At 40.4% G+C, this 119,072-nt stretch overlaps 3 protein-coding genes and 1 long non-coding RNA gene across 9 annotated transcripts; 3 read left to right on the top strand and 1 right to left on the bottom strand.

The window, feature by feature from the left end:
• The first annotated feature begins 2,129 nt into the window (after window positions 1-2,129).
• On the top strand, window positions 2,130-17,660 carry ASB15 (ankyrin repeat and SOCS box containing 15). 6 transcript variants are annotated; one of them, XM_087765809.1, is made up of 11 exons: window positions 3,420-3,492; window positions 4,045-4,294; window positions 8,558-8,686; window positions 10,014-10,066; window positions 10,164-10,295; window positions 10,718-10,876; window positions 12,459-12,704; window positions 13,407-13,578; window positions 13,958-14,528; window positions 15,101-15,254; window positions 16,733-17,660. In XM_087765809.1, the coding sequence occupies exons 3-11, from the start codon at window positions 8,571-8,573 to the stop codon at window positions 16,903-16,905; spliced, it is 1,776 nt and encodes a 591-aa protein (XP_087621935.1). In that variant the 5' UTR covers window positions 3,420-3,492; window positions 4,045-4,294; window positions 8,558-8,570; the 3' UTR covers window positions 16,906-17,660. The 6 variants fall into 6 exon arrangements, with proteins under 6 accessions (XP_087621936.1, XP_087621937.1, XP_009462397.1 ...); XM_087765810.1 differs by lacking the exons at window positions 3,420-3,492; window positions 4,045-4,294 and adding an exon at window positions 2,130-2,332; XM_087765811.1 differs by lacking the exons at window positions 3,420-3,492; window positions 4,045-4,294 and adding an exon at window positions 2,130-2,332 and having other exon boundaries at window positions 8,545-8,686.
• Window positions 17,661-28,390: 10,730 nt separating this feature from the next.
• LMOD2 (leiomodin 2) lies at window positions 28,391-34,943 on the top strand. The gene is made up of 3 exons (XM_087767004.1): window positions 28,391-28,866; window positions 32,828-34,165; window positions 34,510-34,943. Exons 1-3 carry the CDS (start codon window positions 28,594-28,596, stop codon window positions 34,534-34,536), a joined length of 1,638 nt encoding a protein of 545 aa, XP_087623130.1. The 5' UTR covers window positions 28,391-28,593; the 3' UTR covers window positions 34,537-34,943.
• A 21,039-nt stretch (window positions 34,944-55,982) lies between these two features.
• On the bottom strand, window positions 55,983-107,883 carry WASL (WASP like actin nucleation promoting factor). Its single transcript, XM_087766427.1, has 11 exons — window positions 107,346-107,883; window positions 80,233-80,367; window positions 78,897-78,983; window positions 78,247-78,343; window positions 74,107-74,130; window positions 68,954-69,122; window positions 65,627-65,669; window positions 65,070-65,223; window positions 61,373-61,893; window positions 60,140-60,248; window positions 55,983-58,720 (listed from the first exon to the last, which is right to left on the bottom strand). Exons 1-11 carry the CDS (start codon window positions 107,463-107,465, stop codon window positions 58,659-58,661), a joined length of 1,521 nt encoding a protein of 506 aa, XP_087622553.1. The 5' UTR covers window positions 107,466-107,883; the 3' UTR covers window positions 55,983-58,658.
• Window positions 107,884-108,225: 342 nt separating this feature from the next.
• Window positions 108,226-112,938, top strand: LOC148054528 (uncharacterized). The gene is made up of 3 exons (XR_015706536.1): window positions 108,226-108,511; window positions 108,646-108,763; window positions 108,904-112,938. It is a non-coding gene; the product is annotated as an uncharacterized LOC148054528 (long non-coding RNA).
• The last annotated feature ends 6,134 nt before the right edge of the window (window positions 112,939-119,072 follow it).

The following is a 119,072-nucleotide window of genomic DNA, read 5'->3' as shown; positions in this document are numbered from 1 at the left end:
GGGACGGTCTGTTGAAACGTGTTACTAGAAATGCATCACACACAAGTCGTAAGTGCTGTGTGTTGCATTTATATTTTCAGCACGTTTCTAGTAAAGATTCAGTACGCATTTGTTCGATGTGTTCTGTATGGCTGGTGACAGTACTTGAAATTAACTGATTTTTGCCGAGCGATAGCTAACTAACTGCCAGTAATGAGTTCTCAGAACTATTACAGTTTTTGATATGTTTTATTTTCCAAAATGTTTTGCAGAGTCCAAGGTTCAGAGTTGGTTTCAAAGCTCCCTTTCATGAGTCAAACAATTGCGGCATGCCTTAAAGCTTCAGCTTGGCAGGTGCCGAGAGCAATTTTGTGTGATATGTACTTGGAGACAAAGCTGTATATGTCCACTCAAGATGGGATTTTTGTGTAGTAGATGTGATTTGAATATGTGTCCGCTTCTGTCATTCTTTCATGAAACATGTATGTTTAGGGTTTGCAGAATTTTCTAGTACATGAATTCTATTTTTCTGCAACATATATGTAAAAATAAATACCTTCCGAGTGATGCAGTGTGTAACAGTAGGCATTCTTATGTCTGGGAATAGGGTCTAGTTTAGAAATAATGCAGAAGCTTATAAACAATTAGAATATTATATATATATATTAGCAAAATCAGTGTATTAAAGGGTTGTATGTGCATGTATTTATCAGTCAAGTCTTCCTGAGGTTGATAACTTTCTACTTCAGGGAGTAGTCATAAGTATTCTGGAATTTGTTTAATAAGCAGAAGCATGCATATACCTTCTGTGAGTTTTAGCTGTGAAATTGGTTTGACCAAGAAATTGTGTTTAAAATAGCTAATTAACTGCAGAATCAAAAATAAGGATCACTGTAATAGAATATGGCAAATAGGTAATTTCTGAGTTAATCTGATCAGTTAATAAAGCAAAAAAAGCTGTAAAATACTGACGGAAAGTAGAAAACTCAAGGGACTTGAGATAGAGTCGGAGAAAATAGCAGTAAAAAGAAAGTTTAAACATGGTGTTCATTTGAAGATCCAGTTGGCCTTGTATTAAGTCTTATCTTTATGGCCTCACTGCTAATTTAAAGGGTGAGTTTTGCACGGTGAGTTTTGCACAGTGAGTAAGATTTGAGAATAATTGTGTTGTAACTTTATATTGCATTTTTTCTGGACAAATTTTTCTTTATAATTCCTTTGGCGTGCTCTTGGGCTGCTCTTGCATAACTGGTAAGCAAACCCAACAAACCGAGTTTCAGAATATTGTAGAGTTGTCACTGAAAGCCAGTCTTTTAATAAGACTACTAAATGCACTATCTCCATGCCATAACTAAAGCAAAGTGATTAATACAGTTTATATTAGAACTCAGGGTTTTTGCTTCTCCACTCCCGAGTGTTCTTTGAGATAGCAGCAGAGAGACCTGGGCTTTCTTTCCAAGGCATTGAGAATCTCTCTTTCCTATCAAAATGACATTCTTTAAGAATTTCAGCCTTTTTTACTGGATCATGCCTGTATTTTTCCCTTCTCTGTGATGGCCCAACCAGATGATCTATCTCCTGATTACACTAACAGACCACAGCACAAATTGTTCTGTGCCTGGCGATCTTCTTTAGCCAAATTAACTCAGTTAGCGTCATTAAAACACTAGTTCTCACCATCTGTTCAGACAAACCAAGAATGTAGGTGTCCTTGCCACATCCTAGTACAAAGAGTAAAAAACAGTAGCCCATGTTGATGAGACAGTTCATGAAATCAATCCAGAAGTGATACAGTAGGAAGTTCCCTAAATTGCCAAACTCTTGTTTCAATACATACTTTAAAATTTAACAACTCTAAGACCTAAGAAGTAGTGTCAGAATACATACAATAATTACCTATTTTTGAAAACAAACAAAAAAAAAACCCCAAACCACCCACATAGCATTTCACAGTTTATTATCTGTTTAACACTGGGGAGTCGGTTAGGAGTATTATCCTGTGTGTTAATATACAGTGCGTAGGCACCCTAAGAGGGCCTTGCTATAGCTGTGACCTCTCTTCCCTTTTTTGTCTCACCAATGAATTTATCTCGCTGTGAAGTCTTGCAAATTGCCGTATGATTTGGTATCTGGACAAGAGCCTTATTTATTCTCGCTTTACATGCATGGAACATAATTGACTGATGGATTTATAACTAGTAACTGTGTAAGATCAGAATCAGACACTGTTTACATAGCAATGCAAAATAGTATTAAAAAGATCTGAAAAGCAAAGCAATACCGTGCTTGTAATATGGATATGTACTAGTTCTGATAATATCCTGGTTGTGTAAAGGAAATGAAAGAACTCAAGGTAAGCAATTAAAACATTTGTGTTCTTTATATATATTATAAATATATATTTTAGATATTATATAAGAATATATTTCTGTTCTTATCAGGTCTTAGCCAACAGTAGGGCAGGATCTCAGCCCTGTTTGTCTGCTTTTGTTGTACTTGTTTTTTTTTTGGAGGCTCGCCACACTTTCTTAGGTCGCACTGGCAAAAAAAGTTGCAATGAATATTATCATCATCATTAAATGGTTTTCTTGATCTTGTGTCCAAAGATGAGATGCATGTAGTGCCTTAGTTAAGCTTACAATTTTATGGTTCTATAAATGCAAGTGAATCATGGGGCACGGGAGAGTTCACAGTGTACAATTTCATTTCATCAGAACAATTAAAGATAAGTTGGAAGTTTGTTGTTTCAGTTTGTTATGTTCCCTTTTTGTCTGTTCATTTTGGTAACTGATAGTAACCGACTGGTTAAAACCAAAAGAAGACAGAAGTATTGCATCAGTGATATGTATGTCTAGCCAGAGCGGAAAAAAAAATCCAGCTTCTTTTTCATCCCATGTTTGTGATTTAACTTACCGGGTACTACTATTCTTGATGTTTCTCTTCGGTTATTCTGCTTTTGCATCCCTGCTGTCTGTGGTGCCATGCCTCCTGCTTCTTTGTCCAATTTCAAGTTATTAAATCTAGTAAAATAAATACTATAATCTGTGTCATTGAATCTGTAAAGCTTTGCATCGTATCAGCCTCAGAGAGATTCGTGTTTGGTGATGTAATATGGTGGGGTCTACAACTAGTTAAAAGCTAGATGTTCTCAGATTTGTTTTAATTTATGTAAATATGTTACCAGATTTTGTTAATGTAGCCCTTGAGACTAAGTTGGCAAGTAATTTATTTTCTTAATGAGAGTTGTTGAACCAATGAGGGCACAGATAATCTTATTATACCATCCAGACCTCGTGTTACATTTGACAGGATTTTAGAGAAGTCATGTGTAATACTTTCCTGTGGGTCGAGTCTGCTTATGTTACAGTTGTACAAGGTCAGACCTTAATTTATCTAGCAACTGCGTATTTAATTTTAGAAGTATCACAGGACACATCAGCTTGCAGGGCACCGTTCCTGGCTGTTCAAAATGCAGGCCCCAGAGTAACAGTGGCAAGATAATGGGTTGAAAAGGTGAGAATATATGGTATGCTCGCCAGTTAGACTAACAGAGAAATAGTTTAAAACTGTATTTAATAGACTGATTCCAAATTTAGACTGCTATTAATTATTTTATTGCTATGAATAACCTCTTTGCATGCCTAAGGGCCTTCTATTTATAGAGAGCAAAGCTGGGATTGTCTAGTTTATTTTAAGGATGAGAAATTAGAATAACATTAACACTCACATAACTTTATACCTATGTGTTTAAAAGTGATGAATGCTTGATACACTTCTTTCCAAGGAAAGCTGCAACTTCCATGATTAGCAAGTAGTTCAGATTTTTTTCAATGAAAAAACAGTAACTTAATTTAAGAGGGCAAAACTTTTTCCTTTTTTAAGAAAAAAAGCAAGAAGTAATATCTAGTTTTTCAGGCAAAAATGGAAAAGATACCAGAAAAATATCAGACTACTCGAAATGTTGTTTAAGGTAAATGGTCTTGGTAATGCAAAAAGTAGAACTTGTTTTTGCAATTGTTTCTAGTGATCTAGTGCCTCAATCTGATAATTGCGAAACTTCCATAGGTGAAAGGAAGATTTTGCTGCTGAGCTTTTTAGCCTTTTCATTGCCACATCACGTAATGTAGCAGGGATGTCTCCGCTGCTGCTCAGTGTACCAGCCATGCCGTTATATTCCACTGTGATCCTAGTGGAACATCCACGCTTCAGTCGGACCTTGTCACCTCAGCACAGTGTATTACCAGCAGTGATATAGCAAATCAGGCTCTCGAAGCATGTATAGACCCCTGGCAATGTGTCCAGCACTTGTGCTATGGTGAGCTGTTTGCCTTATACTTACTCTACCACATCACAGTCACTTGCTACCTTACTAACTTGCTCATTTTATAATATATTACTAATTTTTGTGGGATAAGCTAATTTGAAAACAGTACACAAAACAATTCTGAAACACTGCTTATCTGAGACCTTTCTGGTTAAATCTGTGTTCAAGCACAGCTTTATGCTGCCTGTGGCATAATCAGTCTGGGGAATACAGGTAAGAAGGAGATAGCTGACCAAATGGGTATGGAAGTTACATGACCAGAGAAAAGAAAACAAGTTTCTGTGATGACATTGAAACTGATTTCTTCCTCTATCCTTTGGAGAGAAAGGGGAAGTAGAAAGGCAATACATTTTTTTCTGAAAATAAAAGGAGTTTCTTACTAAATGACTATCCTGCAAGATGCTCTGTGCTCTTAACTCTTCTTGGAATCAGTGACATTGGAGGGTATTGATGGCCTCACAGGACTAAACTGTATGTGAACATCTTGATAAAGATACTGTAATATACAAAACAGCCTTCTTTCAGAGAGTTTGCAACGTGAGGGTCTAATCTAAGGCCTATAAAAGTCTTCAGGAGTCTTTTTGGTTCAGGCTCTAGGGTAAGTATAATATGATGGGCTGTAGTACAGTAATTTTCACTCTCGGTTCTTCTCAGGACAGCAACTTCAATAGGGCTTGTAGGGCATGAGGGTCCATCCATGCAGATCTGATAGGGTGAGCATGATTCATAAAAAAGATGCTTCAAAAACTTCAACAATTGCATGAAGTCTTCAAATGGAGGATTTTCAAAACATAAGGAAAGGTGGGAAGAAATGCAGGGTAGCTTCTGTTTGCCTTTAAGCTGCTGTGGGGGAAACAACAGATTATGAATGTTACACATTTTTCCTTAATAAATTATCTTACGTAAATGAACTGTTTAGTCTCATTAGGAGCTCCTCCCATCTGCCAGTAAAGTGTTAATTTATTCTAAAAGGTACTTTTCTTTTAGCTGATGGCAGGAACAGATCGTAGATATCTTTATTGAGATGGACTTCTAAACCTGCTAGTCCAAGAGAGGTTTTATCTCTGCTGTCTAAAAGGTTTGTCAGTCTTCAGAACAGTGTATGTTTGTGGGTTAAATGACGGAAGCTTTAAGGTGCCATCAAAATTAGAAAAGTGTTTATGAAAATGGGAAGATAAATGCACCTTAACTCAGTATTCTCCTGCCTGTCAACCAAGTGCCAGCAAGTATGAGGAAGAGAGGCTCGGTTTCATGGCCTTATTCCTGATGAGAAGAACTTTACATTCTGGTTAATAAGAAACTTGTGGCAGCATTTAGAAAAAAATATGGTCACCTGCTTTGTTTTGTTTAGCTTTTTGACGTTTCTATGGTTTGTATTACACCTTGGAAGTTTGTCGTGGGATATCTTCCTTTCTGCATAAAGCAAATGATATTTAAAAAAAACCCACTTCTTATTAATTTGTTTTTGCTGCAGCAAACTTGATAGGCTTTCATAAGCTTGTTTTGATCATAAGAGTTTCAGAACGTCATTACCATTGTTTTTTAGAATTACGGAGAAGTTTGTGTTGTCCATTGTCCAACAGGATGTCAGTCAGTCAGTGTTCTCGGTTGTTTCAGACATCCTTTTTTGCATGAGAAGGTCTACCTAAACAGTATGCCAAAACATAACTTCCAGAACTTCTGAGCATTAATACGATGTGCAGTAGATTTAACATTAGGTAGTATCTGAAAGATTTTGGTACGTGTGTCTGCGTGTGCTGACCAGTTCATCAGTCTAGCTTGTGTGTGAAATCTGATTTTGGACTGTTATGGTGAAGCCTTGATTAGAGACACAAAAGGAAGGAACAGAGAACCCTTGAGAAAAGCAGTCTGTTATGAAAAGCATAAAGGTCTATTCTTCTAAGCCAAAAAAGAAAATGTGTCCATGAAATTTTTTTTAACTGTTTGTGGAAGTTTTTTTGCCATCAGAGGTGGCAGTCACGACCAAACTTGTGTATTTTTTCCTTCAAAGAAAATGGGACTGAAGTGGGGATTTTTTCCACTTTCCTTCAGGTTGTCTGTCCTTGCAGATAAAAACCTGGGCCATGGTTCCGGTACCTATTGAAAGAGGTGGGAATCTGAATCCAAGAGACCTTTAGCTTCTGAGTCAATCTGACTCTAAGCCCTTACTAATTTAATTTTGTTTTGCAAGCTTTATCATAACATACTAAGTTGTAAAGTATTTGTGGATGGGATTAGAATATTGGCTATGGTACTTTGATTGACTTATTTACTGGAACAATGCAGAAATTAGTCTAAAAAGAAATCTGGTTAGCACTGTCCTTTGAAGATCATTTTCAGAAAATGGCCTCCAAATAATTTCTACAATATTCCTTCTCTATTTGCAAAATGACTAGGACACCCCACGATGATCGTTCTGTGAGAAACATAAAACAGATGCTTCATATAATTCGTATAATTGTTTAATATTTGTGCAACAGTGTGACAATGACAAAAGTTCTCTGTGGTAGATACAGTAAATTGCTGCATAAACTGTGGGAGTAGTAGTTTAGTTGTTTCAAAGAAAAAAAAATTCAACATCTTGTGTCCACAGTCTGATTAAAGGCCAAACATGTTAGACTACTAAGATTGAATCAAAGAGAGAAATTCTGGCAAAACCCAAAGCTCACCTGTAAAAAGTTAGGTAGGTAGAGTTATGCATATATTAACTTAAGATTTTATTCTGTATATAACTTTTACAATAGATAAATATCACATTTTGCACTTCAAGAACCTGCAGGAAGATGGTGTAAAAAGCAACATTCCTGACCTTCCAATTATAATTTACTAGCAAGGCATTTGGTTTATGTGATATCCTAGCAAAAAGCGTAGTGAACAGAAGCCACAGCTAAAGGTGGTGATATAAGCAGACTGAATTTAAGCTGGTGACTATAGTTAAAAGGTTTGACATACTCCATTGCTGATCCACTGAGCCTTCCAACTACTCTCACACCTTGAAAGGAGTAACTGGCACAGCTTGACCATCACCCGGGCTTGTGTACCGAACTCCCGCGAAAGTCCATTAAACTTCATGACTGCAGAAGCAGCACAGAGACTCAAAGTCTTTAGTCTGCTTTGATAGACCATGCCTTGGCAGTGTAAAAGTAAAGCAAGATTTGCAAGTGCTTTGGTTCTTTTTTTTTAATATATTAATGATGACTAAAAGTGATAATTAATGACGCAGGACCATCGTAATGTTTTGTTGTACAACTACCTATCCATGAAGTCCAAAATCTTATACATTATTGTATTAACATAAAATAGGTTTTGCATTTGGTATCATCTCTCTCAAATCCCTTATTTATCCCAGCCATCCATGCTGGATTCAGTTCCAGGAGAGGAGGGGTGAATACAGGTTACAGCTGAAAACTTTTCTAGTAACGTTTTTTTTTAATTCAGAACTGAATGACATGTCGCTGCCTAAACTGTAGTGACATGCCATGGGATTTCTTATGCTCAAATCCTGTGTCCAAACAGCACTAGTTGGTGGCCCCATCCTATATCTGCTCCCAGTGCAACACTGGGTGAAGGAAGTGGGGAGAAAAAGCTCTTTCCTCATGCAAAAGAGTCAAGTTAGTGCATAGCTTCTCTAAAACAATTTGATGTTTGTTTAAATCCTGAATAAGTCCATTGTGTGATCACCCTTAGAAGTGGTCATGTGTTTCATTATGAACTGCAGACCCTCTCTGTAAATAATTCTCAAATAATTTGAGTGTTTTTCTTTTTTGTCTCTATAATTTTTAAATGTGTATGTGTTTGCGTTTACATTCATGAATTCCTTGTGAATGCCTGTGTTTGATTAGGAATCATTCATGAGGCAATAACTTTGTTTACTGTTAATTATTCATGCTTGTATGGAAATCATACATTCACTGACTTGATGATCACGGCCTTCTAAAGAGGAAAAGTCTCTTTTTATGGTTCACAAATTGTCCAGTATTTGTCTGTAGATGACAAATGTAGTGTTTGAACAATAAAAAGAACTTTTTCTAAATGGCATGTCTAGTAGTAAATGTTTCCAGGGTTGTTTTCTTTTCTAACATCATTTTTAAACAGGAATTTAATAATTTTAAAATAGGAATAAACTGACCAAAACATATTAAATTAAAAGAAATTGATGGAAATACCTGATTTTATTATAAAAAACATGTTAATCAGGATATGATCCTTTGCAGTATATTTTTGTGTGTATTTCAAAATAGCTCATCATTATAGCTCACCGTAAAAAATGATGGATGAAAGAGAAGATTTGGTTGAAGATCTCCTCACTGAGTATGCCGTACAGCTTAGCATTCAAGAATCAAATGGGGCCAAACCACCAGTGTCTTCCAGCTATAATGACAGGTACTGTCAATTCAGTATGTGTTAGAGATTATGCCATATTTTAAGTGTTTTGAGACATCAATATTTAGAGCCTTATATCATGCTTAAAACGGTTCTTATTTGACTATTATGCCTCTTTCTCAGTGAAGCACTGTCTGAAGCAATGATTGAAAAGAGTAAACAAAATAGAAATGTTGATTTTGTTTTTCTCAAACATTTCTAAACCCTCAAATTTGAAGGCAATAAATTTGGATTTGTTAGTAATCTGTCTGCTCTGTACTGTAACAGTGTCCCACTCTTTCCCTGCACACTCAGATACACAAGTGTACGAGAAAAATCCAAACCAGAACAACAATGACAAAAAACCCACAGGGGTGTTCCAGCAAGGGTTCATACGTGACATTAATGTTATGGTTAAGAGTGGTTCCCATGATTAGGAAATGTAGGGCTCCGCTGAGCTATGTGAGGTGATGAGAGCTTAGGGAGATGAGATTCATTTGGCTAAACTAATACTTCCCTTAGCTTTTCAGGCCATTTACCTTCTTATGAAAAGTGTATGTGTGAAACAAAGCTAAACTTTGTCTTAATAGTAAATTCTTCGGCAATAATCCCATAAATACATTTTGTAGATTGCCCTGTCTAAAATGGAAAGATGTAGAACTCTAAGTCTTGGGGGCCTGTTAACCTTTCCTCATTTCCTGTGGGATCTCATGAAGGTTTTTGTCCCCATGGGACTGGAATCTCCCTTTTCACTGAAGACTCTCAGCAGAGCCACTGGGTGCTCTTGTTATTTGGCCATTTTTAAATTTTCTTTTTATTAAATCTGATCTATTTTTTAATATGCTTTTATCACCAAAATATCTTTAGGAACTAGCAGGCACCAGCATTTAACTTACATCTCATGGAGGTTTAAATGCTATTGTTAAAAACATTACAACTCTTTTTCAGGAAAAATGGTATCATTGATATCATCTTCTTCATTAGTGAATATTGACATTCTGACGCCATCACATTCTCATTCACTGTCTAAGGTTTCTGAATCTGAAGGGCTTATTTCTGTAGTGTGGGGCAAATACAGCTTTTTAGTCCACATCAGAATTCTTTACTAAATTAGGAGATTTATCAGGTCAGCCTGCAGCAGAAATTGCACCTAACTCAAGAACTTTGGGTACTCTGAAGGTCCACAATACAGGCATAACTTAGGAGGTCACAAGGCTCATCAAGATTGTAGTTGATGTATTCAAAGGGAAGTTGGCTCAGATGAGAACTTAATGGAAAATATTGAATAAATAATATAATGCATCTACTTTTTGTTTATATTTTCTATTTTCTGCTCTTTTTTGGATAGTTTTGTACCACCTAGTGAGGAAAATAGGAAAATTGTAACATCCATAAAGCAAGGTAAAAATCCTAAAATAAAATAGTCCCTTTGCAAAACTGGGCTTCCCTTATATTATTTTTCCAACTGCATCTTATTTATCTGTTGGATTTTTTTAAGGTCAAGTATTTGGGCTCCAAGAACTTGTGAAACAGAAATATGCTTTGGATGAAGCTGATGAAAGAGGGTGGTTTCCATTGCATGAGGCTGCAGCTCAGCCAATTCAGCAAATACTTGAAATCATTTTAGATGGTGAGTAAGGTAAAAATATCCCACAAGATAAGGGGATCAGCAAAGAAATGTAGAACAATAAGCAGTCATCCACAACAACAGGCTAGAACTGTTTACTAAAAAAAAGTATCATCAAATCCTTCATGGAGTATATTGCTTGTGTTGTATAAATATTCAGGCAAATTTTCTTTTTGGGACAGTTGTATCAATTTACCAGCAAAGAACTTGGATGGTTTTTAACATTTTGTTCAGAAACCTACAGACAGAGCAAGAATTACTGTTCAGTATTCAGTGTGTTTGGCGGTACTAGTTAGGTTAAGTTAAACATAATTACAAGTAATTTTCATAAAGAGTTAGCATTTAAGGATTTCTGGTATATGTGTATGTGTTAACAGCCTTGTGCTTTAATTTTGCTTTATCTTTTCTCACTTTCTTACCTCTAGCATCTTATAAAACAATGTGGGAATACAAAACGTGTGATGGAGAAACACCGTTAACTTTGGCAGCAAAAGCTGGTTTTGTGGAAAATGTACAAACGTTACTGGAAAAGGGTGTTTGGCCCAATACCACAAATGACAAAGGAGAAACTCCCCTTCTTATTGGTAATTGCCTCCTCTCCCTGGGTTTAAGCAAAGTGAATGGCAGCACTTCCCCTCTGCTAAGTACTCACCCGAATAATCCTGTTGGCTTGTTTGGTTTAGGTGCTGGTCATCTTTTTAGATGAACTTAAATGCCCAGCACTTAGTGAAATGTACCCAACGTCCAGTTCAGTGCTTGTTATGCTTTCGGTGATCACTGAGCTGCCCTTACAGATGCTCCTTGTGCTTTAGGTGATTGCTGAGCTGCTCCTAAGAAAGTGAGACGTATTTTTTTGTTCAAGGCACCTTCTTGGTGTCTTCAGATGTTGTAAAATGTTTACCAACCTGGTCCTATTTGCCCATCTTAAGGTACAAGTATGGTACAAGTATAAGCTGTTGCTTTAACTTGAATGTACTTTTTCTGGAGGTTATTGGAGATTTTTAGTTTTATTGGGTCGTTTCTTCAGAAGTAGGCAGGCATTTTCAATTTCAAAATTTCCCATCTCATTTCCCTCCCCTCTTGCCCTGAAAATAAGCTTCAACTGCATTTCTAAGTAATACCCCAATCTAAAGAAATATTATTCCTTTGGAAGATTTTATGGTATTGATAGACTTAAATGAGCTTTACTATACATGAGTAATTTAGCTATATTAGCTTCTAATTTCTGTCGAATGTCAAAACATCTTAGTCTCAGTGAAATAGAGGATCAGGTGCTTAACACTTAATAGATGATGCTTATGATTTAGTTACCTCTTTTAATTTCAAAGCTCTGGATTAAAGGGCTCTTCAGTAAAAAGGTAAATGCTGAAGAAGTCTCCATCTAGTGGGATGATTTCTGCTTCCAGTTACATTTGGTAATACTCTACTTCAAAGCAATTGTGGATAATTATGAAGACTGTTACTTCTTAAAAACCTTCTTACTTGTATAATGGGACATTCACAAAAGTTAAATTTGCTAACCCTATGACGCTGATCTCTCTCAGCTGCCCCACCAGTCAGTGGAGAGATCTGCTATTCCAAAGGGTAGTTAGAAGTAAAATTAGACTCTTACTCAGGATCACTATTTTATATGTAAATAATTTGCAGGTGTGGTTATCTGTGAAAATTTCAAACCTGGAACCTCAAAAGGGCAGAACATGGCCTTTAAGTATGACAGATGTCAACTGTACTTTGGCTGACAACAGCCACTGAGTACAAACCAGGATTAGAGTTACCAGGTGACAAAGTCACAAGCAGAATTTTCTGGGGACACTGTAATGTTTGCACCTTAGAAGGAAGGACCATATTCAAATATTATGTTATTTTTATTGTTGCTTTTCCTTGCGATACACCTGCTTCTGCTTTCTTGGAATTGAAGTTGTGTTGCTTTTGCCCTCCGTGCTCCAAACTGACATGTTTTCCAGCTTGTGTTGGTCTACCTTGATTTCCCAAGCAGCTGACCAGTAAACTGGATTCCCAGATTTGTAGGACTGGAAATATTTTTAATTTCCTCATATCAGTACACAAGGAAAAGCTTTCTAAACTTATTAGATGTCTTCAACTTTCAAGACAACATACCTGAAAATGTAATTGTATTATTTTCTTCTTTTTTAAAATATCTTCCAGCTGTAAGAAGGGGCTCTTTTGAAATGGTGTCCACTCTGATTAAACACAACTGCAGTATCCACCAACCGTGTGTAAAACGTTGGTCAGCAATGCATGAAGCTGCAAAACAGGGACGCAAAGACATTGTTGCTCTTCTTCTGAAGAATGGTGGAAATGTGAACCTTAAGGATGGATATGGAGTAACACCATTGGGTGTTGCTGCTGAATATGGTCACTGTGAGGTGCTGGAGCATCTTATTCATAAAGGTATGTAGTCAGGTAAAAGGGAAATACACCTCTGCACTGGCATACATCTTCCCTGGTTGCTGAGGTGTTTTAGGGTGATCATGGAAAAGGAAAGAAAGAGTAGTGATGAATGAGAAGATTTGGTTTCTTGGAAGGAAAGGAAGCATCTATGAGTGTTCCTGCTAGACTGGAGTGACGCTTACACATTTCCATAATGCATGTGAGAGGAGTGGCAGAGTTGATACCAATCCATTTCAATCAAGGAGGGACATACTGCTATACATGCCCTTCTTGCCCTTCTTTATTTCTCTTTACTCCACTCCCTCCCCTCCTTTCCTCCCCTCCTTTCCTCCCCTCCTTTCCTCCCCTCCCTCCCTCCCTCCCTCCCTCCCTCCCTCCCTCCCTCCCTCCCTTCCTCCCTTTCTTCCACAGAATTATATTGGTATTAATGAAATTAAGTATTTTTGAAGTATGCCAGAATTTTGAAAATCCTCAGTTCTAACACTTATGGTCAAAGCAGACCCCACTCAGGTGAGCATTTGAACTTGTACAACTCTTGTTTTGCCTTTGAGTTTTAAATTTGCCACAAGAACTATTTCTTGTTTTAGTAAAGTTTTAACTTAAATACATCTGAAAATGAAGAGGAAAGTACTGTGGCCTTGTTTTTCTGATGATCTGCAAATCACTTTGGATATAATTATAAACTCTGTATCCTCCTGCAAGGTGGAGATGTCCAGGCCTCAGCAGATGATGGTGCATCGATACTGTTTGAAGCAGCTGGAGGAGGTAATCCAGACTGCATAGCCCTTCTTTTGGAATACGGAGGAAGTGGCAATGTGCCTAATAAGGCAGGGCTGCTTCCCATACACAAAGCGGCTTATGAGGGGCATTACCTGTGAGTATGAGCTTGGACTTTATGTTTTCTTTAAGATACAATGTGGCACAAAGTCACATTGAAGAAGACTGTGGTAAACTTGCAAATGTATAGATCATTTATATTTCAGAAGTGCCTATGTTACATTAATTTGAATAACTTTTAAGTGTTTTTTACCATAAACAAAGCAAAATGTAAACCATGCTCCTTAGAACTAAGTGAAAACCACTGAAACAACTTAAACACAAGGTCCTATTTGACAGCACTCAAAACTGGTGTTTCTGTGTTCGGATCTTCTTTTGTGAAGTGTCTAGCTGGTAATTTAGCATATATCTGGATGAGGGTCATTTCCTTCACACAGGGAAGTGATGCCTAACTAGTTTTATTCACTGTTTTTTAGGGCCCTGAAGTATCTCATTCCGGTCACATCCCAAAATGCAATCCAGAAAAGTGGGTTAAGCCCTGTTCACTCAGCAGCAGATGGCCAGAATTCTCAGTGTCTGGAGCTCCTCATTGAAAATGGTTTTGATGTCAATACTCTCTTGGCTGAACACATTTCAAATAGTTACGATGATGAAAGGAAAACTGCACTTTATTTTGCTGTTTCTAACAATGACATTCTTTGCACTGAAATATTGCTCAAAGCAGGGGCAAATCCAAACAAGGATCCTTTAAACTGTCTTCTTGTGGCAGTGAGAGCTGGCAACCATGAAATTGTAAGGCTGCTCCTATCTTACGGAGCAAACGTCAATTGCTACTTTATGTTGGTTAATGATACGCATTTCCCCAGTGCCATTCAGTATGCCTTGAATGATGAGGTGATGCTGAGGCTGTTGCTCAATCACGGATATAATGTGGAGATGTGTTTTGACTGTATGCATCAAGATATCTTTGGAAATTCTTTTGTGTGGTCAACTCCAGAGGAAGAGATTCTCCCCGGCTGGACTTCTTCTGTAATAAAGGATAATCCAGTAAATACATAACCTTCCTTCCTTCTCTTCACTTTGCTCTTTTCATTAGTCAGCTTTAAACATTCCAGATTATTGTGCAGAATTAAGATTAACATACTGGCAAAATCCTTTTTTAAAACACCCTAAAAATAAAACAGCCATTTTTCATTTTCTACTCTGAGATAGAAAAAATTAGGTACATAGAGTGGTTTTAGTTTGGGGTTCGTATATTGGAGATTTAGGAAGGATATTTTAAGAAATCATGAAGCAGAATCCTGGAATTTCTGTTCCTATCCTAACCAATAGAGTAGATGTGTTTCCAAAGACAGACGTATTGCTGTTGAACAAACAGTGCCGCAAATTATAGCATTGTTATAATAATTATTGGTCTTCAGGCCTGTCCAGATGAATTAAGGGATCACAAAAGTTAAGCATGGAAGAAAATGGCTTTTAAAGTAACCTACCGAGGCATCAATTTATGACTGTTAAAGGTCATTGCTAATACTTTGTTTAAATTATCTTGTGTGATTCCTTTAAAATGTGTTATTTTCGCATTCCTCTGAAATTATGACTTGATGTGTTTTCCCTTTCAGTTCTGTGACTTTATTGCTGTTCCTTGGTTGAAACATTTAGCAGGACAAGTGGTTCGTGTTTTTATAGATTACATGGATTATGTTCCTCTATGCACAAAAATTAAGTTTGTCTTAGAAACACAGAAAGAATGGACAGAGATACGTCAGATATTGGGTAAATATCTAACTTCCAGTTAATGATGTTATCATTTATTATAGGAGACTTCAATTGCTTATGTCAGGTCACATTCATCCAAAGTGTTTTAGTAGTCCAAATGTGTACTAGTTAAGAACGAGGTTTTGCCTGTCATCCAGTCCTCAGACTGAGATAGATCTTTACCTGTTGCCACTGATCATAAATTAGTTAATCGAACTGGAATATGGCAAACTTTCATTTGGTGAGAATTAATCTCATAAGGAATGTCACTGTTGTGTGGGAAGCCCTTTTAGTTAAGCAAGACCACTGAGGTATTTCTCAAACTCCTTTTTAACCCATGGGACCCCAGTCATTGCACAGCTATGGGATACAGCTTTTTTTATTGAGGAATATTGTTCACACTTCCATCATTCTTTTTGCTCCCTTGATCTCTCAAGTCTATTAATCGTTTAAGGATTATCATAAGAGCATATTTTAGATCCCATTATGTTCAAGGTGGCAGGTGACAATGTGTGCCATCGCAATCGGTGTACCATCATTTCCTAACTCTGATTTACATGATAGTCATCTAGAGTTGCCATTAATAATACTGTAATTGAATAATATTTCTTATGCATGCTTTACTTTTGAAGTTGTACACATTAGCCGTGACCACCCACCATTGGTGGCACCAGAGATAGGTTTCACCCACCTTAACTTAAAAAAATACATTGGGGAATGTATTGAATGTCCTCTTTGCATGAATTAATTTTATTTGACTCTTGATTTTTTTAATTTCAAATAGAATTTGATTTAACATCAGCTGTTAAAATATTTAGGTTTAAAACTGGTACCCTGTATTTAATTTTACTTCAGTATTTTACACTGGCATGCAGAGGAACTCCTTTTTGTTAGTGTCACAGGAACATCCAAATAATTTGGTTACTTATTATTTGGTAACTCTTCACTACTGATATTTCAATTACGGTGAAAGTTTTTGTTATGCTCGGGAAGGCTAAATTAAACTGAGCTCTTTGACTGATGCAAATTCTGATAAGTATTTGTTTAGAAAACTCAGCAGGCCCAGGCATGGTAACGTCTGGTCCTGGTGCCTTATTGATCCAGCAGAAACGGAAGGTGCCATGGCTGGCCTCAACAGGTGCACCTAGGGAAAGAAGAGATCGTTCATCAGTTGCCATTGATTATGCTAAAAAACGTCCTGGTTTAGGTGTTCAGATGGATGCTTTGGAGACAGTGTGCGTATTTCCAAAAGTGAGATAATAATGTTAAGCAGATATCTGACAGAAGAAGTTTGATTAATATCGGCATTGTGTATCATCACAATTCTGAAGTGAAAAGAATGGTATTTTATTCAGAAGTGGCAAAATAATAATGCCCCAAGGTAATAGATTTTGATATTAATTTTATTAGAGCATGTTTTGAGATTGTGAACTGGCTTACAATCATTGTTAATGGCATTGATTTTTCCACCATTTCTCTCTCACTATTATTTTTAGATAATCCTCGCCCATTGAAACATCTGTGTCGCCTGAAAATACGTAAACTCTTGGGGTTAAGGAGACTCCAGAAACTGTCATCCATGAAGAAGTTTCCGCTTCCACCAGTTCTGAAGAACTATATCCTATATAAAGAATATGATTTGTATGGAAAAGGGATACATTTAGAATAGTTTTTAAAAATAACTGCGTACAGTCTGTAATTTGACTCATTTCCCCACTATTTTTTACTAGCTAAAGAGCTGCTTGGTGTTTCATCTCCATTCACAACATTCTGATATTTGTTACTAGTTCTTTTATGGGAACAAATTTTTCTTCAAAACTAGTACGTTAAAGCTCATGTTTTAACACAACATTGTACTATCCAAATATAGGCTAAAATCAGAATAAGGATGCTGTAATAATTACGTAGAACAGTACACTAAATGGGAATTCAGATGAATAAAGGATAAAAGAAGAATTTTCATGATGGACTTCCCAATGAAGATGATAAATACAATTGCTGCTCTCTGTTTGTGGCATTAGTTTATCTGTAAAAGAAAATAAGTGTCAAATTTAGCTTGGCAAAGAAAATTAAACCACTAAATGCATTTCTCTGTCATGTAATTGGCCTGAAATGTAGCACATTTTGTACTTTGAAGATCATGGGCCTATTGTAAAGTTCTCCAAACACTTAGAAGATTCTTTTCAGCTGTTTTTGCAAAGTGTTTGCTCCCAGGTATGACTGCTGTGTGTGCCAGTACTACATGTTTGAAGGCTTGGCAAAATTTGAGGGGCTTTAAGTAGGCTGTTTTAAAGAAAGAGTAGATTTTGATGGACAAACCAACCAGGAAATCGAGCAGCATATCCCCTTGGTTGAGAAATGTTGCAATGTCATAACTTTAATTATGGTTCCTGCAGAGTTTTGGCAGATCACTTCTTGACCAGACTAAACAACGCCCTCAGTCATGCTGTGATGCACTTGGCAGTATGCTTCTGCACGTCTAGAGAAAAACACATCTGATTAAATATTCTTTGAATTATTCGATTAAAAGTGGATTGCACTTACTCCCTTTGCTGTTCTACAATCCCTTCCATCTTGGGGGGAAAAAAAAAAGAAAAAAGAATGCAAACCCCCTAAACTAAGAAAAGATTTCAGTTGATGGATGTCAGGATTACTTAGTGCAGAGTCAGAGTTTAGCTAAACATGCAATTTAAGAGATATGCTAGTTATCACACACAAACACACACTCACGCAAACCAAAGGTCAGCTCAAGCATCCTTCTGCCCTGCTCCCTACACTGGCTCTCCCTGTTCTTCAGAACTTCTCCTTATTTGCCAGATGTCATATATAACTTATTAACACCTCAGCCAGAGATGTAAATTCTACTTCCAAAGGCAGCTATATCAGTCCTTTGTGGGTCTGTCCTTCCTCACAACAGATTTACAGGAGCAAATGGAAAGAGTGAAAATTACTGGTCTGGGACATGTAGAGGGTTGAACAGAAGGCTTAATTGCTGCTTCTGCTCTCACTAGGACTACTATTCATCTGGCTTTCCAAGACCTGTTCTCTGTTTTTTTGCCAGAAATTTTGACCAGGATGAAAAAGAAGAATTTGGTCACTTGTGAAAAATTTCTTAGGTATCCGGCATCTGGGCCAGGCCCGTGACAGGAGGATACCCTGGGTGACTGGTGACTCCAGGCATGGCCTGAGCATAGAGCGCCCAATGAACCCAACGTGGCTGTCTGCAGTCAAGGCTCCGCTGGCCAATACATCCTGGACATACCAGGCTAAATGCATGTATGCTGCGTAACCTATAAACTGGTATTTCAGTGTGGGAATTCCTAAACAGAAATACGGGCTTAATAATAATAAGGCTTAAATAGCAGTAATTTTAATGAATACAGTGACCATAACACAAGAATCTGGGTAGCCACATATCTGATACAGTATACTGCAACCAGCAAAGGAAACATGATCAAATAGGGCTTTAGACAGGAGATTTTAAACCCTTTCTGTGGCTAGAGCCAAATTCCATTAGTAATTTTAGTTCATGGACCAAGGTTTATATTTAGGACTTTATACACGCCTCAGGCAATAGCTACATTGCCTGTGGCATCAAAGCATTCAGCTCTAAGACAGAGCATTGCCCCAAGTGTTTAAAATATCATGAACTAGTCCTTAGAATATCGTTAGGTAAGCTAAAAAGACATATTATTGTGTTTATCTTCTAAACAATACATCTGGGCCCTTTTTGTTGTTTGCTAGCCTGTTATAGAAGGTGGCCTAATCCTGTTTTAAACCTTTTCTGTCCTTCAACATTGAAGACTTTTCCCTGCCCCCCGGATGCTAAAGGAAGTACAACATTATGAGAAAGCATCTTTAATGCTTCCGAGGCATCTGTGAACTGAATGGAGGCAGGAGGGACAAGACTTTGTTTTAAATGGAATATAAGGTGAGATAGACACAGAAAGGGAGCTGTTTACCCCATGTCGTGCTTATGGCACAGGTAGGAAATGAACACAAATCTTTTGACTCCCATGTTTTGCAGCCAGACCATTGAATACTACTTTTATGGAGTTGAGTACATGCTGGTGGTAGCAGGAAATATAACTGGTCCAGGACTGGTGGTTGTGTGAAAAGAGGCAAAGGCAGCAGCCCCAGCTGTAAGAAGAAATTGGTAGGAAAAAGTGACTCCTTTTTTCCCTGCTTGGACTGTGATTGAACCCTTGCAATGCTGGGATTTAATTTTCTCCGCTATTTGGGTGTGACTCATGGGGTGTTCCACCGCAACCCAATTCCATGGCATGTCCACCCCATGGACGATGTTGCCTAGAAGTAATTAAATGCCCTGGCATTGATTCAGGCATGTGCTGGGGTAGGGACTCCTATTGGTTTGGGTAAAATGTTTGAAAGCAGAGGTATCCTTTGGTCTCTGTTTCTCATAAAATCTGACACAAGCAGCTGCACCAGGCTGATGAGCTCTCCAAGGAGCCAGACATTCAACAGTGGTTACGTCAGCCTGTGCAGCACCAGCAAGATGGACTTTGTAGCTGTAAGTGTTTTCATAGCTCGGTGAAGGACCAAACCGTAGCCATGAGTTCTGTATATGACCAGCTATTCCCTGTAGGGACCATAACGTCTTGTGCCTTCCATGAAACTTCCATGCACTGGCTACCATCTAATCTTGGGAGCTGGCATGGGAAATCCTTCTTCCAGGTATCAAGGGGGAAAAATTTTACTGTTTCACTGCAGCAGTCGGTGTTCTGGCTTGGGGTCTTTGTGCCTGAGCTGCCCTTTCTCAGGCTATTGCTGGTCGTACGGGAGTCATGCATGGAAAAACACAGTCACAAAGCCACGGACCCTTTTGTGTCTACCTTGCAGTAGGGCAAAGGGATTTTTTCTGACCCTTACTTGTGGTAGGGAAAGGCTTCTAAAAATTCCAACTGTTATGGTTTGCATGGAGAAAAGTGGCATAAATTCATGAGAACTTATCTCTGTAGAAGAGGTCTCATCTCTTTTGCTTTTCCATCACTCCCTTTAATATGCACCTAATCAACAGTCTCTTGCCCTCTTGCCCTCACCTCTGTGTCTTCTGTGTAGCCAGCTTTGCCTCCCTGGTGTACTCTGCCTGCCAAATCAGTCCTTTTTAAGCCTCTGCCCCCTTTTTTCCTCTGAGCCTTAGGACAGATAGATCTCCACTCATGAAAATGGTATCAAGAAAAATAATTCCAAAGTGATTTTCAGCCTTAACGGCCCTATTCTGGCTTGTTCTCTCCCTGACCTTTCCACTGGAAATTGTTTGTTTAGGCTGCAGTAATTAAAACTGGCACCTTGCAACCCAAGGTGTCTGTCCTTCAGAGGCCTTTTCTGCACCCTACAGGTAATGACCTTCATTCAAAAATACACCGTCTGTCTCCAAATGCATGGAGCAGTCTTCAAAGAAATTCATCCCGATTCTTTACCAGGACGAATGCTGGATAAATCAGAAAGAAGTACATGGGTAAGTAAGTGCACCAAATTACTGTATAAATATTTAACGTATATATTGCAATGGGAAGCATTTTCTCTCTGAAATGCTCCCTTAACTGTCGCTCACACCAGCAAAAGAGGTACTTAGATCAGGAGAAATATTCCCTGAGGAACCTGTGTTTCATGGTTCTCCTGAAAAGCTGTAAAAATGTATTAGTAAATTGTTAGTAGTCATAAGACTGATATAACAGTGTAGCTCTGGTGACATGTACAAGGTATTTACATTTAATTTTCAAAATTCACATTTTCAGTAGAAATCTCTACATTTTATCAGGCAAAACCATTGCCTTTTGTCTGCATATTATGCGCACAGTAGATATGGTGTCCAGAATTCCCATCATCATTAATATGGACTATTTAAAAAATAGACATAAAGAAAGACAATAGAGAATTTACTTAGTACTGCTGCTTGGATTTAATTCCCTATGAATTACATCACTTGTTTATATTGCTGGGATCTCCTTTTTAAAAAAAATCTTCATAAACTCACACTGTTAAAAAAAGTGACAAAACCCAGGGAAATGCTAAATATAGAAGTAAGTACCTGTATTGCTCTCTGTGTATAAAGAAATAGAGCAAATTTTTTATCTGAATGGCAAACTGTAGGTTTGGGAGAACCATCTGGGACTAAGGCATTCAACAAAGGATTAAGTCCATGCACTTTTTATAATCACTTATAATTTAATAACTACCTGACCTGGACATGCAACTATGGTATATTTGCAAATACCACCACAAATAATATAATGCTTACATTGGCTGATGTTACCTATTTTATCATGCTTTTTTGGGACAGAATAGGCTAACTGCAGATGCCTAAACAGCGTCCCATTCAAACTGCACTTCCAAAACCCACATTTTTTGTGCACGCAGCAGTTCCTCTGCTGCTTTCTTTGCAATACAGTGGCCTCTACTTCCCGTCCAAACCTGTTGAGCAATATCGCGATGTAATTCCAAACAGCTGCTGTGGTCACCGTATGTCTGTACATCAGTAGCGAGTGAAATGATTTCTATATATAGTTTGTAAATCTGTTGGCAGTGTTTGTAAAGCACACTGAGATTCTTCCTGAGGAATAAGAGCAGCTATGTGAAAGCAAGAGCATTAAGATCATCATCATGTGCAAAGCAGTTTATCCTTTTGGTGTGGCAGAAACTGGCACAGAGGAAATGGCCAGTCTGTAGAGATGTGAAGAAGCACTTGCTTTGAGCAAAACCCTGGCAGGAATAGTTTGTGCTGTCAAAGATAAGCAGGTTCATCTCACGCTGTTATTACAGAACATGACATTGTACTGACACAAGATGATTAAAAAGTATTGGCTGTGTAGGAAGGAAAGAAAACTGGGAATGGGAGTGACGTTTATTCAGTAAAATTTATTTGTGCCCCTCACCTTTCCTATTTTAGTGTGATTCAGGTAGGCAAAAGGGGCAATAAACCCCAAGTCTGCTGCAGGCTTGGCACCTAGTTGCATGCCTCTCTGTATAATCAAATAGACCTTCAGGATCCATGCAGGAAGGACACTGGGTGCCTCTGCAATGTGGGCAGTGAGTTTTCCTTCTTTTAATCAAAGGTTGAGGAATTTGGTAGTCCAGAAACATTCTTATTTGCACCCAGATGAATTTTTTACCCTGGTGCTTCCCTGCAGCCAGGTTGACCTCTTGACTTGCCTTCCAAGACACATCCTTATGCTCTTCCCATCAGCAGCACTATCAGAGCCCATTCACTTCTTCACTCGCTATGACTCTTCTGTCTTCTTGACAAGCAAGGCAACCCAAATACTCCCACCATCAAAATACATTAGATGAGTGGTTGCCCTGTGGCTTGTTTGTATATAATGTTGTATATAGACTTCTGGTTATGTCCCCAGCAGCTGTTGGGAATGCTGTTTTCAAAACTAAGCTGAGCAATAAGGCAGCCCACATGCACATGTTCTTGAGTGAAAGCTGATCACTGTTTGTGATGGGTCTGAGTTGTTAAGCTACAATCTGGACCTGGAATCTGCCCTCTTGCTAACCTGGGGTGTGCTGCAGGAGATCAGTGGGAAAAATCCATCTTTGAGTTAGGATGCTGAGTCCCATTCCCAAGCAAAGACTGGTTTTGGATCAGGATCATCTTTAAAACTTACCCCACTTCTTGTTTCCCCAGCATGGATGAAGGGAAAGATGTTTTTCTCCCGTGTGACTGCCTGTTTACAGCATCACCAAGAGAGATGGACTGGACAACAGAATCATCTGGCATAGAGAAAAGCAGCTGAAAAATTGTTCCTGCAAATGCCTTCAGTGCATGCTTTATCCCATTTGCTCTGCTGATACCACTGTTAAATGTAGGTGATGACACATCCTTTTCAGGAACAGTACGGTGTGCACAATTTTCACAAGTTACGCTATTCTCCTGGGAGAAAGAGCTACAGCTTGTCCCATCAGTCTGCTTCGCCGTCCTGTTCCAACGCCAAGTTGCTGACCCTTTGTCTCTCCACTATTTGGACTCTGCATTCAACCTGGGCCTGTACAAGCAGCATTCAGAAACTGAGGCACACATATATATGTCTATGTAACTCAATTGATATAGGCGGGAGGAGAAAGAGAGGCAGCAAGGGGCATGGGGGCAGGACAGGGGACGTGCAAGGAGGGGAGGGAGGAGAGGTCGGGGAACAGGCTGCAGAGACAGGTGAGGACAGCGAGGAGCTGTGCAAGGAGGGCAGGCGAGGGGGGCCTGCAGGGCCAGGAATGGAGAAGGCAGCGCAGCAGCAAGGAGGCAGGAAAGGGCAAGGTGGGAAAGCTCAGGGGCTGGTGCCTCAGGGTCTGTGTGAGGGGATGGCAGGAGGGAAGGGGCTGGTTGGGGAATGAGGGGTGCAAAAGCGGTGTGGGGGAGGCAGGATTGAGCACTGCAGGGAGAAGGGCAGCGGGAGAGATGGGGAAAGCCCAGACGTGCTGTGGCGCATTGTTTTTAATGTGCTCTATGGCAATTGGACTGGTTCCTGCAGCGTGGGACTGCAGCTCAGTACGAGCCAACGCATCTGTCTGACAGGCTGTCCTCAGGAGCCGTGACTGAAATAGCTACTGTCCTGGGGCTGGCCGTGTCCCGTGCCTGAGGACAAGGTTGCGCAGCCCTCTCTTTGCTTGCTTGTAGTTTTCCCTGCACTCACCCAAGTGGAAGTAAAATGTAAACTGTGGGCTTTGCCCTGCAGGGGGTGAGTACCACCCCTCAGGTGTCGCTTGCATCCTTTCAGCCTTTGGCCCAATGTGCCCAAAGTGTGGAAACGTGTCAGAAGCCGAACAAAGTTTCCTGGGCTGCAGCTTGAAATAGTTAATTGCTTGGAAAGGAAAAAGACATTTAGAAGTGTTTCTTCTTTTAAAACCAAGAAAATAGATCACCCAGGCTAGAAAAGATTGAAAGTCTTGTCTGCAATCTAGCTGCTGCTGAGTGGGCTCCATCCCACTCGAAGCCAGGAACCTGGGTGCCAAGTATCTGCAATGGCAGAGGGAGTCCTGCTCCTATTAAATCAGTGCTCCCAGTTCTTATTTTATCTCATCTTAGCCCAGGTGCTGAAGGGAACAAACCTTTTAATAATTCTGTTGATTGAGTGATGAGTTTTCATGGCCTATACGTGAAATGGTTTATTCCCTGCATACAGGATTTGGCAGGGAGGTGAGTTTGGGTTTTCTGTTAGGAGGTGGCAAAGCACTTCAGAGGATTCATCCTAAACAGCCGTCAATGCAGCCAGTGTAAACCTGCCCTCGCGTACTACATATGGCTCACGCTCTTCTCTCCTGCCTTCTGTGATGGAAGGAGGTTCACTGTGCCGCCTCCCTAGCGCAAGGTCTCTTCCTAAACTGTTTATAATGGTGTGATCGGGCACGTAGCCTGGCACGTGTAACAGGATGCTCAGACTGCTATTTTTTTGCTTATTTTTTGCAGAAATCCGAACATATATAATGCCTGAGGAATGGGACTGTGGAATGAGAGCACAAAGTTTCAGGCAGGAGTGCTAATAACGAGAAAACACAATCGCTCCTCTCTTTGCAGCAGAGTTCCTCTCAGAAGTTGGACAAGTCAATTTAATTGTAATTAAACATTTGAATGTGAAATTAACTTGTGATCTGAACTGTTGAAGTGGTGGGCAGCTTCAGCAGTGGCTGGTGCCCACAGGAACTGAGCCCTGACCAGCTGAAGCGCTGCATAATGCCAAATACCCCCAAACAGGGAAGCCTGAACTCCAAATTAGTGGGTGCTTTCAATCTTAAGGTCTCTGTACCTCTGTTCTTCCTCCTCATGAAGGCAGTAACACCTTCACATCTCCTGAAAGGGCCACTGAACAAATAAAGCCATTGGTAGTCTTGATATGCTGAAGAACAGGGGCAAAACAAAATGCTGGAAGGCTGTTTATTAAATGCACATGATCTTTCCTGTACACTGAATGAGAGTAAAGGTCCTGGGGACTCATGGGTCTAGGATCAAAGTATATGATTACAGAATTATGGAATTAAGAACTGTGTAATTTGCCATGTGCTACAGCCTTATTACTTTGATTAAAATTGTTCTAGAGAATGTTCATGGGTCTTTACCCTTTGCCATCTCCGTATAAAGAATGGGTCCTAAATCACCATGAGTGACATAGAATCATAGAATCATTTAGATTGGAAAAGACCTTTAAGATCATCAAGTCCAACCGTTAACCTATCACTGCCAAGTCCACCACTAAACCATGTCCCTAAGCACCACATCTACCTGTCTTTTAAATACCTCCAGGGATGGAGACTCAACCACTTCCCTGGGCAGCCTGTTCCAGTGCCTGTCTACCCTTTCAGTGAAGAAGTTTTTACTGCTATCCAGCCTAAACCTCTCCTGTCACAACTTGAAGCTGTTTGCTCTTGTCCTATCACTTGTTACTTGGGAGAAGAGACCAACCCCCACCTTGCTGCTACAACCTCCTTTCAGGAAGTTGTAGAGAGCAATAAGGTCTCCCCTCAGCCTCCTTTTCTCCAGACTAAACAACCCCAGCTCCCTCAGCTGCTCCTCACAGACTTATTCTCTAAACCCTTCACCATCTTTGTTCCCCTTCTTTGGACACGCTCCAGCACCTCAATGTCCTTCTTGTAGTGAGGGGCCCAAAGGACCCAAACCTCTCATAACTTCACCTAACTGTGCCAGTTTCCCCCCTGCTTCAGGGGAGACATTTACAATAAAATACCTTGTCCATCTTTAGTAACATCTTTAAATTCTCTTATCTCATGGCTGGAATGGACATCGCTGACATTTCATATATAGAAAAACATCACCACTGGCTCAGCGTTGTATCATGCCTCAGCAAGGAGTAGCATTGAAAGTAATATTCATGTTGCTGCCAAGGACTAGACTAAATCTTCCTCTGGAATACTATTTAAGTGAGTAACACATGCTGCTTTTTGAAGTTCCTTTGAGTTTGAAAAATTTGAATTATACATAGAAAACTTTTAGACAATTCAGGTATGTGTATGTTTGTATTATGGACTCTCAGCCCAGGAAAATTCAGATACAAATTTTGTTGTATCTGTGGAAAAAAGGAAAAGCAGAAAGCTCAGAAGTATATTTGAATAGATTTCATTTTTAACAGCACGTTTTTGCTTTTAATATTATACATATCAATGTTGTACATATCAACATTGTACTAATAAAACATAGCACATTTCTAAAAACATTTCAGTTTCAATCAGCATTCCAACAGAAAATCTATCCAATGCAAATTTTCTAACCAACTCCACCTAAAAATGTTTGCAACAAAATGTTGTCTGCAAAAATGTGCCCAAGAAAGATAATTGTATTGTGCTGCTTCTCTGGCTAACTCCAATGATAACAAAGTGAACCATTGTCCTAGACATCCTGAAGAAATAAAATTGCTTGGAGTTCTGTTATATACACTTAATGCCAACGTCAGCATTCACAATGCAAAGTTAAAAGAAAAAAAGTACTTATTATTTTTTCCTGCTCTTTCATATTTTACAGACTTTGGCCTAGGCATCATCTCTGCAAGCGCAGCTGAAAGAGTGAACAGAACTTCTACTGACCCACTGACTTGTCTAGACCCAGGTGACCCATCACAGTACCTTATACAATGAAGGTGACACTCTTAGCTCCATAAGCCAAACTGTTTTGCATCTTCCTCCTTTTTATTTTATGCAATGATTTAGTCAATGGAAATGACCTGCAAATATTTGTTTTATTTTAAGGTGTACAATATTCTTTAGTCTGTTTTATTGTATTTCGTGTGTTAGGGAAGACCAAGCTTGTAAGCTTTCATCCCACTCCTTGAGCAAGCTGAACTGCATGAAATTCATATAGAAAAATGATCAAAGGAAAAATGTAATTTCTTTATCAAAGCTGTTCATGAAAATTCTATTCAGTCTCCTCTCTCCATTGCCAGTAAAGCAATATGTGTAATAACAAAACTAAATGAGCAATTTGGCTAAACATCGTACATCAGTTCAGGTGTCCAATCCATACTAACCAAAAAAAGATGATGTTAGACAAGAACAATACTTCACATTATTTCCACTTACAGTTCCATTAAATACTGACTTGACTATCTAAAAATAAACCCACTGTGTGTTATCATTTAATAAGGCTGATACATGTTGCTATAGATGTGCTTCTACTTCCCTGTACCAAACTCAACCTTTTCTCTGTCTTTGTCTCTTCCTCTCCCTCTCTCTTTCTCACAACACAGGTTTGCAGGTATTGCTGACCTGCACATTTCAGAAAATGTTGCTAGTTCACCATCATTCACTGCTGATAGAGAAAAGAAAAAAACAGTGTGAAGTCTAACCTTTCATTCTGTCGTTTCTTACATTGGAAGATACCTGTCTATATAAAAATAATATCAGAATAATATATAATTTATTAGCAGACACAATAATGTAGATATACATTTAAGATTAAGAATTGAAGGGCACTCTCCAGCCACACATCAGTCAGCTACAGCAAGCAAGAGCCATTAACTAAAATAGCCGCTAGAGGCCTTCATTTGCTAGGGGCTGTCAGAAGTGATGAGCCCCGCTGCTCACCCAGGGCTGGTTCCCCCTTAAAGCTCTGGGGGACTCTGCGCACTCCCTCAGCAGAGCGCAATTCTCCGTGTCAAAAAAAATCTCACAGGAGCTCCAAATCGACATGTCAAGATGATCCTCCCTCTGATCATCCTCAAAAAAAAAGGGGAATTAATAAATAATCCAGTTGTGTGATTTGTTACAGGCCAGGCGTGACATTGCAGGAGCAGTGCTCCCCGCCAGCACCAGGATGCTGACCTCCTCCCCTCGGGCTGATTTCCCACCGATCCCAACCTCCTGCAAACACCTTGGCGGGATAACAGCACGGTTCTGCTCAAGAACCGTGAAAACGAGAGGAAGTCCTGTGAACAGCGGTGAGGGTGTTTTATTTCCAGCCCCTGTGGCAGCTCAGGATTAAATGGATTTGCATTATTCTTCCTCTACTGCAGTTTAGACATGAAGTCAGTGTAAATGCGCCTGGGGTTTTATTTGCTGCTGCCCCCCCGTCTGCGAGGCTGGTATTCTCCCGCTAGCCGCCTGCTCTAAATATGGCCATGGCCAGTGTGTCAATAATCCCCCTCTTTAAGGGACCTGCAAACACTAGTGTTGGGACATTCTTGCTGTTCAGATGTCTAGCTGACGTCTGATGCTTAAAACGGAGCATGCTTTCATCCCTTCGTGCATTGTCGTAAGCCCCCGATGATTACTCTTAAAAGGGTGCCTCTGCTACGCAGGGAAACAGTTGCTGACCAAACGAGACACAGCTTGCTTGCTTCAGCCTTCTTGAATGCCTAGTCATTTCAGGTTTGTACCAGCCTGACCAAGCGGGACCATGTCTACCTTTGGCTACAGAAGAGAGCTCAGTAAATATGAAGACATTGATGAAGATGAGCTCCTCGCTTCTCTCACTGAAGAGGAGCTTAAGGAGCTGGAGCGGGAGCTGGAGGACATAGAGCCCGACCGTAACCTTCCAGTGGGACAACGGCAAAAAAGCCTGACGGAGAAAACACCGACGGGGACGTTCAGCAGGGAAGCACTGATGGCTTATTGGGAGAGGGAGACTAAGAAACTCTTAGAAAAAGAGAGATTGGGTGCGTGCGACAAGGTAAAACGCTGAGGCATTTGCTGTTTCCTAGAAATATTTGGATTTGTTCTTCCCTGGCATGATTTCACTCACTGTTTTCATTTTCTTTCAGTCTCTTGTAGCATTTTTAAGAACATTGTTAGCCATACTTTTATGCCTGCTAAAGCACTGCGTATTAGCTCAGAGAGTTTTTGCTCTCTCTGGAGGTACCTTAAATGCTCAGTTGAGAACAGAAGAAAGTCCCATAAAAATTATTGTTAGTGATTAAAATAGGAAAAATTTTAAAGGGCGTGTTAGAAATTATTACCAGGTAGCGATGTGGACTTTTGGATAACATTTGATTTTGTTTAAAAGCTAAAAAAGTGCCTTTTCCTTTCCTTCAAAAAAATCAGTATTGACTGCTGAGAAGGACGTCAGGAAGATAATTTTGAATATATGTTATGTTAGAAGTTGAGTAAGCGGCCGCCAGGCTTTGTGCTCGCTGGAAGGAAGCTGCATTGCAGTCGGCAGCTTATGTTGCTGTGTTCCTGCTGAGGGTCCTTGGCATGGCTCAGGGGTCTTCTGGCAACTGTTGTCAGAGGGTAGCTGTAAGTTATTTAAAAAGTGGCCTGGGACAGGGTCATCAGCCAAACCAATTATCTGTATTCCCCAAAAAACAGCCAATAGTCCTTGTTAGGCAATTCGCCCCCCAAAATAAAAATGTTAATAATAAAAGCCAGTCCCTGACGTGCAAATGAACAGTACAGCTGGGCAGGAGTGAAGGGCTCAGTCCTAGCAGGCAATGAACGCTCTCAGTCTAAGCTAATGTCCATGTCGGCATCCCTCAGGTCCTTGCTAAAACCATTTGTGAGACTGAGCTCTATCAAAAAGCAACTTCTGTTTTCACATTGGCTCCATGTAATTTCAAAGCAAAGTGGGGACTTGGGGATGTGAGTAGCTTTTTGATCTTTAAGTACTGCTTCATACCAAACTCTGACTCTGTTTATAAGGACACGTTTCCCCATGTTTAAGTAGAAAATAGTACAAAAAAGGCAAAGACAGCAAAACTGGACTCGGAACTTCTAACAGCCTTGATTCAGGACCTCAGTTCATTTGCAAGGAAATAATTGCAGTTTATACATTAGATAACATATTCTCCTAGAGAAAAATCACCTGGATTAAATTAGCCTGTAATAATAATATCCAGGATTTCTTTACACCTAAGTGTTTTCTCCTGCTCGTGAATGGCGGTGTAATGTCTTTGCAGGCAAGCGCACAGACCACTAGCTGTCATCAGACCATTAGTATCAGCTTGCAGATGTTGACTTCACTCCCTGTTTGTCAAGTCCTAGGGAGGCAATGGCAAGATTAATGTTTATTTCCAGCTAAGCCTGGAACTGGAAACCTAGACAGTTCCAAAAAACCTTCTGAACAAGTCTAGTTTGGTGTCTTATATAATGGCAGGACTTTTTTTTCTTTTTCCATGTCTATACAGAATTAACGGTGAGTACTGGCTAAACTTCAAAGTGCTAGCAAAAGTCTCTATGCTTTTTGATCTGAGAAGAAACTTCCTAAATGCATCCATAGGTATGAGAATGTTGACACGCTGATGTAGAGGGCACAAAGGCTCTCTCCATTGAAGGCAGTAAGAAAGCTCCTTCTGAGTTTCTTGAAAGCAATTTTCTTCTTGCCCTCAACTGTCTGAAAGTTAGACACCTTATCTAAAATGGTTATTTGTGCTCTTTCTATAGTTAGTGGTAAGAGATCAGCCCCTCCAGAAGGCAAACATCCTGCAGATAGCCTTTTAGGGTGAATGACTTGCCTTCCAGAGATATTTACCTCTCTGCATTGGCTATCTTAGTCCTAACTATTCGAGTTACTACTACAAAGTAAGATGAAGCCCTGCAGGCCGCTTGCAGCAGTCCTGTGCTGAAATGCTGCCACAACAACAGAGCATGCCTCTGTGGATCTGCAAAGAGGAGTACTTGATTTCAAAATTATCGTGCAGATTGTTATGACATCAAACAATGTATGTGACAGGAAACTAAATTCCCCCTTTGACCCCAGAAATGCCACTCAAAAAAAAATCAAGTATTTTTTTATTAATCTAGTGCCATCAAGCATATTAGCAGTCCATTTAGAGGCAGCAACTTCTGCTCATCTGCAGCTGTGTTGAAGGCTGTAGTATATATTCCTGGATAGATAAAAGCATAGCCATGAAGATGGGTTCCTGGATACCTGGTATTTTCAGCTTTTAAAAGTCTGCATATATGTATAGAAGCTACAGATATAAATCTTAGTCCCATAATAAACCTGGCTTAAACACAGCCCTGTTTCTATATGTAGCACAGCATCTCTTAGTGTAAGGGCCTTCCTGCACATGGTCCACAGGAGAAGCAACGGGGCTGGACCCTGCAAGACCTCCATATACAGGGCAATGGGGCTGGACCCTGCAAGCCCTTCAGGTGCTGAACGCTCAGGAACGACAGACTGAAACAGCTCAATGTCCTGTTTCATTAGAGTCACGCTTCTGCAAACATTACAATTGCCGTCTGTTTCACATGTGTCCCAACACAGAAATCTGCTTAAGGTTGCGAAACAGTACCATGCAGTCTATCATTACTATTATTTTAATCTTTCCATGCATTTTAGAGCCAGATAATTAAGCAAACCTAAAACTGCACAGGTTTTCTAAAAATAGGCTGTCATGTTAGTCACAATTTGTTTCCCAGAAGCACAAAACAGAATCGCTGTGTCTCCGCAGAGTATACTCACTTTGTAAAATACCCTCTAGTATTTTACAAAGACTAAAATATGAATGTTGCTAAAGTAGTGCATACAGAACAATTATATTTCATCCAAAATTTTATAAACATTTACAAATGTAAATAAAAAGGCATACGCTATGGCTTGTCCAGTAGACAAAACAGGACATGGGTGATCTTTTTGGGCAAGAGGCTTAAGGTTGGTCATAGCGTGTGGGTTCAGTCATGGCTCCTACAACACTGCCATGCTTCTGGAGTCCTCCAGGTGGAGAGTGAGACTTTCCTGGGGTGCAGACCTTTTGCTGCTCCTGTGCAGAGAATTGTCTTCTGCCACCATAACTCCTAAGGCCACCAGGCAGAGCGTTAAGGGGTGGTTCCAAATTTGCCTTCTTGGTGCCCACCAAACACACTAAAATAACTTTGGGTTTTAGAAAAACAATCAGTTTACTCTGTAGGCAATGAGTTCTTACAAGTTACAGTATGGCAGCTGACCCGCAACAGCTGTTGGTGAGCACAGTCTTAGCTCTTGGCAAACATGAAGAAATTTGGGGATTATTGATATTTGATTACTTGTTACCTGTGGGAATGTGTCTGAATCTTTTCTTCACAAATAGCTTCTAAGTGTGTATAGCCCATGGAGTGCATCCAGAGTCTTTTTGACATGCCTCCTGTAATTCTGTATTATTTTGCATGTCAATATGCATTGTTTACAGGTGCCAACACTATTTGTATTCTAAATCATGGCAGCCTTTAGCCTTTTTAGATGTACTAACATATGCAAAGGAGTCTGAGCATTGATACAGATGTCTAATCCTTATGAAATGAAGAAACTTATTGCTCATAGATCACGTCCATTCTGAAATTGCTGTCTTGTGTTTCTGCTGGGAAGGATCCAAATAATATCCCCTTGGGGACATGCCAACACATAGAAAACATGAAGTATGTCCATGTTGCAATATCTTGTATCAAATTTTCTCTTGGCAGAAATCACTGATGTCAGTAAAACTGTTCCAATTTATGCTAAGCATTTTTCTTCTAAAGAACATGAAAGAAGTAATGTTAAAAAGGTGTTAGGTGCTGAAACATTTTGTGTTCTCCTAACTGTCTGTGTTTCTGTGGATTTATTTTTAGCCTTGAACATTAATTTTTTTAGTTTCAAGATAATTGTTTTTGTGCAAAAAGGCAGTAGCTACATTACTGCAATCATGTTTAACACCCACACCTACATTCCTGTTCAGGATTCTGAGCAAGAAGAAGACAATTCAGAAGACATTCAAGAAGAATGTTTCACGGAAAGCAATAGTGAAGTGTCTGAGGAGGCATATACTGAAGAGGATGATGAAGAAGAAGAAGATGAGGAGGAAGATGAAGATGAGAGTGATAATGAGGATGAGGAAAAGCAAAATGCTGCAGCTGGTGAAAGACCTGAGGATGGCAGGAGTTCTGACCACATCAGACGCAAAAAGTGTAATGGCGCAAAGGACAATGAAAACTTACTCAATGGCCATGATGGAAAAGACACTGATAATCTGAGCTCAAAGAGCAGTGCCATCCACCCTTGTGGAAATCCAACAGTTATTGAGGATGCTTTGGAAAAAGTTAAGAACAATGACCCTGACACCACAGAGGTCAATCTGAACAACATTGAAAACATCACTTCACAGATGCTTATACAATTTTCTCAAGCCCTGAGGGACAACACAGTGGTTAAGTCATTCAGCTTGGCTAACACGCATGCTGACGACAATGTTGCAATAGCTATTGCTGGTATGTTAAAGGTCAATCAGCATATAACTAGTCTGAATATTGAGTCAAATTTTATCACAGGCAAAGGAGTGCTGGCCATCATGAGAGCTTTGCAGAATAACAAGGTTCTAACAGAACTGCGGTTCCACAATCAAAGGCACATCATGGGCAGCCAGGTGGAAATGGACATAGTTAAACTGTTGAAAGAGAACACCACTCTGGTCAAGCTTGGATACCATTTTGACCTTGCTGGTCCAAGAATGAGCATGACAAGTATCTTGACAAGAAATATGGATAAACAAAGGCAAAAGCGTATGCAGGAGCAGAGGCAACAGGAATCTGGTTGTGACGGAGCCATCAATCCAAAGACCAAAGTCTTGCAGAAGGGAACGCCTCGGTCCTCACCTTATGTGTCACCTAAGAGCTCACCTTGGTCCTCTCCAAAGCTCCCTAAGAAAGCATCGCCAGCGAAAAGTCAGCCTCCAGCTCCTGCGCCCCCACCTCCCCCTCCACCCCCACCTCCTCCTCCTCCTCCTCCCCCAGTTATTCCAGAGAAGAAGGCACCAACCAGGAATATAGCTGAAGTCATCAAACAGCAAGAAAGCTCAAAAAAAGCCTTACAGAATGGACAGAAAAAGAAAAAAGGCAAAAAAAGCAAAAAACATGAGAACAGCATACTGAAAGAAATTAAAGATTCTCTAAAATCAGTCTCAGACAGAAAATCAGAGGAAGGTTCACGACCCTCCACCCGTCCCTCCACCCCACAAAGGTCTCTCCATGACAATCTTATGGAAGCAATTCGGGCAAGCAGCATAAAACAATTAAGGCGGGTAAGTAAGAGATCCTGTTTCAGTAACTGATTGTGGGTCAGATATAGCACAAGCTCGATTAATTTTAGTACATATATATTTAATAAAAAAAAAATTCTTAGAAATGTGAACATAAGAAGTCACTTGGCAGGAGGCTTTCCTCTGATTAGGCCTTTCTGAGCACACCGATTTCTGTTCGACTGTGATTTTGACAGAAAGTGGGGTACTTTTCCAGGTTCAGGCTTGTTATGGGAGATAGTGTGTAGCACAGGGCTCTTGGGACTGTGTCTCTGGTAGGAATTTTACCATCCAGACTGTACAGCAAATGTAATGAACACCCTCCCCACCCTGCCCCCATTTCGTAGGTGGAGGTACCAGAAGCCCTTCGGTGAAAGCCTGGATGACAGAAGAAGCAGAGCACTGCAGCGGTCAAGGGGAGGCTACTCGTTCATTCACTGGTGGTAACACAGACTGTCTAGCAAGCTGCTTCCAAAGTACACTCTTAGATTCAAACCATTTCTCTTTTATTTCAAAGAAATAAACCCGCTAAATACGAAACAATGCTTTAAGGATACATTTGCCTTGTAATCTGTAAATAAGGAAATATTTTTTTTTTTTTATTTAATGAGATTTCTATTGAGAAATTGCTGCTTATTTAGATATTCTTTTCAATATCTGATTGCACATCACTGGACAAGTTCTTCTCACTGAGATGTAATAGTTTACCAACCTGTGGTTTCTTCTTCTTTTTTTTTTTCCATGAATTTACAATAAATGTGGTTTGAAGCTTTCAAGCAGACACATAGTCCTGGGTTTCTGTGAGTGAAAACCTACCAGATGTTTGTGTCAACTTCATGAGCGTTAGGGAAGTCTCCTGGGAAAGAACCTGAGATCTTTCTCAGCTGCAACCATCAAGCCTGCTTGGAGGGTAGTACCTGAGCCCGTATGTTAGTGCAGTTTCATACTGACATGGGAAAAAATGGTTCATAAGGCTATATACAACTAAAATTAAGCTGTAGGTTGTGTCAGGTCACTGGTGCTGCATACGAGGTCCTAAACCTTGATCTAACAGAAGGGGAAGTGGGCGAAGAACAGAGCTGCAGTTTGTGTTGACTTAAAGGTTAAAAATTAATGTAGACATTTTAAGGATGCAGCAGAATTATTCAACTGAGATCCATCTGGTACAAGTGCACACTGCTGTATCTAGGCAGAACTAACCCCAGTGCAGACATTCAGTCAGACAGAGAAACTTGAAAAGCAGTCTAGCATTCAGGTGAAAAAAGACTTTCATACAATGTCAACTGAACAACAAGGGGGGTGTGAACTGTCAATATGATATGGTGGAAGCAGAGCCAATATCATTTGGAGATGCACGGCTGGAGGTATCACATCACAGGCGACAGCATGAATAGCCCTTCTTCGTGTAGTACTAGATTTCTCCCTCTGTCAGATTAGTTATGGTTCTAGGTGCTTCAGCTAGTGTGAAGGTAGCGATAACATGAAGAAAACTGAGCAGTGGCTAAAATGTTGAAAGGCAAGAGGAGATATATGTTTAGAAGCACTATTAAATACTAATTACTTTGCTCATTTCAACAGCAAATAACAGAATTAGTGTTTATTTTACATAAAACTACACCAAAGAGAATTACTTAAGGTTACCCAACATTGCTGTGGTACTGAAAAAAATATAGGTAAGCTTGTATCTCGAAATATTAATGAGACAGATTTCCCCAGAAAGAGGAACAAATTACTGGAGGGAAATGAATCATAACAGAGAGGGGATCCATTAGTGAATTGTCAGGAATGTTACTATTACGCAAGAAAATGGTGAAGATACCTTTTTGGTTTTGTATTTATTGACTAGAACATACCAAAAGCAATTTATAACTAACTGAAACACTTTCCAACATTTTTCCTCTTGCCTCAGGATCACAACAACTCATGAGTATTTCTAGAGCCAATATCATAGGAAATATGGTATGTATAATTAGGCTTTAGCTGCCTTTATAATTGCATAGGCTCTCATAACATAAAACTCAACCTATGGTCAGTCTCCCATGACCACATGGAGGCTGGAGCTTGGGATCTGCTGAGGATGGAAGCAATGCTGGAGTGCAGACCACAGTCAGGAGGAGACCTGTGACTCCAGACCTTGTCCCCAGCAGCTTTGTGAAGGATGAGAAACAGCAAAATGTTTAATCAAATGCCAGAAGCACCTAGGCTGTTGCAAGGGAGAATGAAAGATAGGGAGGGAACTGAGGGAAAGCACAACGGAGAGGATTTGGAGGAAGACAAGAAAATGTTTAAAAAAACCCAAACCCAAACCTTTAAGGAAAGAGGGAAAGTGAGAAGAGAGGAAACTATCTGTATGGGAGGTGAAAACTGATATAAAAAAAGATGATACAGAAGAAAATGAATACTGAAAAGTGGCAGATTAGAGAAAAGAGAAGAATGCAGAAGAAGAAGAAAACCTAGAAAAAGGAAAACAGGAAGGTAGGATTAAGCTTTCAGGTCGTCGGTAAGAGCTGCTGGAGTTACTCTTTTGCAGAAGGGGAGGGCGACGGGCACAGCCCTTGCAAAGGCTCAGCTGGAGCTGCTGACTGCGGTTGCTGACCAGTGGCTCATCGGTCCTCTCTGGTGCTGCGGCTCGCTCTGACGATGGAGTTAGTATTTCAGCTAAAATGTAAAGTCACGGAAGCGGCTGCCGCGTGTGGTTATTTAAGGCCCTGCGGCACACTCCCTGACGAAGTGTCAGTCCTGCACCTTAGCCAAAGTCTAATCTGGGCAATTACCTTCTGCCTACATAAATTTCGCAGCGGTTTCACTTGGAGGCATTTCAAAGCCTGTCTCCTATTTGCAGAGTCGCGAGGCAGAGCCCCTGAGAACACCTTGTTAAGGTTTTGATGCCCTGCTGAAGGGAAAGGCAGCCCCCTTCCGTCCTCAGGTGGGTGTCAGCCCTGCTGCCAATGGCGCTGAGCTCCCTCACAGATGCTTCCAAGGAGCAACCGGTTTTCCATTCAAATAGGCAAGCAAGCACTGTATGACAAGCATACAAAACCCCTCTGGGAGGTACTGTGCTGCCTTCCCGGACTGGAAGATGGTTTAGCAGGAGCCAGGAGGTGCCAAGCCATGTTCCTACCTGGGGAACAAACATCCCACAACTGTGCATTTCGCCTGGGGCCCAGGTCCTGCCTGTAAGCTCAGTTCACTTTCCGTACCATTCCTTTGAGTCACAGGGAGGCAAATCATCTCCTTTGAAGGCCTGTCTGCCTCTTGTTTGACCTGTAAGGAAGGTGGCCCCTGGTTCAGCTCCTGCACATCCAGGGCTATGCCCCCATCAGAGCTGGACTCAGTGTCTGGACAAGGGAGCCCCAGCATGCAGCTATGCTCCTCAGTTGGACTCGTAGAGCTCCCTGCAGTGGGTGGCCATCCACTTTCTCTCAAAGACCAGTCAGAGAAACAAACACACCAAAATCTGTCAAAATGAAGTGGTCAGCAATAAAAGAGCTGCAAAGGATAACCAAGTGCTTGCTGTCACTGCAGAGGTAAAAGGACAGGAGAGAACAACAGGTTATAATGTCTTTAGGAACAGGTGATATATCCTTAGAACATTATTTATCTCCTCATGAGTTACAGAAATAACCAGCCCACTGAAGAGCAGAAATATTGTAGCTTTCTGATGAAGAAAAAAAGCAAAACCTGCCTCCCCTATTTAGACTGAGCCAAGTCTCTCCTGTGAGTGTTCCCCCAAATGCGGGCTGGGGGGCGGGAGGGGAGTGCTGGGTACTGTGCAGACCACACAAGCTTCAGGCTGTGGTTGAGAATGACACAGGGTCCTCCCACCACCCCACAACTACCCTGCGCGGTGTGCTACAGCGGTGATCTGCCACCCAGCTGCACCAGGCAAGGGCTGCAGCCTTGCGTGGTGGTCAGAGGCTGTGCCACCCTGTGAAGCCCCATGCTCCAGGTGATCCGACAAGGAGCCACTGCCTCCACTGCAGCTTCATGCTTTGGCCCTTCCCCATAACATGTATCCATGTTAGCATCCATGCCATGCATCATTGTGCGAAAGAGCGGACCTACCAAAGCACCAGAAATATCAGAGCTTGACTTTTACCTGTAATTCCAGTTTTTGGCTCTTTCATTTATGCTTCATCACCTAGGGAAGTGTCTGAGCTTATGCAAAGAAAAGGAGCTCATAAAAGTCCAAGAGATTTTATTTCCATGTCTTCTGGAAGTTTCCTGCTGTCACGGATGGAGTGAGAGTGCATTCTTAAGAGCAATATGTTTATTGATAAGAAAGTTTGATAGTAAATGTGACAGTGGTTTAACAAGATTCGATGGCAAGGTACACTTGATTATTTACAGCATAGGGACAGGGTCAAACAAGACTGTCAGGGAGATCCTCCCGTTGAGTCATGATGTTCAGAGAGGACCCCCTTGCTTTCTAAACTCCTTCTCAGAGAGGAGTCTAGGTGTGGCTGGATCCAGTCCTAGTCCCAGACTTGGTCAATGGTTTATGTCTAAAGGATTATATATGCGCAATCAATCCATTATATTACTTAGCTAAGATTATGAAGTTTCAGTGCACTTGTTCCCAATTCACTTATCAAGTATCTGATGTGATAAGGAATCTCTCAACCTCGAAGAGTAACCTTGAGAGGCATCCCTACTCAAGGGGAGATCCTGGTGTGCAGCTCGCTGCTGTGCGGGAGAGCTCAAAGGGCTCTTGGGCTGCTCACTATCTATGGAGGTAAGAGGATTGACTTATAGTCATATTTGCATACCGACTGCAGATGCCAGTTTCTTCCAAATCTGGCTTGAATTGGCACAGACCAGCACTGTGGTCAGGTGGGTGCATTACCATAAATTAGCCCTTGGCTATTGTGTTGTTATCTGTCTCTCCTGAATCGACCTTGAGCTTTGAGCCAGATGCAGCCATCAAGACCAGATGCACCCGTCATGGACACCACTGGTGGTTATCACTTGATCAGAGTTACGGGAAAAGGGCAGATCAGGGAAGGGAGGATGATGATGAGGAGCACGCCGCCACACCTGCCTCCTGCCGAGTGCCCTGTTAGATGTTCTGGACAGCGACCCACGTTGCTCTGCAACTGAGGGGTTTAGCTAGGGGTAGAGGTGCAGGTCCGACAGCCCTGCAGAGGTGCTTCCTTCCCACCAAACAGGGCAGGTGGCCAACGAGGTTCCTTCCAGGTGAAGCCACATCCATTTCTGGAGGCCGGGTCTGCGCTGCACGCAGCCGGGAAGCCAGAGGAGCTGGTGCAGCACAGTCCCAGAATGGCGTGGTGGGAGGCTGTGAGACCGAGGGGAGTGGGAGGCTATGGCCAAGGCCTCTCCTTTGCCCACACACAAGCACAACACAGGTGCAACTCTCCCAGCACAGAAGAGAAGCTGTGAGTATTCAAGATGTCCATGCCACCACTCATACGGTTTCCTCAGAAATTCATCAGATCTATGGAAGTAATGATTAAGGCAGAGTAGCTCCACAGACAAAATAGAGAGGACTTGTCTGTAGGCTGTTTAGAGAGTGGAACATAACTACCATGAGGTAGCCATGAAGGGGGTACCTGCGATGCCTGGATGTAAGAGGAGAGGGAGCTCCAAGAACTATTCCTGGGTGCAGGCCCAAGTGAAACAGCATCTGGAAGAGTGTGTACAATTCCAGTAACTAACAGCCAGGAAAAATTGTTTTGACTTGGAAGAGGGGCAGAAAATGGCTAGGATAATTGGGGAACTGGAGAGGCTGTCCTATGAGAGAGATGAGAACAGGTGGTGGGATCAGTCTAGCCAAACAAAGGCTCAGAAGGATTTCAGCTCATGTCTATAAATACTGCAAAGGGGAAAGAGCTACAGGACACGGTCAGCAGCAGAAAAAAAAAAAAAAAAAAGAACAGAAACTGTGCATGACTGCATTTGGATCAGAAATTAGAAGAAATTTCCTAACTCTTGGAACAACAAGGTTCTTGGAACAGCATTCCCATTAAAAAGGAATAGGCAAATTCACCAACTTACTGTTAAAAGAATGCAAGAAGCTTGTGAAAAGGACAGTATGGTATGGTGCTTTCAGCAGCAGAAGCCTGAAACTAGTAACACAGAAGCTCCTGCCATTGTTATATTAATGCTCTTAGATGTGATAACTCCACTGGATCTGCAAGCTGGAATAGTAGTGAAAGTTGTAAAAATCTCCTACAATTTGTAGTAAGATGCTTTATTTTCAAATCCATGCAAGTCAGATGTAACTTCAGAAAAAAAACTATCACATGGAAGCCCAAGTCTTCTACTAGATGCTGGCTTAATACTATCTATGCTTGATACCAACAGGAACCAAATACTTAAAAGAGGGAGCAGAATTTGGTTCACATATTGATAAGCCCAGCACTGTACGTACACTGTCTTGGTCTGACAGCTCTCCATTTCCAAAACCCTGCACTTAAGACAGAATTCACTTTTAGATTAATTCCTCAAAAGTTACAACACAAGTTTACTTTGACTTGCCACTTCAATGACTTCATTTTGAATTTTAAGTTCTTGAATAGGATATTGATAATTGTGCCTTACACACAAGGAGAAAACCTGCCACCAAGAGACAAAGCCTTGCCTAGAAATTAAATTGTGTGCCTGTGTCACTGAGAAGATGCTCTTTAGAAGCATCTGGTGATTTGGAGTGGCCACTTTTATATAAGTAGCATGAGATATTTTTCTTTTCAGACATGCAAAATGTCAGGCCACTGACAGTGTTTCAAGTTAGGCACTTCTACATGAAGTTTCTGAATTGGACTGTGATTTTTGCAGTATTTTGGTCATAGAATCATAGAATCATAGAATACCAGGTTGGAAGGAACCTCAAGGATCATCTGGTCCAACCTTTCTAGCACAGTCTAGACGAGATGGTGCAGCACCACGTCCAGCTGAGTCTTAAACGGGTTCAGTGTAGCGGAGTCAACCACTTCCCTGGGGAGATTATTCCAGTGATTGACCGTCATGGTTATTTTATTTTATCTGGTCATTTTATCATGGTCATTTCATTTTATCTGGCAGTTCTCTTGCTCTTGGAAATACAGAGGACTCATGTTTAAAAGCTGTTACTCAGAAAAGACCTTAATCACCTGAGGGGAGACATCTCAACGTCCCACCTCTTGGCTGGGACTTGGGCTTCCCAGTCCTCAGCCTCACCCTGAGCCACCAAGACCCAGAGCCATGAAGGAGGAGGATTATGGGCAAAGGGTGCCATAACAGCTTGGGTAGGCAAAGTGAAGGTATGAATCTGGACAAAGTAAATGGGCTACTGGTAAGGGTTAGCTGTGGCAGGGTAGCTCCCAGCATGGACCAACTGTTTCCCCCTGGTCCACGCTGCTCCCTGGCTTGCCAGGGCTGTCCTGCGAGCGGAGCATGGGCTGAAGGTCCGTCACAGCTTTGGGTCTGCCGGGTGGATGCAGCCTTGCGCTGGAACTGGAAGGTGGAAGAGCAAACTGTAGCTAGTGCGCAGCAGTTGAGGGGCTTGCTTTCTGTGAAGATAGTGGAAAAATAGGGCAACCATCACCAACTGGCTGTGGGGTAGCTGGTGCGTTATCAGACCCAGATATAAGTGTTCTGTGTGAAAAGGATGGATTAGTCCAAAAGAAAAATGGAGATATAGAAAAATTCTGCCCTTGTTGAAAGCAGGGCAACAGCCTGCCTGCCACGTGTATTTATTTCTATCTATCTGTCTCTAACACTGGACTATCTATCTCTAACATTGGACTATTTTCAGTCCAATGAGTACTTCTAATGAGTACGAATTTTATAAAGCCTTTTTAATGGCAAAAAATTGAATGATTTTCTACAGAACTCTAACACAGGGAAAGATGCTTCTACTTCCTTAAAATATTGTCACAGTAAAAATTCTCAGTGAGTTTCTGGTAAGAGCCAGAACATGTATCCCAGAGCCAAGACTGAGGGTTATGTCCTGGGCTGTGCTTCTGCTATTTGTGTACTCTGGGGTATATTGCTTAATTTCTTGTGCCTCTACTTTGCCTTGGAGATATCACTACTGATCTGCCTCACAATACTGCAAGGCTATGTTCACATAGACTCAAGTGTACTCCAAGATCCTCAGACATCAAGAGCTATTAGATACATTTTTTTTTTTTAATTTTTATTTTTGCTAACAAGAATGTTTTCACTGGCTGAATATAAGTGAATATGATGAGTGTCAGTGTATTTCTAAGTGGTAGAAGCACAGCCCATGACCCAGTGCAGGAAATTTTGTAAATGCTGGTGAAGCAAGCCACGAGGACAGGAATCCCACTTGGCCATGCAAGAATGCCATTGAAAGGAAGACTTGACATTTCTGTCATTTATTCACCTAAGAAACAAGCATATAAGGAACTGAAAGGACAGTTAGAAATGCTTATGCACCCTGAGGAGGATAAATTGGGGCTGTTTCCCAGGAGAGGCCTAGGAGACAATTTCACCAGACTAACCAAGTACAACCTCTATCCATTAGACTATTTTTCTTGCATGGGAGATACCTGAAGTTTCAATTCCATAGGTAAGAAATTCGTCTCTTCTGCACCCCGTTATGCCTTTCTGCTGAGAGCATTACGTCAATCTACCCATAAAGGGCTAAACATTTCCCGGACGTTTCTTTCCAGGGCTTTTTCTGAGAAATATTTGGAGCCATAACTTTATTTTTTTATTAACATACTCATGAATGTTCCCGAGGGCTGTCGATCAGCTACAGTTAAAGCAGTGAATTTCACAGGCACCTGAAGGAAGTGTTTATGTGTACACAGAGTGGGGTCACTCCTTTCGCTCGGTCTCAGCTTACCGCTCTTTAAATCAGCGATACATGCATGTGTTGTTGTGTTTCACAAACAAATTGGAAGGCAGCAGTCCTCATGTTTCATGCGCTCTTGAACACTTCCGCCGAACTCCAGATCTTCATTTTCCTCTTCACCGAGTCTGCCCTGACCACAGCAGCTTAGTCTCGATTGTGTAGGGCGGGCAGGTACAGGCAAACTCTGCCCATATTGTGAGCCAGTGAGACAGGCACTGGCGCTGGTCCAGAAGATGTGTGACTGAACAGGCAACACTCAGATGGGGCAAATATTCCTGCATTTTATCCAGGCTTAGCACACAGGTTTGAGTGTGTCACTAGCCCCTGTTACATGGCTTTTGACATCCCACGCCAGGCTTATTTTCTGTCTAGCCAGGCATGAGCTAAACTTTTCGGTCTCTGCTATAGTTTAGAGTGACTGAAAATAGTCTAAGTGAGATCCAATCACTCCAAACACCCTAATAGTTGGATTTTAGGTGCAACACCAGTTGGAGCAGCTCCAGGACAATTTTGCAGCTCTGGGTGAGCACTGCTGTGGTCCCTGTTGCCCCCTTCATGCCCGCCTGTCTGTGCGTTGCTGTCCCCTCTCTTCCACTAAACCTGCCATCAGTCAGTTCGGGGAGGTAAACCAGCTCCAAAAAAAAGAAAAGAAAAAGAAAACCAACCAAACAAAAAGGAAGACTGTTCTGGTTTGGTTACCCAGACCTCTCACTGCAGGTTCACTGCTGTGCTGCTGGTGCAGGGGAGGTGGTGGGAACCTATGGCCAGGATCAGAGGGAGGACAGAGTCAGGCAGCGTGGATTTAGCTCGGCTTAAATTGTTCTGGATCCATACCCTAAGCTCTTTGTGACAACAGAACCGCAGATGTTGATAGCCCAGCACAGCTGAGCAGCCTGCATTGACTCACCATGCCACTGGCTCCGCTCTCAAATTCCCACTGAGATGAGTCCCACAGGTCACGTGGAGAACTGAGCTCACAGCTGGGTGTCAGACAGTCCCGAGATCTAATCCTGCTCTGCCAGCTCCGTGCTATGAGACATGGTGCACCTCAAGGGCACTGAGCAAGTTGTATCAGCTTCCTATCTCTGTAGAGCATAAAAAATAGTTATACAAAGCACTTCTAGAGTGGCCTTTGCTCCAAGACAAGATCAAACATAATTAAACTGGTCCTTAAAAATACATAATAGATGGAGCTCCTAGTCTCCCTAAACAACCATCCATTGGAAAATTTTCCTGAGTGCTTTATCTTCTTCTCAGGTAGAAACTAAGCCCATTACTTTTTCTATCAATCAACCACACTGGACATGGAGGCCCATTCACACTGGATAGTTGTTGTTTGGCTACCTCAGAGTGGCAATGCGTGGCCTCATCCGTCACTGACTGTATAGCATGTTAGTACTTCAAAATGCTGTATCTCATCCTACCACTTAATTAAATGCAGGGTGACCAGACCTGTTCAATGCTAAGGGTACTGGGTCCTCTGATAGTGAGCCATTCGAAAGCTAATAGGGCCCGTAGCTCATTGCACATGTTAGCTAGCTGTGATCCCACCAAGAGCAGGATTAGTTCTGAAGCAGTCAGCTGTTCCCCCTGCAGCGTGCTGCTCCGAGTCTCCTCAGCTATGTTCCCCACCAGAAGAGACATGGTGGTGAGTAACTGGGAATATGGGGTCGTTATCACATTTGGGGATTTGCATGACCCAAGATTGCTCTCACATCGCTTGCTTTGCTTGTCAGTTTTCTGATACTGTCTCATCATCATGTTGACACTAGTATTGCCGCCTGGGGTAAAGTGGTAATGAGGTGATAAGTGCAGAGGTGATTCTTTCACCAGGGATGGACCAATTCGTCACTTCCAGGGTGGAATTTCTGGTCAGAGTGAGAACCAGCCTGAGCCTCTGGGTCTCAAGTGCTGCTGTTGTGGTGGGACTCGCATGCCCAAGACCGCTCAAAACGAAGACCTGAATGTCTCTCTGTCATATTTCAATGAATGTTTAAACACCTACTTTCCAAATCAGCCTCTTTCCAAGATGATAAATATTTACCCCCCTCTCCAAATGGACCAGCAGTCTCAAGAGAATTTCAATTTGACTGTAGCATTGTTTATAGGATATTTCCTTATTTGAAATTCAGGGTTAATGCATTTCTTGGGCAGATTCAGGGTGTCTCTCATTTGCTTTTCATGAAGAAGTCTGAAGGGTTCATTTCTTCCTGGGGCAAATGGTGAAACCATCCAGTTCTTCAGCAAGCCATGGGATGGAAAACCTCTGCAGGACCATTGAGTCCTCTTGCTGGGGCTGGAAGAGCTGCAGTGATCTCTGTGCAAAGGAGAAAGAAGATTCAAATGTGTCCACCTCGTTCCAGTCTTTCTGCCAGCAAGAGATGCTGCCTGCTGCCCTGAGGTCACGGGAGGTCTCCAGGGCCATTGCTGGCATTTAAAAGCAAGCAATGGACTTGGGTATGTTATTTCTGACACAGAACATCATACTTTAAAAGCAGCACATCTAATTTAGTTGAAACCAGCTGGGAATGACCTGAAGGCAGATCAGGAGTTGCATAATTTATTGCAGTCAGCTTTTAAGTGAAATTAGGAATTTAGTCTGGAAACACTGTTGAAATTGTAGCTCTACTCTGATCTCCTGCCTCTTACACCAGATATTCTATAATGCTTCAAAATGCAAACACTGAGCTAACCACTGGCAGAATTTCCTGCACGATATCTACATGGCTGCTTGTGAGCAGGACTCCCACTGCAGTATAGGGGGGAAGGCTACATAAAAATATATGAGGAACTCAGGATGCTATACACCTTTATTTGCTTTTCTACCAAGCGGTATGTGAGGGATCACCTTGCTGTGAGACGGAGGTGGGCACCATGCTGCCAGTGATCAGACTTCTCACTTGAAGGGCTTGCTCACCAGCTTGGCCTCCACGCTGCACGGCACCAAGAAAGGTTTAACTATGGTCAGTTTTTCTTTTTTCTTTCCATGTCTCTTTCTCTTCCCATTCCTCCAATTACCACTTTCAGAATTATGGAGGAAGCATGCCCCACTACTTCTATTTTCTCCTGCTGCCCCTTCCCTTCATTTCAGTGTTTTGCATAGAAGAGGCTTGCTTTTTTCCATGTTTGCTTTGGGACATTTGTCTGTTTAATAACTCTCTCAGAGACATACTCAGTGTGATCCAAGTGTTACCAGCTTGGGCTCAGGGTGCTCTCATCAATGTCAATCCTTTCCTCACATGTCTCTGTGCTGGGCTCCACACTGTCATGTCAAAAGACACCCTGCAACCTTTTCTTTCCCCTTCAATCCTCATCTGGCATTGCTCGGGCCATGGGAGATGTAAGTACGTGAGATAAGGAAAAGCCAAGCCTAAACCATGAAGACAGTCTGAATCAAAGCTCCATCAAGCTGCTTTTGCTTCCCACTGGCTCTGAACCAGAACAAAGAATAAGACATCTTTTCATGTCTCGCTACCGATGAAGAAGGGTCGGAAGGAGGATCTGGGGAACTTACAGGCCCGTCAGCCTGACCTTGGTGCTGGGCAAGGTCATGCATCAGATCATCCTGAGTGCCATTACGCGGCACATGCAGGACAACCGGGGGATTAGGCTCAGACAGCATGGGTTTATGAAAGGGAGGTCCTGCTTCACTAACCTGGTCTCCTTCTATGACAAGGTGACCTGCTTAGTGGATGAGGGAAAGGCTGTGGATGTTGTCTACTTGGACTTTAGTAAGGCCTTTGACACTGTCTCCCACAGCATTCTCCTGGAGAAGCTGGCTGCTCACAGCTTGGATGGGTGCACTCTGCGCTGGGTTAAAAACTGGCTGGACGGCTGAGCCCAGAGAGTGGTGGTGAATGGAGTCAAATCCAGTTGGCGTCCGGTCGCGAGTGGTGTTCCCCAGGGCTCAGTGTTGGGGGTGGTCCTGTTCAACATCTTTATCAATGATCTGGATGAGGGGATTGAGTGCACCCTCAGTAAGTCTGCAGATGACACCAAGTTGGGTGGAAGTGTCGATCTGCTGGAGGGTAGGAAGGCCCTGCAGAGGGACCTGGACAGGCTGGATTGTTGCGCCCGGGCCAACTGTATGAGATTCAACAAGGCCAAGTGCCGGGTCCTGCACTTGGGTCACAACAACCCCATGCAACGCTACAGGTTTGGGGAGGAGTGGCTGGAGAGCTGCCTGGCGGAAAAGGACCTGGGGGTGTTGGTTGACAGCTGGCTGAACATGAGCCAGCAGTGTGCTCAGGTGGCCAATGGCATCCTGGCTTGTATCAGGAATAGTGTGGCCAGCAGGACCAGGGAGGTGATAGTGCCCCTGTACTCAGCACTGGTGAGGCCGCACCTCGAGTACTGTGTTCAGTTTTGGGCCCCTCACTCCAAGAAGGACATCGAGGTGCTGGAGCGTGTCCAAAGAAGGGCAGCAAAGCTGGTGAAGGGTCTAGAGCACAAGTCTTATGCGGAGCGGCTGAAGGAGCTGGGGTTGTTTAGCCTGGAGAAGAGGAGGCTGAGGGGAGACCTTATTGCTCTCTACAACTACCTGAAAGGAGGTTGTAGCGAGGTGGGTGTTGGTCTCTTCTCTCAAGTAACAAGCGATAGGACGAGAGGAAACGGCCTCAAGCTGTGCTAGGGCAAGTTTAGGTTGGCTATTAGGAAAAACTTCTTCACCAAAAGGGTTGTCAGGCACTGGAACAGGCTGCCCAGGGAAGTGGTTGAGTCTCCATCCCTGGAAGTATTTAAAAGAAGGGTAGACATGGTGCTTGAGGACATGGTTTAGTGGTGGACTTGGCAGTGACAGGTTAACGGTTGGACTCAATGATCCTAAGGGTCTTTTCCAACCTTAACAATTCTATGATTCTATGATTCTATGAAGAGCGTACTTCGTAGCAGACATCACACAGGCTTTTACATCCCTGAATGTGGTTTGGGTAGAGGGTCCTGTCCTGGTGGTTGGAAATGTGATAAACATAAATGAGAGGTTTCTCTGGTGGATAAAGAAAGATAAAACTGAAACTTCCACTATGAATCTAAATAAATGTTCTTCAGCATTAATTTCTCTAAAGAAAAAAAATCCACAAAGCATTTTTAGTATAGATTTGCTGCTTTTCTGTAGTCTAAAAATCTTTTTCAACTTGTATTAGAAAGCAGACACATATTCACCTGCACCACATATAAAATATGTAATTGCAACTCAGAGGAGAAAGTAGGATTGTTCTGGTATTAAAAATTCTCTATCAGAAGAATTTGATAAATGTACTGCAGCATGCAGAATCAGCCTGATTTTTATTTTAAATGCCTTCTCCAGTACCACAGGGGTATGTCCTTTATGCAGCTCCAGCCTCTGGACAGCCAAACAATTACCCCCATTACAAAGGCCAAATGTTTTGCCAGCTTGCAAGAATTGCCAAAACTGTAATATGAGCTTGTGGATCTCTTGATACATTCTTGTACAGACTGATGTCTTTCTGTGTAATGGGGTACTGCCTCAGATACAGCCTAATAAATCCCTTCTCAAGCCTGTAATTCCAGTCTTTGTTTCTGCTCTATGAATTCTGCCAAACGCTCACGTGCCCCAGAGAGAGAAGTCTGGGGGCTTTGATTGTACATACTGTGCAAATTGCTTCAGGTGCTCCCATCTCCACTGTAACCTTATATTTTTTACATCAGTTATGTTCTTCTCTGAGACGATAGGATACATTTAAGAGGAAACAGTGATGAAATGCAGGGACAAACCCATACCATGTGTCCCCAGCAGGTAGCTATGGTACATGAGAGCTGCTCAGTGAACATTATAAAAAAGAACCCTACAGGGAATCACTCTTTGCAAACTAATAGCTCTATTCCTTGCCAAACCTGTGGCTGAAGTATCACACCAATTCAACACATGTTCTTCTCTGAGACCGAGACTAGTTAAGTACCATCGTACTGCTGCGTTTGCTGTTGCAGAGCTCCCATCCCGTCTATTTCCAGAACATCCCAACAGTTTGCCTGCTTGAGGCCATACCATGACTTCACTCCAGTTTAGTAGTTCTAAATACAGCTTGGTGGAAAGATTTCATGACTGGATAAAATGTAATGCTGCTGGAAATAAGGAGCAACAGGCAGAGCACGTACCTTTATCACAAAATTCTGTGAAGGCCTTGGTGAAATGAGCCTTCCCCTTCTGCAACTTGAGCAGTAACATTTTATTGCCTGAACCCTTTACAGAACCTCTTGCAGTCCGATCTGGTTAGTGTTAGGAGGTCCTGAATGAAATGCTGGCACGCGTGTGCAGAGAATAACCAATATTTAACTGAATGAAAAACTTTGGGGTTAGTACATCTATGAGCTTCTGTTTAGCAAGACCTTAAGAAGTTGTGTTGGGCAGAAACATTTTGCCAGTTTCAGTCAAATTAGCAATACAAAAGACAAAGTTTTTGTTTCTTTTTTCCTTCTTTAATGCTGCAAAAAAGATACTGCTAAATTAGAACCCAACTGTCTTCACAGTAATAAAGCAGGAGGTCAGATTTAAAGAGCTACATTTGCCCTTGTGTTTCTTGGAAGACATCGCTGTCTCTAAGTTGACAGCGCAGCTGTTCACTGAAAATTATGCAGAAAGATTAATAAAACCTTAGTTGGGATCTTAAAATATATGGCAAGTCTGAGAGTTTTAAGTAAGCATGGATCACACTGTTCAGCTGAGATAGCTGACACATTTTTACGCTGTGGCTGTAGTATTTAAGTGCAAATAGTAAAAAAGAAATTTAGTAGAGGAAAATAAATCAATCTGATTTCAGCCGCGTCCAGCCACAGTTTCTCCTCGTGTCCCGTGATGATCCGAGAGGCTGGGGGATACAGAGTGTGACTGTCATCCCGCAGCAAAAATATTATCACACACTTCAAAGCTATTGGCTGCCTTTCCTCAAATAAAGTCAGAGCTTTAACGTGCACCCTGATGAAAACAGGATGGCCCCTTCCAAACCGAGATGATAGAGACAGACGAGGCAGTAAGATGAAACCAGCAGGAGCCAGCACACACAGAGATGCAGTAAATCCAAGCCATAAACAGAATGCCTCCTGTACTTAAAGCCTTCCAAGGCCCCTGAGCTTTCTGAAAGCGTAGCAGCAGCACTGCTGCACCCCTTGGTCTTGCAGATCTGCAGAGATTCAGAAGAGGCACCAACTCCTGTGATTTTATAACGACTTACACCCATGAAACTAACGTTCTTTACATCTTTAGGGAGAAATGTACGACCGTTCGTAGCCCATCAGCAAGGAAGCCTGATACATCAACTAGGCAGAGCTGAGTGGCCATACGATAGGGCCATACATAGCTGCTGCCGCTCGTAAAAACGCTGCCTGCAATAATCCCGCGCTGGGGCTCGGGTGGCTCGCCCTGGCGAGGACTCCCTGTTCAGGATCAGCTAAGCTTCTGACACCGTCAATCAGAGCGCAGTGCTCCCGACGGGAGCTGCTGCGAGAGGCCGTGCTGCAAACCTGCTGAGCGCATTCCGCTTGTAAACCACAGGATTAGCAACTGCTCTGTAACTTTAAGTCCCACAACTCATGTTTTTCACTTAGTTTACTAGAACTTTTTTAGTTTTAACTCTGGTTTACAGACACAATTCAGGTGGGTTTTGTTTTTCTTTTTCAGAGCTTAAAAATGGCTGCGGATTCTGAAAACCAGGCCCAGTAGAAATAAAGAAGTCTTACCTAATGTTTTTGTTCTGAGAGTTGAGATAACTGAATTTTAACAAGTAAAATGGCATTTAAAAATATTTTAAGTGTCACATGTCTGGACTGCAGCACCATGGTCTATATGTATTTATATGCACTACTTTTGATATGCTGTTACCACCATTACACAGATGGGCAACTGAGGCACAGGGCAAGCTGGGGTGAGATCTGGTTTCAGATAAGACACCTACATCTAAGTGTCTGAAGTATGGATGCCTACCTGCTCAATGGATGCCTACACTCTCATTACAGCCAGTGGAGATAAACAGAGTCTGAAAAGTGACTGAGTTGGACAAATGTAGGAGCCTACTTTGGGACTCATCCCACCCTGATTCCTCAGTAATACATCATCTATTTCTGGGAAAGAATACAGCTAAATCTCTTGGATGCTGAGCCATGGGGCCTGTTGCATGGGGACATGACCCCCATGATGTTCACTACAGGTTTCTGTACGCACTGCTGAGCTACCCCATGCAGACAGTCCTCCCTGATGGCCACCACTCTTTGGAGTCACCTCCAAAAGAGCACCGAGAGATAATCTGCTTGAGGTTAGACAAGATGCTTCTGCCACACAGAGCAGCAGCTTCATCCAGGGCACTGTCCTCCTGCCAACAACCTGAATGAGTTTTATGGCAAAGAATGGACAAGATGGCAAATATTCAGACAGTCTGACCTTTTACTGTTTTCCAGAAGGCACTAGTTCTATCTATGCAGAGAGGAAACATCTGAAGAATGGGCGAAAGGTAAGAGGCTTAGGGCTGAAAATGGCTTGGAGAAGGACATAAGGAAGCATATAATCTAGTTTTATTGGAAAGTCAGGAACCACGAAGATCTGTAATGATCTCATACTGTATCGCACTTCTGGAGGATTTCAGGATTTCGGAAAGGCTGTTCTGACAGTGAAAACACAAGGAACACAACGAACAACTTCAACTACCACAGCATTTGATTTCAGTCAGGGGGTTGCAGCTACAGCCTTTCAGGAAACAGAGATACATTATGTCTACAGGTAACAGTGCGACAATTCATTTCTACTTGGCAGGATACAGGGTCTCACTAAATCTTCCGCACTGCAGTGTAGCTGAAGGTAGCCCGGTTAGTCAGCTAGCATCCAGAGTGTGAGGTACAAGGAATGCTGCTCTAAACTCATTCCAAATCCAGATATCATCTCTAGACTGCCTGGGCAGCTTGACTGAGGAGGCAGATTCCTCACATAAAACAGTGGACCGATGACGATCATCCTGACTGGTCGCTGCCCAAGGTCCGTGTGATTTCCTGAGCTCCATAGCCTCGAGTCAGCACACGAAGAACCAGGCAACATGCCCAGCAGCAAAGAGAGATTTTAGTATTTTTTTGTTTTCTGTGCCAGCAGTGATTTATGTTGGGTTGACTCCTTGAAGAATGCATCTTAGATTACAGCCATCTTTGACTGGCCACCCACCTCTCACCTTGCTAGTTAGAGCAATCAGCGCAAAGCTTTCTCTATTGGTCCTTTAATATCTCTGAGTATTCTTCAGTTAAGTATGTAGATAAGACCATTTTTTCCCCAAAGAGGAATTCACCTCAGGACAACTTCTGTTCACTTTGAAATGGCTGATATGTTACGCAACAGCTGCCTGCTGTAGGCTGCTGAAGGTATTTGTTAGGCAATTGTGCTAACTGTATTTTTATGATGAGGTTTGGAGAACTGTCCAGGAATAAGATGTTGGTAGTGAAGACCAGAATGGCCGAGAGTAGTGAGGGCTGAGGTGTGATAATGTGTCTGTGAGAGAGAGACACATGAGTTACGTGGGTAGGACATTAGTTTAGCAGGAGTCAGCAGCGTCCCAGTTCCTGTAAGGCCAGCATGGAATATGTTATAGCACAAAAGGGATCTTTTAAACATTACAGAATGATTTCATATAGTTTTTCTTTTCTTCATCTTGCTTCACTGGACTCTATTGGTCCTTCTGCAGACTTGCAATCAGATTTTTAATTTTTTTAAGGTCTCTGAACACTCTTGGTATGTATTTATCTCCATTTTGGCCACTAAAAAACCCTAGTAGGGCTGTGCCTTCTTCCCAGGCATCTTGCTGGCTGAGGTCTTAAATTTTGTTGGTAGCTTTCCTTTTTTCCTAGTCTGATAAGAATTCTGCTTTATCTGACAGTTTGCGTTAGAACTAAGGTAATTCATAAGGAATATACAGTAGGTTTTTACGAACTATTTTCTCCGTAAGGAGTAACCCACATGTGATGGGTTGCCTGGCTGAGGAGCAGATTAGCAACGTAATGTGCCATATTCAAATACTTTTCTAAGAACACAGAGTCTGTGGGGAGACCTCCTGCCAAGAAAATCAGTATTTCCCTCTCTACATCACAGTATGCCATTCAGACATAAGTTTTGGTAAAGTTACCTAGAAATACTTCTAAAGATGTATTATTTCTGTATGGCAAATTGTAGATGTGGTGAAGAAATGAAAAGGTCCAGGTACCATCCCACTAGGCTTTTCATCCAGGAATTACACTGACTCATATATGAAAAGGGCAGCACAGAACCTAGGTAGGAGCTGGATGGGATGCTGAGAACTAATCAATAGTATCCCCATTTTAAAAACAAACGCAACAGCAATATCATGGTCTTTATCTTCCCTGCCATGTGCTCTTGGCACCAACTTTGATACAAAGAGCTTGCTATTTGTTTTCGTACCAGATAACCCACTATTAGCATGGTCAAAAATATAAAACGCAGGCCTGAGCAGTGTTTAACACAACTGACAGCAGAGGGGCTTGCTTGCTCCCTAGAACTAATCTTCTTCTTACCTGTCTTGGGGACAGCAGGTAAGTTTTAGTAATATATTCTCTAAGGATTAGGTACTAAAGCTACTACTGGTGAAAACTTAATCCTTGATGTAGGACCTTGAAAGAGAATGCTACTACCCAGCCCATTTCTGCTTTAGCCACTTGCCTTTCACGCTTACACACACTGCCCTCAGGAGACTAACCACAGAAAATGTGTTTTATCTTAACTGGGTCCAGACCACTTTTTCCATTTCATTTTGAATTTAAAAATAAAGACAGATTCTCTGCTGGCAGTCGAACAGGCATAACCCCGACAAAGGACTATGTGCTGAGGATCATTTCTTCCCTTGATGATGAAATAAGCACTGTTTTGGTCCCAAAGACTATTCTAACCAGAAAAATTCAATAGTAGCATCTAGTAAAAAAAAAAAAAAAGAAAGAAAAAAGGAAAAAAAGAAAAAAAGAAAAAAGAAAAGAAGGATGCAGGTTTCTCAACAGCCTGTCAGTCTGTGTGCCGTGTATCCTGAGCATCTGGGAAAGCCCCACCTACCAACAAAGGGCTCCAAATCCAGCTCAACTGCTCCAGCAGTTGCCTGTTTTTTGGCATCAACATCCAGAAGAGCTGATTCCCGATTTTCCGTGCCTGCCGATGTCATTTAAGCAAATACTTTGCCTCTGATACATGATACAAGCATTATCATATTTCTTAAGCTTTAAACTTCAGATCATATTGTGTCCCCCAGCTGGCACATACAAAAATATGATGTGGGTTATGGCTGTTTTCGAACTTGTTTTTTCAAACTTCTCTGAAGTTTTCTCCTCAGAAAACCTTACACCCCCTCATCTAATCCTCAAGTAACAAGTTTAAAATTCCTACTGCTCGAGTAACAAAACTGAGAAAAGATGATTCAGCTTCAGGGAGGGGAAAAAACACACACATGAAATAATGGCTCAAGAACTTCACTCCAAAAAGACTCCAAAAACTCTTTAGAGCACTAGCAAAAAGGCCTTTAAGTATGTTTGTCAGTGCCAATAGATAAAAACAACAATAAATACAAAATACCAAGCTTCATGATTTCAGGTGTGTATTAAGCTGTTTATAGATGGGTAAGTCCTACAGGTATTACCCAAAACTACATTAGAGAAGAATTTGAATACCTGGTAAATTACTATTCTAGCTCATTTTAGCAGGTTCCTCCACAAATACTGTAAAATTCAGCATAAAATAAAATGTCAGAAAACAACTCATTATTTATATTTTTATATTGACACAACGATGCTACTTCTCAACATGCATCTGCATAAATTTCAAATCTGTGATTTCAAACAACTACTGGTTTATTTTTTCAAGGGCAAAATAGCAGATGTCCCATAGCAGTCTGGTGGTGAAAAAGAAAAGTCTCTTCTGCAACTGTATAAACATCCTCACACTTTCAAACACTACCCGAGAGAAGTGTCAGGCCTAAGCATGGACATTAAACCTCCACAGCTCACGTTCCAGTTTGTACTACCCTTCCTTCTCCTCCTCCTCGCTCACAAGAAAACGCCAGGCAGTAAACAAATACATAGCAACAGGAGTCCTTACTGCAGTGCTAGAGGATAACACTGGGCCTTTGAGAGACAGAGGCTTAGTATCTTCTAAGCTTACCTAAACCATTTTCACTTTTCTATAAATAAAGCTGCTTATCACTGTACTTAAGCTTCAGGAACTTTAATTAGACCAGGAATTCTTCTAATGATTAGATAAAGGCTATTGCAATGGATTGGTAACAGTCTTAAACAAAAACAAAAGGATCTCTCCTCCTTTTTCCTCTTTACATGTGTTGCTTGGGAAAGTAACCACTGTCAAATAAAAAAAAACTGAAAGAAAAGCCTCTTTTCAAAAGCATGTTTTAAGCTTCTGTTTACTAAGCAGAGAGAAAATAATTCTATACTTCAGCACACCCTGTAAGTAACAATTCCAGCTTTGCCTTGCACTTAAGGCCTAAAAATCATAGAAGTACTAAACTTCAAAAGAAAGTGTACACCAGATAAAAATTTGGAATGCTGGCCTCTTCAGCTGCTTTAGAGGAAAGCAGGCTTCTGAAGCGTCCCGAGCTCAAACATTACAACACGCAAGACGAAGATTTACATCTGTAGAAACCTCGTAAGTTAGAGCATTCATTGACAAGAGTTAACTATTTCGTACTCCTTCTGGCCTGTTTATTAACGAAGCCGTGTTTGTTCGCCCTTGAACTGTTGCTGGATTATTGCACTTGCCTCAGTAGCAGCTGTGAGACCTGCCAGGAGGACAGGGTGTCACATTCCTACTCATTGTGTTTATTCACTAGCACAACCCAACTTTCCAGAGACATGAGAACTACTGCGATTTGACAGTGGCTCTTTACTGCTTTGTGAACTTGGCTAGGCGACCAAAGTTACTTTTAAAGTGTGTAATCAATATGCAGATCTATTTTAAAAGCTGTGCCACAATTAGAACTTAAAAACCACACAGTTTTACGCTAGTTGGGTCAAATTAATTTTATTATGCTCCATGATGAATTGCCACCAGTGCAACATCCTATTCACTGTACATTTCAAAAATTCACATACTAAAAATTTCAGTTTGATAAATGGAAAACTGAATGATTGAGAAGTTCTTACGGATTTCATACGTACAAGTGGCTAGCCGATATTGTCTATGCACATAGAGTGTTGAGATACAAAAGCCTCATGCTAGTTTGTTAATTGCTAAGGCTATCTGGACAGTCATTTAACCGGAATATAAGAGAGGCCTTCATTACAAGGTTTAGCAACAATGCACCAGTATCATGAAATGCTGTCTTCTGCTCATAGTGCAAGTGGTGGAGTGCTGAAGCATGCAGGTATGACTAACTTAACTGCCATTGCAGTCTTTATGCCTGAAATTTATCATGTACAAACACTACTTTGAAGTAAATATTAACCTGGACACCAAAGGATGTGAGTGTACTTTTTGTATGAAGAAAAAGAAATAGAAAACCCAAACGCTTTCTTTGGCCAGTATCTACAAATCAAAGTTTTATTCGATAAGGTAACTTCAGAGCTCCCAAAACCTGGAATAAAAGTTTGATTAATGAACTGTGATGCTTAATAATTAACTATATTACAGAAACTCCAATTCTGGAACATAACAGCTAAACTTATCTAGTAAGTAGCGTGTCAGGAAAACCTCTAGGCCTCACCTGCTTAATTTTAAAATGCCCTATATGCAATAAAAAAAATAAGGGAGCAGTGCCAGAAGTTATATGAAAGCCATACAAATATTTTCCTTATACGCAAGTTCTTAACTCCACTGCCATTAGCTACCCCAGGCTGCACTTGCACTTGATCCAATGCTCAAGCCATTACAGCAGCAAAGCCAGTAGGAAGTGTTTCTAGCAGCAGAGGGCAATGCGAAAGTTACCGCAAGAAAGTGAGACCACTTGGAAACTTTTTTTCCTCAAGTTATGTGCTTAAATTACTCTTGGGAGGAAGTCAGCATCCTCTGAATAATTTAACTACAACCTTACCTCTCCCACTACTTTTCAGCAACTTTCCTTTCTTCTCATATGACTAAATTAATTCGCTAAAGACTAGGTTATAACTGGGTTAGAAATCCAAGCCGTATCATGCAGGTCCAGCCTGTCAAGATCAGGTCAACACTGGGTTTCAGTCAATACAATTCCGATAACTTAAATTTAGTTTGATAGCTTTACTACAGTCAAAGACCCAGAACACTATGCATTAACTACACTCCAAATATGACTGACTTAACTAAACATTCCGTGTCAGATAATGTGGTTTTTAAAAAGATTTTCTACCTGAAAGTTACAGTAAGTACAGTAATTAATGCTGCAGATATTAAATACCCACATAGCATAGATTAGTATTTTGTAATAGGCAGATATGCCAATGTTTACTGCACTATAAAGTACAACTTATATAAATGTGCAAGCTGTGAAATGAGAATCCCATTTTCCGTCCACTTATTCAAATACTATTCTTGTGAATCGAGTTCTTGATCTTCATCACAACCCTTGGTCTTCGAACCAACATAAGAAGATAGAATATTGCCATAAAGTTCAGTACTTATTCAAAGCGTATATTCTGAGTTAATGGCTTTCCAACTTTATGGACGTAGGATTGGTGTTTCATCATTTGTTGTGTACCATAACGCAAAGACTGCAAAGTAATACCACTTATGTTTACTTTATTAGTACACCAATGTCCTACAAATTTTAAAAAGTAATTAAACATTATTGAAGCAAGCATTAAACGCAGCCCTTCAGCCTGAAAACCACATAAAACTGATTTTAAAAATAAATCAAACTGTAGCAATTGCCAGCCTCCAGTATAGCCCCCAGTAATTTACACTTCTTCATTCTGAAAGTAGGAGCTGGGAAGGACAACAACAAAAAAAAAAAAAGACAAAAAAAAAAAAAGACTGAACTTGCCTGCATCAAAGATGCCTTTACCACTATTACAATGTAAAGCCACCCTGTTTAACTTCAGACAGAGAGTTCCCTCACTGAAGAATTTAATTACTACTGCTATTCAATAGCAGTCAGTATTGATACAGTTATGGCAAGGTAATCTTCACAACTAGCTGTGCATTTCTGTAGTGATTTTGTTTTATGTAAAGCATACTGCTAAGATTTGAACTGCAATGTTGTGATGTATTTGAAACCATGCAATAGTATAAACCAGCCTCAACATTCATGTAGCATTGCATTTGAAATGAAGGGGCTAAATAAACTAAGAGCTGCATCACTTAAAGAACATAGTGCTATACTAGGTTTTAATAAGAAAATTTAGATACAGAAAAAGTAGGGTATGAAAATAGTGTTTTCCTTCTTGCATTATAACTAAATTACATTAAGGTTTTTGTCAGTCTCACATATTACATTTAAACTCCCTTATTGGTGGAATGGAAAGTATTCACATGTACATGATCATCCAGGTGTAAACTTGCACACATTAACAGGGAGTAGCTTTGTAGAGGATTATGACAAACCTTTACAGATTAAATGAGGTATTGCACAGATTAATAAAAAAGCAAAAGGCAACAAAAATATACAGCAAATTGGTAGAACATTTACATGATAATTTTACAGAATCCATAGACAGGAAGTAGTGTTTAGTATCGTTCACCTTAAAAAATATATATATAATAATATATGATCAATCATCCCATTCGTCATCATCCTCAAAGTCTTCTTCATCATCTTCATCCTCATCTTCATCTGTAAGACAAAAAAAAGCAAGTCACTTGCATGCACTGAATTAACATGACAAAATTGTTATTGATTTCTCCCATAACTTTCTGAAAACAGAACAATCAGTTCAAGGAGGTCACAACAATACATTTGGTAATACTCTATTTTAAGATTTCTAGACATGACATTCAACTTAGATAGATACTGGCTGAAAGTTAAATCTAATTTGTTTTCCTTCTCACTCCTTTCCCCAAGTAGGAAAAATGTATCTTGCTTTTTGCTATAAGAAAAAGAATTAGAAGCTCTCATTTAACACTTACTACTTATTACTCTTTTTTAGAGAATGTGAAAGTGGCCAGCTTGTTCCAGATCGGGTTTTAAACTTCAAGGACAGATTAACTTCTGAAACCTAAGAACTGCTTCCCCAGGTTTACTACATAATGGGATTTCTGTTTACTGTACAAGCAGATAAAAAAAAATTCTGTGAGCTGAAGTTTGTTGCGGTTACTGGAATATTCTAAGCTGTGCAATGCACATCAACTTCAACATCAATGTCTGTTGTTAACTTTATTCAGCCTTCCACTATTTTTATATGTATCATAATTTAAAAATTGTAGCCTGTTAAAATTGAACTAGTTATTTGTTAGGCAAGAGCATCTCCTTTCCTACAAAAATGCTGTATTTAGCAACCTTCTGGTATTTAATTTATGTAAAGTACCAAAATTGGAGATTACTAGATAGGCCAGCAAATCAACAAACTCTATTGCACTTAGTCAAACAATCTGCAAACTGCAAGTGCAATTTTGGTATCAAGCCAAGCTCTGGAAGAAAAATACATCAAAGCCTGAACAGAAGAGATGGAACCAAACAGCTGCACTGCAGCTCCTGAACTGCATTTATTACAAGCTGGTATTTGAGAAATGCAAATCCTCTTGCAGTTTTCCAAGCACTGAAGTGTGAGAAGTTGATTCAGCACTAGTATGGGATTAGTGAAGTAACACTAGTTGTCTGATTATTATCCAGCAGGTGGCATCCAAAGCACACTGGAAACCACAGTTTTAACAGCATGAATCTTTTTGCAAGAGCTTTGGCTTCTAGAAACAAAAATCGTTAAAAACCTTCCTTCCAAAATATTTTGACAACTTATTTTTATCCACTGGATACCTGATGAAATAAGTTAGGTGTTAAAAAAAAAAAAATCTTTATAAGGATATTAACCTTGATTAGTAATTTTTAATTCAGTATTACTGCAAACTATTGTACACCGGTAAATCAAAGTAGCACAAAGTAACCATTCAAACCATCACTAGGGGTCTGCCTAGAGCATTCTGTATTGGACTATATGCTGAAATCCATGCTTTTTTCCAACAATATTTTACATTGAATAGAAGTGTTAACTCTTGGAAACCTGACACCATCAGGTCACAAAAATTCTGTCAGACTCACCTGAAGAATGAATGGCTTTGCTCCTTTTCTGCATAACTTCCATTAATGCACCCACAATTCCTGAGGTGGGTGCAGGTGTAGGTGGTGCACTCTCCTGACCATCAGATACCTTGGAAAAAAGGATACATTAGAAAGATGTAATTAGCAAAACAACCTGTGTATTTTGTGACAAACTTCCTTGTAAGATTAATGAGTTTATTTTCAGCCAGAAGAAAGAGTGAAACTGCAGTTTGTTTCTTTAGCTCAAGCTAAGTTTTTATTTATAAAAAAGTCAAGCTTTTCCCTTTTGCCATGTAACACAACTGTAGTTAGTCCATACTCAAGATTAAATATTTCAGCTCTGACTATCAAGAAATGAGTGCTCAGCTAAAGGAAAGCTTCTTAATATGGTTGTACTGGCATGACTTGTGTGGCTGCATAATCATTATTTATTTTATCCTTGGTATATACCACAAAATATTTTTTCTTGTTTAGGTTTGTTAACCAGGTCTGCTTTGGGTTGATAATCCCTTCTGAGAGTAATAGACTTTTATACTGCATACCTGTAATGGCAAATAAATATTAACATGCACTAACACCTTTCAAATCAGAAGCCTCAAGTGCACAAGAGTGTGTGTGGGGGGAAGTACCACCTACAGGCAAAATTATTTTGAAGCTATTCAGTGACATCAAGAAGAAATAGTAATAGCCTAAGCTGTGGCAGGAACAGCAGAGGCATCCCTCACAGGCGGCACTTTTCCAGACACAGGCAGCCACCTTCCTACAAGCCTCAACATTTGCAGAGCACAGGTCCATTTTAAGATGGAGAGAGAGAAAGGAAAAAAAAAAAAATTCTAGTGTTTGCCTTCCACTACCATTACTGCTGAACTCATCCCCTGCAGTTGTTTAAATGATTTTACTGAAGTATTCAGGAGACCAGCAATCTTTCACAGTTCTTGCAAAAGTTCTTTACAGCCACAATACCGTGCTATCATCATTGTAGGATTTATGCTGAAAGCTTTACTGAAAAGTGAGAAATGAGTTTGAAACAAGGATAATTTCATGCACCAATACTCATCTATAGCAAATATGCGTTCTAAGCATTTTCTCCATACTACTGTTTAAAGCATCACTTCAAAAACTCTAAAAGTTATGATCCAGCCCGAAACAGAGCCACAAGTTACTGTTGACACTGCAATACTGCAGCCATTTGCAACTCCCAAGGAGACACAGATGAGAAACAGCTTTACTCACAGATTTCAGCTGTATACCCTGTCGTATCTGGTCTAACAGTGCATCCCTTCCTGAGCAGGACACTGGTCGACTGTTCTGTTCTACTTTCTTTAACTGAGCTCCTTCTCTGATTTGATCCAAGAGCGCTGCTTTGTTTCCTGCAGGAACTGGAAGCTGGTGATCAACCTCTGAAGGAAGGCCTGGTGGTGGAGGAGGACCAGGAGGGGGTGGAGGAGGAGGTGGTGGTGGAGGAACAGATGACCCACTTGCTGGTGGTGGTGGCGGTGGAGGAGGGCCGGATGGTGCAGATGATGAATGCACTGGTGGTGGTGGAGGATACATCCTGTTTGGAGGAGGTGGGGGCACTGTGGCACCAGGTCTAGATGGAGGTGGGGGTGGAGGTGCAGCTGTGGGAGCTCTTGAAGGAGGTGGAGGTGGTGCCCCTCGGCCCCTAGCAGGGGGCGGAGGAGGGCCTGAGCTATGGGGAGGTGGTGGTGGAGGTGGAGGGGGTCCTCCTCTGCATGGTGGTGGTGGAGGTGGAGCTGAAATGAAACAAAACAATTTCCAGTTACACAGTACTCAATAGCTGTAAGTCTTTCAGAGACTAGCAGAAGAAGAAAAAAAGCTTTACCTTGCCTTTTGCAAGGATCTCTGTGCCTGTGCAAATTTTACCAATTCTGGATTAAGTTGAATATAAACTATGATTATATGAATGCAAACCAAGCTGAATACAGCCCCTATGTCTGTCGTGTATTTTGTAAAAGAATCAACACTGCAGGAAGCAAGTAGAATACATAAAAAGACTAAAGTCACAAAACAAGCTTGGTCATTAATTTTGGTTTGGTCCTATGGTAGTAATCTTCTTCATAATCCAAGTGTATCTTTAGTGTTTCAATTTCTCATGACAAAATGCAGACAAATTTCAAAAGAATCCTCTAAAATTTTGCTGAGCTAGGACAGAAGGCAAGAGAAAGAGGTTTTAGAAAATACACTTGAAGTGAAATACAGAATTTCCACTTCATAATCTATCCATTATTTTATGAGGGAATTACAGAAACAAATATTTTTTAAAGCATCATCTTCTAGTAACAAAGTAACTACTAATGCATTATGATGCAGCATAAACTGACTCTTAGTGCCTTTTACTAAAAATTAGTTCCAACAATGTCCTTATGGAAGGCACTGTAGAAAGGAAACAACTTCAGGGCTACCTCAATGCACAGGATCATTTCCACATGAAGTAGCCTTGAAATGTACTCACTCTGCTAATGGCATTTTAAATAGCACCGTTTCATTTCCTCTTCCATTAAGCATCTAATGGCTTATGGCACTTTCTACTTAATAATCCAACTAAGAAAATTCACATTTGATTTCATATGCTGTGATGACGAAAAGGGTATTACACTAAAGAAGATACTTCTTTACCTCTTCTATTATCTCCTTCCTGATACATGCTGAGAAAGTAGGCTGTCTGCACTGGAATAGAGAGGGGACATCACTAAAAAAGGGATTTTGAGGAAACAGGAGACACTAGTGCCTCAGTGCTTCCTTCCCTGCTCATTTTAGAGAAACATACCCCTCTTAAAATTACGTGTTATGTTCTTAAGTTCCAGAAACTGCTCTGCTTTTTTCCATCCCTTCAAAAGAACAACATGGGGAGAATCTCCTCTCAAACTTCATATATTTTGCAAGAGACACACTGCCAACATTCTTGATTAAAAATAATCCCACCACTTTTTGCCTGGCATGACCGTAGTTTCCTTTTCGGCCATTGGAGGACAGTATTTTCAAATACAACTTACTCAGCAAGCACTAAAAACAGTTTTTCTGTATTACTGAAAAGATATATAACATGGTCATGCTCCAGAGCCTGTAGCGTCTGTAGATTTTGAACACAAGGTTTAAATTTTCCTGTGGGGAAAGGTTTTATTTGCATTGTATATAGAGAGATATGCCACATCCAATCTGTGGAAATAGAGTTAACAAGTTTTTATAAGGCTTGTCTGCACCCAGCTGGAGTGAAATGAGGGAGGAGGAACAAGGAGGGAGCACCATTACCTCATCCTCTCTCCCTTCCCCCCCCAGACAGCCGGTACAAGCAAAGCAAGAAAATGATTTAGTTTTTTATAAATGCACATTAATCTGAACATGGCTATTAACAAAAAAAAGTATGTAAAATCTTCTATTGATGGTATTGTCACTAAAAAAAACCAACCAACAGTGCCAAAACTAGGGAAAGGGCAGGAAAAACAAGTAACTTCCATCTGAGCAGAACGACGTGTCTGCAACTCTCTAGTCAGCATCCTAGCAGGGTGAATACGTAAGCACAGAAATTCTTGCAATAACACACAGAAAAACGTGTTTCAGTTGAGAAGAACACTTCAAACAGCAGTCAAGCCTACACATCAAATAACATAATACTGGAGTATTTTAACTACCTCTATCAAAAAGCACAGAGGTAGGTTATTATCATGCATGTTAAAGATGAGGCAGCTTTTTTTTTCAATTGCATACATGCAAGTGGCCGTAACTTGAAGTTAACACATACGCAATAGAAAAATAGGCATTTTTGAAGTATTTTAAGCTAGTTATAAGACTCCAAGACAAGTCTTCTCAATCCAATTTTATGGTCAACAGTATAGGATCAACAACTCTGTAAACGTTTAAACAGAGTTAAGATTATATAAAGAAACTGACAGTTTCTTACTAAGAAAAAAAAAATCATAACTGAAATTTTGCTTGCAATTTAACTAAGAAGTTTGACTATAATTTTTAGTATCGTAGTCAACCAGATGCAGACTAAGGTTTCTCATCTAGGAAAGAAATCACACAGCAACGTGAATACTTTGAAGCATATGCTTCGATGCCAGCTCAAATACGTACCGCTCCACCGCGGGGGACCTAAGGAATAAATGTAACAGGTCATTGTACCCTGAATCTCTGTCTCTTCGGTCACTCAAACAATTTATTCATTAATTTCAAACTGCTATAATTTCAATGGCATTTATATCCGATTTCTCTTGAGAAGTGTTATAGGCAAATTTTTGAAAGTCTGACATTGGCAGTGTAATTTTCAGACTGACTTGCTATGTTCCACTAGATAATGCATCAGCTGAGATCACATTTAAAGGTTAGGCAGGAAATAGCTTATTTGAGAATTTTCTTGCAGCAGAAGCCTGCTCAAAACTAGTACTTTTTACTTTAAATTAGAAAAAAAAGCTTTTTTTCCTTTTTTAAATAGTCATATAAAACTTGCAGGCCTCTACCTGTTGCAAGGTTACACAGTGCAGCCAGGGTAAATGGGCACCACACATACACCTGTCAGACATGTGCTACTACTAGAACTGACAACAGCAATATTACTTCTAAGATTTTAATTTACTTATAAGATTGAGATTATAAAATAAATATGCAACGTACACAGTCTGAAAAATCTATATGGAATATACTGCACAGTTTTACAGTCAGACTAAGTGTTACTGGAAATTACTTAGCTGACATAGATAAGATCCTTCTTCGTTAGAGAGCTCTCATGGGTCACACGAACATTTTTACATAGGGTACGGTATACAGAAACATTATGAAATCCAATGCAACTGCGGTGACATGACATCCAGAGAAGAGAATCAAGAATTGCTCATCATTAACAGCTTCTACTCTAATCTTTAAGGCAAAAAATGCCCTGCTAATTTTTACATGGAAATAAAAGGAATCCCACCTTGTCTGCGCAGTTCATTTTTAACAGCTTCCACACCTCCTGTTTTTTCAATGAAATCATATATGACCTTTGAAGTTTCTTTGTCTTTTAGTTGAGCCTCTGAAATTCCACACAAATCAAACAGGTTTTTCAGTTCTGGGTCTAAGTTGTTCACCTGCAAGTCAGAGACGTTAGTTTTAAGTAGCTTGAAATAGAAGAATTTTTAAAAATACCACTTGTATGGGGAAAAAGCAACACAAACCATGTAGATAAAAGGAACAGCAAAACCGAGGATAAGTCTCTAGGTTGACTTTTCCATCAGAAAGGACTGTTTTAGGAGAGGTAAGTACCTTGCACAAAAACTTAAATTTTGCATGTTTTCCCCTCAATCCCAGATCTCTCCTATTCCCGTCTGCTCCAACATCTCTCTATGTTTGAATCATATTATAAAAATCACAATTTATAACTATTTTTATGTACAGTTAAGTTCATTTAATGCCAATCTTCACAACTTACGTTAAAAAGCCTCTAAACCTTTTAATTATTCAGTGTCTTGAATAACTTATTAAATTACTTACATCAAAACCTGTGTTTGGATCCCAACCAACATGTCCGATGTGTCTAAAAAAGCAGAAAAGTCCATTTAATCAGCATAAAAAGGACCTTGTTAAGTAAAATAACAGGACACCAAGATAACTAGAGATTACTACCAGCTTCTACCTCCAGGCTTGTAAGATACTAAGCAATTCTTACTTCTCAGTGCTCCACTTGAGAACAGAATAGTAAAACTTCCTTTACTCCCAACTGTTTGTCTTGTGTCAAAAAGCCCAAATGGAGAAGTTATTTTCCCCCCTTAGGTTACGGTCTGCGGCAAAATATGAAGGCTCCATGCCACCCTGTGGTGCATATGGATGGTGATGGAAGGACTGCACAGAGATCAAGGGAGGAGTTTGGCCTTTATATATAGTAACTGGACTTCACACTACTGCCAAGGTCTTGAGTGTCATGTAGCTGGAAAGCCTTCTCCTCCCTACCATCGCTGTTTGTTCTCTCATCACCCTTCTCCCATTCACTTCCTTCTTTCAAAGAAGTCAGGACTGTTTTCAGTTGCCATCTTCCTAGGCTTATAGTAGCCATTTCACATGGCTACTAAAGTACTATTTTATGTGATGCTATAATCAGCTAAAGAGGCAGAAGAGTTTGTGCCCCTCCAAGCTATTTTATGCAACTGCTGTTGGCTACACAAGAGAACCATCATGTTACTAGCACTCCATATTTTGGGTTTCTTTTTGCCAATGGCCAGTTCTAGAAACACAACACAGTCTTCAGGAAGTCCAATTCAGAGTTTTAAAAATACCAGGTGAGCCGTTAGTAGCCAACACAGTCTAGACCAAGCTTGCCAAATTACAAGGACTGTTTCGCTGTCCTTATACAGTGCCTAGCGCAACAGACCTTGTATTCTTGCTTGGGTCTGTTAGTACCACCAACAGCACAAGTTTTCTTAATGAGATTACTTAAGCTCAATGATCAATTTTGGTCTTGGTATAACTATGATTAGTTAACTACTTAGTTGAAAGGGCAAGAAGTAGAAAGTCTGGTTTAAAAATGACATTATGCTACAGAAAAGGCAAAAAAAGGAAGCCCTCTGTTTTGCCTCAATATTTAAATGCCTTTCACTACCAAAATATTGATTACAGAATTCTGGATGTTAAGCTACAGCTTGCTTCACACAAGTTAGACACACATTTCCTAGTTCATAGTCTCATATCCAATTGTAATGTATTAACTGGCATGTGGAAGCTGACAAATTTACCAGCAAATACAATCTTACCCATATATCTCTGAATTTCTGTGCAATTCACGATGCCCTTTTCAGAGGTTGTGAGCGTACAATTCAGAGCTTAGTGTACTTAATCGGTATTAAAGTTTACACAGAGTAGTGTTAGCATTATTTCTCATTTATTTTTCATCCTTCAGAGTAAAATAAGTTACTTGTACACATTGACTGTAACAGATTGTTTTCAGAGGTCTTTTCAATGAAAATGCATCCTTGCCAGGTAACTGCAACTCTTATGTTATTTAAAAGAATGTATATAGCAATAAGTTATATTAATGTTAAGTATAGTTTGATTTTTTTTTTTTCTCAGAACACTGGAAGTCCATCTCTGTCTAAAAGAAGACATTTAAAAACTGTATCTACTGATTGCTACTCTGATCCGGCATAAACAAACAGTGACAGTGTTGGTCTTCACCAGCATCACAGCTGAAGTTATATACAAGTTATCCTACTGGCATATTTGCGTAACAATACCAAACACCAATTCCCATATGTTTGTACAAAACCAGCAATTAAAGTATCTTACACAGTAAGATGACACTTAGCTGCACTCTACAGGAAACTTAACTAGACATTAAGCTGAACAAAACAGACTTTCAATCATCTTCTGCAAAGGTTCACCACTTAGAATTTAACGTTACACTTAATGATACGGGAACATATCTCTTGTTTGAACTTCATTAAATATTTTATCATCTTATTCTCAGCTTCTCTAGGTTTCCTTTAATATTTTATGAGTGCACACAGTGTTTTGCAATGGTCAGAACCTGACAGAAATTATAAACAAAGTCTCAAATTCATTTTATATCTGCGCTGCTGCACAACCCCTTTCACAAATTCTGACCAGAGTAAGACACACTAATGCAAATCATTATTTGCAATTTTGTCCGCATATGCTGAAGTCTGCATCAGTAGAGCTACAACAGTGACCAACTACCAATCACTACTCAATTTTCTTTCTTTCACTCCTCCTTCCTTTCTGCATTTTTCAGTTTAAGTGACGTGAATAGATGCAGCACTTCACTGATACTCAGATCAGAAAGAACGTGGTTGACGTCTGAATGGTCTAAGCGCAGTCTGGTGAGGGAAGCATTTTAGCCCATCTCTCCTTTTATTATTCCATTCTACAGAGCACTCTCAAAACACCGTACAGTAACATTACCGCAACTGGTAATACCAGCATTACTTTTATGGAGTTTTATTCTGGGAAGGCACATCAGTGGAAGTGATGAAAAATAATGGTTCAAAAGAACAAGACATTCATTTGGCATGTCACTTCACACTGGTTTTCTAATACTTCACAGAAACTGATCTTTCCAGTAACTAACTCAAGCTCTTTAAATTCCTGTTGCTTTAGCAAATAAAGTACACTTATTTTAAAAGGCAGAAGATTAAAATACCAAATTATAGTTCAGGAAAACAATAGTTAATTCAGTAAACTGTCCAAACCCAAGTTTCATGAAAGTGAAGCTTAAAATGACACATCATAACTATTCTAAAAGATTGAAGATACATAAGAAACAATATTAGAAAAAAACAATCCGTTCCTAAGAGATGTATACATGCACGCTGTACTTTCATCACAAGATATGGGTACTAGCCCATATACCAGAACAAGTAAGTTTGTAAACAGAAAGCCAGAGATAAAAATATGACTATGTAATTTCTGCTGTTATGACAAGTCAGGACCCGCATGTGTATTTTGTATGACAAAGCACAGCTAACCGGGCACAGCTGTAAGAATAACAGTGTTAAAGAGTTGACCACTGAGGCTAAACATGAGTCTGCACTGAGCTGACCACTTCAATAAGACACTTTTATGCAGCTAAATTGTTTTCTCAACTATTTTAGGATAGCAAGTTACTTTTTGTTTACAGTTGCAGTAAACTCCTCACCTGTGTATAAACTAACTTGCTTTTAACCCCCGCAGCATCCCAGCTGGCATTCACTGTAGTTCAGGTCACACACAACAGTCAGACATTTAAGTCTCAAGCATTTGCAAGTGTAATTGACACAAAAAAACCCGAAAACCACCAAAAACCAAACCCAAACTCAGAAAAGTCCTTACTGGAAATTAGATGGTGTTCCAATATCTGCCTTTGTCAATCTTCTCTTTTTAGTTTTTCCTTTCTTCTTTTCTTTGGTGTATGAAATATTGTTGACTTGTGGAGTATAAAATCTGTTAGTTGTAATTTCTGGGTTTTTGATATCAACAGTCGCCATTGGTAGATTTGGGCCTGTGAAGGTGAAGTACAGGATTTTTACTATTGTGTTTCAAGAAAGCTGTATTTAACCTACAAACTTTTTTTTTTTTTTTTGAGTGGCAAAATACTTGTACTGTAGCCATAGGTCTACATGCCGCATGCATCTGGCTCAGTTCTGGATGTCAGAAACATAAACCAAGTTGTTTGCTGAAGAAAAAAACCCCATGTTGCTGGAGCAGAGCAATGGCAGAAAAATCTTCTAAACTAGAATTTGATTTTTGCAAATTTGGCAAAGAAAGTAATCTTAAACTGAAGAGCTTTCATGTGCATAGAACACATGCAAGAAGAGACACATTAAGGTACAGCATAGCTACAATCCTAGACAAGATTAAAGAAGGGAGTGCCAGAAACAGAAACACCCAGCACGCCATTCCCTCGGCAGCACAGTAAACTGACCTTAAAGGAGGGGGAACCTTCCCTTAATAAGCCCCAAGCGGGAATGCTTTCTGTCATCACACACAGAACTAGAATATCACAGGAACTTCGGAAGGTTGCTCTGAACACACTATTGTTTTCAAATATATGACTATCTATGGAACTATTCACGATTTCTTATTTCTTACTCTTTGACAGGTTTGCAAAATAAATTAAAGTCCCAGATAAGAAACAAAGCTTGAAGAGCAGTGACAGTGAAAACAGCACCAAAAATAGAAATTAAACACTCAAATTATGAATTATGTTCTCAAATCTTGGTCTTCATTATAAACAATTCTGAATTACTACTCTCGATATTTAAAATCCATCTGAATTATACTCCTGCCAATTTTAGCGTTATATTACTTGCACGATACTAGCAAATAAATATATCTAGCATGTTTTCCATTCAGGTTTTTTAGTTTCGACAGAAGATCGCCCTTGACATAAGTAAGTGATAGCAGGATTTAAATACTAAGAGGCAGTTTATGCATTTTTCATATATATACACACACACACACACACACACGTATATGTGTATTTTTAAAAAAAACTTGCAAAAAGGATAAGTAATCTCATTCTTCCAAAACTGAAACTAAGCAGTTAATTTAAGACCAGTTTGGCCAGAAATAGTTTGAAAAGCATCTTCTACTCTGCTGTGAGCTACTACCAAACAGTTAGCAAAATAATTAAAACAAGACTCACGCATCCAGTCTTACTGGGCAGATGATAAAAATGTCTAGTTAGACTTTGATAAATCTGAACCTTATTTTGACATTATTGTCTCATAACTGCATTTTGTACGGGTAATTCAAAGTTCTCCTAAGCGTTCTGAAAGGACCAACAAGCCTTAGGTTTCACAGTCTGAAGTCCAAATCAAAAATGAGAAGGAGACAATACAATAGATAATACAGGTGACATTTGGAGTTTAACACCTCAGTGGGAAGCACCTAGTACTGGCCAGAACAAGAAACAAGAACAGAAACATGACACTGTGCTAGACAAAACTCATCTAAACCCATATGACAACTCCTACGTTCCTATAGTCTTAAAGGACAAGACTTAAAACTGCATTGAAACTGCAGGAAGAATATCTAAAGTGTTTTCTGCTAAGCAGAAATGCTTTGATCTAGAAATGTTATGATCTAGACAACTGTCCTTTGAGAATCCCAAAAAACCAAATTGACCACATACAACCAAGCAAAGCAATTTGTACTGTTAAAGTTACACTTAAAGTTAAGCATTAATTCACTAATTGCCAAATTTTATCAACCCAAAACTTAACAAGTGGAGTTAAGTAAATCTTCAGGATTAATTGAAAGTCTTAATTTCATTGGATTCAAAAACAAAACAAAAATACTGTAGGAGTTTATTTTCACTTTAATCGCCTATTATATTTTCTCACCATTACAGTCATATTTGTAGTTTCAAAAGCTATACTGAGGTTCAAAAAGAAACATGTACCTCAGCACTTCTAGGAAGTTCTTGATATTCTTCTCACAATTCCTAACAGTCTTTGAAATTATACCTTTTTGCATGTAAAAATCCTAAAGTAACCAGACATGGTTTTAACCATGTAAAGAAGCAGCTATTTCCAAACTGAAGTTTTATTCAGCTCAGCTGAAATTAAGGCCTGATAGCCTGAAACTAATTCCTTGATACCAATAATATTCATGCCAGAGATCACAGTAAACTCTTAAAAGATGAAAATTTTTCTTACCATCAGGTTTAGACCTTAGATGTCCACGAGGGATAAAAGAACCTTGGAAAGAATTGTACTCTTCTAGAACTGCCATATTTATATCCAGTAAAATTTTTCCCATCATAAAACATGCACCTTCCCCATCAGGTGTAGATAGCTCAATAAATGAAGTTGAGAGAGGCATATAGAGCTCATCGTTAGGAAGTACCTGACAGTACAGTGGCCTTAAGCATCCACTGATATCAACATCTGTGACATCTTCAGAAGGGGCTCCAGAAAATGTAGTACAGAACATTCTGAAATGTTAATTCTTTGTATTTTATATAGAACCTCTCTAAGCATTTGTCCCAGACTACAAACAGCCCTACAATAAATGCAAACTGTTCTAGTTAACATCTGAAACAAAATTCTGCCACATGGTTCTTAAAGATTCCCTCAGAACCTAATTCTCTGATAAATCCTTATTTCATCCAGAACACTAAGAGGTCAGTTCAACCACAATAACTCTTCTTTATTTGCATAAAGAGACCTAGCTATTACAAATGAGTAGAACATAAATCCCAGGAAATTACAGACTAATACATTTTACATAACTGTTAATGCCAATTTGATTTTAATCCTGCAATTCTAAAAAAAAAAAAAAAAAAAAAAAAATCTTAAATCCGTACCATTGAATACGTCATACAAAAAGACAGAATGCTTTTTCCATGCAGCTTCAACGTATGCAGAAAATCCAGACAAACAAGCCCCACCAAAGCAAAATTCCCCACAGTATTTCAAGCATGGATCATGTGAGTATGGAAATGTGACTGTTCTTGTTTTTCAGTTTTAAACGTAATTATGCATTGATACCCAGAACAAAAAAACAGGTGTTCCACTTTTTCTACAATAGAATTTCACTGCATATGGAGAGTAAAACAAAAACTAGCTGATCATACAACAGTTTTTTGTTTGTGTGTGTCCCCCCCCCCCCAGTTACATGGTGATAGTATATATCTGCTCTAATCTGAATTCCAAATACTGAAATGCAGAGTCTGTATAGAGTATAACCACCTGCAGCTATAACCCATGCCCTGAAAACGTCTCACCTGTGATTACCGAGGGCATGACCGCCCTTAACTCTTTGCCAGCAGAGAAACCAGGCATTACAGAATTTGACGGAATCAGAAAAGGAAAATGGACACGTTGTGAAGGAGTCTGTGGATGTCCCAGGGAAACAGTTTACTAAAAAGCAGAGATGCTCAAAGCTTTGACTAGTGATTATAAACCTGAAACACTGGGCATAAACCTGTGTCTTCCACAGAATATTCAGGATAAAGGCATAGGACCAATGAATACAAATTTAGTATGCGAGTATTTTTCCTCAAAAAAACATTGCTGCCTGAGGTCCTACAGGATGGAGACTATTTTAAGCACAAAAGTTCTTGCAGGCTTAGTTTTTACAGGTTTAGCTTTCTTAAATCTTATTCCAATCACAGACAGCAAACTAGACAAATTGATTGTGTTACTGTTGGCAACATTTACAGCAGAGACAAAGGCTAAATTTTTTGTGGTAGGTGGCACTATACAGTCACAACTGCTGTTCTCCTTCCCATCTGCTCCGCAGATATTGCTCTCAGGAATGCACTGTTCAGGTGAGCAGAAACAAACGTCGCTCAAGAGGCAGAACAGTTAAAACCTTCTGAAAGCTCAGAAAAGCTGGCAAGGCGATCATGGATTGTATTACCAATTGTTTCAAAACTAAACAACCCAGTCTCAGTTGAAGGAATCGATACTAAAAATGCCTGGTCTAAACTGATGATTGCCTGAACTTCCTCAAAACTTAATGTTTATGAAAAAGACAGAGTAATTTTTTGAGAAGTATTCCATGTGGTGGTGGTGGTAGGGCTTTATTTGGATATAAAAGGTATCAGTAGTCCCCATAATCCAGGATTAGTTAAGGATTACCTATTTTGGTGACCTACTGAGATGCTCGGCTGTCTTGGTTAGTACAAATTTAAGACTACCTCCTCAGGCCATAAGGGAACCTCAGATGATCAGCTGACTATACCCTTGCTCAAGCAGCAAACTAACAGATACAGTGATATGACCTATGATCTGGATCACCAACAGAAATATCACAGAAGAAATCACTTCTTAACTTCAGTGTGAATTCAGAACTACAAAGACTCCAAACTTGATGTGCATTTTTCACTTGATTTTAGAATAGATAGTAAAAATTTTTTAGATCAAATTGATACATAGTTTCGACTCCTTCCAACAATTTAATGAGAGGATCTCCTGAGGAACCTGTATCTTCATGCCAGTGAGATGTATTCCTGAGAGGCAAATATATTCAAATAATCCTTCATGCAAAAAAAAGTTTAATATTGACAAACATACAACACATGACCAAAAGGCTAGGTTACACGGTTAGCCAGATACACTGAAACTGAAATTTTATGGATGTTTTATGAAATCTGTCATCATTATACCTGCCTTTAGACAAACAGGCTAACTTAATTTCAGCATTCATTTCTGTGTAGTGATCCTATATATGCATATTCTGAAGATCAAGCAGCAAATGCAAGGTACAAAGTTTTCTTCTCAGTTTAAGCTGAAGGGCCTCTGCATGCTCCTCCAAAAATTCTTTACAAATGCCAGCTAAGCCACAAATCTTTCAAGCTACAACGAAACAAATACCAAAGAACAAAAACAAACCAAATATACTACCCTCCAGAATAAGTTTACTGCTTTTGCCACCATGACTATCCTGAAAAAGTCTAAACCAAAGGTATACATAATCAGTAAATGACAGCAGTGGGAAAAAATAAAATGCAGTGATTCATGCAAAAAGCTTACCATTTGGTGGGTCTCGTCTTTTTTCTGTTGAAAAAGAAAAAGAGCTATTTATTCATAGGTATCACAGGAAAAATTCATTCTAAATTTTAGTTTCTAGTGAAGCTTTCAATGACCTTGAACACAAACTTAAGAATCTATTAATATCCTTAAAGCCTACTTGTTGTGCAGTTGAAACAAAGCATTACAGAACAACAAAAACCCAATGTTAGATAATAAGCACCGATTTCAAGTGAGCAAACTGAGTAGGAGAATAAGAAAATAGGTATTGAGTTGGTTTCAGACATTTTGACTCCAAAGTAAGGTGAAATACTCAAAAAGCAGCTGTTTTGGTACAACAAATCAAAGCAAGATTTTTGAAGTATTATGCTTTCTGATTTCCACTGAATGAGACTGTTCCTTCATTTTTATTTGAAATGTAATTAGTACTTTTATACAGTATTGTTCTCCCACAGAACTTAAAATATATTATAATTATTTTGGGGTTTATGCAAAGAAAGTAGGACACAGAGGGGCAAGACACTTCACCTATGTTATCCAACAGGTAACTGAATAATACAGAACAGAACTAGAATCTCCTTAGTACTAATCTGATATTCCATTCACAATGGCAAACTGTTTCACAGACCATGAAAAATTTGGCTTGATGATTTAAAACGTAGGTGTAAACATTTCACACCTCGGTATTCTCAGCCTATAATAGTAAATAGTCCTTTAAAGGAGATGTCCCTCACTTACTATTAATTCCTATCCACCACATTTACCTACCCTGCAACCCACCACAAATAACATTTACCTACCCTGCAACCATCCTTCAAAACCCCCAGTACACAGTTACACTATTTGTATACCTACACACACACACTCTTAAGAATTTTGGATTTAGCAGTACCCATACGGGTATATAAAAGATTAATTTGTGGCCCAAAGATATGACATCTGTTTTTCTGTGGTTCCCACTGCTGACTAGAAAATACGAACTCTTGTTCTGAAGTGCAGATGACTTGACTGGAGAGTGGCGGGTTTCTCCTTTTTGAAAATGGAGACGCCTACTGATCCAAAACAGACCAACTTCACCAGCTGCCTGTGTCCAAAAAACACAGCTCCCTTCAATAAGTATTCCTGGAAACAAGAACAATCTCTGCTGAGACTTGAATCCAATGCCAGCTGAGCACTTCAGAGATGCCCTTGTCTCCCAGGCAGCAAAAACAAAAGCTGTGACCAAAGACGGAAAAAAAAAAAAAAAAAAATGCTCTCCATATTAAGTATCCAGCTTGAAGCTTATGAAGTGCATTAGGAAGGGCATCAGGAGCTCAAAGCTTCTGGAGGAAAAAGGCAGCTTCAGAGAGGGCTAACAGAGCTCCACCCATGAGCTACAAGTGGTCCATAAAAATTAGTCAAGAAGCCTCTTACTTCAGGGAAGCAGTTAAGAACAGGGCTCTGTTCTACAAGTCTCTGCTGCCCTTTTATGGCTGAGTGCTCAGCATGTGGAGAGGACACTTGTGTGTGCACACACATTAACATTTCTGAGGCAAGATAGTAAAAATAATAACTAATGGAAGAGAAACACTGTGTTCACCCTGCTTATCAGGGGGACTATTTGGGATCAGTTTACAAAGTAAATAGAGAGACTATTTAAGTAAGTCTACCAGAGAAATTAACTAATTATAGTAATTTCTTCCTAACCTAAGGTTAAGAATTTAATTGACTTAAAAAAAAAATAATCTGAATTTAGCTAGATGAAAACCAGCCTGACATTAAAAAGATAAAGACAACACATCAGTAATTCTTTCTCTGCCTCTCTCCCTCGTTCTGTTCTCTATTAGATATTTTGTACATTTGCAAGCTTTTGTACATTCTCTATTTGGAGTCAAACTTTCACCTCTCTGGAACTCCAGATGCAATTACTCAGGAGTTGTCTGTATACTGGAGTGCATTTCACACTGAGTGAGGAAGAGCAGAATACTGTTGTCTCTTCTTGCAGATGTTAGACAACATTTTCTGTACTCGTCTCAGCAACCATAGTTTTGTGAGTCAGAACTGCTGTTCTTGCTACCTTCCAACAACGTGAGTTTTCCATAAGACTCCTGGAAAAGTCTCCTACCAAGCCCTGAATGGTGTAACAGGCTGCTAAGTGATCACATGGAGTACTCATTTCAGTTGAAAGCATTGCTATGTTGTTCAGTTGAAAGCATTGCTATGAAATGAAACATATTTTGGAATGCATGGGAGTAAAAATCCCATTAAAACAGAAAAGCATCAAAACTACCAGACTATTATCTCTGTGTTTGAGAAGTTAAGATGCATCAGAATACACACACACACCACAGTTTATATATACGTTATAAATAATAGACAACTTTTCTGTATCATTTATATAATATATGTCTATGTATAAATTAATATATAGCTTATATAAGCATTTATATAAAAATAAATATATAAACACCAACAGCAAATCAGCTTTGACTTGGGCAAGTGCAAAGCCTCTTATTTTAGAAGCACAATTAGATACAGTTGCATCAATGACAAATACAGAACTCCATCTGGTGGCTTGACGAAGGAATCTCATGATTGTTTTCAATTCTGGTTTTGCAGCTCTTAACAAGAAAAAAAACTTGGAGTTTTTTGTTTTGTTTTTGCCTTTTTTTAAATTAAAATTGGCTTCAAGTTGTAAGTGGTTGAGGAGGGGGAGTTGTTTGTTAAAAGACAATGTATGGAGTGAGCTCATCCTACAACATGAGTTTGAGGACACAAACCAAGATATTAGCTCAAAGAGTAAACAAGAAAAACTTATGTGGCCCTGTAAAAAAAAGAAAACTATGTGGAAGGACAGAGGTGAACCTCTGTCCTGTGAACAGGAGGTTTGACTGAACCACTATTTTCAAACAAAGTTTACTATGGCCAATAATGCAAACATATTTCTTCCCAAGTTGTGTTTGTGCACTGTAGCACTGTGTTTTAGACACACAATAGAGTGAAACTTCAGGAACAGGAGATGCAAGCTGATGCAAGATTACTTCTACACAATAAATATGAGAAACATTATTAACGCCACTTCTTAATGACCCCACTTATTCAAATGAAACCCTATGAACTTATTCTAATTCTGAGCAGAAGAAATCTTAAAGAAGCCATTTAAGCTTCTGGAACAAATACTCTGCACCTGAGTCATCATACCTGAATGAAATCCAAGTGAATACATATAGATCATGTAGGTTCCCAAGAATACTTGCAAGGATGGCACTCCAAGGTGAGAACTTCCTCCCTTTACATTAGTCTACACTGCATTGCTAGTGCAATTCAATTCCAGAATGGACTACAAAAATCCATCCTGTAGCCTGAACACAAGTCCACGCTACAGCTTACAGCAAGCCTGAGCACATCCATGCGTTTCCAGCCTATGTTTTATATTACCTTATTTTTCATGGACATATGGCTGTCAGACAGGCAAGTTGTTTATGGACTCCCTGGAAAAGGACCAAGACAAGATCTGTAGGAAGCCTGAGCTCCCTTTAAAACACTGACCGTGTTGTTCCTAAGGCACCTTGCAGCTGGCAAAAAGCATGCTGTGCTTCAGACTGTCCTGTGCTGCTAAGGACAGTATAGGCACATTATGTCTTCTGTTCTTGGCCACCACCAAGATCACTAGTTTTGAATAAAAGATATGTCTCTACTAAACGCTGGGCCAATGCCAAAGATTCATTCACATGAACTACTGAACATACCAGATGGCAAAATCTTTGTTACAACCCACTTGGGCTGATTTTAAACAAATCAGTTATAAACAGCCCAGAGCTAAAAGAGGGTATAGTCAAATGTGAAAACAGCTTACAGAAAGACTTCTAGTTTTCCCACTGATAGCCTACCATTTTTGCTTCCTCCTGATTTATATTTTCAAACACCAGAACCTTGGAGTCTCAGCTTACAAGGAAACTTACAGCAAGGAGCACCAAGTTATTTCAGAAAAATATTATTTTTGCACAATAAAGGAAAAAAAAAGCACACTTTAATAACACAATTACTTCTAAATATAAATATGGCAGTAGTGCCTGCAGTAGCTTTCAGACATAGAAGTAGCTTCCTGACTCCCCCCAAAACAACATAAACAAGCCTGAATTTAAGATTAATTTGAATATTTACCAGATTTTCTCTGCCGTCGTCCAAGTAAATCTGTTACTGTTTTGCGGAATAGTTTAGCTTCTTCTTCATTAGCAAAATTAAGACCAACTTGACATGTCTGAAAAACATTAATATTCCCCCACCCATGACTAAGAGAATGTTTCAGAGGCTTTCTTAAATGTCTTCTTACACCTTCTGAAGGTATAACCAGAAAAAAAAAAAATCATCACTGCAAATTTGGAACCAAGTCTTAGTGAAACATTCTATCTTAGGAATGGCTGTCTACTAATCAAGTTTCTAGAGACCATGGCTAACAAATCTGAGCGAATTCTTGTAGGTTGAAATCAAAGGGGGGAAAGGAAAATTTGTGCTTTAAGAATATATGATACTTCACAAACATCATCTGCAAGTCAAAATGTAATTTTATTAAAGGGAATTGAAAAAGAACTGCATTTTATGCCTCAGTCCTATGGATTAAGTCTTCTAGTTGAGATACAAAAAAAACCCCAAACCTTTTATAAATAAGCTTAAAAAGCTTCAAGGAAGACAGGTAATATTGTACTTTTATAAATAATTTACAGAATGAAATAAAACCCTCGGTTATATTAAAAGAAGCTACTGTTCAAATAAAAGGCATTTTAAAATAGGTATTCAAAGACGTTGAGACTCACATCTCCAGCAAAGGTATGAAAATATCCTCTAGGACTATTATATACAAAGTTATTGTACAGCTCCTGCTCCCACAATAATTTCCCATCCTGAAAAGAAGAAAAAAAAAAAAAAAAAAGATTTTGAAAAACTTCGACGAATTGCAGTGTTTAACTTCTGTCACAATAGAACCTATTAAGAGTTGGAAGCTAAATGGTGTTAAGCATCTACCTTGCTATTAACCCAACAAATAAACTCAATCAAAATTAAAATATACTGGAACTTGTGGAAGAGCTGTGGAAGACTCTTCCACCAGGTCACTGTGTTCTGTTCAAATTCCTGGATGTTTTCAAAAAGCATCCTTCAAGTTCTACAGTCCTGCAGTGGTGATACTGGGAGCAGTAATAGTGACCAGTGATAGGAATACAGTGGTAACAGCAATAGCAATAAAGGAGACTTCCAGTCTCCTGTTATTACCTCAGGCTTGACCTGAAAACAGCTAACTTAAAGGGAACAAAAATCTCACCTTTTTAAGAAGTTTTACGTATTTAAATGACATTATAGATCAGCACCAAAGGAACAGGTTTCTCACTAAGTCTAATAGTCAAGTGACCAAATCACAAAGCCAAATGCAAGTGCCACCTCGCAATCCTGAACAAATCTGAGAGACTTCAAGTACTGAAGGCTGACAGAAAATGAGCTGTTCCTGGCTGCAGAGATAATGGGAAGCTTTCCAAAGTTTCAGTAAAGTCAAGTAGGACTTATGCTTCTCAGTATCATTTTTGTTATGAAAACACATCTTGGACACTTCATCTCTTAGTTCCCACTGTCTTGAGTGAAATATTATAATAGGACAAACATCTTCAGTATGAATGTATATATTGTGGAGGGAAAAAAACCACAACCTTCTTTGTCCTGCAGTTTTCACGTGCATCAACACATTAATCAAAAAGATTGTTTCCACCCGTACAGAAGACAGCACCTATTTCATTAATATCATCCGAAGTAGTGACACCTGCTAGAATTTTGACGGCTATCCATATCAGTGACACTATACTAATTTTCACTAGTTTGACTAATCAGATCTGTAGAGCACAGCTTCTGCGTGCCGTAAGAAAATTGTATCTGATATTTATTTCATCCATAAAAGCTGACATCTATGAAATAATTTAAATTAGAATACCTGAGAAAGTTGTTCATGCCTATTAATAAGCACTGTAATTGCACCGCTTAAAGCACAACAATTTACTTGAGAATTTCTGGGTTTTGTAGCTACGACAACCTACACTCATTCAATTCAAAATGGTGAATGAATACAACCAAGCTTAGAGAGTCTGAAAAAGAAAAAAAGATGCTTACCTTAATGTCAAATATTCTGATAAAATACGACCTCTGCGGATTGTCCTTTACAAGGCAAGCTACACCACAGCATTTCTTTGACCACATGGCATTGCGATCTGCTGCATATATTTGAACAACTGCTGAAGACATAGTCTAAAAAGAAGAATGCAGCTATTACTTTTAAGGTAAAAATCACAAATTCCACATTTCATTTTTTATCAAAGCATCTCTTAATTTTGTTCCTTGTTCTAGGCAGCAACTTTGATGATTTCCCAGGTGGTAACACAGCAAAGTTAAAATGACCCCAAATCACTTCTACACTTCAGATTTTCACTTCTACGCAAAATTTAGACAGTTTAAGAACCCAATTGAACTTTTTGTTCTTGCTCATAAAAATCAGCAAAGAGACTCTGCCTGTAAGAGGCAGACCACTAACTATGGTGGTCACACAGAGAGGCCCTACTGTGCAACTAAATTTCTTTCTGTTCAGTACTTCAAACTGGATAGAAATGCAATACTCAGGCTAGAACTGTAAATTACACAGTGTCTGGAAACACCCTCGGGTACTGGAATGCAACTGTCTACATTGCTTAATTGTTCAAATGGTCTCTGGCATTATTTTAGCCTATGCCAACTAGCAAACTCCTAAAATTCTTGGGCATGGTTTGAGAATTCACATGAGCTAGGCCGGTTCCAGTTGGCAACTTGAAATCGTCCTGTTTTTAAATTGAGAGATTTTAGTAAGAGATGAAGATTATTCCACACCAGATTGCTTCAGTCACTGGAAATGTTCCTCAGCATATTTTCTAGTATATATGTGTCCTACCTTAAGAGTCCCACAAGGGAATGAAAATTGGAGTCTGAAAAATATTTATTTAGCAGCCAAGTCATCAGGACATAAAGCTTAAAGGCTCTGTAATGGGACAGACCAGAGGCTATCTAGCCCAGGATCTACTCTCCAACAGCACCAGATGCCTAGGTAATATAAGCCTACACCGTTACACTATGGGAGTACACCCCCAGCAACTAGCAGGTTGGAGCTTAAAGCTCCCCTGAGCCAGCATACATGTTTCACAGCACATGTTGGATTTTTCCTTTGTGAATTTATCTACTCACTCTTCAGCCCCATCTGAACTTCTAGGCATCACAACACTGGGCGGGACTGTATTTCACAGTTCACTTATGCACTGTGTGAATAGTTTCTCTAAAAGTCTGCTACCCGCTAGTTTTAGTTGACTGTTCCTTGTTGTTCTTATACTAGGAGACAGTGTTAATGGTTTCATAGCTGCCTCTCCATGCTGCACGTGCTTTTATAGATACTTGCCACACCACTTTGCCCTGTAAGTTGTCTACTGTTTAGGAAGTGATACTAGTTTTAAGTCATTCTTCTACCAAGGAAAAAAAAATCATTCTACACTTTAATTAGCCTTGTCACTCTCACATGGATCTTACCTAGCCCTACTACATCCTTCTTTGGTTGGGGTTGAGACTTATGCTGTATGAATCCAGTTTTTTAGCCTTTTGAACATAGGGTCACAAGAATATTGTTTTCTGTTTTGTTCTCTATTTCTTTCCCTGTAAGTGAAACAGTTTTATTACCTGCTTAATGTTCCATAGTGAAGAAGGAGTTTTCACAGACCTGTTATAGTTCCAAGACCCTTCTGGAGGGATCGTATCTAGTCTGAGTAATGGGCTCCATAATAGGTTTTCCCCACCTGCTCTACAAGCATTACTTTGCCTTCATAACACTGACTACTTGCCAAAACAGTTGACATCTAGAATGCGGGCACGTCTTGTTGCATTATAAGACTATCCACTAATATCAATACCACCCATGTCACACTTTTCAACTGGTTTAAAATAGCCAAAAGAATAAAGTAAGTTTCACGGGCTTTTTTATCAAAAACACCCTTCCAATTTTGTTAAAATAGAGTCAAAGTAATACACCCAGACTGACAACTGCTCCTTGGGGAACCTTTAACACCTTTGCCCAAGAACTGTGATGTAACTTTCACAAGTCAAGATATAATTCTATTCCTCTTTGCAACCACCTCTTCAGAAGTTGTCAGACTGACTACTAATCTTTCTGATAACCTACAGAAAAATTAAAGCATGACTGATTGATGAAAACAAAGCTTTGCAGTTGCCTAACTACTACAACTAAGTGTAGAGTAAAACTCCTCTCCCTATAACCTACAGAGTAATATGAGTATTTTAATCATAACTGGACTTGTCAGATGAGTAAAAAGGGGCCCTTGAATTAGCCATACTACCACAACAAAACAGGTAGCTGACATTAAGTTGCAGGTATAAGAGATGCCATTTTCCCCTTATGTTGCAACAGGCAAAGACTTAATTTTTGGCACAACTGGCCAGATTTTGTTCAAAACTTCTGCTAACAGCTCTCTCTCTCATTTCTCTAATATAATCTCATTGTTAAACTGATAATCTTGTAGGCACAAGACAACAAAAAGGAGCACAGGTGGGCCATTCTACAGTTGTAATGAAGGCATCACATTCAACCACGGCAACTATCCCCCTGTCCGTGCAAGAAACCTTCTCAACCCTCCAAAACAAGTCCAGCTCTCCTAACCTCCTCCCAAGAGAACTTACCCACAGAAATGGGTGGTCTTGGCAGGAATTATACAACTTAAATTCAAGGCACAGAAGACAGTGTCAAGAAAGGGCTCCCTATGCATTGCTTCCTATCGTATCTAGCAGCAAAAGCACCAACTGGATTATCTGGGCAAACCAGTAACTGTCATAACTCAATGATGATTGTGTATAAAATCTTGAACCAGCACCTACCCCATGAGGAGACAGAAGAGTATTACGCAAAACGAGTGTGTCCTCATTCTGCATAATCATAACAGATTTAAGGTACACTTGGATACCTTATGAGTAGAGCTTAATTTACAAGTTAGAGGACGATTTCCCTGAATCTGAAGTAGGTGTTGTTTTGAGGCCTACCAAGCTTACGAGTTCAATTACACTTTAACTTACTCATTAGCATTGTATGAGTTCCTAGTGTTGACAGACTGCGATGAGGCTTTCACATGTTGGAACATATAACTACAAATTCCACTGTTACCCCACTATCATTTTTTTACTAAAAGGACAATACAGGAAAAAATACAAGGTGTATTTTTGTGGGGAGAAGAACAATAAAATCCAACTCATTTTACTTCAGCCACTGTTCATTTTCATCATGCAGAGCAGTGGTGCCATGCTTTATGCTATTCAGCTTCTGGAAGACATGTGGCAAAAATATTTAATTCTCTACAGCATTTGGAAACTTACAAACTTATCAGCAAAATTTAAAACTTGAGAAAATATATGAACCATTAACTTCATTTACTGCTATTCATTATGAATCCTAGCCACATAAATTCAATTAAAAAAAAAATTCAACTTTAATTGCAGAATTGCAGCATCTGAGAACATTTATGCAGATACCATAATTTGAGCATTCTACTGCATTTTCTGAATGAGCATTCACTTTGTCTATTTTGAAGCCAATTAATACACCCAGCTCAGTTTCTCACAGCATTCTTGAAGATAACATTGCATTTAAAAGTATGGGTTCTTTAAAACTATATGTAAATATTTCTTCACAAGAGGTCACACCACCAATTTTACAGACAGAATTGAACAGGACTGCCATGAAATACTCAATGTAATTCATGCATTTTTTCAGAGATACAGTAAGTTGATTTGTTACTTAATACCTAAAGTTATTACTGTATTTTCAGGAGGAGGATTTTGAAGTTGGCACTACTCTTTGCTTAACAGTTTTGGCAAGGACCTTGCCCTTTTTAATATATCTATCTACTTTGAAAAGGTGCATTGGGGAAAGAAATAAGGTAGCCCACCAAAAACTGATGGGCCATGGAAATGAGAATCAAACCCCCTCAGTTCCCTTTATTTTTTCCACAGTGAACCTCCAGCTGGAGGACACGCCATTGATTCCAGGGACTTGTCACACCCCTCAAACTGATAAGCTATGAAGCAATAAGTCTGGTGGTGTCAGCTGTACACTGGCTGCCTCACGGGCAGAGCTGGTCTCATCCCTGGACATACACGCTGCAGGATATACGGTATCAACAAACGGCTCACGAAAACACCTTCTGCCTGTAAAAGGTAGCCACAACTAGTCATTGCACATTTGTAGAATGCGATCACAGCAGCCACTGATAGTTTCCAACTGGGCAGCAGATAGCTGTGTACTTGATCAGCTTCTGGTGTGAACATTTGCTGCAGTAGCCTGTCAAGTTAATGACTTGCCGTAACTCAGTGTTTCTCAAAAACAGTACAGCAAGCCAACAGTCAGTGGCACATCTCATCACAAGAAAGAGCCATCACACTAGATTGCTTGTGGTTGACACGGATTGTGAAAAGCTAAGAAATTACAGGAAACTACAGACATTAAAACATAGCAGGCCAAAAGTCACAACAAAGAGCAAGCAGCAAGATTAAGGCTGTAAAAGGATGTTCAGCGACCTCAGTATACACCAGAACAGAAAGCATTTCAAGACCCATCAGGATGTTTTTTGTAGTGTTCCCGTACAGCTGACAACTGCTTGTGGTGCAAAGATCAAAGACTCGTAAAATGACTTTGGTTGGATGTGACCTCTGTAAGTCTTCCAGGTCCAACCTCCTGCTCACAGCAAGAGTAATTAAAAGTTCAAGTTGCTTAAGGTCCTGTCCAGTTAAGTTTAAAGGCTGCAAATCACCTCTGGGAAACCTGCTCCAGTGCTTAATCACTCCCATTTTAGTGCTTGTAAAAATGCAACCAAGTTTAATGTGTTCTTCTGATAGTTCAGTATTGTTATGTGTTACATGTTGACAGTACTACTGAAGACACACTAGCAGTGATTTTCAATCTTTTTCCAATTTTAGGAGTCACACTTTTCGCAAAAAAGGTGCAGAACCCCTCACCCATATGTAATTTAATTGCACACGACTTTTCTTAGTTATCCTTCCCAGCCCCTGGAAGCTTCTTACAAATAAAACTGGGGAAAAAAAAAGACCTGGTAATGTAATGTAAGAATACAAGTAGTAGCAGTTGTTTCCAAGCAAAGTAGCCTCTTGAAAAAAAACATGCTGATACAATGCCTGTAGCTTCTTCACAAAATCAGTCTGAAGACTTTCGGCCTGAAAGTCACAGTGAACACAATTAGCTATTTTAAGACTTTTGTGGAAAAAAAAAAAAAAAAAAAAAAGCTATGGTGAATAGTTGCGTGCAATCCAAACCCTGTAAAAATAGAAATCAGTATTTCTATTACGTTTTCCTTACAGTAGGTGTCTGGAAAAGTTGTCCTGATCAATACTACAGCTGGTGAGAAGGAAATGCCTGCGGCAGGCATTTTTTAAGACCTACTAGGTGGAAATCCTTATTATGGCTAAGCCAACATGCTGAAGCCTGACCAGGTGATGCTGAGTGCTCCCAGGTCACTCATTTCTTCTTTGATACAAGACCAGGAAGATAGCCCGCAGTTTGCTTCTAGGGTGACTGTTCAAGAATAAAAGGCTGTTGCTATTTGTTGACATTAAAACAGTGGTAAGTAGTAGTCTTCCTCAGACAGCAGGGTTCAGGAACAGAGACATGCTAACATCAAGTACCACTTCACTGTGGAAAACGCTTAGGGAGGTGTAACTCAAATCTTGACCACAACAAGCACAGGAAGCGTTGGTACCAAGGCAATCTCTAACAGCCTAGCATTACCTGACTCATGGAAGAAGATATGGAAACTCATTAAGACTCATGAATGAGAAAGACAGGAAGCAGAAGTGAGAATGCAGCATAGCTAACTCTAAGAAATCACGACTAATCCACAGAAAATTACGCAGTTGGAACTCAGTGGTTGACACTTCCTGCTCTAGATTACAAGTATCCTACAGAAAAAAAAAAACCAAAATATAGCACTGACCAGTCAAGCAGAAATATTGCTTGAAATATTAGTTTATCTCAAAAAAAGCTTATGTTCAAGCAATTGCACATTTAAATGTCAATACTTTAATAAATTCGTGTTATTCAAAACAAACAAAATTGGAGTTAGACAGTGATAATACCTTCCTGTTCTGCAATTACCTTTTCTTCAGTGTCAAATATACGGAGCTTCCAAAAAACATTTCTGCAGTGTGCAACACAGCTATGCATTTTATTTCATCACTCGTAATGCAGAAACATAAGCAAAACCTGCTGCAGGGACCAGATGCTGGAACCTCCTCCCCTTCTCAAGGGAAGGCCTTTGGTGGCCTACACAACCAAGCTCTGCTCACTCTTTCTGGCAGTTTCATTTCCTTGCTGCACAGTGGCCCCGTAAAGAGAAAAACGTAGCTATTTTCTTGGCATTGAGGGCGTCTCCTGCCATGTGGGAACAGCATGTTCCCTTCCTGCTAGGAAGGGCTGATAACCCACTTCCAGGGTGAATGTTCTCATCACCACGCAATCCTACAGAAGGGACGCACTGCAATCTCCTCCAACGGTGCTTTTAAATGAACTGAATAGGCCTGCCACTATTCAGATGTTCCCTAACTAATTAGGCCACGTAAACAACATGCAAGAACGCTTCCCTAACAATTTCCACATTATAAGTAGCAGAGGCATTTGCTAGAGTAGACAAAAATATTTCCTAGCACTTTCACAGAAACTTAGAAAACTTGAGTTTAATTACGTTCAGAATCCTACAATATTTATTAGCCTGAACAGTAGGCAATCCAACCCTCTGAAGCGTGGGTGTCTAGTACGACGGTTTAGGTGCAAATCAGGCATAACAGCAAGAAATACAAATACAAAGCAACGCCTTCACCAAATTTTAAAGGTCCCAATAAGCATTCACAAGTGTCAACTTGTAATCAGTTACTTTTGCAGTTTTAGACAGGAAGGGATGGAGATAGGAAGAGAGAGCACAAGGAGAGAGAAAAGACTAGTGACATTAAAGGCAGACTGCTTTTGCTTCCTGCTGCCACCTTCATCTGAGGGACCACAAGGATTATGGCCCCAGACGACAGAAGAATAAGTACAACAGATGCATCTGACTGTCTTTTTAGCCTTTCTCCCCTTAAGACCAGTGGCTCAGGCTACTTATGGTTACTGCATCTTATACAAGAGTTTGATGATACTGTCTTGATAGTACACACACACACTTTTCTGCGGATAAAAATACTTTTATGTGGATAAAAATACTTTTCAAGGACTCCACAATATTTTGACTACGAAATTACAGTTCAGTAAGTTAGATTTTGCAACTCTCAGACTGCCTTATAATTTATGTCTTCGCACCAGGTTGCCTCCAGAATCTTCACAAATGAGTCTGACATGTGACAGCGTTCGTCCACTGGGGATTTGGATACTTCTTTATTTGCAATTTGGGTAAACTGTGATTACTTCACTTTTTAAAGCTATTATAGCTGTTAAAGATATATTTAACAAATGACTAATAACCTTAAAGACAATTGTGTATTGCAAAAAAGTTATCTTCAGATGCTACAGTCAGGATTTTAAACTAGCTTTCCACACAAAGAAGAAATACAGAACTTCAGAAGTTTGCTGGCAGATTTCAACAAGTTAAGCAGCTGGAAACAATCTTCTAATTTTAATGCCATTTACAGGACATTATTTTCAGAAGACAGACTGATTGCTCCACAGACAGGAAAACTAAAGCAAGATTTCACATTATTTGACAAACTGACATAAGAGAGCCTAGTGTAAATACCCAATCACAGGAGAAAAGCTTTATTTGGTGCAAGTTGAAAAATTACTCAACTGAATACATGGAGGCCTCACTAGTTCTACTGCTTGTGAAATTATGTGCTACAACCACCAACAGTGTTCAATTTTAAGCTTAAAGCTTGCTTTTCATTTCTTAATTTCCCACGATCACCCACTGATTTAAAAATGCACTATGCACAAATGCTAAGAAATTAATATTTTTTTCCACCTATACACAGTTAGGCTGTGCTAAAAATGAAGTCAGCTGCAATATCCTCACTGAAGATCTTTCACTGATGTGAAGAAGGTACCAGTGATGACTAAGTGACATTACAACAAAAAAGGGATGAAACAAACTACTGCTGTTTAACAAATCTAAACTATAGAAGTGCTTGTCCAGACTTAAGCCTGCAGTTATCTAGCAAAGCAATCCTTCACTCCTAATCCTCGGTCAGCCAGTTACAGACAGCTCACGTTTTTCTGAGTGTCTTCAGATACAAGTTCATTTACATTTCCAGTACCTCCCAGAACCCCCCCCCCAGTTCAGCTAGGGCTGACCAACTCCTTTTCAAACACTCGTTGCTCAACTGTGGATCACGGAAGACCAACAATTAAGATGTGGGTAAACAGCATAGCATATAAACCCAAACCAAACAGCACATCATTAATTAGAAGAGACATGCTTTTATCAGACACAGAATAAAGATATCTTTAAATCCTACAACCTCACTTCAGACAACACATGCAAGACTTCAGCCTTCCAGAGATATGACATAACTGTAACCACAAGCACACTCCAGATTATAACATTCCAAGCTCCCTCAGCTCAGCAGATCGTTTACCAGATGACATACACAACCTGGGGTTTTCGGTGACGAGCAAGCTGAACCCTGTCATGTCCTGTTTACCTGCACAGCATCGTGAGTAGCTTACTCAGCTGCGTCGCGCTGCTTAACGCTGCTGAAATCTTGGCTGGCCAGAAAGCAGCAGACACATGACAAAACACAGTTATTTGTCTTCTGTTGTTAAAGTTATACATTTAGTTACTTTCAGAATAACAGAAAGTGTACTGCGCACAGGCCATCCGCAAATTTGTCACTGTCCTACTGCATCCGCCTGAGACACTTGGAAACAAGGCGTATAAGACTGGTCCTTTTCAAAGCTCAGGGAATTTTTATATGAAATGTTAAAGTCCACCTTTTGATTTTGAGCCATTTTAAATTAATCAAGACTCCCAAGACTAGGATGATCCTTACACAAATAGGGCACCGTCCAGATACGCAGATGAACTGGTTCTCAAAACTATGGTTCGTGGCCATACACAGAAATTGCAGATTGGTGTTTCAAGCCATACAGATTCAAGGCAAGAATCACGAGTTTCACGCAACCCATGGGATAAAACTGGAGCTCTACTCTGTTTTGTCCTGTTTGGCTGCCTATTCAGCTGTAAGGGAAACCGGCTCCTTTGACTCAACATTCTCTTCTCTTCTACCAGCAACCCATTGCCTTCACACACTAAGGTCCTCTTCCTTCAGCCTTCACCAACCATTCCATTTTTTACACAATAATGTCTTTCCAGATGCTACATACTAGTTCCATATTTAATGCAGGTTCTTACAAGCAGATCCCCACACACACTTTGAACATACGAGAGTGTTTTGAGAAAATATGTTAGAATTCAGACCCTTATCATCCATAAAAAACAAAACAGGTTTGGTTGCTTTTTTTTTTTTTTTTAGACCCAGTTAAATTGATTAAAGAAAGGATATGAATAAAGCCTCAGCAATTCCTGAATTATCCCAGCTCTGGAACACTCATTAATGAACCCCTGAAAATGCTATTTAGCATCTACTGGTACTCCCAGGTCCAAATTTAAAAAAATAGAAATTAAAAAAAATGAGTATTTGCTTTGCAGAGGTGAGGTTTAGGTGAACTTTTCTTATGATCTTTACACTTGAGGACAAAAATAAGGAATTTTTACTTCAGATACTTAGAGAACACCAAAATAAAACAGCTTGAACTGTTTTAAAAGAAAAAACTCTTTATAAGAAAACATTAATTTCATGCCAACATAAAACAAAGAACCCTCTTCAAAATATTAACAAATTTGAGAAAAGGCTATTAAAAGTAAAACCTCTTTGAATAATAGCCAGCAACTGGTCTCGCAATCGTGTATACAACTTGTGTCCTGTCCCATAAAGCAGACTCAATCCACTTACGTAAAGGTACTTAGAGATGCAACCCCCCCTCACACTTCCACTGTGCCACAACTCCACATGCTTTAATTCCTCCTTCAGCAGGTCATGTTTGAACAAAACAGTTATCATAATTCAAGTCAGATATAAGGAAACTCATAATTGTACATTAAGATTTTTTTTTTTTATACCAACAGCTGAGTCTGCTATGAATATAGTTATTCCCAGTTATAAGTCATAAAAAGTAGATATACTACGGGAAAAAAACAGTGTGAAGATGTAGTAGTTATATGATCCCTGGCCATATTCAAAGTTTGTTCCAGGGATACACCACTAAAAGCTCTTCTGGAGCAGAAGACATACCTATCAATGAAAGCATCAGCTGAATGTTTGGGAGACTGCTATTTTTCATTTAGTTCTGGCAATAGCCTGTTGCATGATGCTTGCATTACTTCTTACCCGTGCCTCAGTTTACTTGTCTGTAATATGGAGATACGGACCTCTACCTCTGTAAAGTGCCTTGAGAACTACTGCTGAAGAAAAAGAAAGTAGTATGCTGCCATAGAGAGAAATACATTATTTTGGGGGTGTCAGGGGTATGCGTGTCTACGTTATCTTCTCTGCTAATAGCAAAGGTTAAGACAGTTTAATTTCCACATCACTAGTGTTAGTTTTCTCCCCAATGCATGAACATTAATTAATACCTTGATAGCCTAGTCACTGTTGACTGTTTTAGACAAGGAAATTGAGACATTCTTTACCATGGGGGATGCCCCTTGAGTAAAGTGACATGTATTACAGCTAACAGTTAAAATTGTCACTGCCTGTATGGGCTCCTTCTTTGTAGGTCCAAAGCACTGCATTTACCAATGCACTGTGGAGCCCAAAAGCCACTGAAATTCACCCATGTGTAAACAAACTTTAGTAGTTTGGAAGCAGTGTCACAGAACAGTGGTCTTATGTGGCCAATTCTATGCAAATCTAATCTATCAAAACCCTAATCTCAGGCTTAAGCCTAAGGCACCTATTTCCATTTTAGACAAACCACAGCTGTAAGTTCTTTGTAACAAACCTACTAATGCTTTTGTAAGTCATCATCACACTTACCTTTTACACAGTATATTTAACAGTTGATTCTTAAGATGGAAGAATAAAAAGCACAAGGCACATGACTCAAAACTTAATGGCAAAAGGAAAATTATTTTTATGAAAAAAAAAAAATTTCCCACCTACCTGGCATTTCTCAGTGGTCTCTTCCATGATAACCCTGACCCCCGACTAATAAAAACCCCTGAAGTCTTAGTATACATAAGGATTGAGCAAATCATGACACCACACACCAAAAAAAAAAAAAAAAAAAATCCGATGTTGGCAATACCAGAAGAACTAGATGATCACTTGACTGAAGTAGTTTTGAAAACTAGGCACTCTATCCTAGTTCTGACACAGCCCTTCAATAAGGGCAATCATCACCCCATACATCTAGGTTCTTATAAGAAGGATTAAGGCTACATAATAAAAAATGCTAGAGATAGTTTAGCTTAACTTTTGACATTACTAATTATGCCTCTTAGAAACTACACTAAGAGCTTGCCCTCAGCTGTATCCTGTAGCAGGGGCTCTGCAGCTCAACATTGATGTTTAAATTCTCAGGCCAGGTATTACAAACCCTCAATTTCTACCGTGTAAGAAAAGCTGTCCTGTACAATTTGTGTTTCTGTTACACTCTCCCCTTGGATTATCTAAATGAATAGAACAAAGGTAATATTTGAGTGTCGTTTATTGATGAAAAAACAAAACAGAACAACAAACTTAAGGAAAGGAAATGCTGAGTTTGCAATATGCAGTTTTCAAGGTGAAAAAAAGAAATGGATACAACTGACCTCTGCCAAGCTAGGACTTAAAAAAAAAAAAATGTTCAGATGAAGAACAATTTTGAAACTCGGATATTAACAATGGAGTTGACGACTTCCTTTCTGAACTTACTACCCGCTACCTGAAAATAAGTGCACAGAGGGCTGCTGAATGGGAAAGCTGTTTCCCTGAAGCCAAAATTCTTCCTCTGTAACTCTGTAAGGTGCCAGAGTGTTACTTATCACGAGGTTGTCTGCTCTGCTGGGCACAACCAGAACAGCAAAAACTGTAAAGAATCTACTCATTTACAGTTAATGATAAAGTGTTTATTTATACAACAGAAGTGTTGTATAAAGAGGGCAGCAAGATGTTTTTTTCCTCCACACTGAACACTCTGGTGTCCATGTCCAGTCACCAGTTTCCAGTTTAAATCACACGATACTTATTTTTTCCTTCAGCGCAGAACTGGTAGTACAACTTCACACAGCAGTTCTAATGAGCAACCATAGGCAGAATTGAGGCACAGAGGCAGTGATATTGTTCTCAATCTTTTATTCTTAAATATTCATGTGTTTGGATGGGTCAGAAGAAAAGCGTACTCACAAAAAAATGAAGATAATTAGCTCTCCAGTACTGCTATGTTCCTGTTCATAACTTGTGAACATTGTTCAGCAGGAATAACAAATATGCTACATGAAAAGTTAAAAGTATGTACCAGCCGGAATTGGCAGATAATATAAAAATTATTTCACTGTACTTACAACAGTACTGAAGTAGCACTAGATCTTGTGTGAGAAACAAAGCTTATAATAAAGAAAATCAATATTTATTAGATCAATACAAGAGTTTAGAATCCACAAAGTCACACCAATATAAGTTTAACATGAACACAGTAGCTTAAGATATTTTACAAACTCTTAGTACAGAAAATATTTGTTTCAAAGAACATTTAGAAGAAACATGAGTTCTGAAACTGACCTTTACTCTTTTTGGTGGGTATCATCTCAATTAATGAAATACAGCAAGTTGAGCCAAAATAATAGAATCATAGAATCGTTAAGGTTGGAAAAGACCCTTAAAATCATCGAGTCCAACCGTTACCTAGCACTGCCAAGTCCACCTATACCATGTCTTCAAGCACCGTATCTATCCGTTCTTTAAATACCTCCAGGGATGGAGACTCAACCACTTCCCTGGACAACCTGTTCCAATACTTGACCACCCTCTCGGTGAAGAAGTTTTTCCTAATATCTAACCTAAACCTCCCCTGGCGCAGCTTGAGGCTGTCTCCTCTCGTTCTATCACTAGTTACTTAGGAGAAGAGACCAACCCCCACCTCGCTACAACCTCCTTTGAGAGAGTTGTAGAGAGCAATAAGGTCTCCCCTCAGCCTCCTCTTCTCCAGGCTAAACAACCCCAGCTCCCTCAGCCGCTGCTCATAAGACTTGTGCTCTAGACCCTTCACCAACTTCGCTGCCCTCCTCTGGACACGCTCCAGCACCTCGATGTCCTTCTTGGAGTGAGGGGCCCAAAACTGAACACAGTACTCGAGGTGCGGCCTCACCAGTGCTGAGTACAGGGGCACTATCACCTCCCTGGTCCTGCTGGCCACACTATTCTTGACACAGGCCAGGATGCCATTGGCCCTCTTGGCCACCTGAGCACACTGCTGGCTCATGTTCAGGTGGCTGTCAACCAATAACTTTAATGAAAGAGATCTTAAGATAGCTTTGCTTTTGATCCTAGTGAAAATGAAATACTGAAAACAATCCATTTGTATTGCATTGGCAGTCCAATCAGCCAGTATCATTATCCTAATCAAGCATGAGATTTGAAGCACCACATGCTTCAGTTTCTGAACTAGTTTTCTGCAAGTCTCTGAGTCTGTTCTGGAGCTGACAGCGAGGCTAACACGCTCAATGTCACTGGCTGTTGCTGCTTGGGAGAACTGGCAACAGCTGTACTGTCAGGTCAAGTGTTCGTCACTTTTCTGAAAACCTCCACTTATGCAATGGTAAGTTACAGTGCTTTTATGACAGTATAAAGACAGCAGGTATATTGTTACACCACACTAACAGAATAAAAATGTTCATTAACACTGGTTGTAACCATTAAACAGAAAAAAAAAGGTTATTAATGACACACTGACTGATTTTTTTTCAGATGTGTAACACCTTTGGAAATGAGATATTCCTCAATAAGGGCACGGACTCAACTTAAACCCCAATGACTGAAAGAAGGTACCCCTTGTCAAAGCAGATACTGGGTTTCCAGTTTTTGTATGGACATTCCCTTTCTTTGTGATCAATTAACTACACCGATTGCTCTGAGCACCTGAACAGCCTCAATCTGTTAGCACAGAAAGTTCTTGATGTTGAGTATATGAAAGACAATATCAGTTCCAGGAGCATACAGTTTAGAGAAAACAAGCTGATTACCCGGTTAAGACAGAGTTCAAGAAAAATGACACCCTGCTCAAAAGGCTTTATATGAGTATAGAAATAGGGTATCTCTTCCAGTCTCCTGGAAGAAATAATCACAGGAGTGAGACCTACATAATAGCAATGCATTAATAGGTTGCTAGAGGTTCAGCATGGTAAATTTTATGAACATCAGATTAAAGTCTGTATAACTGGTCCTCAAAAGATCTAGGAATTAAATTGTTTGCCAGAAACTTCAACACTGTGGTACAGGCACTGATGATCTTCCTACAGGAAGATGGTGATGGGGATGTGCCAGTAACACAGCTAGACCTTGAGCAAGCTGGGGCGGGGGGAGGAGGAAAATCTTGATTTCTTGGTAGTCCAGAATCCACTCCTGGGCACATGGACTATTTACAGAAGATGAAGCAGACTCACAGAATAAATTGAAAGGCTAGCCAACTTCACTGATGAAAGTGTCCCGTAGGACATTTGTTATTCAGAAGTGCATTCTTCAGAAGAAGGCCTCTGCCATTCACCATGTGATGTGCAGTATGATACAGAATTTGAGTGTTTTATATTAGGTGATGCGGAACCAAGATCTTTAAATCTGCCAATCCCCACGTAAAAGCTTCAGTTTTGTGACAAACACTGCAGTCCTCTGAAGAATCCCAGAGTCAAAGAAGTGACATGTCAGTCACCTCACTTCAGGACCAGGTTACTCTGACAAACCAGGGCATCATGCTGCACTTTAACGAAGTGCACAAAGCATCTGAAGTGAAAAACCAGCCTTGATGATGCATGGCAGACATCCTTATTTATGGCTGGTTTGTTTATTTGGAATAAGCCAACTATGTAATGCCCTTTGCTAATTCAGACTTGCATCATAGTGATATTGTCTGTATGTGGTGACCTTGGAGAAGAAGTTATTTCCAGTGATACGGATATTGGTACTGCGTCATTTCATTGCTAGAGCAATTATCACAGCCAGAATTGACATGCAAGTCACCATCCTGAAATTAAGACTAAAAGCACTCAGCTTCTAAATCCATGATGGATTGTTATCTCCCTTCTGCTCTGAAGCAAAGACTACCTGCTGTGGGAGAACTGCTTGTACAGCACCAAGCATCACCAGGGGTCCAGTTCCTGCCAGTGCTGACTTATAAAAGCAGACATTGGAAAAAAATGTGCCTTGAGGAAGAAGAGGAGATCACAGGACACTAGAGGGGAAAGAAAAAAAAAAAAAAAAAAAAAAAGACAAAATAAAAGCTTCAGGTAAGTGTCTACAGAACAGAGGCATCTAAACACTACCTAACAGATCTAGTGGGTATAGAAGACAGAACTGAAAAGGTTCCTAAGCTCGCACCTTTACATCCCAGAGAGAACCAATGATTAAGGTGAGACACCTGAACAGAGTGAGTATGTAATGATTGAACTATCATTAATTACACTTCACACTCTAGAACTGTCTCTGGAGCTCAAGTGGGAAACAAATTGTTGCTTCTGAACTGACAGAAAACTGCTAAAATGCTCCAAAACGCAGCTGCAGGGAAGATTCTAAGATACCTCAGCATATCCCTGGAGTCTCTGAAGACACACAGAACTTCTCTTAAATTACTTACAAACTACTCATCAGAAAAGAAAGCTCTAGACAGGAATTCATTTGCTTGGTAGGCCAGTGCTCTGTAATCAAGAAGTACAGCAAGTGAAATGCAGCAGCCCTTGAGGTCACCCCTGCTGTACCTAATGCAGTCTGTAGAAGCACGGCTACAAGTTAGCCAGATCTCCTTACTGGAAGGCAAAATATTTTTTTTTTTCTCCTGAAATCTAAGAGGAGGATCAGGAACCTTATCAGCCTGTGTTCACAATATGTCAGATGCACTTGATAATTTGTCCACTGCAGTAGGTTATTAGACACACAAGCACACTTTCGTCTGCTGGAAACTTCTAGTCACCTGCATTTTCTCAGGTTTCCAAAAGCAATTTCTAGGAGCAGAGAGACAACATTGAATTTTGTCGCTGGCATGAAAACCAGGTTTGACTCTGGCTTGATGTCAAGAGGACAGTTATGAGAACAGCAGCAGAGCCGACCCTTATCCTGTGATGTACATGCTACTGACAATGCTAGAACAGATAGCTCACTTCGGACTCCCCATCCCCAGCAGTACAGCTGCTTTTGTCTCCTGGTAGCTTCCACTGGTTGTGCAAATATTAGTAACTAGGACCTGAGGCGCTTTCTGGATCCGATAGCAAGTGGTACAGCAGAATGTACAGCTGCACAGAGGAACTCTCTCTCTTCCCAACACAACACAAATTGGGTAAGGATGGCCCTACCCAGACCGTCTCTTAGGAACTGTGTTTACACCATTCTATTCCCAAAACCATGCTCATTAATTTGGGCGAGTACTAGCTAGCATTACCCAAACCTGTGCCAGGAAGCGTGCCAACCAATTAAAGACCACAGACAGTCACAGAACAGTGCCCGAGTTCGTGCTACTGCACTACTTAAGTTTGTTAACACCAATATGTTAGCACAGCTGGCTGACAGACCAGAGGTGAGAGAAAGGACAAGATGCATCCTTCTGCCACTAAGCCTCAATGTACCCTGGGTGGGTATCTCACATTTTGAGCCTGTCAGTTCTGGTTATCGGGGACAGAAAGGTATGGTCCAGACAGGTACGGCCAGTGTGAGGGATGGACCCCCTGGTTACACAGCGTGAAGCTTGGAGCAGCAGTAGGAACACTTGTTCAATAAGCAACTCTCATCTAAACGATATGAACAGAGGGCAGAGGAACAGACAGGATTTGTTGTTTACAGGCAGCAAAGGCCAGAGATGTTCAAAGAGACTATTAAGGAAAAGTCTCAATGAAGAACTGAAGCACTGAAAGAGAGACCTCCTAAATGACATAAAAAGATCAAGTGAAAACCATGACATGGAATAAGATCTACATCTCCTAGAGAAACATTTAGCACCAAATCCATCTCCCTTCATCCTATCAAACAAAACCGTAATGCAACTAGGTGTGCTGCATCTTGTATGCGCTTGAACTCAGGCAAGGAAGGGCATGCTCTGTGCAGAGATACAGATGTAGTAACAGTCTCTCAAGTATATAAATACTGGCACCTGAATATGATAGACACATCTCTCCGAGACAAAACTAAAATAAATTATTGTTTTAAATAGGTAAGCAGTTTGTTGAATCACTACTGAGTTCTAGAGATCAAGCACAATCAGCATTTTCTGTTGCAATGACACTTGAAAACCTTGTATAGTTTTAAATTTAAAGTTCTAGCTACACAAATTGAGAACAGTGCCAACAGTGCAGCATAACACTTAAAGAGGCCAACATTGTTTAAGAAAGGTCAAAATGACAACACCTATTGTATGGCTAAAAAATACTGGTTGATACAAAATTGCACAAATTCAAGCCCCAAACATATATTTTTCTGAAACTGTTAATTGCCAGGTTACTAAAAATATAAACACTGATAATTCTGTGTGCTCAGTTATAAAATGAATTTCATACCTGAGATGCTCTTAGCTACAGACTAAAGGCAAATAAAGACAAAACAGCCCTGCATTTTATTTATTAGAAACTACTGCTTCCTTCTTTGCAAATGCAAGGGGAAGCTTTTGCCTGTGGTATTGCACAGAACACATACCACTACAGGATGTACATAGTTTTCTTCCTCTTTTCAGTTAACCACAAAAATCAAGCACAGTTTTACAGAGAGGAGTCTATTTGGATGCCTTTGCGTATATTTAGTGTCATAAGCCAAGTGATGTTTCTATTTGCTTTGGCTGACTGAGGGGGAGTAAAGGAAAAAAATGCTTACTTAAAAAGAATGACCACATCTTAGCTGTGCTGAGAGAGATGTCACATGGTTAGAGGAGCAGGAAATAACTTACAGTTCACTCAAAGCAGAACTAAGCAATTCTGTGGTTTCAAATCTGAGCCTGTAGAGTTGCTGAAGCTGTATCTTCCAGTATACAGTTTCTTAATATAGCAGCTTACAAACTGGAGAGTCTGGTCCTCCCTGGAGAAGCAGCAGTGGAGGGTGGAGCAGTGCAAAGAAGCCTGAGGAATATCATGCTCCTGTTTTTGCTTCCCTCCCTCTTATCCACCAAAAGTTCTCTTTTCTATAGCAACATTAACAATGACTTTGGGCCAGCGAAGATGAAATAGGAGAGAAATAACAGAGAAATGTCTAATGGCCATATCTCACGCTGAAGTGCACTCTATGTATGCAGCAGCAAACAGCTGGCTGGCATAGAGACTGTCTTCTCATCTTTTCCCTTGTGCAATATTCTGTTGAGGTAGAAGAATACAAGCCATGTCTATCCCAGCACAGGGTATGGGTAAGACTACATGTCTGATGAGACACAAAGTTCATCAGCAAGAGCAAAGCACTTGTGGAACTGAGAAGTAAGGGGGGTAAGGGAGTGGAGGGAAGAATGCTGAGGAAAAGAGACACTTCTACCTGGACATCTTTGTGCAGATTATGGATGCAGGGGCTGAAAGGAGAAAGGAAGATCCTGGAAGCACTTGAGGTACAACGGGGAACAAGGAAATAAGGGGAGGAAACCCTTTTGCTGAGACAGAAGGACAGAAAACTTGTTAAAAAAAAGAGCCTGTGTGATAAAAGAGTGCAAGAAGACCCCGACAAAAGCTGAGACACAAGATTCGGAGGACAGAGGTCACCGCGCAGGACTTTAAAGCAAATCAACTTTATAGTAACCTGCTGTATAAAAATATTAAATGTTTATTTTCTATATAGAAACTAAGATTCTTTTTAAGTCAATAAATTACTGCTTCTGTTATAGAATGTCCTAAGAAGGTTGTAGAACATCTCTTACTCTTCTTTATCCCTAACATAGAAAGATATTAATACAACAAATTATTACTCATTTCTTTTCTTATCCACAAATCACACACAGATAAATACATCTCTTGGCTGTCACCTTGAGGGGGGAGAAAGCATTTGCAATATAGTGCCAAATTCCCATATTCAAATATTCTTGTTGTTCTTCAGCCTAGACAGCAAGACAAATAGTGGGCCTTGTTACTCAATACTCAAGAGAATGTTATTTAGGAATCCATATTTTAACTTAACCTTTCTTGTAAATAATCTCACCAAGTGCTGGCTAACTTTCAGGAAAACTGCCATCGATAACACTTGAAGTAAATGCATTTGTAAAAAGTGTTTGCAGTCTTAGAGGCAATCTTTTCATAATTAAGAGTTCAAATAATGAAATACAGTTTTCTTAGCTTTTTGAAGATGAGAAGGCCACATTTTCTTTCATTAGGTCGGTGTTTCTCAAATTGCAGGCACAGTACTCCCCCCCCAAATACACTTGGTGAGCGCAGATATGTTCCTGTATAACTATACCACTGCGATGCTGCATACTGGCTAATTAACAAGGGGCAATAAAGGCAAAAAACACATTCACTTTGAAGGGAAACAAGATGAACGCAGGGGAATTCTGAATTACACAAAGTTCTGAAGGGGAAAATGGTGTGTGAAACCATCTTACAGAAATGGAAACACTTATGACCTTGATTAGCAAGCCTTAATGTGATCTTTCAGCTTTAAGCTAGACACACATTAGAGAGCTGGAAAATGCATTAACACTGTTTCTCAGAAAACTTAAAAGAAAAAAAAGCTGCCTTAGAGTGAGGATTTTAAGGATAGCCAAATAAACAGTACAGGGATAACAGTCTCACCAAGGTGGGGATGCATGTATGAAAGCAAGGGCCTAAGGTGAGCTGCAATCTGCAAATCTGCCAGCACATCGTGGAGCTCCGCAGCAACAGTTTCCTTGCCAGCAATGGTCTTCTCCACAGAACAGTACGTCTACAGGAATTGAGTCATTAATTTAATGAACTTCTTCCAGAATCATATATTCTTAACACAGGCGTTCTAATTTGAGATGCCTAAAGTGTCATTCACTGCGTAAACACAAAGAGGTGTCAGGAAAATTGTCTATCTTTAACACACAGGTAGCTGAAAATATACTACTGAATTTGAAGAATTAAGCAAGTGAGCAGCTTTCTAAGAAGGTGTCCCTATGATTGTTTGCATTACATCTCTTCTTTTTCCATTTGGCCCTTCTAGTACACTGTTCCTGTCATGTGAAGATCACAGCACACTTCAGGATCTTTGAATTTAACTGCAACTGTCCCTGAAGGTAACTGCACACCTACTGTACCCATTTTATTGGTTATTCAGGCATAAACAACGTATCTGAAAGCCACAGAAGGTAGTGTGGCAGCATACCCAAGCAAATACCTTGAGAAACAAAACTATTTTGTACAGCATCCGAGTCATGTAGTGGTAGAGTGGGCTGTTTAAAACCCCCCATGAAGATACACTTCTAGTTCCACTAAATCCATTTTGTGTGATTTAGTGTTACAAGGAAAACAAACTGGCCAATAAAAAAATCCCTCTGTGCCCAAGTAACACATAATGCCAACCTTTCCTGAAGGCAATTGTACCCTAACCTACCAATAAGCCACTCTGTCTAGTGCCCATGACACATTTTTGTTACTTCTATATTTTATTATCTAGGTATTAGGTCATGAAACCATAAGTCTCCTGCACTATACTAAGTTTTATTTCTGTACTACAAAGATTCCTCAAGAGACGGGCCTATGAAGCATGCTCACTGGAAGAGAGGACATCATAAATCTTACCACACAGCTTTAAGTGAACAGCAAACTTCCTCTGACAAACTGAGCACTTAAGGCTCACCAAACCCCATGTCCACTGTAGACAGCTCTGCCTATAACAGGACAATAAAAGAATCAAGCCTGTTGTCATGTTGCAAAGTTCCTAGACGACACTTGCTTATCACATACAAACCACTTCACTCCACCCATTCCAGCACCGAGCTAGGAGCTGCCAGTGGCAACTGCTGCCGTTGCTGGTACCTGCAGCCACTACTTACCAATGACAGCAGTAACCATGTTCTTAATTCCAGCACTACTAGAGACACTAACAGTAGAGCAAGAAGGGTCATAAGAAGCTCTACAGAAAAGACAGGGAAGTTTTTTCAGGCAGAAGTACCAGAACTCCTCCAAAAGAAGAGATTTGAGATCTAAAGTTAGAACAGTCTCCATTATCACCTTTTTACCCTGAAATTGCATGGTATAAGATGATCTTATACACTCTACTTGCTACAAATTGGGCTTATACTAAACCTTAAGAACCCCAGAAGAAATATTCACAGAGGAAACATTCTAGTGATAACAGACTCAAATCAACATTTATGATCAGATAATGCAGAGAAATCACATCAATTCTCCCTTAAAGGAAGAACACAGTAGAATCTTTCCATTTACATATTTGCATGAAATAGTAAACTCAGTCTTTATCTTCTAACAAGAAACTACCTCTTCCTTAGGTGTTCTCCTAAACAAGTGGTATCTGGACATCTTGGTGGAAATCTTGTAGTCAAAACACGACTGTTCATCCGAATCCCACATTAAACCTTTGTGCTCTTCTAAATTCCTCCACCTGATTCTTAGCTGTGAAGACCTGGGAAGTTACAACACAACAGCTTGTGACTACAAATTGTTTTCATCCTGTTGCGTATGTACACTATCGGATTCCAGACCACCTTATCAGGAGCATGAGTGGTATACTTGACCAGCTGATTAACCACAGAGATGCTAAGAGACTTTTGGCACTTTACCTCCAAAACAGAGAAAAGTTCTACAAAGGGGCTCCGAAGAGAACGCAAGAGCACTGAAGCCTTAATAGACTGAGGTACTGGTTCCAGCCCTCTATTACTAGATCACCTTCTATTTAGCAACATGTAACACTTCATAACAGAAACACACAATGACTGAAATTTGTAATAGGACTCACCTTGCACGTCAAGACAGAAATTTATGTGTCTAGCACATGAGCTACAAGCATGGTCAGGAGAGATGTAACCACTACAGTTACTGAAGCAAAGACAGAAATTCAGCTGATAATTATAAATTTCTATCTTCAGGTAAGTTGAATAGGAGATTTAGATAACAGACAGTGACGTCTACTGACAATCATGGGATTTTAACACCTAAATTTCTGTCTCTTACTCCTGAACCGAATCCCACATTTTGTAAATTGATGCTTTGTCTCAAATACATACAGCTATGAGATGCAATGCCTTGCAGAGTGTTCACATGTGGTCTCAAAACATTTATCATCCATGGGTAAATAATCTGTTTACAGCGTAGTTCACTACCTTAGCTTAATAACAAGCTGCAAGGAAGACAAGCATGAGAAACACTTTATGATAAGTAACCCTACTGTAGATTCATGGAGGCAGTTGGAGGACGATGGCTAAGCCACTCGCTCTGAAAAGTCTGATCTGACCTGTCCCTGTGAAAATCAGTTTTGTAGGCACAGGTTTGGTTCAGAGGAACTGTCAAAAAAAAAAAAAAAATTAATTCCCTCTAGAAGGACAGATTATTGCTGACAAGTGGTTTAGGGCAGTGACTCCAGTGAATACTAGTGAGGCATCTGAAGATGTTACATGTCTTTTGATAGAACAGGACAGACCTCAGAAGAAATCCAGGCATAACTCTCGATATTCTTCTGTTCCACAGGACCCTATCCTTTACACTTTGTCTTCTCCCTCTGCATCTCATTTAAAAACATATGCAAAGATGAGATAACCACCACTGAACTGATGACTCAGTTCTTCCTATCTGTTCAAGAGATAACTGCTTTTCAAACTACAATCTCAACCTTTTTTGGGTGTACAGCCTGCAGCATAAACTCAAACTGAGGAGTCCCAACACTTCCCAGCCACATGAAGTTGCCCATTACTCAGACCTGTAGTCCACCTTCAAGTCTTCGTTCATGCTGTTTCATACGCACAAGTAATCTTACAAGTCCTCTCTTGATAAAACCTTTAATTCTTATCAATTAACAGCTATAAATGCCATTCCGGTTTTTATTTTGTTTTATCTCAACTATTACTGTAATTTGTCCTTTAGCTCTGACGTACAATGTTATTCTGGTCACATGCACTTTAAAAGCAGCCAAAACAGTTTTCTTACTTTACTACTATGTCACTTCTCTTTTTACATTCTTCACCAGTTCCTGTTTACCATATCAAACATGGCAAGATCTTACAAATAACAACCTATTCCTAGCCTTATTCATTACACCTTATCCAAGTGCTGAGTCCCACTTCTAAGCAGTATAAAATATCCATACTCCATTTCCTACTTCTAATGTTATCAAGTACACACTTCTCATGTTTTCTTGCTGAAGGCCTCTCACACATATAAAATTATTTCTACAGAATAAACTAGGTTTTCATCGGTGACATTACTGACCAATATACATCATGCAAATTATAAAAGTACCTTCTTTATTAAAAATTATTAATGGGACATCTAGCATTTGCTTTTCCTTACAAAACTCATTCCTTAGGACAAAATTAAAGGGATTGATTTATAACTAAGCAGACTTAAGCAAAATCTTCCAAGTTTGGCATAACCACAAAAATATTTCATTAATATGCACAAAAGTAATCTCATAGCTCACCTTAGCGTAAGTTTACACAGACTTTTATTTCTACATTATGATAAAAAAGTTATTGAAAAATATCTACAGATAGTAAATTTTACACCTGACCTACGTAACAAATGTCACGTACCTGGATGAAAATTAGTTATATGCCTAAGCAACAATGAAAGTCCTAAGGGGCTACCTTATGCTGGATACCTACTACAAGTAATTCTACATTTGGATTTATATTTCAACCAAACTATAGCTGCAGCTTTGACTATTAGCCAGTGGCTTGGTTTTGAAAACCTGATCTGTCATGGGCAAAGGTATTTTAATTGCTTATAGATTCAGATAAGCGTTTTACAGCTCAACAAGTTGGGGGGGGGGGGGAAGTAGTAAAAAAAAAAAAAAAATCAGTAACATTCTGTATGTACATTTGCCTACTAGTCAATGAGATTCCCAAAGTATCAGTAGTAGTCCAGAAAATGGTACCAGCCTCAGCAACACCCACACACAGAGGGACGGCTCTTCACCACTTCCCCCACACCCAGATAATTTTTGTGTTTAGCAGTCATCATTACTTAAGATGCCACTGAAATTATGTCAGTGTCGGAGTTCACAGGTTGTGAGTACTCAGTCAAAATTAAGCTAATTGATAAATTCCTTTGCTTTTCCATAGAACAAAAAAAAAAAAAAATTGAGTAGTTGAATCCTCAATGTTATTTCAAAGTAGCTGCCTTGTTATCAGTCAAAAACAAAGTCAAAGGAAATAGTTGAAATAAATCAGGTGCAGAGTACCACATGCTTTCTTAACCAAGCCCCTCAGGACTGATACCAGCACTATGCCCTCCATAAGAATACTATAAATTATTGCTACAAAAAGCGTATCTAGGATCGCAGTTTAATGTCTCAACTGTTCCTCTGGCATTCATTTCACTAGTGATGTAAACACAACGTCAAGTCAAACATAACCTAAAATTATGTTGATATGGCAGATGCACATCACGTCCAGTAGCATATCCATGCCCCACACTGCCAGAAACACCTGTAGCAGCCAGCTAGCACAGTCAATTCAGCTGATGGGAAAGCAAGCTCGTAGCATCCTACGAAACCCACAAGATTTTCCTTTCTTAAGAAGTAGCATTTACAGTCTGAAGTTTCACTAATGAATAATTCAAACATGGATATTAAGAGATCAAATATCATGTACATTATAGCAAAAAGGCGTTTATCAGCATTGCATGCCAACACTGAGTCAGGCTAGAAGGTCAAGAGTATCAAGAATACTGTCAAGCTCTGACAGACAGATATTGCGGATTAAGGTTAGACAGCCAAAGCTGTTACCATCTCCAGGTGCCCATTCCACTTCTCTGATAGACATTGCCCTCCAAGGGACAGAGATGTTCAATCTGTTCATGAATTAGTTTCTGAATTATCACCATTTTTGGCTTATGCCACAGTAAGTAAAAAAAGCCTCTAGCACTTCAACACTCAAGTCTTCAAGATTAAGCAGAGACCCTCAGTTATAGTAAAATGAGCCTATGCTTAACCTAGAGAGCATATAGAGCTAGGGGAAAAGGGGAAGAGGCCACAATTAGAAAAACCTCAATTGGAAAGTCATCCAAGATTCAGTGTAAACCACAAGAATGTGTAGTTTCAAAAAAAATACAAAGCAAGTCATGTCTATGAAGCTATCAACCTGTCACAAATTGCATGACACCCAGATACTGTGAAGATATTTACCTCCAAAGTCTGCTTTCAACATGCTATTTATGCAGAAAAGTTGAGAACTTGAGTAGGTGAGTGTTACAGCTGAGCGTAACAAAAACGGCAAGTGTGTTCACTTAAGAAAATCCAAGTTGTAGAAAAACAAACTGGAAATCAACTTACAGACACAAGTTTATGCACTATTTTTTAAATTTGGAGAAAAGTTTTATTTTTTTTGCAAAGGAGCTAAACATATGAAATGTGTACCTGAAAGTAGTTCAATTAATTGAAGACGTTTTTTACAAATCTATTCCTTTTCAAAAAACGTGCTTTATGGTCACACTTTCTGACCTATTTAACTTAGTTACTGTAACAGCATCTTATTTAACCCACCCCAACGTAAATATCACCTACTTCCTCTTCAGTTACTACATCTAATGCTTTCCTTGCCATGGTCAGTTTGATCAACAATACCATTTCAAAGTCCAAAGAGTTATGTGGAACCATTATGACTACATGGATATCCTGCTTTAAATCACAATTTTAAGTTAATGAAATACTCTTCAGAGCGTTACAGCAGGATGCATAGTCCCTAACATCAGTACACTAGGCGCTGGACACAAAGCATTAGAAGACAGCCAGATAACAATTTTCAACGGCTTCCAAATGGTAGGTTTTTTTAAAAAAAAGAAGTTTTTTTTTTATTTTTTCAAAAATATGTATCTTCTAAAAGCCACTTCTTTTCTAAAGAAAGCTGTTAACTTTTGAAGCTCTTAAGTAGTTCTTTAATACATATAACTATAGTTTTAATACAGTTTTATATTAACATGCAAGAAGGTATTCTGAAAACGAAGAACTTGCTGATATACTTGGTGACACATTTACTACAAGGCTTTTTCTTTTAACCATTATGTTGCCTTTTTTATAGATCTATAAGATCAGGAAAAGACGCAGTATTTGAGTCGCATCCGAGTATATGAACCTGTTGTTTAGGCTAGCAAAAGTACAGGCGAAACCCAAGGCAGGCCTAGCACTGATACGAGCCTTCCCACAACTTCGTCAGCATTGCTTTGCTGTACCGCAGGTGCACCTGGGGCTCGTCCCAGCCTCGTCGAGCAGCTGAACTTCCTCCACCAAGCCCCCGGCTGCTCCCTTGCTGGCCAGTTCCCCCTGCAGAGCCCGGGTCAGCTGCAGGGCAGGGGTGAGCCGCCCGGCCGCCCCCGGGAGCTCACCGCCGATGGACGGCGCCCACACCGGCGCTCGAGTCGGTCTCGGAGCCGCCCCGGTGCGCAGGGCTCCGGCCGGAGCCGGCCCGGCGGAGGGGGCGAGGCCTGGCCCGCCGCTCGGGGTAGGCAGTCCAGCCGGGCCGGGCCGGGCCGGCCGAGGGGCCCCGCCACCGGCGCTGCGGGCCGCGGCCGCCGCCATTCATTGCCCCCAGCACCCCCGCTCCGCTCCCTCCGCCCGGGGTGCTGCGGGCGAGGCGGGCAGGGAGCGAGGCCTGCGGAGGCCGCCCCCCTCCCGGGCGCCGGGACGGGGCAGCGGAGCGGGCCGGGCCGGCGGAAACTTCCGCAGCCCTCAACTTCCCGGCGCCCCGGCCGGCCTGTCCTCACACGCCCCCTGCCTGCCCCGGCCCCCGGCCCTCCGCGCCCGGGTGGGGACGGGCTCGGGGTCCCGGGAGCGCCGCGGGCCGCCCCCTCCCCTCTCCGCCGCCGCGGGCCGGGACTCACCACGCATTTCTTGCCGAGGAAGCCGAAGAGGCTCTCGTTCTCCTGCGGGGTGAGCAGCAGGGAGCCCACATTGGTGACCCGCCGCGGCTGCGGGGGCTGCTGCTGCGGGTTGCCGCTCATGGCCGGGGCCGGCCCGGCGCTGCCCTCGCCGCCCTGCGACTGTTGGCGCCCGCGGCCCCCTCCTCCTCCTCCTCCGCTGCCGCCGCGGCCTCACAGCAGCCGCATCGCGGAGCCTCCCTCTCGGGGCCGGGGAAGGAGGGAGGCGGAGAGGCGCGGCGGGGCCTCGGCCAGCTGCCGGCGGCCCGCGGAGGGGGCGCCGGGGATTGGGACAGCCGCGCCGGTGCCGCTCCGCGCCGGCGGCCGATCGCGCCCGCCCCTCCGAGAGGCGCTAAACTTCCAACTCCGGCCCGGCTCCGGCGGCCGCACGATCCAACATGGCAGCGGGGGCGGGCGAGACCACAGAGCGCGGCAGCCGGAGGGGAGGCCGGCGAGCGGCTGCCGCCGCGACCATGCGCCGCGCGGGGAGGGGGGGGGCCTGCCTTCCGCTCCCGCCCCGCCGGGCCGGGCCGGGCCGCGCCGCGCCTCGGCCGCCCGCGCCCTCCCCCTCGGTACCTGCCAGGCCGGCCTGGCGGCTGCTGGGCGGAGGCGGGCGGCGGGGGAGGAGGAGGAAGAAGAGGAGGAGGAGGAAGAAGAAGGAGCGGTCGTCGTCGTCGTCCCCGCCGCCGCCTGCCCCGGATGGGGGGCGGTGCAGCGCTGTCCCGGAGGCCGTGGGAGCCGCCGGGGCAGGGCGTGAGGGGGAGCGCGGCCGGGGGCGAGGAGCCGTGGAGCCCCGGGGCGGGGGGAGGCCGGGGGCGTGGGGGAGGTCACCCGGGGCGCGAAGCGGTCCCGAAATCCGCTCAACTGAGGCTGGTTACGGAGCGAGCGCGCGGGGTGGCCAGGCCGCACTCGGGGCGAGGGTGTGTGGGAAGCCCTGAAATTTTTAGTGAAAGCCGATTTAATTTGTAACTCAAAAATCTTTTCAGCTTTTGTGACAGAAAGGAAAATGTCTCCTCGTGGTGTGCCACACAAAGGACCGAGCCGGGCGCCTTGCGTGGGGCAGGCAGTTCATGAGGCAGGAGCGGGGCGTCAGCCATCCCGCTGCCTAGCGCAGGCTGCTGCAGCTTGGGGTGAGATACCTAAAAATAGTAGTAGGTACTTCAGGCTCTCCGGGGGTCAGCTGCTGAGGAAAAATAATGTATACCATCAGCAGCCTTTGTCAGCTGGATTTCTGTTCCCCCGGGTTCTCCCCATGTGACAGCAGCTGGCTGGGATGGAGGTTGAAGACCTTTCGAAGCCTGAAGATCCAGAGCACAGCTGCCTTATGCCCAACCTGGCTTTCAGCTGCGCGAAAGAAATGCTCATGCTTCTCGCATGCAAAGGTGAAAACCACATGTCAAAGTGAACACCTTGCTAGTTTTCTCAGTGTTTTTAGGTGAAGAATGTGTTGCCTTCACATCCTCTGATAAATTTGGGAAGGTGCTAAAACAATCCCCCAATGGTGATTTACTTTGTATTGTAGGAAAGAACTGAAGAAGCACAGGAGGAAAGGAACTAGAGAAACACAGGAGGAAAACCTGTGAGCACAAGTCTTTGTACGAAGCTGTACTGATTTCATATCTTCCAAAAGATCAGGAGGGAACAGATGGCAACCCCTTCTGCTATGCATGTAGGCCCTTTTCCCTGTACTTAAGAGCCTGTAACTGTGTCCAAAAGTGTAAGGAAGGGAGAACGTGGTGGAAAATCCTGAGCTTCCAGCATAAAAAGAATTTAAAATATATGCATATACAGGACTCCTCAATCTGCAGATCTCACAGAAGTGGCTGGGGCCTTTGCTGTAAAGGAAAAACAGTAGGGCTCAATGCTTCCAAAGTACTTTTCAGCAATCCTAGATTCTTCAGTTTTCATTCCTTTCTTGTGTAATTATGTGCATATTTTAGTGGAAGGGGAAATATTTTAGCTAAAGAATATTGGCAGCATTTTGGTTGTTGAAAATGTACATAAAAAGATAAAACACATGGAAGCACTTTACAAGACACTTGGGTTTTTTTGTTTTGTTTATAAAACAATTATTTTATAGCCAAAGCTGTTTCAAGGAAATTTACATACCTCTGTTGGTGGTCACAGTGTAAATATCTAAAAATATAGTACACCCTTGATGGGTACATGCTGATACTGTCCTCACTTCTCTGGCTGCATATGTTCCTTGATTTTTTTTCTCATGTCTGTTAACTTTTACTATTTGGTCCTTATTGTGTAGGGCTTGCCATTCAAAGAGAGTTCTGGGTATTAAGGGTGATACGTTTTCCTTCATGCTGTTCTCAGACCAGCTGGCTGGCAGCTATTCGTAAGGGCCGTTTAACCTTCAGGCTCTATTGTTAGGATTTTGTTTGCTTTTTTAGTAGGGGTAAGCAGGAAAGGGAAGAAAAAAGGACTATTTTCAGACCCTGTGTTTCATTAATTATGCAAAAGCTGTTTCTGTTTTTGTATCATGGCAAAGCAGCAAGTCCTGAAGGGAAATGAAAATATCAGTGTCTGGTGATAAGTCCAAGGGACTCACTGGAAAATAGATTTTTGCCTTAGATATTTATGTTTGCAGTAATATCAGCAAAGACCTGCTATTCCTGCATAAAACATCCAATTTCAATCAAAGTTCTCTCAAGGAAAGCCACCAGCTAGAATTACCTGTCTATATTTTGAAGAAATTGTAGTGCTCTTTCTGACCTCTCTTAGGGAAATTGCTGTCATTGTTTATCCAAGGCTTTCATCTGAATTTCTCACTGTAGTCCTTAGGGTTCAAGCTGTGTTACCCACGGCTGATGTCTGTAAGCTTTATGGGAAGCTGCTCTTCTCTTGTATTTTTCCATTTCAGGATGCCAGCTCATAGCACCAAGGTACTGAAATACATTGGAAGTGACATAACGTGTATCAGTATAAGCAAGTGTAATGATTTTAAAAATTTATATTATAAATACTTATTTAATAAGAGGGTTTTATTATCCTTGTGAGACTTATTTTTGACAGGAAATACGTATCTGAATTTTGTCTTTAAATGTGGACCTCTACTGTAATTTTTCATACTCTCATCCTTTGAGATTCAGAGTTAAATATTCACACAGTTTTAGAAATAACATTCTACAATTGAAAATGGAGTAAAAAGGTGAGGAAGACTTTCTCCTTAAAGTTCATTTTTCTAGCACTAGGAATCATAATATATTTTAGAGGTTTTATCAAAGTCTGAATTATCTAAATGCAAGAAGTTAGTTCTCCAAGGATTTTTTTTTTTAATAATGTCACTGCATTTCCCAAATCTTTATTTTGTCCCAGTGCTGAATTTACTTCACACAGTTGGTTTTCTTATTTTCCATAAGATGAAGAGACAGTTGATTACACCAAAGAACAAGCAGGCTTAAAGGAGAACGTGGGTCTCCATAGGAAAAAATTTCCTACCGTCTCTCCTCCGCCTCATGTCCTTCTCAGTGACAAGTGGAGCTGCCTGGGACAAGTGCAGACCTCGCTGTGGCGACCACATAAGTGTGGCTGGGGGAGATCCGCAGTGGGAGCGTATGATTACCGTTACCGCACGGGAGGGGTATGTCAACAGGGCAGCCCAAGAACGAACAACGGGGAAGAAGGGCTTGTTTCCCTCAACACCCTTTTTTGGTTGGCCCTGTAGAAAACACCAGTCAACTTACTGCAAAACCGCTTGTGGTAACCAAAAAAAGGAACTGTCTTTGTGGTTAGAAGTGGGTTTTGAGCTGTGAAGACAAAAATTCTCTTTTTTTAAGTAAACCACGTTGTTTTTCTCAACAGAGACCTCATCGAAGAGGACTGGGCTTGCATCGTTACTGAATCGATGGCGAATAACATATTAGTTATTTTAATGACGAGGTTCATTCACTTCTACTCTCTGTGCACTGAACCTTTAAATGTTTAGGAATCCCAGCCCGCTCTGGAGGTAACTGAATCATCTATTAAGTTACGGCTCATTTCAGAGTCAGTCACTGCATTTCCTTTCTCTCAGAGATTTTATATTCTCTGTTTCAGGCGGTTAATAGTCTGGAAGAAAGAGGATCTGAGGTCTATGGTGGTTTTTTTTCTCTATGTTGAATTTATATCCTGTAGATTTCAGTAACAGAAGGACATGGAGTAGCCATAGAAGTTGCAAAGTTGACAATTAAGTTTTAATTAGTCAGGAAATTCCATATGGATGTGGAAGCATAGTGTCAGTAGGAAGAATCCTCTCCTGTGGGCCAGCCGTGCAGCAGCGCGTCCTCGCCGCAAGAGTGAGCAGGCTGGAGCCTGAGAACCAGTGCCATGGGACAATAAGTTCTTTCATTTCTTGCACAAATGCTGTCTGGGGTGCCAGCTAGAACTTTTTCTCTCCCTGTAGTGCCTGTTACGCACGTCTTTCTGTTTACTCTATCTTTTCTAGCCCTCATTTTCGACCTCAGACTGTTTACTTGAAGGAAAGTAATTTGTGCCCTTCCATTTTGCTCAGCAAAGGATAACATTGATTTTGCTTTGGATGTAGAATCATACTCTCAGTATGATGGGGTAAGATACGAGCAATGCTGTTTTAACTTTGAAATCAGTTATGGGGAGATCTAGCTCTTTTCAAGAGCTCCTCTACAATTCCTTTGTGGCCTGAAGCATCAGACTGTATCACTCTCCTTTTCAGGACTGTGGAGAAGATGGACCAAACAACATACTGGAATTTGAGGCATCCTCTCTCTCCTCTTAATACATATTTATTGATCATTGCCTGCTGTAACTGTGGAACAGTTCTGTAGCTGCTCTGCAAATTAGAGGGAAACATTTTTCTTTCCCCAGCCCAGCTAGCATCTATCCTTGCATCAAAGCTCGTCTTCAAAATTGCATAACGCAGGGCTTGTTGAAACACTGTTTTTATTCTCTTTGCTTGGTTTATACTTCAGCAGAGGTGTGACTTCTAAGTTTTGTACCCAGCAATAACCATGAGTGGAGTAAATAAAGTTCATTTTGATTTATCCACAGGTATTAAAAGGAATGTTTATTCCTTCCTCTGAGTTTCCTGACAGTTTTTAAATTCAGTGTAATGAAATCTCCCTTCAGCCATTAATCAGCCACCATAAAGCTTGAGAACTTCACCAGTTAAAAGAAAAAGAAAAACATGTTCTTTTTCTTACTGTGATCTGCAAATGCGTTGTTAGAGCACATTTCCTTAACAACAGAAATCTTGCTCTGGCTTGGAAACGTCAGTTCTTGTTTGCAGCGTGACTGGCCTCCCACCCTGATCAGCGTGGTTCTGACCAGGAAGCCTCGTCCTTACTGGGTGGAGGGGAGCACAGGCAAGTGCATTCAAAATCCACCCTTTTTACTATAAGCCCTAAGTACGATGTACATACCCACCCTCTAAGAGCTGGCTTGAGATCGGTAGTTTACTCCCAATGGGTCAATGAACAGCTGGCAAATATGTAATGCAACTCAGCAACAATTACAGTTTGGATCCTGATGGATGACTTAATAACTGTCATATAGTTTTTCTTTTTTTTTTTTCTTTTTTCTTTTAATTCTGTATCCGGCATATAACAACCCTAAGGAATAGCCATGAACTGCACCTTGGTTCTCGTTGGGGTTGTGCTGGGGCTCACGCTACCAGATCATTACTGCAGCCCTGTGGTGCGTCAGGGCTGGCCATGTCCTGCCAGTCCTGTTCTGCTGCTGCTGCTGCCCTCCAGGAGGCCAAAGAGTGAGATCTCATCAAAGGTCAGCCTTTGTCTGGCAGATGGGTCCAGACCTGGGGCTTCACTGTTGCATCAGACTGTCTCTGGTGCCTTAGCACCTCTTTAATCGTCTTGCTTCTGTGTGGTTTTGCTAGTTGATGCAAATATTTAGGAAAAAAAAAAAAGAGAAAACAGTCTTTATGCATCGGTGTTCTTGAAGGCGTATGGCTCCACCTCATAAAGCGAGATTGAGAACATACATATCTTGATCAGCCTGATTTTTGTGTTCAGGGAGTTTACTTATATCAGCCCCAGGCCAACTAGAGCCACTGGTGCAGTGAACTATATTGTTTTTATAGGAAAAGGAGAATATGTTTAACAAATCTGGAAGCTTAACAAATAGATGCTGGAGGAGCTTTAACAAATATAAACAAAATGAAATTGAACATGCTGCAAACTGGCTTGAGAAGATGGATGAAAACCATCTATTTTGTTTTTTTTTTCAAAACTGTATGTGCAGTCAATTGACTGGTGCTTGTGCGTATGATGCGTCACCAAGAAAATCTGCAGTCTGTCAAGTTGTGTCACCTCAGAGATTAGTAAGTCTAAAAGTAAATCTTTCTTTTTGATTGCATCCTAGTAAGTAAAGATAATCAAATTTCCTTAAGACCTTAGGAATATCTAGAATTTAGCACAGCCAGCCAAGTTGCTTTAATTGGTACTTTCCTGGCTACCCTGTTATTACTTTCAATTAAGGACTCTTCCGTGGTATGTTAAGGTGGCACATACAAATGACATCAGTGCTTTATGTGGATATCTACTTTGCTCATGCTCATCAACTCAACCTGAAGGAGAAGAAGTTGTCCTATGAGAACTAATTTTTTTTTACTTTTTTCTTTTTCTAACTAAAATACTTCTCTATATGTAACACAGTAGTGCCTGAAGCCCCGTACAGATTTGGTGCCCAGGTGGCCTCTAAACACGTTTGAGCACCCAGTGGCTGGTCTGGAGGGAGGTGATGTTAAACTTTGAGAACATCAACAGGAGTCTGCCTCCTGAAACTAACCATCCTTGAATAAATATTGGTTCTGTGTGCTACAACCTGAAGTAGAGAAATTTAGTTAAGTTCCTTTAATCAATTTTCTTTCTGTACTTCTTTGTGACAAATAAATTTTGGAAGATGTGTACCTCTTTTTTTGTAGATGTCATGGTTCTTCAAGCCTACCATCACATTTGTTAAATAAATATATATATCAGCCTTAGGCCTATCATTTTTCAGCTGATAGGATATTTTTGTGGATTTTAAGAGGGCCAAAACTGATTTTATTTGAACTCTCGACTTGGTTTTGCAGTGTTTGCTGCAACAGCATAACATGCAATGCTGACCTGCTTTCTCCAGTTAGGTTTCTTGGCCTTGAATTTTCTTGTATCTATTTAAAAGATGAAAACAAATGTCTTCATTTAAAATACTTTCACAATAATTACAGTACGACGAGTTTCTGTTCAAAAACGAGAAACCTACAGCACAGTTAATAAGGCTTTCTGGGAAAATACTTGCTACTGCTATAGCAACTCTTTCACAGAGGTCATGGCGAGGAGCCAGAGGAGGTTGGTAGACAGCGAGGCAACCAGAAAAAAACAAGTTTGTCAGCATGTACAGCTGATTACCATGAGAATAATTTTCCATAAGCATAACCTGCCGAGTGTTTGCTTAAGGGGGGGTTAATTTTTCACTAAACTTCTTAAAAGCTAAGCCATTTTTAACTGTGGTAGAAAGTAATTTGTTCAGATCAGATGGAATAAGGCTCAGTATGATTTTTATACTGTTTTAATACTACCTACACATTGCAGTAGGCTGAGGTATGATATTTCAGTATATGTAGGCAATATAGGATTATTTACATAATGATACATTATGACAATTATTTTGGATAGGTGTTTTGATTTCTACTAGCTACAGTGATCAATTCAGAACAAGAAAGCATGAGAAATGTTCTTAGTGGCAGAAGAGACAGCCTTTAGTTATTCTGTTCTCTTGCTCGTGAATGTCATCTAGATTGCAAACATGTAACCATAAGAAATAAATTCTTTTTCTTTTCTAGGTTTCTCATGGTTATAACTGTAGTGTAACTCTGTGGGAATATGGGTGCTCTTATAAGTTTTATGGTGCTCTGTAACCCAAAAATCTCTAACCAAGTATAACTGAATCATAGTTGCAATCTCCAAAGCAGGTTTGAGGTGTGTTCAATAACTGCAGTGCATCTATACTTCTCCTTTCTCTGGCTATCTCTGTGTGCAAGGTCAAGGCTGAAAGAGAGTATTACGCAGGCCTGTGTCATATGGAAACTTTCTTCACACTGAAACAATCTGGTGTTAGCTGGTTGCCTAAGGAATGGTATAAAGCAGATGGACTGGAATAAATGCACAAAGTATACACTTTCAAAAGAGAAGACAAAAATCAATTCATATTTACACTGAAAAAAATGTTTTTGATGAAATAATAACCCACTCCATTTTTAATATTGTTCTTGAATATACAGAATGTTTGCCAAAGTCTCTGTAACCATGTGTGGTTTATTTCAAATGTGATGCAATCCATAACCTGCAGCCTGCTTAATTTTTGCAATGTGAGCTGTCTTTATCCATTATTTATTGTCTTCGAATATGAGGAGGATCAGAATATTAGACAGAAGGAGCACAGTGACTTTGAGGATGAGTCATAGGAATGAGATGAAATTCAGTAGTAAAAAGCGCCGTGCTTAACTGTCTCAGTTGAGAACAACCGAGGGGGAGGCCTGAGAATGGTTGGGAGCTGCCATGGTAATGTGGCCTTGGAAAGATGAATGCATGTCCCGGGGGCTTCGGGGGAGAGATTCCCGCTAAAGCCAGGGAGGTATTAGTGCCATTCCCGCTAAAGCCAGGGAGGTATTAGTGCCGTGGTGCAAGGCCCTAATGCACCTCATCAGAAAGAATGTGTGTGATTGTCTCTGCCCCTTTTCTAGAAGGTGAATTTAGATTGGAACAGGTTCAGAGGAAAGATAGCGTGTCTGGGAGAATAGGGAAGAGGAGTTGAGGTATCACAGCAAAACAAAAAGACAGAAGACCTGAGAAAAGATATAACTGTTTAAGTGTAGGTACTTCCTGATCATTGAATAGGTACAATTTCTGTTGAATAGATATAATTTCTGTGCATACATGTAATTTCTAAACAATCCACAATGACTGCATCCTTGTTTGTCAGGTGATGACGGACTTCATGAGGAACACATCAGAGAAGAAATATCTTTTTTTAAAGGGAAGGGCAACACTGGTTCAACAAAAATGTTTAGAAATTAATAATGGATACATTTAGACAGAAATGTACAGATTTCTAATTGTGAGGATAGTCTGTAACCTGTCTCCAGCAGGATTAAGTGGGGACAAAAAATTGAGCTGCTTTTAAGCTGGAGCTCCAGACATTTATCAAAGTGATTCTATAAAGTGTTGCTTTTAACACCAAAGGACAGGACTCAATAATTCAGAAAATCATGTTAGTTTTTCTGTTCATATTTCTCTTTCAGGTATCTTACCATCTGAAAAGTAATAATAAAACCAGTCACTGCTATGAAAGGAATTCAAAATCCTTCTGTCTTAAGTTGTGTAAAAATAATAAATGATTTGGGGTCTGTTGGAGAACAGTAGCTTCTAAACAAATTTGTCAAATCTTAATTTAAGTCTCTGTTTAGTCTGCAGCAGTGAAATTGCTCTAAATAGAAAATACATGATAAAATATGTATAACGGGTCTTGTCAAAAAGCTTTTTCATTCTATTTAGCACTTTCCAATAATAGACAATCTCTACTTCATTTAATAAAAAGTAATAAAGCTGCTGAAGCCAGAACTTATTGCTGGTTAGTTTAAAACAAAAGAAGTTTATAACCTCTCTTCACAGTGTACTGCTCCTCTCTGTATCTAGAAGTCAGTGGTTAAATAAAGTCTCTCTGGGAGGAAGTTTCCATTCTGAGTCATAAGCATTGGATTGACAACCTTTATAGAAATTTAAATGCAATCCTATTAAACAATAGACTTCTATAAATGCTGAAGGATAGATTTGTTTCACCGGGTGCGGGGGCAGTAAGCTGCAGTATCTCAGAGAACGGCTTGTAGAGAATTTGTGTAGCTATGCAAAAGCAGTAACGCTGGGAACTGCCAGGCTAGAACACCTCGAACATCCCATCAGGAAGACGGGCTATCTAATGGTACAGGACCCACGAGCCAGCAGCAATTATCTAAATGGGGTTTGCCCACAGGAATAAAGCAACAGCCACATAAATAAAAAATTGTTGGGTTTTCTTTCAGTATCCCATTAGAGCTGAATATTGTTCTTGCAAGCATCATTCGAAACAAGTATATCAATAGAACGCAAATAACTATCACAATGCTTCCTGGCATGTATTTTAAGCATACAAAATTTAGAAAAATAATTTCCTTTAAACTTACTTTGTGGATTCATCAACATTTGCTTTATCTCCCGTAACTATGAATTTGGCTTCATGTTGAGTTCACTCTCTTGGAACTGCAGAATTTGGCCACAGGTTTTACCCTTATAACCTCTGGGTAGCCTGTAAGTGAAAAATGTAAATGTGCTAAAAATAATAAAGAAATGCAAACACCACTCTTGTCGCAGAAAAATAAGATATGCATAGGGGAAATTAATTTTTCCAATATTAAAAAGAATAGGTTGGCAAATGTAAAGGCCAGTCAACCCACTCAGGATGCTGAGCATACACACCAAGGACACAACTAGAGAGACTGCAGATGTTGTTGTACTGATGCAAAGTAAAAATGCTGAAAAAAGGACATGTGAAGATGTCGGACATCTTTCTGGAACAGCAGAGCAAGAGAATACCAGCAGGCTGGGAGTGCGTGAGGTTCCTTTTCCTGAACCCCAGCACTCACAAGTGCCAGCATATGATCACGCTTCTGTGAAGCTGCCCCTAGTCACTGGGCTGGGCTCGTGGTGAAGTCTTTGGACACAGACACTCCTGAATGGTGGGCAATTTTCAGCGCAGTTCTCAAAGCCTACGTAGATACATGAGCATAAAACCCACCACTCCCAACATAATTCCTTCTGCTGGTCACGCACACGATGCTGCGGAAGTCATTTCTTGTTTTCACCCTTCCGCTATCACAACCTCTAGATCGCTTAAGATATGGCACTGGTATTAGCTACCTGGGGAAGGGCATCTCAAGGTGATTGCAAGCTATACGTGTGGACACAAACCCTGTACAGCTGGGCACTGTGCTTATCAGAAGAGAGAAGTGCCAGAAGAGAAACACAGTGAGGCCCTGCTGCTGTTAGAAAACACTGCTATCGAGACTTTCTGTCTTGTAGCAATAATTTTGTTCACTATCTCCACTTCTACGTGTTATTTCTTCTTTGTTAATTTAAAGGCAACAGTTGCTTACTGTTAGCGGTCGGTTGGTCTAACTTTCCCTTCTCCCTCAAAAGCACAGTTACTAATAAAAGTTCAAAGTTTGTGCTTTGCTGTACTTGTTTTTCTCTTGATGAAACTGAATAGCTAAAGTTATGCCAAAAGTTTTAACAAGCAAACAAACACAATCCAGTAAACAATCTACGCAAGTGAGTTGTGTTTCAACACATGCTTCTGAGCCAGCAGTCAGAGATTTAAAATATTTGGAAACAAAATCATCCATTAACCAATGCAGTCCATAAAGTTAATCAGCCGTAATATACTCTCTAAAGATTAGCAGTACTTTCGCACCGGTGGGTAACCCCTCTTCCCCCCAGCAAAATGGGCACTTTACAAGTCTGTAACCCATCAGTACTTCATGTCTCATGATAGCCCACAATCCCGAAAGCAGCATGCTCATTTATGGTTGGTTTCATTAAAATTGCCATGTATCGCAGAGGTGGGAGCATTTGTGCGTGTGTGTATAATATGTATGTGTATATATATGTATTAGTACATATATCATCACTGATT

The sequence above is a fragment of the Nipponia nippon genome, unplaced genomic scaffold (assembly GCF_047370975.1).
Source record: "Nipponia nippon isolate SJK-2023a ecotype South Korea unplaced genomic scaffold, ASM4737097v1 scaffold_3, whole genome shotgun sequence".
Lineage (NCBI taxonomy): Eukaryota > Metazoa > Chordata > Aves > Pelecaniformes > Threskiornithidae > Nipponia > Nipponia nippon.
The sequence above is the reverse complement of the archived record's forward strand: the minus strand, read 5'-3'. Positions and strand labels throughout refer to the sequence as shown.

Excerpts from the sequence above, each read along its gene's own strand:
- ASB15 (XM_087765810.1), top strand. The coding sequence starts at position 8,571 with ATGATGGATGAAAGAGAAGATTTGGTTGAAGATCTCCTCACTGAGTAT. Across the intron at positions 13,579-13,957 it reads GCTTATGAGGGGCATTACCT|GGCCCTGAAGTATCTCATTC; the intron begins GTGAGTATGAGC and ends ACTGTTTTTTAG. Across the intron at positions 14,529-15,100 it reads CTGTAATAAAGGATAATCCA|TTCTGTGACTTTATTGCTGT; the intron begins GTAAATACATAA and ends TTTCCCTTTCAG.
- LMOD2 (XM_087767004.1), top strand. The coding sequence starts at position 28,594 with ATGTCTACCTTTGGCTACAGAAGAGAGCTCAGTAAATATGAAGACATT. Across the intron at positions 28,867-32,827 it reads GATTGGGTGCGTGCGACAAG|GATTCTGAGCAAGAAGAAGA; the intron begins GTAAAACGCTGA and ends ATTCCTGTTCAG. Across the intron at positions 34,166-34,509 it reads GCATAAAACAATTAAGGCGG|GTGGAGGTACCAGAAGCCCT; the intron begins GTAAGTAAGAGA and ends CCCATTTCGTAG.
- WASL (XM_087766427.1), bottom strand. The coding sequence starts at position 107,465 with ATGAGCGGCAACCCGCAGCAGCAGCCCCCGCAGCCGCGGCGGGTCACC. Across the intron at positions 80,368-107,345 it reads TCCTCGGCAAGAAATGCGTG|ACTATGTCTTCAGCAGTTGT; the intron begins GTGAGTCCCGGC and ends TCTTCTTTTTAG. Across the intron at positions 60,249-61,372 it reads AGGGTATACAGCTGAAATCT|GTATCTGATGGTCAGGAGAG; the intron begins GTGAGTAAAGCT and ends CTTTTTTCCAAG.